The following is a 122,067-nucleotide window of genomic DNA, read 5'->3' on the forward strand; positions in this document are numbered from 1 at the left end:
GTAAACTAGCATTTTTATTTTTGTGTGCTAATTATTTCCTTGCTTTTTCAGGTAATTTTACTCCATATGCTATACACAGGGTGGGGCAAAAGTAGGCTTACAGTTGTTTGTATGGAAAATAATACAATAATTAATAAATAATAATACAAGAGTAAACTGTTTCATGTACTCACAACTGTAAATCTACTTTTGCCCCCATATGTGTGCATCCCTAACTAATATACTGTTTAACTGTGCTTGACTTTTAGCACTATACAAATCAAATTATATTTTGTGTATTCTTCTCTAATATGCCTTTTTTGTTCAGCAACTATTTTTTACAATTTACTTACATCTGTGCTTTTAGAGTAGGCTATTCATTTTTTACTGATATATAATTTTCTTTGTATAAATATTCCACAATTCTATTTATTCTTTCTGCTGTTGAGAAGCAATTGAGTTGATCCAGTTCTTACTGCGATGGACATTCTCGGCATGTCTTTCAGAGCATATGTGCAAGAATTTTTCCAAGGAATCAGGCATAGAAGTAGAATTACTGGGTTGTGTGGATATGCATCCTCAACTTTACAAAGCAACTGCAAATTGTTTTTTCAAAGTGGTTGTTCCAATGTTCAACACATGTTCTATATATGTCACTTAGCAGTGTTCCCCATCCTCTCCATTTTTTGGTATTGTTCCATCTGCTTTGCAATTTCTTAAATTTGGTTGACATTTCTCATATGTGGCATGTAGTTTTCACCCTTAGTGAGTCTCTACTTAACTCCTGTTGCTCTACTGTCATTTTAATTAGCTTTTAGAAGGGAGCAGAGGGAAATAAGTATGGACAGCCCATTGAGTTTAATTGGAAGATTCACATGTGAGGCTTCACACTTTGTTTCAGGAAAGTGAGATGATTTGTAAGGAAAGGAAACTGCTTTTTATTTATCTTGTTTTTCTTAGGCAATGATTATTTCTGACATTGAGTCATCATGTGAGCTATTCAAACCATTAGTTTTTAAGATACAAACTTAACAAACCCTCTTAGTAGTGATTGTTAAAGTAATAAGGAAAACATACTGGCTCAGGTTATCAAGTTCTCCAGTAGTTCTGTCTTTAGGTGAGTCCTGACTCAGTGGTTCAGATCAGTCTTCCCACTCTTTTTCTGCCATCCTAGGTTTTTTGCCCAGCTTTTCCCTATGTCCACACCTGGACCAGCTCTTCCGGCAGCACAATGGCCTCCCATTCCAGAACTCACATTCTGAAATCAGATCATCCAAGAGAATATTGATCTTTTCAACAAACAACTTCTTGCATCTCTTTAGCTTTGATTAGGTTACAGACCCATTCCTATACCAATAAAACACTGTGATCAAGGACTAGAGAAATGCTGATTGACTGAAGCTGGTAAGAACCCATTTGAGCTGGGAATGGTGGGTTAGTGTCACACAAACCACATAGCTGAGAATGGGGATGGTGGGTCTCCCAAAAGATATTCAGAATACTATTAGGAAGAGGAATGTTGAATAGCCAAAATGCAACAGATGTCTATTGAAATCTGAGTTTAAATGTATCTTTTCACTTGCATACTTTTTTCCTTTTTTTAATTAAATTTTTGTGGTGATACATCTAAATGATAGGCCTTCCCAGTGTGTTTTCTTAATATTATTTTCCATAAATCTGAATGGCAAAAGCAAGGACAATGGGAAATCTGAATTCACATAGCTAATTTAGACGCAATCTGATCACTTGCTCTTTGAGTATCAGAGGCCAATTTTATAGAACCATTTAAAAATTAGTATGTACTTATTAAGTATGCCTTTTTTTAAATTCAAAAGGAAAATATAAATTAGAATACACTTTTCTTGGTACGTAGTCCTCCTCTTGAATCTCTCTTGCCCATCCTTCCAAACAGTATTCATCAACTTCTTTCACGCATGTCCAAAATGTATGTCAGTGGTAAAGTTTTTATTAAGTAATTGCCTCAATTCTGGGTGTCTTTCCATATCATGTAAGTCAGTGCTCCCTTCCAGTTAAGGAGTTTATACAAAAAGAGCTTCATTTAAAAAGGGGGCTATTTAGCATTTAACTTTAGGAAAAAAGGAAATGCTTCAACATGGATGAAACTTGAGGACATTATGCTAAGTGAGATAAGCCAAAAGACAAATACTATATGATTCCACTTATATGAGAGACCTAGAGTGGTCAAGCTCATAAAAATGGAAAGTAAAATTATGGTTGCCAGAGGCTAGGGGAAGAAAAAAATGGAGAGTTGCTTAATGGGTGGAGTCTCAATTTTGCAAGATAAAAAGTTTGTGGAGATTGGTTGCACAATAATGTGAATATATTCAACCCTACTGAACTGTAGACTTAAAAATGATTCAGATGGTAAATTTTGCCTCATGTATATTTTGCCACAATTTCACAAAGAGAGATTGTTTCATGCAAAAAGAGTTAGAAACACTGAGAGATTAAGTGTGCAAGAGTGGAAAAAAATTAAAATACATTCTTGGGAAAGTAAGACAATCATCATTCCTTTCTCTGAGCTCCTAGAGCAATGGATAGACAGGGGGGAAAATGAATAAGACAGCAGAGGAATCTTGATTTAAAAGATCTGTCAAAATTGCAAATAATGATTTTAAAGCTCCAAAGCTATTGTTAGGTTAGATTCAGGCTAGATTCATATATATTTCTGCAAACTTCTGGGATGGCCACAACTCTGTAATCACAGATGACCATTCATGAGAATGCCACTAGTCAATCCCCATAAGTGAGACAATAACCCTGGGTGATTGATCTAGAACTTTGCAAGTATAATTCTAACTACTTACGTATTTTTGTTCAAGGGAAAGAAGGGTTTCTCTCACCTACTTCCTAGTGACAGTTAGCACATTCTTTTCCATAGAAAACAGGGTTGGGATGGAAAGCTAATGGTATTCAGGACTGTCAACCCCTCTCACACATGTGTAAAGAGAAAATTATGATGGACTAAGAAGGCAAAGATTTTTACATCTGAAGGACAGAATGGGAGTGTGTGTTAAAAAAGACATTATAGTCATGAGGAGCATACATTTGTTGACCATAAACACAAACCACCAAATCCCCAAATACTAAAAATGAACCATAAAGGAGGTAGTTCTGGAACAACTTTACTAAACATATGGAATTCATTTCCCCAATAAATTGTGTGAGACAACATTGAAACATTCCAAGAAGGGATTGGTTAGAGTTCTTTTGTTCATGAATTTAATATATTATAAAAAAAGAATAGTAATGTCAATCCATGAACACCATCAGAGCAGGAAACAGCCAAGTTCCTCCAAATATGTGTTCTTGTGTCACTGTTAGTCACCAAACAGACTCTGTGCACTGCCATCTCTTGTGTTTTTACCTGCATTGGCACAGTGCCCCATACATGGTGGATATGAATGCATATTCATTCAATGACAGTCAAGTACAATCTATATATACCAGCTCCCTCTGAACTATCATGCCATATCTTCTCCTTCTTCATCCAACAATTGTTTAAGGAAACTTTGTTACTTACCAATTAGTATTTCAAAAGATCTATGACAACTACAAAGTTGTGACTTGAGTTCTATCTTATCTTTGGAGAAATAAAATTTAAGAGAAAATAACACCCCTCCCCCTTTCTTTCCTCTCTGCCATTATTTCTTGTGTGGAAGGCACCCAAGAACATCCCTTGCAAGTAGTTCAAAATTCACAACTACCTTGTCAAGGCTGCCAAATCTGTCACAGAAAGGAGGCTGACAAAATGCTAGAAAATGCACTGATGTGATGGATTTAAAAGACGTACGTGTAAAAAGTCTCAAGGTATTTCCCTCCTACCCATTCCAGGTATCATTCAAGCCTTCCCCTGGACCATAAGGAACATGCCACATACTTTGCCAAATTTCTTCACTGGCCTTCCGGAACCCACTCTTGCAGCTGCAGAGAATAACAAGAACCGAGGTCTTCTCAAAGTCGCTTGCTGTCACTTTGCGTATTAATCAAAGAAGAGTCCTAAAAAAAGTGTATCCTAAAAATATAACCTTGCTGTTTCTGCAGCATCCTCATCACTGCTGGGAAATAAGGTGAGTTTAAGTCCTCAGAGCTAAACTCCACACACAAGAAAAAACTAAAGTCAAAGAACTTCTACTTCCTGAAATGATAACGAAGGGTAGGAGGGCAAGAGGCGTAAAACCTGGGTGGAAAAAGTATTTTCTTCCAATGATTCCATAGATAGTATCTTTTTTATTTTGAAAATTCAAGTCCACACAAAAATTAAAGAATGATACAGTGAACATTGGTCTACCCTTTACCTATACATACCAACTATTATAATCTTATCGCACCCGCTTCATTTCTCTATGGAGCTACCTACAAACACTTCCTTCTGCCAAGCCATCCAGAAGTCAGTTGTCAACAAGACACTTCACCCCTAAATACTTTAGCATATATCTCCCACAAACAAGGGCATTCTCCCCCACAACCCAACACCGTTACCCAATCTTTAAAATATTTTAATTTAATAACAACATTTAACAGCTAAGCCATACTCAAATTGCCCCACTTGTCCATAAAATGTCTTTTATAGCTTTTTAAAAACTTAGTATCTAACCAAACTCCCATTACCCTTGGATGTCACACCCTTGCAGTCTCCTCTCGTCTCGCTCTGATCTTCCTGACACTGAATCCTTTGATGAATCCAGGCCTAATGTTCTTTAAAATGTTCCACCTTCTGAATTTGTTTAATGGGTTCCTCGAGAGCAGATTTAGACAAAGCATTTCTGGCAAGGACCCCACCTACATGATGCCGGGTGCTTTCCACTACATCACACCAGAAGGCACCTAATGTCAGGCTGGGCATTGTTGCAATGCCAAGCTTGACTATCAGTCCAGTGGTCACTGCCAGATCTCTCCACCATAGAGGCATATTTTGTCCCATTGTGATTAGTAAGTAACATGTGGTGTGCCACTTTGAAACTATGTCAATACTCTGTCTCTCAATAACCTACTACCCAATGGTTTGTCATTCAGAGATGTTCCTCACTTAAATCAATTACTACACAGTAAAGCCTACAAAACAGAAATTTTGTACTTCTGAAATCGTTTCTGTATTTATTAGCTAGTATTCTGCTTTAAAGTTAGCTTTTATTTTCTCTCTTTACCTCTTTGTTTTTCTCTTTCTTTCTAATGTTATTATGTAATCAAATTTTTACATTTGCTGTACTTTATTATTATTGTTTTAGAAGCTCAAATTGTCCCAATTTTGATTAATAGGATCCTTTTCCAGTCAGCTCATGACATGTCTCCATCATTCTTTGAGCATTTTCTTGTTCTTAGGCCAATAAAAGATTCCAGGTTAAAGCTGCTTTTCCTGCCCCAGACCTGGAATCGGCCATTTCTTCAAGGAACCCAAATTCATTTCAGTGGGTAATGGGCACTACATATGTTCACACTGAAGAGATACCTCGTTTGAACTAAAAGCACAAAAGACAGAATCCCACTAGGATGCCTACCAATGACAAAAAGTGGTATTCTGGCCCAAATTTCTGAAGAAATGGAATTAACAAATTGCCTTTATTTCTACTCCTAATGTGTATAACATGACCACAACAATACTTAGGACATTGAATGTGCTCTATAATCTAAAACTATAGGTTATTCTTGTTAATAAAAAGAAGCATCGATAATATGAAACAGCTGAGAGGATAGATCTTAAAAGTTCTCATCACAAGAAAATTTGTAGCTATGTTTGGTGACGATGTTGCTGGATTTATTGTGGTGATCATTTCACAATATATACAGGTGTCAAATCATTGTGTTGTACTCCTGAAACTAATGTAATGTTGTATGTTAATTATACCTCATATAATAATAATAATTAGTAATAATGTGAATCAGCGAAGCTATATCAGATATTGACACAGATTACATGGATTATATTTTGGCACTAAATTTATCATCCAAGTTATATTTTGCTGAAGTCCATTATAAAATTAACTTACCTTCTTGGAGTTCACACTGACCAATATAGAGCAAACTGTACAAGGACATTATCAAGATATAAGAAAAACTACCTTAAGTGAAATAGTTTCTGAAGGTTATTTTTCAAATGAGTCATCCACACGGCTCTTACTGCCTCCCTTCTTTGTATCGCTACTGCCATAGCTTAGGCGCTCACTGCCTGTCACTTGTACTTTTACATAACCTCCTAGAACGTCTTTATTTTTAGGATTCACATGTTGAAGTATTTGGCAGTGAAGAGTCCTAACACCTGAAACTTACCTTCAAATGGTTCAAAAGAAAAAAATTCATAAAACAAATATAGCAAAAACAAATATGGGGGGGGGGGCATGCAGGAAGGGGCCAATCACTATTTCTCTTTCAAAAAAAAAATAACAATAGAAAATCTTTTAAAAATATGTCAAAATGTTATCAGTTGAATCTAGAGGCTAGGTTTTCATTGTACTGCTCTTTTTTACTTTTCTGTATTTAAATTTTTTCACAGTAAAATAAGGAAAAATAACTTCCTAATGGATTTACCCTAGTCCTCAAAGGCTTTGTAAGGCAACCAGCCTTGTCTTCTTTAAGTCTAATGATGAGCATGTCACTTCCTCCTCAAAAGCCTTTAAGAGTTTCTCACTCACCTCAGGGCATTGGAGGTGTCGTATATGAGGCTGATTAAAAACATGGACCCTGTGGTCAGACCACTGGGGTTCAAGTCCCAAAGCTACTACTTGCTAGCTTGCAACCTTGGATATGCTTCCTAACCTTCCTGAGCCTCACCTTCCACACATGTGAACTGAGGATAATAACAGCAGTACCTACCTCACAAAGTGTCATAGGGTTAACGGGGCAAACAAATGTAACACAGAAAACAGTGCCTAGCACATGGTTATGCTCTCTGTTAACTCTGTGTAGATTTAAGTTACTTCCTTCCATATGATTATTATTTAAAGGATACTGTGGTTAGATGTCTTTAGAAAATGCAGAGTTAAATTCAGTAAGACAGGAATCTTTACTGCAAGAATTTTCATTAGGTTATTAAGTATTCTAATGTACATAATGAATCTTTACATATGCAGATCTCACACTCAACACATCTCATGGGACCAGTACTTTGCAGATCTGGCTTAGGAAACTGCCGACTTAGAGAATAAATCTTTGCTTGATTTCTTTTTAAATTACAGTTGACATTCAGAATTATATTAGTTTCAGGTATATAGCATAGTGGTTAGATATCTACATAACTTACGAACTGATCCCCCCCGCCCCACCCTGAAAAATCCAGCACCCACCCAGCACCATACATATCCATTGCAGTATTGTTGCCTTTGAAGAGCTTCCCTGATCAGGTTCTACCCAACTATTAACCTCCTAGTTTCCTGCTTTCACTCACTCTTCAGCCAAACTTCAAACCCCACTACCATCCAATACACCCTTAATTTCCCATAAGCGCTTTGCTCTCTGCTACTAAGATTTCCCTCCCTTCTCCACCCACCAAAACCAGCTCAGGTGGTGCTGCCACTATGAAGAGCACCAGGTGTTCCCAAGTAGATTAATGTTTCCATCCTTGCCTCCCATGACTATTTTGTTTAAAATACTATAACATTCTATGAAAACACATGACATTCTGTCTTATGTTATGGGTTTTTATATTTAATTTTATAAAATAATTTCTTTATTTTATTTATAACTACGTAAGAAGAAAAGCACACTCAAGTTAAAGAAGGAATCTTTTGTCTACCACTGATCTTAATCTCTTCCCGAAAACATTGTTTAATCCTTGTGACACAAACCTGCAGCATTATATCATGTTTTGAACATATTTGCTTCTGTAAAAAACTATAAATTCCTAGAGGGTAGAACTGAATCATGTTCATATTTATATCCCTCATAATAGCTAACAGAGTTCAATAAACATAGTCCATGATGAATAAATGTGTGGGAAGTTATTAACTGTGTACAATCTGTGCTCACCTTTGATTTAAAATAGGAAAAAAAGGGGAGAAAGAGTTACTTCAGAAATAATAGATATCTTAGACACCTAGTTGTTCTCTCTCTAGTTAAAGATTCTTTCATTTCAAACAATTTAAATTTGGAGAACCCTCTGCTTCTCCCATTGAATGCTACAAAGTAAACAAAGACAAGAATTCTGTAAACAGAACATTTTTATTCCATTTCCGTCATTGGCAATAGGCAAGATGCAGGAGTCAGAACGTACTAGGGAAAGAGTAGATGTCATTTGGGCAGAAGCTCAGCCCCTAGTTGGCATGAATTCCAGTGGGAAATGGTAATTAGATATGTTCAGAATCTGACCATCTGGAACTATAGGAAGCTTCTAAATTTGATTTGTGTTGGAGGAATTGTGGTCAAGAAAGAAACATGCACACGATCATTTGGATATACTCCAAAATGTGGCCTTTTGAGACCCAGAAACATGTAACTCTAGAAGAAAAATGTGAGCAGAGTAATGTTCTTCTTGGCCCCAGAGCGGTTTCTTGGAAACCAGTCTGAAGAACACAGAGTTAACCAATAAGAATCTACCCAGAATTTCTAATTTCACAGGCAATAAGCAATTTGATATTTTGCCTTTACATTAGAATCAAGATGCTCTACCAAAAATATTAAAATTTAAATTTAAAAAAGTGCCTCTGTCAGTTCTGTGAGCTTTAAGCATTGGGAGTGCTTATAAAACAAAGAAAAACAGCAAAATAGTGTACAGACAACCTTTCACTCCCATGTGAGAGTGACATCAGCACAGCCTACTTTAAGTGAGTTTCCAGCAATGCCTGGGAGGAGTCAGCGATGTGGCTTTGGACTAGTTTCAGAAGGGAGCTAATGGCATTTATAGAAAATAATAACATAAATGTCCAAAGGAGGTAAAGAGAATGGATCCCAAGCCAGTCTTTCTGGGACATAAAGGCCTTTAAAAGGGCCCCACTGTCATTAGTCAGTGCCACCATGGTATTGGAATGACTGGACTGACTGTAGAAACTGAAACAGAGAAGGATCTGGCTCGTCTTCTCCAGTCATCATTGAGCTAATCAATGACTTCAGCCAAATGGTGTGAGGTCAGCCAAGTCCACATGTCCTAGAGGTTTGGTTGTGTTTCAAAATCTAGGTGGGTATGAGAGAACTGCCCAGATTTCAAAATCTTTATGGAAGCAAAAATGAAAATATAATTACCTTATTTTCTGCAAAAAAGAAAAAAGTATATCTGTCTGTATTAACATTTGTAATAACAGGTATGTTCTCATATGGTTTTCTTCCTACTCCCCAAAGGTGAATTCCTATGTCAAAGCCTTCAGTTATGAGCAGTATACTTCAGATGTGATCCACAGAAGTAAAAGTTTCTGTAGCAAGAGAAATCTAGGAGGGCGGTTTGAAGAATTTGAAAGATTGACAACCTCTTTCAAATCCTGTATCTGCCGCTCATTAGCTTCGTTCCATTAGTTAGGACTCCAAACCCCAGCTTCCTGATTTATAAAATAAGGTGAATTCTACCTTCCATTTAGGATGATAAAGATAAAATAAGATAATACACATACAGTGCCCCACTTGCAGTAAGTGCTCGATATATGTCTGCTATTATTTTCAGCCTTAGTATTTGAGAGTCTAAGAAAACCACGATAAATGGCAAATAGATATTTTATTATACAATATGGTCTATTTTTCTAAACCAGAAACATAGCTGATGCTTTTCTATTCTTCATCTTAAAAACTAATTCCATGGTGATTCACAGCAATAAAAAGTGTAATTACCTACTATTATTGAAGCCTTACTATGCTCCAAGCATTTGGAGTAACTTATATTCTCATTTGATCCTTATGGAAAAAATTATTCTATGTTTGTTATATTTAGGCAGAAACTAAAGCACAAAAAAGCCTAAACAACCTGCTTCAAGTTATACAACTTCTAAGTGGCAGGGGTGGAACTCAACCCCAAGCAGTCTGCCTCAAGGGCCCATGCTCTCAGCAACCATCGCCTCCCCAACTACCTCCTGACAAGCACACACCACATTCCCAGAATGCTTTGGTTCCAAATGAGGAAGGAATGTCACCAGTTGATGACAACTACCTTCATACTTCTGCTACAACACATAAATATCAAAGTCCTTTTCAATGATAAAGATCACACCTCATTTTTATATGACATACTTTTAAGAACTACTAGGAAATATACTAGGCTTTCACCTGCTTTAATATTGCATTTGAAAGTTCATAGACCTATTAAAGGAAGGCAACCTTCTCACACTAAGAAACTATAATTAGACTGTGCTTCCATTTTCCACTGTATCACTGGACCGGTATATTAATGGTGCCATTGAGGGGAGAGAATTCTCCCTCCCACTCCTGACCAGCTAACCTGCTCATCCTTCGGATCTCTGCTGGAATGTCACTTCTTCAAAAAAGACTTCCTGTTCCCCTTCACACATCCCTGACTAAGTCATTCAATTATCCAGTTTTGCAACTTTTAATACCATCGAAATGACGTCAATTCCCAAATTTATACCTCCAACCCATACCAAGTGAAACAAAATACTTATCTTTGGATAACTAACAGACACTTTGGGCTTGATATGTCTTAAACTGAACTCCTGATCTTTGCCCCCAAACCCTGCTCCAACCTCAGCCTTCCCCATAACAATGAACGGCTCCTCTGCCCTTCAGATGGTCAGGCCAAATGCCTGGCAGTCATCCATAACTCCTCTCTTTAAGGAGAAGTACCACCCAATCCATCAGGAAATCCTGTTGTCTCTACAAAATCCAGCCTAAATTCTATCACTTCTCAATACCTCTACTACTTACTACCACCCCGATCCAAGCTCCTATTATTTCCTCCTGGATTGTTGGTCTCCTGGCTTCTCTCCTTGACCCCTTAAAAGATTTTTTTAACACAACCGCTAGAGTGATTCTTTCATAAACAAGATGATGTCTCATCTCTGTGCAGAACCCTCTGTGGTTCCCTGACTCAGTTCAAGTTGACATTACAATGACCTACAAGGCTTTACATAATCTGCTGCTCATTACCTCTCTGAACATGCCCCCTAAACCTCTGTTCATTCCTGTCCAGCCACTTTAGCCTCCATGCAGTTCCTTGGATTCACCAGACACATTTCGGCTCTCGGGCCTTTGCACTCATTACTTTCTGCCTACACCTTTTCCTATATTTCTTTCAGGCGTATGTCACCCTCTCAGGCCCTCTGTGATTGAACTATTTAAAATCATAGATTCCTTTTCAGTTCTGCTTCCCTCCTTTCCCTGCTTTATATTTCTCCATAGCACCTTCCAATGTACTATAAAATTAACTTATTTTGTTTGTTGTCTGTGTCCCTCAACAATATATATACATATATATATATATATATATATACACATATATATATATTCCTCCAAAATGCATACACACACTTTGAATAATTATAAAGGCAGTGTTTGTTAAAATATATTTCACTTCCAAAATTGAGCTATCAGCTATTAAAGTGTGTACACATTTTTGGGGTATATATATACATATGAACAGGAATTTTTTCTGTTTAGTCCACTAATAAATTCTCAGCACTTAGAACAGTACTCAGCACCAAGTAGGCAGTCAATATATGAATATGTGGAATGAATCATGTCAGCCCTCCCATTATATAATCACATGGTATTGTATCTTTCTGTAGGCTTTCTTATAATAATAATTGATTGCTTTTGTTGATTGTGAGATTGTTTACTTAATTGTTCTCTCCTCTGCTGGATTATAAGTAATATGAAGACTGAGACTATATCTTCACCTCCTACAACTAGCAGAATGCCCATTACTTGTAGATGCTCACTTACATTTGTTGATGAATGAACTAGCTAAAGAAGCAGCTAGAACTCAGTTCTAGTTCACGCTCCCTTTTCCTCATAGTATTGCAAACCGATCACCTGCTCCAAGAAGTGTCCTGAGGAGACAGAGAGGAACTCTGTCTACATTAAGAAGAAACTGAAAACCTAGATGAGAACCAAGTAGATGACAAAGACCTACGGTAAGTATAAATGTGGTTATACCTCAGTGCAGCTGGGAAGGGTTGTTTGTGTATAGGGGGTTGTTTGGGGTGGGGTGGGGTTTTTTATCTCTTTCCTATGACAAAAAACAATGTCATTTTTCTTCAAAGGTTTGTTTGCATCTGAGATGTAACAAAACTTCTTTTGAGAAAAAGAAAGAAGGTTACAAGGTTATTTCAGCTTATTTAAAATAGGAAAATCAAGTTACAAACCTGAATTTTCTGAGAACTAAGATAACTTTTCACTCTTGAGAACAATCTGGTTTTGCACTTTTATTTTTTTTAAATATTAGGTGTATATTTTTTTACTCTTAGTGTACAGTTACACTCTGTAGAGAGTTTTCTTTAAACTGTCATAGCATAAAAATACAATAAACTTGCTTCGAGGTGAGGAATAGATTTTCCTAGTTTTTTTCATTGGTATTATGCTGTCACCTAGTGTCCGTAATGTGTACGACTCACCTGCACAACTGAAAGGAACAGCTGCCCGAGGCAAAAAAGGCAAAGGAGTTGACCCAGCTTGTTGAGGTCTCTGTTCATTAGATATCCTTCCCCAGACAACCTGCTGTGCCTCAGTGCCCCTCTAGACTAACGCTTGCTACTGGCATGTTGCAGCATGAAAAAGGAATTTTTATATTTATATACCCTGTACCACAAAGGCAACATTTATGTGCTTTATAAATCACTTTAATTGGACTCATAAAGTAAATGCCCTCTTGGGGGGGGGGGGGAGTAGCCCGTTAATATCTCTTCTACTCTGCCTTAGTAGCAGTCAGGGGATGTTTCAGATCAGGTGGACCTCAAACACTTTCTTATCCATATAAATACAGACAAAGTGTTAAGACATTGTGGTAAAAGACAGGCATAAGGCAATCTCCATTTAAATGTATGTGAATACAAACAATTCTGCATATTTTCTAGCATCAACTGTAATTACAAAATGCCCATGCTATATAAAATTACTTATGTTGTAATAAATTTATATTATCACACTCAGCTGAAACTTAAGCCTCTGGAAATGCCTAGCTTTAGTGGATAATTTTTTTAAAGTATTCAAGATTATAATATATTTAATATACTGTAGCACACTTCACAAGATTATGAAATCCATACAGAATTATTTCCCTGGCAAATAAGCCCAAACTGCTAGTTTATTTGCCTTTTATTTCTCACCACGCTTACTTTGTATAATAAAGGTGGCTTGACTGTTTGCTCTGCTTTGTCTTGTTCTCAACAATTTCCACATTCATTTCTAAAGATAACCGAGAAAGAAAAAATATATATGACACAGAAGTTGGAGCACATTCACTTATCTGCTTTTCACATAAACAAAAAGGGGTTAGTGTGCCCCTGCAAGATCATCTTGTCTGGCCCCACCAGCATGGCTCAGCAGTTGAGCATCAACTTAGGATCCAGGAGATCAAGGTTCGATTCCCAGTCAGGGCACATGCCCGGGTTGCAGGCTCCATCCTCAGTCCAGGGAGTGCAGGAGGCAGCCAATCAATGACGATTCTCTTATCATCATTGTTTCTACCTTTCTCTCTCCTTCTCCCTTCTTCTCTCTGAGATCAATAAAGACATGTTTTAAAAAAAAAAAAAAAAGTAAAAAAAAAAGATCATCTTGTCTGGCCAACATCGGGCATGGGTGCATCTAGGTCTCCAACTTTAAGCCTCCAAGGGAAACCTCTCTCAAAGAACGGAAGCAAGTTTACAAGATGAAACAGGGAATGACGGTGTAGGCCTTTAATCAAGTAATCCATTGTCATCGAAGGAGCAAGGACTTCTTTATTTTTATTCAAGGGAATGAAATGTGTGTTTCACATGAGAAGGAGCATTAGAATTGAGGATACTGCATGCTGTCTCAGTCTGTTCAGGCTGTTATAACAAAATATCATAAACAGAGTGGCCTATAAACAACAGACAGTTTCTCACAGTTCTGGAGACTGGGAAATCTAAGATCAAGACATCAGCATATTCAGTGTCTAGTGAGAGCCTACTTTCTGGTTCATAGAGGGCCGTCTTCTCACTGTGTCCTCACATGGCAGAGGGACAAGGGAGCTCTCTTGGATCCCTTTTATAAAGGGCATTAATCCCATTTGTGGAGGCTCCACCCTCATGACCTAATCACCTCCCAAAGGACTCACCTCCTAATACCATTTCATTTGGCATTAGGGTTTAACATACACATTCTGGGTACAAACATTCAGTCTATAGCACATGTGCACAAGATATTTTTATAAGAAGGGACAGTGAGCAAGGTGTTTATAGAAACTCCAAACGCAGAGACTGAATCTTCTATACGTAAATAAATAATTCATTGTAAATAATAAGGAATTAACTGATAATTTTTGCCTTGTGTTGACAACAAATTTTAAAATAAAGTTTATCCTAAATTATTCACTAAGGATATTATCACTATATCATTGGCATCCATGCACTCTTTTATAGTGTTTGAGGAGAATATAGGTTTTTAAATTTTTTCTGCATACCTGCAATGTATGTCTGTACTTCAGAGCATCTTCTATGCATCCATGATGTGCCCTCGAGTCGTATTTTCCCTCTGAAAGATCATCCTAATCAAATGGGACTAACTATAGAAGTTCTTTTTCCCAATATAAATGTAATGTTTTGTAATAAAGGAATATAGATTTAAAAGTATAAAACATATTCTCAAAATAATGTAAAAGCAGTGGACTAGAATGGAAAGCTTGTATTAAAAAGGAAGGAATGATTGAGACTGTGAAGGACTTTGCACGCCAGGTTAAATAGCATGACCTTGACCCTTTATGCGGGTGACTTTCAACTCCATGGCTGATCAGAACAATGTGTAATCCTTTGTATTTCTTTTCATCACAATATTTATTTTGAAATTATAATTAATGTTAAAGAAAAATATGAGACTTTCATGTTTTTCAAAGAGGACAATGTTTTTCAAGTTGAGAAACAGTACAGACTCGGGAATAGGCAGCCACTTCAGGTTTTAAAGAGGCAAGTTTCAGGGAAAGTATTTCAGCTGCACTAAGAGAGATGTGACTGAAGCCAGGGAGACTAATTGGGGGCCATTGAAAAAGTTCAGGTTTCCCAGGCAAAATGGCAAGGCCAGACTGATGGTAGTTAAATAGGAAGAAATAAATGAGAGATGTTCAGAAAGAACTGATTTTAAATGTGTATGTTCCTGATAAACACCATATCATGCGTGCACTCGGAATCTGTAGTAGGCAGATTCCGAAGTGGACTTAGTAACTTGCATATCATGAAGAGAATACAGCGAAAAATGATGAGACATCACCAATAGTCAGCGAGGAACTGAGACCCTCAGTCCAACACCTGAGAAGCTAAATCCTGCCAACAACTAGATGACTGAGCACAAAGCAGATCCTTCCTGACTGAGCATCCAGATAAGGCCACCACTACCCTGCTGACACCTTGATTGCAGCCTTGAGAGACCCAGAAGCCCAAGACCCAGTTAGTTAAGCTGTGGCCAAATTCCTGACCCACAAAACTATGAGATAATAAATGTGCTGTTTTAAGCCACTAAATTTGGGGGTAATTTATCATGCAGCAAGAGATAATTAATAAAATATCCAATAATATCTGTTGCTGAATGAATACATAATTAATAAATACTAACCATAATCATTTATATGGAAGACATTTAAATGCCTCTGAAAAGTCATCAATGATAACGAATTTCTTTAGAAACTGGAAACTCATCAGAAATGAGGATTTTTTTTTTAACATTGAATTTACCAATAAGCTGTTAGGTATTTCTGAGAATCCTGAATTTACCCATTTCTCAGAGAAAAATTTGCCATTTCATAGGAAAAAGGTGTTTTCAAGCCTCATCTTTAGTTTAAAATCTATCAGTGTGCATCTTTAACTGGTATCTGATATTGGTTCCTAGATTCTTTGGTAAATAAGCTGTGATAGTTGCAAAAATGGCCACATACATGCACATAGCCACACAATCACCAGTGTGTACAGACACACATACATAGATATGTTTGTACACCTCACTATATGGCCTCTGATAATAAAAGGTGTTTGTACCTACATGCACGTATTCACTAAAGCAAAGGTGCACACACGAAATCATTAGTACCAAGCATGTAGACTCCGGTACACACAGAAAGAGACACATGAAAAGGAAAAGGCCTGATCTCAGAGGAAAAGTCCAGTCATTATTCCAGATTAGCATTCCTCAAATAGGTCTGTGGATGTTAATAGTTGTTACGTGAAATATAGGTCCAAGATCAAATGATTTTGGAAAACACTGTAGTAAAATATGAAATGCCTGTCTTTATTATGCATATTTAGAAACACTACACACACACAGAAAATTGAATAAATAAATAAATAATAAAAATATATAATACTGTATGTCAGCTAGAACTAATTTTTTAAAAATTAAAAACCCGCTGCTCTACAACTATTTCCACAGGAAGAAGAGCAATGTAAAGGATTAGGCATTTTGCTTTGATTCTCCAGGTCCAATTATAAGCCAGGATTAATTCTGTTACTGTTCTAGGTATAAAATGATGTAGAATTCTTTTCTAGCTGTATTTTTACAGCAATGTTAAATTCCCTGTGGGTATAAAAAGTTAGGATAAATGAGAAAAGAAGCAAGCAGTGATCAGCTCATAGATATGTAATAACCATTGAACAAAGCAAACTGCCTCTGGCATAATATTGAGAGTGGAGAACACAATAACTCTACCTCCACTCTCAACAGAGCAATGGTTGTCCTGCAGCCTGAATGTATTTGCTTCCACTAGGGCTTCCACCCTTCCCAGGCCCAGTTCATGACCACTCCTCAATGCTTCTGCAGCACTTGTCACAAACCTCAGTTGTGGAAACTGCCACCCTCTACGGTTCTTGGTTTGTGACCTATTTGAGCCATGATCTCCTAGAGGCCATGGACAACGTCTTTTTTTTTTTTTTTTTTAATTGATTTCAGAGAAAAAGGGAGAGGGAGAGGTAGAAACATCAATGATGAGAGAGAATCATCCTTTGGCTGCCTCCTGCGAGCCCCCCACTGGGGATGGAGCCTGCAACACAGCCATGTGCCCTGACCGGGAATCGAACGTCCTGGTTCAGGGGTCATCGCTCAATTGCTGAGCCACACCTGCTGGGCCATGGACAACCTCTTGCCTAGTACCATACCCAGCACATGGTGACTATTAAATGTTTCTTGAATGAAAGAAAGAGAAAAGTTAAAATCAGCTGGCATGACTTTGTTTTCACATCAAGAAGGCCTTCCCAAGAAAGAAGACAACTAAAACAGAAATCGATGTTGTCCTAGTAAGATGGTGAGATCATGAAACATAAATCTTAAGTTATCTTAAAAATCTTAACATTGGATTCCCCTAGAAATCTGCGGGTGTGAATTTGTCTGCATCATATGCAGCTGAGCATATCCTCAACCAAATGTCCTCAGATGGGAAGGAGCCTGACGTGTTCTAGAAACTGAACTGATGACAGGATTGAGTGGCTTCAGTGCAGCAAGCCGGGAGACTAAGAACTAAAGATGAGGCCTGACCACGCGGAGTGTCCCCAGTGCCTGTGGAACAAGGCAAGATATTAAGCAGAACAGGAACTTAAGTACAACGCTTCCTGACTCCTTAGCTTCTTTCCGCTTCTCCAGGATAACTACTAACTTCTGCAGAGCTTTATATTCTCCAGAACACTCCCATATCCCCCATGTGCTTGAGAGATCCTAAGCTGGGTGGCTGATCTGCAGATGTCCAGCCTCTTTCCGCCACTGTCTAATATCACTGCTTTGCTGCTGAAATCTTAGTACTGGCAAGAGGCGAAAGCTAAGAAGCCTTCCAACGTTGACTGAATCAAAGCTTGGTTTTGAAGGTCGTGAGTGATGGCTACCTTTGCAGGATGTTTTCTCTTTCCTACACACCTTGGGACCATAATTTACATAACTAAAGGACTCTGCATCAAATGTTTACCATGAAGAATGAAATTAGAGGTCATCTTTATCTCCCCTTTTCCTGTATTTATCAATAGCACAATAATCAAGCCTATTGGGCAGTGATTTCAACCTTTTTCATCTCATAGCACACATAAACTAATTACTAAAATCCTGTGGCACACCCAAAAATATATTTTTTTCTGATCTGACCAAAAAAAAAAAAAAGGTATAATTTTAATACGTTCACACCAGACGGCTATTGCTATGTTGGCTGTTGTCTTTTTTTCTTTTTTCTTTTTTTTGACAAGCTAAGGGGAAAGAGATCAGTGGCCCTGACTAAATAGGCAGGTATTTCACATTTAAAAAACCCTTGCAGTACACTGGTTGAAGGTCACTGCTATGAGGCAAAGACATGGAGGCAGCTGATGGTTGGATGTAGGCACACATCTACAAAGGGGATTTATTACCATAAATTCATCTTCTGGACAGAAGAATACAAGCTGTCATATAAAACATACACTGAAGGGCTTCCCTTAACCTATCACCCTCTTGGGCACAAAAAGGGAAGGAAAACTATCCAGTGGTGCAAGCATTTATGAATGCTCCCAAGTACATGACACCAAATTAATGAGATGCCTTTATTGCCCTGTGTTATGACCTCTGAGCCTGTATCTGGGACTTTTCTCGCCCTTCCTGGCCCCTCAGGTCTTGACTTCACTTTCCAAGCCAAGTGAACTCTGCTGAGTTTCTAACTGTGCTTTCAATATGCTGCCTCTGCTACAGCCTATTATGAAATATCATAAATTAATTTCTGATGCCAGCCTAGAAATTTGACTCTCAAGTTCTGACTTCACTGAGTGGTTTACTTTGCACTCTGTCCAGGAAATGTCAATGTGCAAACACAGACGTGGTACGTGTTTGCCTGGACTAGAGGACAACTCCCATTTATCTTCATGTAGCAGCTTGGCAGGTAGGACCCTGGGCCCTTTGCTAAAGCCACTTCCCTTGATTTGGTGTCTTCATTTTTTTATTCCCACCGCTGCCACTCCAGGACAAATGGTAATGGCATTGTACATGACTTGTAACAAACTCCTGACAAGTCTGCTGCTTTGTGATCTCTCCCTTCCCAATTGCTTTTCCTTGCCTTTCTTCACAGCAGCCTCTGTGTAAGGACCCTCAGTAGCTCCCCAGGTCCCACCTTCTCATATTTAAGGCACAAGTGAAAGCAGGCTAATCAGTGAACAGTGCTGCAAGATCTAGCAAGATATGTAGAAAGATGGGACGTCACTGCTCAAGGTCATCTCAAATTTTAAGAAACAGGAAGGAATTGGAAGATTGAAGGCCATGGAGTCATGCTTAGAAAGTATTGAACTATGAGAACTCTATCAGTCAGGGTCCAGTCAGATGCAGAAACTATACCAGACATTTGAACAGAGATAATTTAATATAAAGAAGAGTTGACTGGACATAAAGTTATTAACTAGGTAACTAAAAGGGTAAAAAGAGACCTCATAGAGGTAGTAACTACAGGAAGCAATTACCATCCCCAGGAATGAGGGAACTAAGGGAAGAGGTTGAAATTACTAAAACTTAGAAACCTGGAGGAGGGGCTCTGTGGTTGATGTTCACAACTTCCTTCTTCCATTTTTAAACTCTATTATATATATTTTTTAAATTTATCTTTATTGTTGAAAGTATTACAGATACCCCCGTTTTTCCCCCCATTAATCCCCTCCACCCTGCATCCGTTCCAGGCCTTCACCACACTATTGTCTGCGTCCATGGGTTATGCATATATGCATGTAAGTACTTTGGTTAATCTCTCCCCACCCGCTCCCCCACCCCCACCTTCCCTCTGAGATTTGTCAGTCTGCTTCTATGTCTCTGGATCTACTTTGTTCCTCAGTCTATTTTGTTTATTAAATTCCACATATGAGTGAGATCATGTAAAACTGAATCAGGAAGAATCAGAAAACCTGAATAGGCTAATAACAACTGATGAAATTGAAGCAATAATAAAAAAATTCCCAGTAAACAAAAGCCCTGGTCCAGACGGCTTCACAGGGCAGCTTTCTAATTCTTTAAGTTGTAGGGTTAGATAGTTTATTAAAAATGTTTCTTGCTTTTTGAGGTAGACCAGGAGTGCTATGAACTTCCCTCTCAGGACTACTTTCTCTATGTCCCATAGATTTGGGGTTGTTGTGTGTTCATTTTCATTTGTTTCCAGGAAATTTTTTATTTTGTTCTTGATCTTATTGGTAACCCATTCATTGTTTAAGAACATGCTATTTAGCCTCCATGTGTTTGAATGTTTTTGAGTGTTTTTACTATAGTCGATTTCTAATTTCATGCCATTGTGATCCAAGATTCTTGATATGATTTCAATCTTTTTGAACTTGTAGAGACTTGTTTTGTGTCCTAACGTGGTCTATCTTTGAGAATGACCCATGCGCCTTGAAAGGAATGTATATTCTGCAGCTTTGGGGTGAAATGTTCTGTAAATATCAATTAAATCCATCTGATCTAGCATGCCATTTAGAGTCACTGTTTCTATGTTGACTTTTTGTCTGGAAGATCTATCCAGTGAAGTCAGTGGGGTGTTAAAGTCCCTGACTATGACAGTATTGCTGTTGATCTCTCCCTTAAAGTCCTTAAGGTTATTATTATTATTATTTTTAAATATATCTTTATTGATTTCAGAGAGAGGAAAGGAGAGGGAGAGAGAGAAATAGAAACATCAGTGATGAGAGAGCTATTGATTGGCTGCAGCCCGCAACCTGGGCATGTGCCCTAACCGGGAATCAAACCCTGATCTCCTGGATCCTAGGTCGACGCTCAACCACTGAGCCATGCCCGGCCGGGCCCTTAAGGTTATTATTGATAGGCCCTTATTTATTTATTGCCATTTTAATTCTTTATGCCTATGTTTCTCTCTCTGTTTCTTCTTATTATTACAGCAGTCTCTTTAACATTTTTTGCATGGTGGTGATAAACTCCTTTAGCATTTTTTTGTCTGGGAAGCTCTTTATTTCACCATCTATTTTGAACGATAGCCTTGCTGGATAGAGTAATCTTGGTTTCAGATCCTTGTTTTACATTACCTTGAATACTTCATGCCATTCCCTTCCGGCCTATAGAGTTTCTGATTAGAAATCAGCTGACAGCCTTATGGGAGCTCCTTTGTAGGTAACAGATTGCTTTTCTCTTGCTGCCTTTAAGATTCTCTCTTTGTCTTGAAGTTTTGGCATTTTAATTATGATATGTTTGGGTATGGTCCTCTTTGGGTTCTTTTTGCTTGGGACTCTGTGCCTCCTGAACTTGTGTGGCTTTTTCCTTCACCAGGTTAGGAAAGTTTTCTGCCATTATTTCTTCAAACAAATTCTCTATACCTTGTTTATTTTCTGCTCCTTCTGGCACTTCTATAATGTGAATATTGTTACATTTATGTTGTCCTTAAAGTGTCCTCCTGTTTTTTAATTGTTTTTTCTTTTTTAAGCTCTGATTGAGTGATTTTTTTCCTACCCTGTCTTCTAATTATCTGATTCAGTCTTCAGCTTCTTCTAATCTGCTGTTTATTCCTTCCAATGTATTCTTTATTTCTGCTATGACATTCTTCATTTCTGACTGGTCATTTTTCATAGTTTCTATATTTTTTTCTCATGCTGTTGAGCATCCTTACAATCAGTATTCTGAACTCCATATCTGCTAGGTTGCTTATCTCTATTTCATTTAGCTCTTTTTCTAGAGATTTCTCTTGTTCTTTCATTTGGGGCTTGTTTTTTGTCTCTCCATTTTGGCTGCCGATTTGGGTTTAAACTCCATTATTTTTTGCCCACAACCAGGACCTCAGTTGGGGGTCCTTAACTGATAGGGTGACCAAACCCCTATTCCTGAAGGGTCCAAATACTCAATATCTTCACCCCAGAGAATCCTCTGAGTTCCAGAGCACATGCTCACTGTCCCCATTGTACAACATCAACTGTTTTCCCTTGCCTCCCCAGGTATAAAATTCAGAATATGTCTTTTTATGTGTCAGGTATATATTTTGATGATGATGAACATTATGATTAAGATAATGATGTAAACTATTACATATATTAGACCAAATAGGAAGTATGAGACTAATTATTAATACATTAAATCTAAAATAAAATAAAAAGTAGAAAAGTAGAAATGGAGTTTGTCTCAGTAAATTAACACAAATTATATCATTTATAGAAACTGGTTACTAGTTGTGCTTAATTATTACAGCTTAGTCACATATCATGACCATGATATTTTTTATCATAAATTTTATTTGACCAGAATATTAAACTATACATGTATGTTCACACTTCATAGTCTGGGTTTATGCAATAAAACCATTAGCTTGCAATGCTAGCAAAAAGTAGAGGAACATGTTGTCAATCAATAGAAAAGCAATAACGTGGGTTGCAAATCCCAGGCTACAGCTGAAATTCTTTGTTTCACCCATGACTGTTTGATGGCCATGCCAAATTTCCTTTATCTGAACACCTGTATGGGTGATTCCCACCTGAGAAAAGTGGGATGTGTTGCCCAATTCCTTTTTCAATTGTAATTCTGTAGGCAAGTCAAGACAGTGTTCTTTCAATTAAGCCATTTAGAAACAGATCTTATGATAAAGTTGATAATGATCTGCTAACAACATCCAAACTCAGTAAAAGGACAGTGAGAGATTCTAATACCACTTTAGTAAGGGAAGAAATACCTGTGCTCACTTAATCTGTTCCATTGATTACTTTTAAATTTGCCAACTGCATTTTTAAAGAGATTGTTTCATTTCTTAAGAAGATTAGAAGAGCACAGATATATACAAAAACAAATTGATAGTAATTTATTAAGTTGTCCCAAAGGCTTTAGCTTGCTTTCTTTGAAATCTTACAGCTATGCAAAGATTTGCATTTGGCATCATAAATCTGCCTGTCAGACTACCTCTGCATATCTAATTCAGTAAAAATTTACAGCAGCAGAAGTTGTTTTGTTTGGGGGGGTTTTGTGGGTGTTTGTTTGTTTTTACCAAAGGCTAATATAACCAGAGAAATTATCTGATTATCTGGAACTCTCTATTCTAAGCAGAATCAGCAGTCCTATCTGACTTGCTCTTTGACTTGTATACTACAGATATCTAGCTAGCAACAAGCATAAAAAGTCTTAATGTGGACCACAGAGATATATTTTAAATGGTTACAGACCCATATCGGGTGTCTCCATTTTAGACTGACAGCCACACTGAAATCTCTTTTGCATTCTTCTTTCTTGCCATTGCAAGTTTCAAAGCTAGCTGGCACAAAGTTTCAGGTTTTTATATCAATAGTCATCACTGTGTGAAAACTGCATAGGTGTGTAGAAAGGCAGCCAACGCTTAGAGAATTAGGTTGGGTTTGAGATTCCATTCGCTCATGTGCTGGCTGTGTGAATTTGAACAACTATCTTTATCCCAGCGGCATCCCCAAGAAACATACAGTGTACATGTAAAAAAAGAAAATGGAAAACATTCTTGAAAATAGCCTTTAATTTTAGAATTTGCAATGTGACAGTTTAATCTTAAATATCCCTGTAAAGCTTACTTTTTCCCCTAATTATAGGTTTAAAAATAACCCTCTTGCAGGAGGTGAAAAGGGAAAAGTGTAGATACATATCTCTTACATGTTACTCATCAATCAAAGGGATATTTAAATTAATCGTTGTCTTTGTAAAGCAAAGACTGCCTGTAAATCATTCCCATCCTACCTTGGCTTTCTATAACCTGGTCATCGAATTGCCTTACACCCAGCTAAGATACTCAACAATGGAAGTTTGGATGGGAAAGGGTCCCACTAGAATAGAAGTTCCCCAAAGACAGGATTTGGGTCTGTTGGTTCAGTGTTGTCTTCTCAGCATCCAGAGCAGTTCCTGGGACAGACAATAAGTAGTTGTGTGACTGAAGTTTCAATCTTTTGAGGGAAGGACATCCTTTTGTAGTACAAAGATAATATGAGGTACATTAGATGGCTATTAGGTGAGTTCAGAAATGAAGCCTGAGGGGTCAACTCTAACTTAAGGTCTAGGCGGTGTCATGATATCCTGCCAGGCCAAGCATACGCTCTAGGTTGCCAGTCATTAACACAGAACACAAATATCATAGAGCAGGCACCATTTCAAAGTGAAACACTGAGCATATTGTAATATGTACATATTCAAGAGGTAATTATGGCTGTAAACTGTATAACGTACAAAGGAAATACAAGTGAACTAATCCTTCATTGCAGTTTATAAATTAGAATTGATATTTTCTGCGAAAATGAGGAGAAATTACTGGACAAGTTATGTTTAGTGAATATATGTTAAACTTATTTAAATTCTATGCATTTGGACAAGGTTAAGGGGAAATACATATACACACACATATTTTGTTTTATGTATTTATATTTCATATATATATGTATATATCCCATAAATCTGAGATAAAGTTTAGATCATACCTCAGAATTTCTTACTTAGTTTCCTAAATTAATAGTCCCCTGCGATGATGACCCAGTGGTGTGCTATATTTCTGAATTATATTTCTGAATTATGGGAAGATAAAGACTCAGTAGTGGAAAGGTCTGGGTTTCAGTCCTATTTCTGACATTTTTTATAATCTTTAGCAAGTTGCTTAATCTCCCTGAGCCTCAGTTTGTTATCTCTACAATGGGGATATTAATAATACTTAATTATTATTATAATTATAAGTGAACTAATCCTTCACTTAATACTTGAGCAGGCTGTGGTGTGGATAAATAAAGAAGGAAAAGTGGCTGGTACATGGTGGGCAGGCAAAGATCCATTTTCCTCCATCATTTTCCTAACCCCCATGACTACCTACAGCTACCTTTCTTGTTTGAAGATGCTCTTTACCTGATAATGTAGTCAAATAACTCATTCAAATGTTTGCTTTTAATCAATCCATGCTGCTGGACTAAATGGACTGTTCAAGATAGTCAAAGGGTTCAACCGGTGGCTTCTGGAAAAAGCCTTAGAGTTAAGCAGAACATTACAGCAGATTTTATGGAGGATTGTGTGTCTGTTGATCTCTTTGAAGAGAAAGGGTGGCGTGACTAACACAGATCCTCCCAGTGCTCCTGGGCACTTTGCAATCTGCAACTTGTCCAGGGTGTTTGCTTCACTGTGCTGTAAAACATCTAGCATTAGCTGCAAGGTGAGAACTCTGTTGTTATTGCAGCTGTACTCCTTTTCCTGGAATTTTGAAATCTCAGGAGGAAAACAGCAACAATTTAGAATCTATGGAGAAAAGGTAGGTGTGATACTTGAATTTCATAACTCATCCTACTGCTTTAGCATTGGACAGAAGCCTGTGGACATGTGACTTAAAATCTAAAGCTGGAGCCTCTGACTACCAGAGGTGGGCTCAAGAGCTTGGGAGGAAATGCTAGACAGGGCTTAGCCACCTCTGCTCTTGACAGTTGAAAGCACTATCTCAGTAGAGCTAAGGGTCTGCCTGAAGATGAATGAAGGTTAAGACCTGTGAGTCACCACCCCAGCTCCTGCCCCACGCCAACTGATTCAATTCCAAGATCTCTCAATCCTGCTGCTTCACCCCCGGTGGACTGACTCTTCCCAGTTTCCTCCCACTTTCTAGATGCTCTGATTGCTGTTGTTTTTACTGCAAGATCCTTTGACCATTTCTGCACCAGTGGGTTTATCCCTGGTAGGATATATTATAGTAAGTGATTGACAGAATTTTGTGTTAAATATGTGGTTATATGCATTTGTGTTTTAGCACTTAGGTTCCATTTGTGTCTGTCTCTGGTTACTCTGGGCAGGTTACTTACATGGAGTTAGGCAAACTGCAAAGTTTGAGGGCCAAGTCTTCTCAAGATTTCTGACCTTAACTGCAAAGAGTTAGAGTCCAACTACAAAGTTATAGGGGAAAGTTCACACAGGACCCCCTCATTTCTGACACTAACTCATTTGGGAGTTCCCCAAACCACTCACAAGTATGACAATTTGTGAGAAGGGCTCACAGAATTCACTGAAAGCCTTTATATTCATGGTTGTAGTTTATTACAGGACAAACATACAAATTAAAATCAGCAAGGAAACTGGTGCATAGGGCAGAGTCTGGAAAGATTTCAAATGCGAAATTTCTGTGGTCCTCAGGACATGTTACCTTCTTAACATCGATGTGTGACAATACATACAGAGTATTGTCAACCAGGGAAGCTCACCCAACCTTATATGTTCAGAGATTTTATTGAGACTCCTTTACATAGACAGGATTGATTGATTGATTGATTGATTGATTGCCCTCAAGGTTGAACTCAGCCTCAAGGCTGACTGATACAGATGGTCCCCAACTTATCAGGGTTTGACTTACAATTTTTCAACTTTACAATAGTGTGAAAGCAATACGCATTCAGTAGAAACTGTACTTCAAATTTTGAATTTTGATCTTTTCCTGGGCTAGTGACATGTGGTAAGATACTCTCTTGTGATGCTGGGCAGCGGCAGCAAACCCCAGCGCCCAGTGAGCCACAAGATCACGAAGGTAAACAACTGATACTCTCCAATCTACTGGGTTTCTAGCACTTTTTGGATATTGTGTATTGTGTTTTCATATCCCATTATACCTACAAAACATTCTGGAGAGAAGAAGAAGGCAATTACTCTTGAAATGAAACAATACTTTGACAGATAAGAGTGAGATTCGAGCCCAGACGGGCGTGGCTCAGCGGTTTAGCATTGGCCTAGGATCCAAGTGATCAGGGTTCGATTCCCGGTCAGAGCACATGCCCCAGTTGCGGCTGCAGCAGATCAATGACTCTCTCATCATTGATGTTTCTATCTCTCTCTCTCCCTCTCCCTTCCTCTCTCTAAAATCAACAAAGATATATTTAAAAAAAAAAAAAAAAAAAAGAGTGAGATTCGATTTTCCCCAAAGCCTTTTATACATTCAGGTACCCTGAGACCCTTATTTATGAAACCTGGCATTGGTCTCAGTCACTCTTACTCCCTGGAGTCCTGACAGAAACAGCCCAGCTCCAGCCAGTGGGCAGTGACCCCAAGCTCTGCTTCCTCTCCTGCACCTGCAAGCTGGCTGAGCAACCAAGAAGGAAGGATTTCCCTTGAGTCTTAACAGCCAGCGCCTGCATCTTTTCCACCAGGCCTTTTGCAGCCCCACAGATGTCCACAGAGGCAAACAGACAGGAAAAGGGAGGGGGGGTATGCTCAAAGGCCCCTAGGAACCCAGACACTGCCTTCAAGCCATATGTCTGCAATCAAACATCCCACAAGCCAACAATGCTGCAAAAACCCCAAACCCCACCACTCTATGTTCCAGTCTCCAAAACCTAGTGTTTACTCTTCTCCTTCCAAAATTCCCCTCTCCCAGCCCTGCCCCCACACCCCTCCTTCACTTGCCTTTAAAATTAGAAAAAAAGAGGAGAGAACGAAGAAAGAAGAAAGTGAATATTTATTCTGTGCTGCCTTCACCATTGACGCGATTGGCATTCTCCCATGTTCACCAGTACTGGTCCTGAAAGGCCCCAGTGCGTAGGGTCAGATGCAACCCAGACCTGGTACCCAAGGAACAATGTCCATTCACAGAAGAAAGGGCAGAGGGAGGGAGAGAGCCACAGAGCCCAGGCTCTGGCATCACATTTTCTCCACAGAGAGCTGCTTAATGGCACCAAACATGGCTCAGACTGCTATGGGCCAACCCAGAAATGCAGTTCCTTGCCATTTTGATGAATGATTTATAAGTTCTCAATGGCTTGGTTCCAAATTACAAAGAGACCAATCTTCCTCACCTTTGCTCTGCTGCAGCCAAGGGCAGAGGAGGTTTCATAAGCAAAACCGAGGGACAGACGCAAACGTGAACTGCTCCTGAAGGAGAAGGCTGTTCCCTGCGAAGGCCCGCGCTGCTTCACTGCGGCCAGCCCTGTGCCAAGCAGGAGAAGACTGGAAGTCTCCATCTGATATGGCCCAGGGCCAACCTGTCAGAAACTTCACCCTCTCGAGCAAAAGGTGGGAAAAATGAATTTGGAACAGAGCTTTTGTCTATATTTCAAGAAGCAGGCGCAGACTTTATTTCTAAACAAACCATTGCTGTGTTTAGTATTGTAGTCAGTCACTCCAGCAGAGATCAGAGGGCACATCCCCCTGGCTCAGGAGGTGAGTGTAACAAAGGTGGGCAGACTTGAGAAAGCCAACAAGGATGGTGTATCACTAGGGCCCGAAAGAGCAGAGCCACTTGTAACTACCCTGGGCTGAGGGCGAGGGGATGGCCCTGAGAGAGAGCAGCTGTACAGTGACAACCACCTGGCAGGAGCTAAGGGATTTGATAGAACCCAGCCAACCCTCAGTGCCAGGGCAGGGAGATAGCCCAGGGCATAAACACATTCCTCCTCACCCCAATTTTGATGCCTTCCATTGGCGTCACCTAATCGCAGATCTGAAAACAAAGGAGGCCACAATGCAGTCCAGAACAGACCATGAAAAATGGAGAGTGGATCTGGAATAAACCGAAAATAGCTAGTGCAAGGATTCTTTATATGTTCTATTTTATGTGGGAATATGCCATGTGTTGGGGGTAAAATTGTGTCCTCTAAAAAGACATATTCAGGAAAGAGAACAAGGTGGCGGCGTAGGTAACAGCTGCGCCCGCCACCTCCTGCAACCACGTCAAAATTACAACTAAAATACAGAACCACCATCACTCAGACCTCCTGAAATCTGGCTGCACAGAAGCCCCACAACCAGGGAACTGAAGAAGCATCGAGACGGTAGGAGGGGCGGAGACGCGGGGGAATCGGGGCTGAATCCTGGAGACGCGGCCGCGGGCCCACAGCCGGTGCCGCAGGTTAAACCTGGGAGGGAATCTCAGCGGTGGGGATTTCCTGGAGGAGCAAGGGGTCCCAGCCCCACAGCAGGCCCCCAGCCCAGGGCTCCAGGGCCAGGAAGAGACGTCCCCACAACTCCGGGCTGTGACAACAGCGGGGACTGTCCCTCAGGGTTGCGGAGGCTGCGGGAGCCCCAGCAGCTCTTCCTAAAGGGCCCGCGCACGGACTCACTCGGACGCTCCCTCTGAGCCCAGCGCCGGGCAGCGGCCTGAAAGGACCCGGGACACTCGGGGGGAACTAACCTGCCTGAGATCCCGGCGAGAGGTGGAGGGCGGCTTCCTCCCAGGCAGAAGGGCTGGCGGAGGCCATGGCTCCTTTGGCGAGCCCTCCCCGCACACAGCCGGCAGGCAGGCGCCATGTTTGAATCGCCAGCACCTGACTCACACCTTTGGCCCCGCCCCGTGATTCCCGGAGGCCCCGCCCCTCCCCACCTGCAGCCTCATCCAGGCCATTTCCAGGGGCTTTTCTATGCAAGTGGCCTCTCAAGCCTCATGCTTAGGACTTTCCTAAAATCTCTCAATCAAGCAGCAGCGGCCTCCATATGGCTTGATAAGTGGCCCCAAGCCTGGCACTAGCAGCAGCCTGCACTGGCTCATAGCTTGGACTCTTCTGGACACCTCCAAGCCCAGCACAAGTAGCAGCCAACTACGGTTTGCTGCGTAGCTCACGCTGGGTGGCCTCGGACACAGGCTGACTTTGCACCTCCTGGGAGGCCTCAGAGACAGTGCACCTGGTGGTCAGACTCGACCACACTGGATTACAACCCTACCACACCCAGGAGCGACACACTCAAGGGGTGCACTTGGTGAACACCAAAGCCCCACTGAAGTAAATCCTGCTCCATAAGGGTGTCTCCAGCACAGCAGCTCTTTGGCTGTAGTTGCAGCTGGTCCTCACAGCTGATTGGCCTGGGGATCAGTTCCTCCCAGTGACACCAACAGCAACCAAGGCTCAACTACAACAGGACAGTGCACACAACCCACACAGGGGAGCACCTAGAAGGCCCAACTGAGGTGATAGGGGGGGCTGAGCCACTGGACCCTACAGGACACCTACTACACAAGGCCACTTACAAATTCCCGGAGACACAGCAGCTCTACCTAATACATAGAAACAAATACCAAGAAGCAGCCAAAATGTGGAGGCAAAGAAACATGTCACAAAGGAAAGAACAGAAGAAATCTCTAGAAAAGGAACTAAATGAAATAGATCCAAACAAGCTACTAGATACAGAGTTCAGAATTATGGTTATAAGGATGCTCAAGGATATTAGTAAGAATATGACGAAAATAATAGAGAAAATCGATGACATAATAAAGTACCAATTTGAAATGAAGGATACATGAACTGAAATGAAGAACAATTTACAGGGAATCAACAGTAGAGTAAAGGACTCTGAGAATCAAATCAGCAATTTGGAACATGAAGAAACAAAAAACAACCAACCAGAAGAGCAAAAAGAAAAAATCCAGAAATATGAAGATAGCATAAGGAGCCTCTGGGACAATTTCAAGAGGCCCAGCATTCATATTATTGGGGTGCCAGAAGGAAAAGAAAGAGAGCAAGAAATTGAAAACCTATTTGAAAAAATAATTATAGAAAACTTCTCCTACCTGGGGAAAGAAACAGACATATAAGTCCAGGAAGCACAGAGGGTCCCAAAGAAGAGGAACCCAAAGAGGCCCACAGCAAGACACATCATAATTAAAGTGCCAAAGGTTAGAGACAAAGAGAGAATCTTAAAAGCAGCAAGAGAAAAGCAATTAATTACATACAAGGGAGCACCCATACGACTGTCAGCTGATTTCTCAACAGAAACTTTGCAGGCCAGAAGGGAGTGGCAAGAAATATTCAAAGTGATGAAAAACATGGAACTACAACCAAGATTACTCTACCCAGCAAAGCTATCATTTAGAATTGAAGGCCAGATAGAGAGCTTCTCAGACAAGGAAAAGCTGAAGGTGTTCATCACCACAAAACCAGCACTACAGGAAATGTTGAAGGGCCTTCTTTAAGAAGAAGCTGATGAACAAAAGAATCTGATGAACTAAATAGATCCAGAGACATTGATGCATGCAACAGACGATCATATTTCAGAGGAAAGAGGGAAGGGGGGGGGGGGTGGAGGATGGGAAGAGATTAACCAAAGAAGTTATAGGCATATATGCATAACCCATGGACACAGACAATGATGGGGTGAAGTCCTGGGGAGGGGGTGGGAGCGAGGTGGAGGGAGTTAATTGGGGGGGAAAATGGGACACCTATAATACTTTCAACAATAAAGATAAATTTAATTAATTAATTAATTAATTAATAGTAAAAAGATATATTCAAGTCCTAAGCCCTGGACCTGTGTATGTGACTTTATTTGGAAATAGGGTCTTTACAGATGACATCAAGTTATGATGAGGACCTACTGCATGAGGGTGGACCCTAATCCAATGATTGGTGTCCTTATAAGAGGAGGAAAACGGGGCACAGACCCAGGGGAATGCTGTATCACTACAGAGGCAGAGACTGAAGTGATGTGTCTACAAGCCGAGGATTGCCTACAGCCTAGGAAGAGGCAAGGGGGCATCCTCCCTTAGAAACTTAGGAGAGACCATGGCCCTGCCTATCCCTTCCTTTTGGACTTCTCGTCTTCAGAACTATGACATGGTAAATATCTATTGTTTTAAGCCTTCTAAATGTGTGGTGATTTATTATAGCAGCCCTAGAAAGCTGATAGACCATGTATCCAATAGATGATAGATTCTGTATCAGAATCAATGTGCAAGTGTTACTGTGCTCCAGAGAAAATATGACACGTAAAAAGCTTCTAGAGGCAATGATTTCAGGAGGGATGAGTTATCTTTTTAAAATGGAAAGGGCCATGTCATTAGTATTCACAGGTGTGTTAGTAAATTTTATGGGGCTGACCATTCTAGATAACAAGTACCTAGGCAGTGCAAGATGTTCCTATAACTACACTGTATGTGATATTTTTGTGATTATCTTAGAAGCTTTTCTAAAGACTTTTCTAAAGCAATAGTTTTCAGCCAGGGGCTATTGTGCCCCCCTGGAACCATTTGGCAATGGCTGGGGCATTTTTGGTTGTCAGACTTGGAGGGGGCTGCTACTTGCATCTATTGCATAGAGGCCAGCCCCCCCCCCCCCAAAAAAAAAAAGAATTATCCTTTGCAAAATGTCAATAGTGTTGAGGTTGGGAAACCTTGATCTAAAGGAATATTCCAGGAATGTAAGGTGGAAAAATAATTTGTAACTGCAGAAACAATGAACAAATCCACATTGACCCTAATGCAGATTATTGGAGAAAGCTTATAAAGGCACATCCCAGAGAAGCTAGATGACTACTTCTTACTCCAGACTGCAAATGTGGGCCCCATGGTCCACCTCTCACTCATTAATTAACAACATTTTTAGCTGTGTTTTGGTTTCCCCATCTGTGAAACAGGGATAAAAACTAGTCCATAGGTTTGCTCGAGAAATTAAAGGAAAAGAAACTATAAGGAATGTGCTTCACATGTTTCCTGTCCCACAGTAACTCCTCCAGTAATGCCAACTATGATGATTATTCTCAGCATGATTATTATTACGATCACCACCACCTGCGTCTTGGGGGCCAGGCATCCCATCTCTACCCTGCCCCAGAACAACCCTCTCAGCTCCCTTCTGAGTTTTCTCCCTTTTGACATCACCTAACTCCACGAGATCATGGAAAAATGGGATGCTGATCTTACACAAAAATTCCAAAACCATCCCAAAATCTACTTCCACCAAAACATGTCAACTGAACGTATGCAACTAAATGCTAAATGGAAGTATTTTTCTTGAACTACCAAATACCATTACCAAGACAGACTCAGGCTTCTGTTCTCCATTTCCTTTTTTGTAAATAAAAAGAAGGGAAAAAAACCTCTATATTTATTTTTTTCTTGGTTTGGCCAGAACAGTTCTAGACTTTTTACTACTCACTTATGTGTCTAAGAAATGTTTCTATTATTTTATTTTAAGCTGGTTACATAGTTCTCTAAACATACTTGTTTGTTTTAAAAAAGGCAGAAGACTGCTCTCTGTAAATCATGAATTTGTCCAAAAAAAAGACACCGATCAGTGTTTATAAACAGAGGTTTGTATACTTTACCTCAAGTCATTCTCACTTTTAAAAAAGTCAACAGAGGTGTTTTTTGCTTTTGGATAATGAAATTAAGTTTCTGAGAGATTCAGGACTTGCCCAACATCACATTTTCAAAGTGACTGAGCCTGGACTTGAACCTAGAGATGTCCTACCCCAGAGCCTGCATTCTTTCAGGACTTATCACGGTCCCAAACAGCCGTCTGTGCTCTGGGCCCTCCCTTGTGATGTAGAGCAGAGCAACCAGAGATGAGTAGAGGCCACTAGGAATGTGTCGCAGTGAACAGTCCCATTGGGCTGCGGTGGCCCTGGGGGAGGGTTCTACCTAACACTTCTGGAGAAAATACCTGTTGAAAAGCAGTCACTCCTCTTACCAAGTCTATCCTCCAGTAACTTTAGAATCAATTTTGAAACATCCCGGTCCTTGCCCTTATATAAAATCTATAGCTTTTTTCCCCTTTATTTCACATGCGATTTGCTTCTGGCACCCGCCCTTCCATCCACTTACTATTAGTCTTAGAGCTCAGAGGGCATGAATGCTGGAGCAAAGGACTCTGGTCTCTAACAGAAGATTCCAAAGAGGCCCAGGCTAAACCAAATATAAACAGGCTGGGGAAAGAGGACCGGAACGTTGGTCTTCTTCTCCTCATGACCCCTGATGGCTGTAACCTGAGTTCATTCTGTGCCATCGGGACTTCTCCTAGGCCCTGGGAGCATGGCCAGGGCTTATTTGCCTGACAGATTCTGTGATGCGCTTTTTTTTCCCACGCATACTGTAATCACTGTTCAAAGGATGCCAAAATAAGCCAGAGGCAACAATAGGGAGCATTTGTCAAGCATTTACAATGACCTTGACCTTCTCACTGTGCTAAGCACTTCCTGGGGATGATCAATGATGTGTACCTGTGGAAGGAAGAGAAAATAAGAGAGAAAGGAACTCCCTCTGAAGTGTGACTCCCAGCAAACAGAAGACCAGATACTACCTGCCAGCAGCAGAGCCTGCTTTTGGCTTAGGTTTATATTGTCATCCTGCAGCATTTAGTCTCCTGCTGACCCACATCCCCTGGCCTACTTCTTGTCCTAAATGATGGTCTTTAAAGGAAGGAGGGGGGAGTTGAAAGAACAGGACAAAGTCTGACATTCAAAAATTATCAGATGTTTACATAAATGGCAATATTTTAAAACTAAAAGGTTGTATGATCTGAACTCCACAAAGAGCGTGTACACAGTGAAGAGTGTGGCAACGTGTTACTGCAAAGCCGCTTGAGGTAGAGCGACTTTTTCTCACTTGAATACTGTCTCACTTGGATAACGTTTGCTTTTGTCTTTTAGCAAAACAAACTACTACCCCCAAAATTGAGTAGCCCCTTTAAAATTCAGAAATACTTTTTTTCTAAGCAGCGACACACAATTTTCTACTGATAGCATCTTAACTGTTTTGCTATTCCTTGGCACACATCTAAATGGAAATATATATCATCATCATCTCATACAGATCAATAGCACAATAGCTCTTTCACATAATCTCGTTTTTCTTCAACCCTATTCTGATAAGCAAGCAGGGAAACTATTTCAAAATGTCCTGTAAGCGATAGTGAGAAGTTTGAAGACAGCTTATTTAGCTCTCTCTAAGAACTGGGCATTCTCAATGGAAGGTTCTTAAAAATGGAAAAGAAGCAGACCTACTTCATACAGGGCGCAGCCAAGCGCAGAAGTGGAATCACCTGCCTCCCCGCCCTCTTCTCTCACACCTCTGGTTCCAGGACAGGATTCCTCCAGGGCTCTGGTCCCTCCAACCCCCGTGGGTGTGCTTGATCCTGAACCAGGTGCTAACAGCTTCTGGGCATCGCTGGCTATAGAGATAGAGATGGGAATGGGGATGGAGAGGGAGATAAAGAAGCGGAAGGAGAGGGAGACAGACAGGCAGACAGTCCTATAGCAGAAGGATAGAACTGGACTCAGAGCATCGCCCCACACTTCAGATTTGACACCCACCGCGGCCTGCCCCCTGCCCACCCTGCTCCCTCTTGCCCTGCTGTGCCCTCCACTGTCAGCACCGGTTTTCACTGCCTCCTGTGCCCCTGCAGCTGCTCCATCAGACCCAGCAGCTCCATCACATTCCTCAGATTCACTCTGCGAGGGGAGTGGCATTGCAGGGAGTATGCCTAAGAATCCGATTGCTTGTCTTGCTCAGGGAGTCAACATCTCTGACATTTCCGAGTCATAGCATTTTATGTCCAGAATTTGCTGGCAGCACAAAGCTATTTCTCAGCCATGGTGCATTTGAATCAAAACATACTCAACACCCCAACCTAAAGATTTTAGTGCGCTTCCATTTTGACCTTCCCTTACATGATATAGGAAAGTGCCTATTGTTAGACTTATGAGATTGTTAGGAAAACAACTTTAATAAATATCTTAAAGCAACTCTACTGTCTTCTAGTCAAGCGTGAGGATACTGAGGTTCTGAAAGATGCAGACGCACCTGGACAAGTCGCAGCTGCGCAGCCAGGTAGGTGTTCCGAGCGGAGTCCAGGGCTTCTCTCTGCCACACGGCCTGGGCTCAGTTCATCCTTCCAGATGTCTTATCGATTTGGTTGCAGTTTCTCATATTTGTCCATAGTGAGAGAAGCGACATAATTCTTTATGAAAAGTCTGTTTTTTCAGGAAACCTGATTTCAGATAAGGATCTGGGCTTTGGGGTCTGGGTCTGGACTGGGGGAGTTTAAGGGCTGTGGAGAGGGTCCAGGGGCTTCTCCAGAGAAGCTGACCGGAGAATGGCTGGGGCTAAGGAAGGCCCTTTCCGAGGAAGGCTCTTCCAAGGGAGGTCTGTGGAGGGGGAAGAAAGAAGAGCGTCTACACTGCTTGATTTCAGCTGCTTTCCTGCCTAAATGCCATGGCGACCCCGAGAGGTCCACAGGGACAGAGGGAGCGAATGCAAAGGAAGACAGACAGACGCAGAAGAGAAGGAAAGACGACAGGCAAAGAGAAGTTATGGAAGCTTGTGACAGACAAAATGAAATGAGAGCTAGCTGACCAGGAAAGCAGTAGAAATGCAAGAGAAATGGGCCCCATATTTTATGTTGCAAAAACTCAACAAGAATGACACTGGGTTTGAAAATGAGTCCTAAGTGGGGCAAATGGCTTTCTGCTTTTCCTTTTCTGTTTTTTAATGGACAATCCCAAAGAGCCTGGCAGTCCTGGGCACGCCAGCCAGTCACCTAAGCGGCGGCGTGAGGCCTGTGCGGATGGGAGGGCGGCTCCCAGCGGCCCGGTTAAGAAGTTAGAGCTTGGAGAGTCCTGTGCTGTGACTGCCCGAGGTGTGTTCTCGCTTCTGCGTGGGTGGAAAAACGGAAGAAGAGATAACACGACCAAGTTTGTGTGGGCAGGAGCCTGAAGGACCCACTTGGCAAAGGACTCGGCCACACACCCAGCGTCGAATCCTTCCTTCCACATCTGCGGGTCTGCTCAGCATGTGCGGGCGCCTCATGTGCACTGACAAAGAGCACATGTGGTGCTCTGGATGGGCCTTGAGGTATGCACAGAAAACTGGCACTTTCTTATTTAATTACACGCATACTTGGCTTTGAAAGACCGCTGTACATTTAATGCACAAGGAAATATCTTTTAGGTTTAAAGCAGAAAATGCTGCACCACCCACCGCTTTAATCTTCTCTAAAAAGGCCCGGCAATCAAGCCATAGCAACAAATTTACAAAGCCCTGGTTAGACTCAAGGCGATTTTCTCACCATCTTGCTGTTCAAATTTAAGGTTTAAAATAGACACAGAGGAAAGGCCACAGTGATGTTTCTGGAGCAAAGGATAGCTGTGGGCACAGGACTGCGGGCAGCTGCTTTGAGATGGCATCATTGCAAGAGCCGGGGATGGAAGTGGGCCTGGGAGTGTCAGGGCTGATTTTTCGGGAATTTGCAGAATAAATATTAGTGTAAATGTGGGTAAGAAGATACTGCACTTTTAGCCAGGGGGTTCGCTGGAAAACTGTAAAAGTCATCCAATCAGCACAATAAGAACGATGCATTATTAAGCTGTTCAAGCTCATGAAACCTGACTAACTCAACCTGATTCACTTACTCAGAAGAGTCGCTGTATCATTTTCTGATTTGCGTATTTTGTACATGTTAAGTTATGGTAACCAACTGTGATCTCTTAGGGATTCATGAAATATCTTGTTTATTAGCCAGCTTTCTTAAGTCTGTGGATAGACTTTCAGCCAGATCCATTTTAAGACACAGTAACAGTTTAATTCTGAAGAATTACATAGAAAATAAATGTGAGAAAAAGACAATGTTTCTCTCAGTTTTGTACCAATTGCAGTTGGTCATTTTTTTAAGTGTTTATAAAGGAAAAAGGGAGCAATACGTATGTCTATTTCATCAGTAAGTGTTTTCCTTCTCCGGTCAATGAAATGTGAGCAGAGCTGACGTGTCATGTGCAGGCTAAGGCAATAAAAAGTCCATTCTTGATTCTTCAGTCTCACTTTCCCTCTTCTGCAATGACTGCAAAGGTCTTACATTGCAGATGCGGCAGCTGTGCCAGGTGGGGCCTCTGTTAACCTAGGTCCTGAGTGAATGAGACAGGAGTTCAAGAGGGCAAGGCCATGGCCCTGGAGAACATTGAGAGAAGGAAGCGCTTTCCAGAGTATAGAATCAATTCTGAAACCAGCAACATTTTTCATCCCCCAAAGAGGGGACCTATAAAATACCTGCTTGGCAAGATAGAATTTCTGCCCACCAGTGAGTGCTGTGCACCTCCTGTTCCAAGTGGAGTGTTGATTGTCATTATCTTCCCCTTATTCTACCTTTACATGCTGGGTGTGAGGGATGCACACCTGTCTTTTTAGTTCATAGGTTTCTGGAGCAAGAGTGGCCATATGCAGACCCGACATAGCAGCTATTGTGGGATCACTCAAGATCCCAAACTTGAAGCTCAAAGCTTTGACTTGATGTGACTTTTAGTTGCCTCCCCTGTGAAAGAGTTACATGAAACCTATATTTGAAAAAAAAATGAACAAAGTTATGTTGGAGACCAGAATACTGATTCTCAGGGGATTTTGCAATGATTTCAATTACTCACATAAAACTAAAGTATGTACTACCCTAGAAACCCATGTTATAATTGAGTTCATTCATAGGCTGACTATCTAGCAGAAAAAATTAAAAGGTAGAAAAACAGAACATTTTTAAGTATCTAAAATGATGTTTACTAGGAACAGAAAAACTAGGATGTAGTGTACTCACAAGGTAAGACCTAAAAGTCCAGGCACATTCTATCTTGACATTTCTGAGGCAGAAACGCCAAATGCTGTCCTGTCCCAACCACAGAAGACAATCCTTATGAGAATTGTGAAGAGAAGTTGAGTCATATGTTGAAACAAGCAATGGTTTTTAAGCCTCCCACAACATCAAGTGATGGAAAGATTTCAGAAGTTGTGTAAATAAAATATGAATATCCAAATTCATACTTCCCTTTCTGCAAGTAATGTTTATCTTTATGTGAAGAATTGAAAATAAAAATGTGAGTTGAGATTAATTAGTGCTCCATAGTAATGTGTCTGATTTTCACTGACAATGGGGTTGGGTGCAAAGTTCAAAATATGTTCATTATTTCATTAAAATCAACTGCCCAGTTCCCTCCCTTTCTGATTTTTTTTTTTTACCTAAAACAATTTGGCCCTGTTGTTCATAATCCAGATCTCTTTAACCTTCAGCTTTCATATCCTCTGTGTTCTTGTCTGCTCTAACCTTTAGTTTCAAACCAAAGCAAAAGCTTTAATTCAGAGTTTTCATTTTATGCTAAGTTTAAAAGAGGCAACAATGCGACATAACCTCCAAAATGCAAGTATCACCTGGGACCTTATTAAGAGAAGTACAGTATTCAGAATGTGAGAGGTGTTGGCACGTTACTTTGCAAAACAAAACAAAAAAATAATGCCACACCTAAAGTATTAAAGTATTATACCTCTTAAAGATTTTAGGGATTCCACATATAATGCCAATTTCTCCCATTCTGAGTTCAAGACCAGTTGAAAAATAAGGAGACCAATAGACAGAGGTTAAACTGTCAGATTTTTGTTGCTAAACTGATTGGAGACAATGACATTTAATCTTTGGACCAAAAATTAATACTCTATGCCCAGAAACCCTTCTGCCATCCCCGCACACACACCCAAAGCCCGCCTCAGCACCCAGGGGAGAGTTTGGGGCTATGCCTGCCTGGGGCGGGGAACATTGGGGAAGGGGAAACATAGTCTTTTGATAGAGTTGTTCCATCCAATTAACTCACCTGTCATCACCTGATTTCTCTGTAAGAAGGAATGAGTCAGGGGTGGGACTAGAGGCCAGGAGTCAAATTCCAGTGGAGGTCCTTCAACACAGAAACATTGACCAAATGAAGGGTCAGTTCTAGACCCTTCGTTAAATTGAGAGCAGGTTGAAAACATGACCAAGATGGTAAGGACCTTTGAAACCAAGACTTGTGATTGCAAGTCTTGTCCTTGCAATCACAAATGGTTGCAAGGACAAGACTCCATGGAAATAACACCTTCCTTCCAACCACTGAACTTGGTCTTAGTTGACTTGATCACATTTCTTCTCTGGTGGTGACAGTTTTGCTCACCAAACGTGGCTAAGCAACGCTGTGTGCCTAGCTGTGGCCAATGAGCTGCGGATGGAAGTTACTGCAGGTATCTCTTCCTGCAACCAATACGAGACTGAGGAAACCTTATGTTGAGATGGTAGAGCCACAAGGCTGACATATTCTACGTTGCTGAGTCACCACATGTAGGACAATTTCATGGAAAGTTACATAGACCTACAGACTCTTCATGAAAAATCAATTACTGTTAAGTTAAACCACTGTGATTTGGGGTTGCTTCCTACTACAACATAGTCAAGCTTATCCTGTCTTATATAAACCACAAGGAGAACATTCTGAAGTTCCTCAGAGCTCAGTCCTGATCTTATCTTTCTTCTAAATCTATAGGCTCCTCCTAGGGTACTTTATCTATTCCCACAACTTTAAATACCATCTATATGTAGGTGACCTTACTCAAAGCTTGTCCCAGATAGTTGTGGATTATACCTGGTGTGCTGGCAAAATTAGTTGTGTCCCTTTCGTTCTCAAAGCTGCCTCTGTTTGGGTAATTAAATAATATAGTCACCTTGTTCATATGGCAGTTACACCCAAATCTCTATTTCCCACCCCAGGCCTCTTTTTGAGATTCACACACAGCACCTCCAACCATACCCTCAACACGTCCATTTGTATATCTCACAAGCAGAGGCGTCTCAAGCTCAACGTTTCCCATATTGGATTTCTTTTTCTTCCCACCTTTTCCAATCTGCTGCTTCTTCAATATGCTACATGTCATGTACCCATTTGCTCGAGTTAGAAACGTGATGCCTTCTTTGACACCCGCGTCTCCCTCATCACCCACATGCTCTCTCTCATCGAGGCCTGTCAGTTCTACCTCTGAAATAAGTCACAAACCCGCCCATGTTTTCTCATCTCCATGGCCACTGCTCCAAGTCACTGCTCCTCTGGACCCCCCTAACTAGATTCTACTCCTGCTTCTGCTCTCTACACAGCAGCCAGAATGGCCTTTAAAACATAAATTAGATCATGTCTGTTCCTAGCTGAAGAATATTCAGTGGTTCTGAAAACAGAATCCTCAGTTCTCAGTTCTGGTCCACAAGGTCCTTCATGATTTTGTCCCTGCGCTTTCCTGGCCTTCCTCCCCACCTCCCGCATCTCCCTGCTTCAGTCACTCTGTGCTCCTTTCAGTGCTCCAGCGAGCCATGTGTCTTCCTATCCCGACTCCTTTGCGCCTGCAGTTCCTTCTATCTGGCAGAGACTGTCGGATGCTCACCAAAGACCACATTCTCCTCACCCGTCTTGGTGCGCTGCTGGACTGCATGTCTCAGAGTCCACTGCAGTTACCGTGGCCAGGGGATGCAATTCTAGGCCACGTGCCGTGAGCAGCAAATATACCACTTCCCGGCCTGGCCCCTGGGGACACCCCCCGCGTGCTCCTCCGTGTTCTTTCCTGTTTTCTATTGTCTACAGTGGACATGACCAGCATGCAACTTTGATGGCTACATGTAGTTTGCTGATCTTCTGTCAGAATGGGTCCCAGTATGACTGTGTGGAGAAAAGTCATCTCATCTTTCTGTGTTCTGCCCAGTACATGTACCTGAGTGAGACATACACTCCCATTGTGCTTAAGCCACTATATATTTGGGAGTCTATTGTTACAACAGTTATCACTATTTTTCAAAAACATCCTGTACCTGAAACATTCATCAACCATACCAACACACACACACATACATGCACACACACACAACACCCCTCCACTCAATCATTCTGCATTGCTCACACCTACTCACATTTTAGGTCTGGGCTTATGCATTAAAAAATGTATAATTAATACATTAAAAAATGTAGAAGATAAACAAATGAGAGGCTACTATCAAGGGAATATTTTTTTTTTATCATAAGGCCACAACACTAGACCAAAATCATAAGAGAATTAAAATACAGACAATGGGTTTTTGGTTTTTAAACCTTTATTCATTTAGAATGCAATTCTGGGCCAATCTACAACCAAGAGAAAACCCTAAACTTTAAAGAGTGTTAACAGACTGAATAATATAGCAGTATAGCCCCTCTATGTAAAAGCAAGAAGTCAACTTCCATTCCCTTCAGAAAACCTCTTGCTAAACACTTACATTTTCTTCCCATCAAAAAAATGCATTAATATCATGCTTATATAGCTAGTCAGCACAAGAGACAAATGACAATTTATACTGAACTATTTTTAGGTCTTGCGATATAGTAATCACAACTCCAAGCTGTAGCTGTTGACCTTTGCAGTGGCATTCATTATGTGACATTGTCACCAATCACATTAAAAAGACTTCATTAATTTTTAAAAGCTAGAATGCCTCAAAAAGTTCTGCATTGTAAATAACACATGGAATGTTGCATTTAAGTCTAAGATGGCCAGATCATTTCATCTTTTCTACAATCCTTTGTGTAACATGTGTAGGAAAATGAATGTTTTATAAGAATAAATAGACCAAGTTATCGTATTTTCACCTAAGAGTCTAATTATTTATTTTAAGTAATGCCTATCAATATTTAAATGATTAAACAATAAGTCAATGTTAAATATTAACTGCACAAAATCTAAAAGAAAATGGCCACGTTACATCAGACTACATTATATAGACAGAACAAAAGCAGCTAATTAGACCCTTTTTAAAAATTTAAAGTTTCTGACATCATCTTCCACCATTCCATCAATTCTTCCTTTTCCTCTTCTTTCCTTTCAGAAAATGACTCCAGCTCAAAATCAACCTAAAAAAGAAAATCAGGAATATATTGCTATCAAAGTACATATGTATTTTTAAAAGCTGAAATTTAAAAAATAAGAGTACTCTCAGAGCTTTCAAGATAAATTCAATCTAGCCACTTGAATTAAAGTATACCCTAAAAAAAAAAAAAAAAAAAAAATCTCTCATGAGAAAAGATACTTTCAGGGGGGGAAATAAAACAATCCAACCATTATGTTTGAACTGTGCTTTGATCTGATAGCTTTGTAGGATTATTTAAAAGCAGATTATTTAAAAGCAGATTACATAAAGGCAGTCTTTAGTAAAGACTTTAGTAAAGCCAGTAAAAAGATGTCGTTTATAATTAATTTTCTGCCTTTGAATATTCAGTGAGCTTCTCCTGTCAACCTTGAATTTTCTCCTAATAGCCAGGGGACTGTGCAGTTCAGTGTCCTGGCATCTCAAACCACAAGGCTCTGCTTTTTAGAATCTCAGATCAGCTTTTTAGAATCTCAGATCAGCTAAAGAAACCGATAGAACCACATACATCCCCAAAGCACCTCAGAGGCCCACGGCCCAGGACCTCAACTCTCCTTGGGAACTAGGCATCCTCGTCAGGTCCATGGAGAATCCATACACTTCTGCATAAAGGATATTCAAAGTATGCTGCCCCCAAGCCCAGTCTTCCTCAGGCCCTCTAGATATCTGTGCCCCACTGCAAACGGAACTAGGAGTTCCTTGATGTGGCCACGAAAGCCCCTGGTTACTGAGGAATGTAATAGCACTCACTACTTGAAGTGACACATGCCAGAAAGGCTAGGGTCGAAATAGTTGAAACTTTCACAATCACTTTCTGGTGTGATGTTTTTCCAGATTTCATTTGTTCAAATTTCTTTCCTTATTTTAATACATATATAGCTAAGTATACATATAATCAAAACCAAAGCACCAGTTGAAAACTCAAGATATTTCTGTTTGCAAAACCTAAGTATTGATACTCCAAACTTTTGACACATATACAAAAGTAAAATAGATTCTTTTCAAGTAAGTCTTTTGATTGGAAATCTTGTAAGACACTCCATGGTTTTGGTAATGTAATACAAAGATGGCCTAATCACCATTACCTTCCTAGCAAAATAAATGGTATCTACTTAAATTTAATATAGTTTTTGATAGTAGAGGGTCTTACTCATAGTATGTGCTTAATAAATGTTTAGTTAATGCCTGAAATTATCTTGAAGACATAATTTATTTTTCCAAATACTCTTTGAGTAAAGTACTGTAATAGGTACTAGAGATAAAAAGATATATGGAACAGAATCTCATTTAGATTGAAATCAATATGGCAAAAAAAAAAAAGGTTTAATTTTGTTAGGTTTTATTTGATTTTCTTATGGAACTCGTCAACTACTAAGAAACAATAACAGAGCTTCACAGTGAGTGATATTAAATTAACCAATGAGCATTTGGTCAAGTTAACTTTGCTAGGACTCAGTTTTTCCATCTGTTAAATGGGGATGATAATAGTATCTACCTCATAATGTTATTACGAAGATTGAATAAAAGTCACTTAACTATGCCCGACACATACCAGTGCTTAATAATCTTAGCTGTTAATATGATCACTTACTCCAACAGCAGGGCTGTAAGGAACTGCCACTTTCTTTGTTATCGCCAGATAGCCCGGAGCAGAGGCTGTAAGTTTATAGTTTCCAGGTGCGAGCAGTCTCCAGTAATCGCCATCCTTAGCTGTAAGGGAACAAAGTGTCAAATCACAAGGCACGTGTGTGAAATGCATACTTATCCCAGCTAAGGAATACCCACGATACCTCAGTTCAACTTCTTTTATTCCCATTTTTAAAGTAGATGTTGATGGAATGTGATGAAATGTAACTGAAGAAAGAGTGTGAAACTCTCTAGAAGGCATCAGTTCCTATAGCAATTTTACAGATATGAACGTTAAACTGTCTAATAAATCTAAGATAGTGGCCCTTCATAATCACATTAGGAATAACACAGGTAAAAAGATATACAGTCTTCAAGTGGTGGGGTCAGAGCATCTGTTCGATTCTTGCCCCGTATCTTGCTGGGTGAAGACCTAATGGTCTGAGAGTCTAGATCAGTGTTTCACAGTGTGGCCCAAAGACAGTCTCAGCAAAACCCCTGAGGCCCTTGTTAGACATTTCGATTTCCACATATTCAGAATATGTTGGTCTGGATTGCCTTCTAGAAATGTATTTTCAGCAAGTTCTCCAGAAAATTCTGAAGCTGAGTTACGTTTCTCACTCTCTCACTCTCCATGTACCCAGGGCTCCCTCCTAACCGGATGGGCTTCCCCCGCCCCCCACTAGAATCACCCTCACGCTTGTGCCCTCAACTCCCGGCTTTTCGCGCTCGGGACACGTGCCCTGGGTCACTGCCACCTCCTGCTCTGCGCCTGCGCCCTGTGGCTGCCAGGAGCCGGAGGAAGCACAGGCCAGCTCGTCCCACAGCCTCGCGCGCTTCCCGGGGCTGCCCTGCCTTCCTGCGGGCCCCTCCTGCCAGTCCTTCAGCCCCGCATTTCCTGGATCAGTCAGATCACTGGGAGGCTTTGTGGAGCTGCGAATTCTGATTCACTAGATCAGGGGCGACGCCTGAGATTCTGCATTTCTAACCAGCTCCAGGGTGACGCCGGATTCGGCTGCTGGTAGAGGCCATACTTTGAGCAGCACGTTCCCAGGGAACAATTCACACTTCCTCCTGTTTCCTAACATGGCTCAGACGGCTTGTCATCCCCACTCTCAGTCCATGCTTTACATCTTATTTCACTGTGGAAGCTGAAACAACAGGAAAAGACAAGTCCCCACCACCATCCCTTCCAATCCACCGCTAGACTCCACATCTCCTTTCGGCCAGCGCCTCATTTATCTCCTTCGCTTTACAGCAAAATCCCTCTCCACCTGCCCTTCCTTGGACGCCCCCAAGGCTGCCACCACGCCACTGAAGCAGATTTCTTTCAAGATTCTCCACACTGGTTCATGCGCAAGGCTCATCTTAGTTGGCATTTTCTAGCTCTCCTTCTTTCCTGAAACGCTTCCATGCTTCCCGGACGACACCCTGAGTTTCCTCTCTAGGACCCCATTGCTAGTTCCTCCTCATTGCCCTGCCCTCCAAGAGCTGGAGTGTCCCAAACCCATCCTCAGTTTTTATTCCTTTCTACCTATATTTATTCCCTCAGGTAGATTTTGCTAAAATTTTCGCATCAGAGAATGCAAAGAAAATACTATTTGTATGATGCACTAGGGTAAGGGATGGGAGAGGTTTCCCGTGGCCGAAGGGGATGGGCGCCTGGGTGCCATCTTCAGAAGCTGACCTCCCGGAGGGCCGAGGGGGCAAGAGCTTAGTGCAGATTCTGGTATAAGTTCGGAAAGGTGTGCTGGCCCTTAGTGGCCTGTCGATAGATATTTGTTGAACAAATGAATAAAGGAAGTTTTAGAGGATAACTGATAAGGATTGAAAAACACGAGTTATAAATGTGGAGGTTCAGAAAGAGGTAATGGTATAAAGTGATTTGGGAAATAAGTTAAGATTTAATTATAAGGCCTAGAAATATGTAAAGAGTTTATAGCTAAAAAGATATTAATTGGGTTGTTGAAAAGATCACAACGAATGAGTAGATAGATGTTCATTAACAGGAATAGGCAAGTTTGCCAGGAAAATACATCATTTTGTCCTAACTGGGAAAATTGAAATGTGGTTTAAATCTTGAAACAGCTAACATCAACCTCAATCCTGTACCATCCTGTTTCACCTTGAATAAGTCTGGATTTATTATATGGGTTAAATGTATGGGAAATCCTAGACACATAAGATGCTGGCAGTTTTCTTTCTCCTACTCTTTTCATTCCCTCCTGAGGTCCACCAATGAACAATTTGTTAGCACCTCTTCTTTTATATATATGTATATATTTTTTTTATTTTTTATTGAATTTAGAGAGCGAGGAAGGGATACAGGGAGAGAAACGTTGACTTGTTGTCCCACTTATTTACGTATTCACTGTTGACTCTTGTATGTGCCCTGACTGGGGATCAAACCCGCAACCTTGGCATATAGGGATGATTCTCCAACCAACTGGGCTACCCAGTCAGGGCCAGCACCTCTCCTTAAGAGAGATCAGGAAGACCCTGGTGTTTTAACACTAGTGAGTTCATTTTGCTTTGCCTCAAGAATAAAGACTCTCCAGTGGGTGGCACCAGCTCGCAGCTCTGGAGTGAGATACCTGAGGAAAGGGCGCCATCTGCTGCCTGAATTGCTCCCATAAGGAAATTTAACTAGATCAAAGCTGGGAGGGAGAAGGTAAGGAGATAGGAGGTATTTAATTGTTTTGCTTAGAACAGCATAAGAATTAGAACTATGATAAGAAGTGCTCCTGTGTATGATGCTAGAGCTTCAGCTCATGGCAGAGAGCACCCACCGGAGGTAACATCGTGGTCTATTCCTTCCACTGAGATGGTTGCATTGGCAATTGGGTTACCTTGTAGGTCTCGGACAAATCCTTTAACTCCTCGGTGTATCTGCAAAGGTCAAGAACAAGCAAAAATTCATATTAGAAATGACCTGAAAGTCCACCTCATATCAAGCATCTCCTTGTTTTCTAGGAAAATACTGTAGATCCGCAAAGCATGCTCAAGGGGCCACTGAATGTTTTGTGCACTCTTTATTCTGCTTTTTCTCAAGCGGACAAATGAGAAGTAATCCCCCCAAAACTGATATCTAATTTTGAGTCAAACAAAGGCTTTGAAGTACCTTCTGTACCACCAAAACAAAAAACAAAACAAAAAGTAGAAAGTCTGTCATATCTGTGAAATAGTTCTGGTCTTAGCATATTTCATTACTTTCTATTTTAAATGTGGTCACCTGTGATTATTTTATATGGTCACTATCAGTTAGTAAGAATGTTCCATTGCAGCCCTTTAATACTTGTTCATTCTAAATAAAAAGATATATACTGCAACTATTTTGGCATTAAACCCATTAACAATATTATTTTGGTTGAAAGTAAGAGGCGTGAAAGATCAATGAATTTCATAACTGAACATTGTACTTAGAAATAAAATGGAAGAGTTGTTACTGAGAACAATGCCCTTGAATTAAGTTGCAGTCATCAACTAACTATTGCAATGCAAACTACAAAAACATCTTTTTTCTTTATTTTTAAATGATCTTTCAACTGAGTCAGTATGTGTTTGAAGAGACAGTCACTTCAGGTCTTTAAGAAAGTACTGCTTCTGGAACATCAAATGGTAATTAAGTTTCATTACTTAACAAAATATGTCCTGACCTCCCAAATGCTCAGGTTACTTCTCAATCTGGCCCCAGAAAATGATTTTTCTTTTGCTACTGATAACATTTGAATATTTCCCTACAGGAGGTAGAATAAGTCTATGTGTCCCTTTGTCACTGGAGAATAAATTTCTTTGTGGTACGATGTTTTATGGAAGAGATGACCCTGATTATCAGCAAATATTTTGCCTGTTCTGTTTTAAAAAAAAAAAACAAAACCTCTGGAGTCACCATGGTATGAGGAAACCCAGATTAAAGCCTAAGAAGGGCCCGGCCAGGCGTGGCTCAGCGGTTGAGCATCGACCTGGGATCCAGGAGATTGCGATTCGATTCCCGGTCGGGGCACATGCCCGGGTGGCTGGTTTGATCCCGTCGGGGGCGTGCAGGAGGCAGCCGATCAATGACTCTCTCATCATTGATGTTTCTGTCGCTCTCTCTCCCTCTCCTTTCCTCTCTCTGAAATCAATAAAGGTATATTTGAGAAAAAAGAAAAAAAAAACCCTAAGAAGGGAGACCACGTGGAGAGGCCCCGAGTCCAGATGAAGATGGAGACGCACAGGAAGCCCCCGGCTGCCGCAGCGCCCCCACTACTCCAGCTCCGGAACCGGCTGACTCCAACCACATGAGAGGCCTCAGTCGGAGCCGCCCAGCCAAGCAACTCCCAAACTACTGGCTCCTCAAAAACCCTGAGTGATAATAAAATAATTGTTACTGTTTGAAGCCACACCCTCTGGGGGTGATTTGTTATATAGCAATAGATCATTGGAACACCCAAGAAAAGTGCACTCAGTTAAAAATACACTATATACAATTATTATATGTAATAATTAAAAATGTGTTGAAATTATACGTTTATATTTTGGTATATGTGGTTTCCCAAATAGAAATATTCTTCCTATGATCTCAGAACAAACAGACAAATAAACAAACAAAAAACCCTCTGAAATTCTATAAAAGCAACATATAATTCTTTTCTCTGAAGGCAATTTACAAATGATCAAAAGTTATGCATGCTGTTGGTAATAATAAATGATCATTTTATTGGCAACCAGTATAGTGAGAAGAAAGTAAATACATTTTAAAAGCAAAAAAAAAAATTTAGGAACTAGTGAATCAATGATTTCCCCCCCCAAACTGAGCTATGAATTAGCCAACAAAAACAAATTGCAATTTAGTCACCCGAAACACAGAAAGTTAGTTTTCTGAGTGACATTCCCATGGCGAAAGAGTCATCCGGGGCCATAAAAACTGTGGAGATGAATTTATTCATCTTGAGGCACTATAGTCCTGATATCAATATTATAAACTTTAGAGAAATGAAAGGCTTAAATTTCCTCATCATTGGAAAATAAATCAATCACTCCTGAAACATATAATTCACCTGCATTAGGCTCACATACACCCAGTTAATAATTATGACTTGACTTTTTTCAGCTTCTGCAACCCAAAACATATTACAGTATATGGTTTAACAAATAAATGAGTAAATGTCTCTCCCTGACATGCCAATTGGGGGGCACAACTTTAGTGTTTAAAAAATCCACTGTAGCAATAAATCTCAATCAAAGTGTTATGGGCTGTCACAACTCTACGTGAATGAAAACTGGAAAACCTGTCATTTCATGGCTTCTGCATAAGAAATCACGGACATGAAAATCTCACTCATGACTGGAGAAGCTATTTAGTACACTTGTTCCTTCTGTAATGCTCTGTCCTCAGATTCCAGGACATTTCAGTCAACCAAGGCTAAAAAATAAACATCCATTCTCCACTGTTGCTGTTAACATCAGTAGTCCTCAGATCCTTGTGTACTTAAATGTCACCCAGAGAGCTTGCTGAAATAGAAATTTTGGAGTCCTATCCTGCAGGGAGTATGCTTCAGTGGTGGGACAGGAAACTCATTTTCAACAAGAACCTAGATGATTCTCAAGCAGGTGTGCATGAGAAATTCCTTGGGAATTTGGAGAACTAAACTGTTCCAAAGCCACTGAGTGGGGGGCTCACCTTAGCAAACTATCTACCCTAATTAACTTTACAATTGCAGTTCCTACAAACATCCCTTTAAAACGCTGCAAGAAATTTCCTCTCAACCAATTACAGAATTAGATCTCCTGATCACCTACTTTTCAGGAGCTGTAAACTAGTCCATGCTGAGATTTTAGGCCAAGGTGTTCAATTACTAATCACCACCATGTTCTGTTCCACTGTCAAGAAAACAATTTCAACACAGGACTTCCAGCAGCCTTCACTGATCCTTCGCCAGAACTTGAGTCCCTAACTGGAGTGCTCTGTGGGCATTCTGCAGGAGCTCACTGTAAATACCACTCCTCCTGCTTCTCCACAGCTTGCACCCTAACACTGATGCCACATCAGGCGACCACGTGGATCTGTGGACAGGTCAAATTCTCATTCCAAGTGGCATGAAACAGGACTGCAGGCTTGGTCCCTCTTCTTTCCAGATTATTTCTACATAAATTCAGAGAGCTTTTAGATGAACTGATGCTCGTCCACCTGAAAGAGTAAGTCTGACAAATATTCTCCTCTTTCCTCATGGCACGCGTTTGTGTTTGATTTTGTGTTGTATTGCATTTTTAGCAAGAACTAAGAGAGGACTTAAGCAGCAGTTGAATCTGTTTTTTAATTCTTGATCAGATTAATAATCTTATTAGCATCAAATATAATAAATCTTACAGTCTAGCTCCAAAAAGCCTTTTCTGAGTCCCAGGACTGGGTTAGGGACCCTCCTATGTACTGCCATTGTTCTTTGTAGTGAACCTTTATATTTGCATTTATCATCCTTTCATAATTAGATATTCATGTTTCTGAACCCCATTAATATGAAGCCTTCTTGAGGGTGGTCACTAGCTCCAGTGCCTCACAGGATGCCAAGGACAGGAAGGTAGCTCAATAAATTTTTATTGAAAAAATGAAAAGCATTGTGCTAAGGAAACATTCCTTGATATCTAAATGGGAAGCACACAAAATAGCCTCATCTTATTTCCAAAATACATTTCTCAGTTAACTTTGCTCTTAGAAGATCCAATGAAATACAACTCTCCTCAAAGAAGAAAATCTACAGGGGTCCCCACCAAGGTTTCTCTGGGGTAAATGTGACTAATTATCCTTGGTTTTGTTGCTGAAAATACCATTTTATGTTAACATGCAGCAGGATTCCATTGATTGAAAAAGTCCTGTTTAATGGGTGTTTTTGAACATCACTGTCTGTCAGCAGTTGCTCTATCCCATGACAGTCCTTCTTGGTAAAACCCCTTATATGGATATTTGACATACGTAAAAGAATTTTTAAGCTGACTTTACATTTTGTAAATGCATTGGGTTTATATGTATATGTTTTACATACATATATATATGCAAATAGCTACATAATTATTTAAATAGCATTTGTTTATGTCAAATTACTTTAAAATTAGTCCGGACTATCTGCTGGCATGTGAAGCTAACATCACTCTACTTGACTTTGGGTATAAATGGCCACATACAGAATGGAATTGAAAACTCTCAATGCACTGCAAGCAAACAACAGTCTTTAGGTCTTTTGCACCATCACTGTCCCTGGTGCCAATGTCTACATAGCATGGAGATGTAGGGGACTGGCAGGGGACTGGCCTGGGTTCAGTCTGAGTGGGTAAGGTATTTTATTGTGACAGATGGAGAGATGCCCCCAAATTCTGTACAGATCCCATTGGAATGGCGACATAGGTGACTCTCTGGTGAAGACCATGTCACGAGAGACAATATGGCACAGTGATTCTGGAACTAGGCAGCCTGGATTCTGGCTGAGTGACTTCCGGCAAGCTGTGTAATTTCTCTGTGCCCCTGATTCCTCATTTTTAATTCAGGGGTGTTGGTGCTGATTAGGATGATGATGACGACAACGGAGAAGAAGATAATGATGATATAACTTCCCTCATGGAGTTGTTGTGAGGGTTAAATAAAGTAATTGCTACTTGTAAGGCATTTAGAAGAATGCCTGGGAAATAGTAAATGCTCAATAAATGTAAGCTATCATTATTATTATTATTATTATTATTATTACCTCAACTTTAGCTGAGTTTAGTGTGAGACAAGTGAGGCACATGGGGCACAAAATTTAAGGATGCACAGTGCTGGTCCCAAACCTGCATGACCTTGAGAGTGAATCCTCCTTAAATCCTAGATGCCTCACTTACCTCCTTCTAGTCAGTCCTGCCTGGGATGTCTGACGGGCCCAAGGTGATCAGGGTGGAGGAGGTCCTAGGATTGCCCTTGCTTAGGGCCGTATGAATGAAAGCAGGCTTTTACCTCACTTCTCCACAACCCTGCAGTTTAATCAGTTCTCAGTGAATATTCATGTACCACAGAACCTATGACAAATGGAAGCCTATTTGCAGCACTACATGCTTTCCAAATGCAGTGTCCTCATTCTGGGTCAGGGAGATTCTCCTAGACTGGACTCCTCTTAGGAGACTATTGTACACCAGGTTTAAATGCTCTTACATTTTCCATTTTACACTGGAGACCATGTTTACCTGCTCAAGGTAACTAATAAGGGAGTTTTTGTTATCCTCCCAGTAGCTCTTCAAAGTCTCTTCAGGTGGAAACTTTTCACAGCTAAGCTCCATGGTGATCTCAAAGCAGTTGCTGCTCAGGTAATTGAAGTCTTGCATTCCTGCCAAAACACCAAATGGAAAGTCTCAATATGCATGTGGTGACTAAAACTCTACACAGGTTGTTCTGTTGAATTAAGAGCCAAGTAAAAGATACACCACACAGTGCACAGTGCATGTTGGGGAGCCTTTGGGAAACCACAAGAAAAATCACCTACCATAAAGGACAGAACAACATACTTGGGAAATTGTGACTACTGATGTCTCTTTTTTTAACCAGCAATACCCCACTTTCAATAATGGATAGATAGATCATCCAGAGAGAAAATCAGTAAGGAAATACTGGCCTGAAACTATACTTGAGATCACATGAACCTATAGTACACACAGAACATACCCTCCAACAGCAGGTGGCACAATACACATTCTTCTCAAACACACATGGAACATTCTCCAGAACAGATCATAGGATAAGTCACAAAAAAGTCTTAGCAAACTTAAGGAGACTGAAATCATAGCAAATATCATTTATAACCACAATGGTATAAAACTAGAAATCATGAAAGGAGGAAAACTGAAAAATTCACAAATATATGGAAAAGTAAACAACACATTCCTGAACCAGTAATGAATCAAAGAAGAAACGAAAAGAAAAACCAAATATCTTGAACAAAGGAAAATAGAAACACAACATACCAAAAGTTATGGGATGCAGCAAAAGCAGTCCTAAGAGAGAAATTTATCGTGATAAATGCCTACATTAAGAAAAAAATCTCACAGTGACTGACTGATATAGAGCCACCAAAGCCTGGTCCCCTGGCCTCAAGGCAGGACAACCTTGCTTGCGATTTACGCTTGAGGCACTCCTCCCAATGGCTCAGGCCAAGGTTAGACTGTACCTGAAACCACATCCTTGCTCAGCTCTAACCCCTTCCTTCTTTGCCCTGCTTCCCTCATTTCCAAACAAGGTTTTTCCTAAAGAGCAGTCCCTCAACAAATTATGAGTATCCAAATCCCTGTCTCAGGTTCTGCTTCTAGAAAACCTGACCCCAGACACTGATTTCATTCACTGCAGAGATTGCTAAAGAAAGTCACAGCTTTCTTTGACTGTTTGATTACTGTGGGACATAATCATTGACGATGATTACAACTCTTATTATTAATATTATTGTTATTTTGCTGATCTAGATTACTTGGTATTCTGTAGACAATGCACTATTTGTCCAAAAAGGTAATTCCAAAGGAATTACTAAAGTTTTTATGAAAACGGAAGTATAAAATTACTTCCCATTTGATGCGTATGACATAGTCTAAATCCTAAAATCTGGCATAGACCTTATTTCCCAAGCCATAGGGGGAAAGGGGGATGTGCTAAATCTGACCTGACCTGGTGCAAAACATTAATTACAACAGGATAAACATATATCAGAAAGAAAAAAATCAGTGAGAATATTTTTCTCAGGACACAATTCAACAAAAGAAACATATAAAACAAACCAAAATCCTATAATTAGGCAGTGTGCTACTGTCCTAATGAATTCTCTTACTCATTCCCAGGTGGGCTGTAGAATATTGTTCTTAGGCAAAGAGAAAACCAAAAATCAGTATCTTTACATTTCACTCTTTATCCTTGGTAGAGGCAAGTATTACATAACTGTGATTGGTCTGAGTCACCAGAAAAATGAGATCTTTGCAAAGTCCATGTTGGGGCAAAGGGAGCCACAAGAGCGGCACTGGTTTTCTAGAAGATGCGTCCGCCAGCAACGATGCTGTACGTGGGTTTTTTCCTTCTCAGACCCCATAAAAGGTGAAGAGTTTCCTAATCTAATAGTGCTTATAACAGTAATGAATATAAAATAAATATTCTACATCAAATAGTCTCCATTATCCCATCATTAAAATAAAAACAAAAAAGCATGTGGAGCCACATATGCTAAGGGGCAAAGCCTGCCCTCTAAAATATACATTTACCTACGGTCAAAGCCTGACTAACATATAATCAGGATGCTGTCTTATTCCTCAAGGCCAGAATTCCAAAAGTAGGGTAATTAACAATATTCCATTTATATTTTCCCAATGGACACCTTCAGTTCATTTCCTATATTTCTTCAATTAGTATCCTGGTCTTTAAAAACAAAACTATACATAGCAATCATTCATGCAGACAACTAATTTTAATGGATGAACTATTTCTTAGTGATTGAGGAGGACTGAAGATTCTCTAAATCCAAACAGGAATTATAAATAAGCCACTACCACATAATCAAAGAGCGAAATGGACACTCACCGCCAGGTACGCTGTACCAAGCAGCCCCGTTGGTGGTTCCATCCACAAAGCTGCTGTCATCATCGTTCTTGCGACAGGGTGGTCGATTGGGGTCCGACATGGATGGGTTAAAAGAGGAGTATGCCCTAGCCAAGCTTTGAAAAATGGCATCATCCGGGCAAGAGCTATATTCATGAGCACTACCTAGAAAATAAATGCACAAGATTAAAGAAATGGACACAGCCCAAGGAGCACTGCATGCTTTCTGAAGGGTGAGTCGGTGTTGACCTCTTGCTGATGTATTTTTTCAGCTACATCACTATGGGAAAGAAACGAAGGTTTAAGTACTCAGCACTTACACTTAGCTTTTAGGTTATATAACTTCCACGCTTAGTACCACAAAGTAAAAATCTGATGAAATGTAGATTCTGCTTATGAATTCAAAGCTTTACAAGAAAAGGTGCTAAACTTATAGAAAACTGGGCCTGGCAGAACAGTAAGGAGATTTCCATTGTTAAAGTTTTTAATTTTAAAAATGTAAAGTTGGCAGTTATAAAATAGTCACAGGGATGTAAAGTACAGCATAGGGAATATAGTCAACAATATTGTAATAACCATGTATGGTGCCAGGTGGGTACTGGAAATATTAGGGGGAATACTTTGTAAAGTATATGATTGTCTAACCACTATGCTGTACACCTGAAATTAATATAATATTGTATGTCAACTGTAATTGAAATTTTTTTAATTTTTAAAAAATGTACTAACCTCATAGCCACTCTAAACCACCCTCACACATACTTTTCAGTATCTGAGTTTAGAGTTTTTTAAAAATCTCTTATGTGTATTATAAAAATAGTATTTTAATACACTATATTCTGCTCCATGTATTATAAAATATGCCAGGCTTTTACATTTCCTTGCTAAATACATAGTACAAATCTCTACATTTTACCAATGTTTTACCAAAGACTTTCTTCAAAACTCAAAGCTTCCAATATCTAAAATTATCATCCTGTGTTTGCAAAGAACTGACTCTTCAAAGGCCCCTGAGAATCGACCCAAAGCAGGAAATTTCATGGAGCAACAAAAATTTAGGTGAAAATATCTATCTGGCTAAAGCTTGCTGTGCCTGAAACTTAACGAAAACATGTCAGAGAGAAATGAAAGCAATGCTTTCCCTCCCTGACACCACCACAAACAGTTCCAAACAGCGAGAGCTCGAGACCTACGGAGTTCCACGTGGGCCCTGGTCAAGCAGCTGGTCTGCCTCGGTTGCTACGCCATCAATACACAGCGCCGCACAACATCCACGCTCTCTCCAGGGTCCCATGTCCCAGAGCGACCCAAGTTCGTGACTTCTGTTTTCTCCCTTTCTCTCCGAGTATTCTGTCAAGATTACATTTCTATCTAAACTTTTTTTAAAAAGTTAGTCCTTTTCTGCCAAATATATATGGTCAATGCCACGTGAAATAGTTAGGGGATGTTCCTGTTAAACATATGTATTTCTACAGGCAAAATCACTTACTGACCAGCTCCTTAAGACAATATTATAAAAGTTATCCTAAAAAGCCTTGCAAAGTAATTGTAAACCTTGAACCAAGTGGAGAAGCGGAAAGAACACCTACCACTGCGCGTCTCGTCATATGGGTAATTAGCCACGAGGTCGCCTCCGTGCAGATTGGCAGAGAGCACAAAGGGGATATCCATAATCCAGTGAATGACAGCCTTCGTCTCAGGAGCAAGCTGTATTAAACAGTAGGGGTTACAAGGATTACAAATTGCAATCACTGGTGAGATCACTTGACAGAAAAGACATAGGAAAGGTTTAAAAAACATCTGAAATCTGGTCAACCACTTTGTGGCTGTTTTCATAGGGGGAAAAGTTCCTGTGTGAACAGCATTCCCCATCTCTTATCTTCTTCAGACTTACATTAAAGAATATTTTAAGAGCTTAAATTTCCTCACAAATTCTACTTTTGTGGGCTGCTGGGCTTTTCTTTCTTTGAAAACGAACATGCAAATCACTTATACATTGTGGAATATGTTCATCTGTTGTTTCAGTGTTAATAACAGCTGAAGATAAGACAAAGAGAAAAGAAAAGAGTTGAACACTGTTAAAGAGAAACCCACAGGCCCAAAATGGTGTCACTTGTGCTAAAGCCCATGATACTAAACCTAGATTTAATACCTGACCTATTGCTATTTCAACCTCTCCCAGAAAACAGTCTTAATCAACCAACCAGTCTGGAATTTTCTGGTCAAGCATCAGTAAGGTCATCTGCACAGCGGCCCTCTCCACCAAGCAAAGAAAGAAGAGGCAATTTGCATGACAAAAACCCTTGCTGTTCCTTTTCCCCCAAAAGAGGTCCAGGTATAAAAGGAATCCTTTCTTTTCTCCCTTGCCCCACTCTTCTTCTTATAAAAACCTTCCATTTTGTACAACCCCTGGGAGCGCCCTACCACTTGCTAGAAGGGATGCTGCCTGATTCAAGAATTGCTTAATAATAAGGCCATTAGATCTTCAAATTCAGTTGTTTGAATTTTGTTTTTTAACACCACAGAGCAGGGTTCTTTCTCTATGGTGGTTCAACTCCAGAAACGTGGTAGATTTTATTTCCTATTTTTGTTTACTATTTTTCTAATTCCCTTCACTTACTTTAAACATTGTCCCTATAAAAAATATTAAACGGGGTCTCTTGCAGAGCTCACTGTAAAATATCAGTTTACCTTGAAAATGTTACAGCATAGTAAAAGCTAGGAAAATTCCAGGACAAGCAGAATAGGAAAACTAAGACAGTTAAACAGTAGTTTGCAGCCACCTAGTAAATCCCATCTTCCCTAAACCAGGGACACTTAAGAATAAATGTTTTGCACTTCTCCTCCCCAGCCCAAGGGTAAATAGCTTAAATCACCTACCCAGGGAGATAAATAACAGAAACCCAATTAGTGCCATTTGCCAATCACATCCAAGGAGAGATAAATTAAGAGAATAAACCTCATTTTGGTACATCGGCATAAAGCTGATAAATATTCTATCGATCCACTCCTAAGACCTCCTCTAAGTGTGCAGCCTTTAAAACCCCTGTAAATGAAGGTACCAGCGTCCTCTCCTTCCAGGGAGCATGCCCCATTCCATTCCTTTTCCCCTCACCTTCCCCCACAGTCATGTGTCCCCTAACCTCTAAGGAACCCCATGAGACTTGCAACCAGGGAAGCAAGGGGCAGAGGCAGCTCGTCCTGGGCTTACCGCCTGAACTTGTATTCAAGGCCCTCTTTTCTCTGACTCTCAGTGAGCCAAAGCAGCCCAGCCTGGGCTCTCCTGTTGCTGCTTCTATGCCCTTCCTTGTTTCATTGTCCTAAGCATATTTTTGCTGCAGTCAATAAATTCTTGCTTTCTTTTCTACACTTTGTCTCTTGATTGAACTCTTTCCCTCAAGAAGATAAGAACTGAGTTCTTGTCATCTCCCCAGTAACAAAACGATCCTCTTAAATTTTAAAACAAAGTCAAAAGTTTGAGGAATTCATGTGGTCTTTTTAATGATTCAAAATCTTTCATATCTTGGAAACAAGACAAAGGAGGAAAGAAATTTATACCAAAGAATTAATCTGGAGCCAAAAGCTTGATATTTTTATGTGATGAGTTTTTATAGCAACTAAGAAGACTCTCAAATTCCCAAGTACTTCTTTGATTTAAAAATAATAAAAGCTTTTATTGGCATATTTATATATATTTATAGGTTGATACATGAGTAAAAATAATTTTGAAGGATACATACACAAAGGTAAATGGTGATCATTTAAGACTGTAGGCTAATAGGTTTTTTTCTCTCCTTATTTATATTCACTTTAGCTTTTCGTTTGTAATAAAATATTAATTTTGAAATTAAAAAAAAAAACATTTTAAGGAAACTGTGTCTTAAAACAAATTTAAAGATACAATCCTAAATACACAAAATCGTATCCAGCTATTAGACTTGGCCTATTGTTAGTTCTGATATGTACACTGCCGATAATATATGTTATCAGTATGCTGAAAAGCTAGCAAGCAAATTCCACGATTTGATAAATTAAACTAAGTTTTTCTTTGAGTATGAATAGAGTCTTTTAGGCTAAGTGCTAAGACCCCCTAGGTGCTGTAATTATATATTTAAGTGATCCATAGGGAAGCTACAGGAACATTCTATGTTAGAGCCCTTAATACAATCTAGGGTCAATTGGGACCTATTTTAAAACTTCCATTTAAAGGCTGTAAATATAGCTCAAATGTTATGCTCTACAATTAGATAACTTTGGCTCTTAAAATAAGTTAAAGCTACATTTGTTCTGTTTTCTTCACAACTTTAGCCACTAAGGAGAAGTATAAATTTAATGAAAATCATTTGATTTATTTTAAGTCACTTTGTTTTCAAGCAACCCGGGCCAAGGCTCATGTACTGAGCCCAGACGACAGTGGAGGTGACCCAGCCAAAGGGCTCGAGAGCAGATGAGAAATGATTTAGTGGGAAGAACTCCAGGGGAACAAGAGAGTCTTCATTCAGAGAGGTTCAGGAGAGCAACGAGAGCATCTGAACAACCTGGTAAAATTATAGGTTCCTTTCCATCACCCACCCCTGAAGCATACACACCCCAGACCTCTCAGTGGGAATTTGCAGGAATCTGCATTTTTGACCCTGACATAAATAAACCTGGATATTTAAAAAACACAATAAGGGCTACATTATATATATATAATAGGGGAAGTGGGAAAGGAGGCTGTATGGTAACATTAATGAAATGCCTGCCATGCCTAGTACCAGGCTGGGTCTAACTACTCTCTGTCTTAATAACAAAGATGGAAAAAGAAGATGAACCAGACATGGGTAATACCATCTAAAGATTCTGTGTAATGAAAACAAATCATGCTTCCATTCCAGACAAGAGACTAAACTCTAATTTTTACATATTTCTCTTTAATTTACCCTTACCTAGAAGAAGTATGGGCATTGAGATTTATAAAACAAAAGCTTTACTATTTTAAAAGCACCATGAACATGCATCATTTAAGTGAGTGCTGCTTCAGCTAGAAACATGAAATCATCTGATGCAGAGACTGTGTCAGTTTGACGAGGGTTCGCTGGAGACGAGGGAGGCAGTGCTGAGTGAATGACGGCGCTTACACAGATGTCCTGCCAGCGAGAGTTTCTGTCACGATTCCCTTATGACAAGGGACAGGAATCATTTCTCTCATCTCTCAGATTTAACAAAGACAGCACAGGCAGGCTACAGCGAGCCATGCGGGAAGTCTGTGGCTGATGCCAGCACGGGGCTTCCACAAAGGGTTTCATTTCTGTCTCACCCGCAGAGCCCATCGCACGGGAATGCCCTCTTCACCTCTGCTTACCCCAGTCGGCCCCAAGCCCTGTGCCTTCCCAGCTCCTCCTTCTCCCCCACAAAGTGGTTTGGAGGCTGAGAAACTGCAAATGTATCTGTGACTCAGAAGCAGGAATGTTTCGGTCACTCAGAATGTATCAGGTCCTGCAAGAATCCTCGGCCCCCGGCAGCCCATTTCTCAGACCAGTCCCCTGACTTGTAAGCTCAGCTCGGGTCTCTGGAATAAATCCTGAATATAGGCAAGAGAGTTTCAAGAACTTCAGACCAACAACCTGGAACTGCCTCTCTCTGGATCCTCTACCCGGTGCTCCACCCACACATAAATGCGTGTCTGGAACTCCAGCTGTGATTTTCAGGGGCTACACTTGTCAGGTATTGTGATTTGCTTGCCAGACTGGATTGCCTTGGTTCTTAACAGGCCCTCAGCCTACTCTGTGTCAGATTCAAAGATGAATCATAATTTCTGCAATCAAGGGATCAAAATCTAGAATCAAAAGAGAAAGTAGCTATATGAACGAATAATTATAACATGACATATATAATAAAGCTCCATGTAACAATTAGCACCATACGGGAAGCAAGTGTGTACAAAGAACACAGAGGGAGGCTTAACAAGATCTGTGTGGGAAAGCAGAGGCAGGCTTCACAGAAGAGGTGACATGGGAGGAAAAGAAGAGCATTCTAGACCACTGGAACACATACAAAGACATAAAATTATTAGACAATTGTATGCTTAGGGAGCAAAAGGGATTTGGTGGACTGAAGTTATGGCGTATCAGAGCCAGATTAACAAGCGGATCTGCCAGCAGCTGCCAGAAGCCAAAGGAAACTTGAACGGCCCTGGTACTTTCCAAGTTCTCATTTAGGATAAGTACCAGGAATAGTTGCTAAGCCAGCGCAGAACTGCCTGGAATAACCAAAGAAGAACTGAGGGCTGCTGACAGCACTGCCTGCCTTTCCTACAAGATGGGCTCTCCCTCGCCCTGACCTAAGTAAAACTATAATGCTCAAACAGTTTGGTTTGTGTAAGCACCAAATGTTTCGTGGATGTTAATGTTTCCATCTAAGCCTGAGGTACGTAGCAGAGAGTACTGAGAAATTATGCCAGAACGGTAATAATAGCTCTAGATCCTGGCTTCAAGTACTGTATATGTATAACTCATTCTTTATACCCACCCCATGAGGTAGATACCACTATCATCTCCGTGTCTCAGATAAAGAAGTGGAAGCACATAGTGCTTACATAACTCCAAACTCACACAGCAAGTCCGGAGCCAGGCCTGAACCAAGGTGGCTGCCTGCAGAGTCTCCATGCTAAAGCATCACACAATTCTTCCATATTAAGCTTTTACTTGATCTCTGGGCAGTGGAGAGCTAGCAAGGTTTTTTAAGTCATGGAGCAATAATTTGTGTGTGAAGATGACCACTCTGGGAGAATTCAAGAAAACTGAATGGAGTTGGGAGAGGCTGGACCCAAAACAAGAATATGTGGCTACTGTACCATCAGGGCAAATGATGGGGGCCTGAACTGGAGGGGTGGAGAGAGGCTGCAGAGGAGGGGAAGACTGACAGGTGGTAGGGAGGTTAAATCGCTGAGATTCGGTAACTAATTGCCGGTGAGTAGTGACGGCCAGGAAAAAAAATCAAAGTCTCTGATGTTAGTGGTTAAGTGAGGAAATTGTGTTTTCTTAGGGAAAGTATTTTGTTTGGGTAAGGCTGAGTTTGAGGCTCTGGGTGCCACCAGACAAAAAGACTCCACAGCAAGTAAAATAGAGAAATAGAGCTCATGTGAGAGCTAGAGTTACAAATATGGATCTGGGGTAAAGAAAGGATGGAAACCTAGGGAGAGACATATGGGTGGCAGATGGGACCCTGAAAGCCAGCATTTAAGCCAAGGTAGAAGCAGGGAAAGACACCAAATAGAGATTTGAAAGGCAGAAGAAGAGGTAGGAGAAAGTGGAGTTGTGCAAAGCAAAGGAATAGAAAATTCTAAAAAAGATCAACGGTGTGAAATGTTGTAGGAGGAGCCAATCAGATGTTCTGATAAGCACCTCTGAAGGGGCCATGATGACTTTCTAAGGCACCCACAACTGGGCTCCACTCTCCTAACCCCATCCCCAGCTCCCACTCCCCAACTACTCTGCTGGGTTCTCGGGGCAGGACTAGTATCAAGGCTCCAGCCTTTCCCACCGTGGTCTTCCCAGCCGCAGCTAACCATCCCATGCAAGTTTGACATTACTCCCACATCCTTCCTTATGATGAAGGCGCTAGAACATACTTCCTTAGGCTAGACAGTGAAACCCAAGAAAGCTATACATGCTCTCTACCTTTGTGTTTTGATCCACAATTTTCTTCAGATTTTTCAACAGATGATTATTGGGACCACCTTCCTTCTCATTAACATAAACTATCCTATCCAGGTCAGGAAAGTTCCTGTTCAGATCGATTCCCTGGGCATTGCTTCGACCCACAAACCAGTCCTTGAGCTCACCAGGCTATAAAAAAAAAACAACAAAAAAACAAAGAGGAAAATCATCAGTTACTTACTATTATTGTTGCTATGTATTTAAGGTCTCCATTAATGATTTTTAAAATAATTTATTAGGATTAATTATTTATTTCAATAGTATCCTTGGCATTTTCAACAATAGTATTTTCTCTATTTTACTGATGTAAACATGAAGTAATCCAGTTTAAAATAATTGTTATGGCAATAATAGCATTTAAAAGATATTTATCATCAAATTGCAAAAAAAAAGTCAATATATATTAGCTGGTAGTAGGTGGCATGTGTTTCAAATCATGCCACTCTTTGCTAAGGTTTAAATAAAGTATTAATTGCCTTTGTAAATCACAGCACTCTCTTTTTAAATATTCAAAAGAATAAATTACTAAATAAGATCAGAAGTTTAAAATGAATTTAATATTCATTACTTATATATTAATAATATATCTCCCTCTTATAGCCTTCATGAAAAAAAAATTAGCTCTAGAACTTTTGTTCTATAGTCTTCATAAAAAAATTTTTTTAAAAAGACTATAGAACAAAAGTTCTAGAGCTTTATTAGTTGAGAAATTTCTGTTCAATTTTAAGCCCTTCATTTCACTAATGGTATAACCTGGAAATTTAATGAATCTCTAAGATACCCAGTTATATTCCATAATGTAGATTTTTTTTTGTTTTACTATTAAATCATATCAAGTCTATAATACAGAGATAATTTCCACATTTCTGAGGTCATGTAAGCTCAGATATGTTAGACTGTGAGGAATAAAAATATATAAGATAGAAAATAGCCATGATAATATTTTGCCTGGTCTGTCCCACAGTTCTGAATATCACCTTAAAATATTAAATGATTTAATTCTCTATGTTACTAGAATTCTTCTCTCCTAATATAATTAGAAATTATTTATCAATGTTATACTTATTTACAGAAATTCACTGTCTGTGTTTCTTGCAATGTCAAAATATCAAATCACTGGATTTTTTATTTTTAAGGTTATAAATTGACTTCTTAAACTTTAGATAAACATAGTAAGTATATATTTTAATATGTTCTCACGTATAAGAGAATTATTTCAAACTGTAGAAAACAGCAAATATAATGTCCAAACAAAAAGGGAAACATACTGTATATCTTCTCTTAAAACACCATACTTTCCAGCTTCTCTAACAGTTAAAATGTATTAAATTAACTTTAGCTTTAGGAGGGGTTTTTGTTTTGTTTTGCTTTGTTTTGTTTTACTTTACATAGGCAAGGATTAAATATCAGTGAACCATTGATCTGGCCCCCCTAAAAAATATTTCTTCCTTTGTTTCAGTAGAGGGCGCTATGACATCAACTCATTCAGGTACTGCAGTGATTTTCAACCCAAGTGCCACAAGAATTTTTAAAACATGCAATACCTGACTGTTTAGTTAGGGACACTGGCCTCTTTTCCCTTAGATTGTCAAATTAAAAAAAAAAAGCAACATCCAACACAACAGTAGCCATTCAACAGTATGAATGAATCAAAATTATACCTATTTTTTTGTTAGATCGGCAAAAAATATATTTTTTGGAGTGCTGCAGAATTTTAGTAATTAGTTATGTGTGCCATGAGATGAAAAAGGTTGAAAATTGCTGAGATACAGCAGTGGCATTATTCTCCAATACAGGCCAGTAGATATTTTTCATACTTGTAGAGCTTTAGAAGGAAATTGACCTAGTCACAAACATGGATGAGAAGATACGATTTATTTAACAACGCAAACAAAACACTGATTAAATACTGACTTATTAACAACATTTCTCATTTGCAGTCTCTGCTGAAGAAACTCTCACCCATCATCCCTTACCTTCTGAATGTTTTTCTTACCAGTAAGACATATGACTTAAACCCTCCTACTGCACCATCTGTTAGCTTCATGAGTGCATTACTTGTACAAACACACAAAGTAAAGACCATGCCCTGCTCTGAGCTGGCCTGCGCTCACCTGAGATGCTGCCTTCTCAAAGCCGTCGGGATTCAGCGAAGGCATGATGTGAATCCGAGTGTTATGGATCAGCTTCACTATCGTCTCATTCCCTTTCTGGTATTCGTTGCACAAGTACTGGGCCAGGAAAATGAGCAGTTCCCGTCCAACAGCCTCATTACCATGCATGTTCCCAATGTATTTAAACTCAGGTTCACCTACAAGATAAAAATAGTATAGAGATGTTTTCTACAGCACCCATTAGAAGGCAAATGACAAACAGTGCCAAAAAATACTGTATATCTACTAATTTATTACATATAGCTGACAACTTTTCCCTCCAGAATTGATGCTGAAGAAATCTACCTTAAAAATCAAAATACTCCAAACTCCCCTTCTGTTCTATTTCTCTCTCCTTAGTCACCCACTTCTTATGAACTGAATTGTGTCTCCCAAATTCATATGTTGAAGCCCTAACCTCCAATATGACTGTACTTGGATATAAAACCTTTAAGGAGATGAAATTAAATGAGGTCATAAGGGTGGGGCCCTAATCCAACAGGACTTATAAGAAGAGGAAGACACACCATAGATCTCTCTCCTCTCTCCCAACATGCGCAGAGAAAAGGCCCTGTGAGGACACAGGGAGAAGGCAGCTGCCCGCAAGCCAGGAAGACAGTCTCATCAGAAACAACCCTGCTGGCATCTTGATCTTAGACTTTTAGCTTCCAGAACTGTGAGAAAATAAATTTCTGTTGTTTAAGCCACCAAGTCTGGGATATATTTTTATGGCAGCCCAAGCAGACAAATACACCACAGCTTTCCCAACAACAAATAATAATAATACAGTGCGTGCCTCCTATTGGTTAAGCACTGACTTGCATGTTTTCTTATTTAGCCCTCCCCAAACATCTAAAAGTAATAATTCTCCATCTCTATTCTAAGACGAGCACACTGAAGTTCTGGCCATAGTTACGCAGCCATAAAGCCAGGATTCAAATGCTTATCTTTTCATTTAGTTAAAAGTCTATGCTATTTTATTTTTTTAACCATAGTGATTAAACTTTTGGAGCCAGACTATGTGGGTTAAAATCCTAGCACCGATTCTTACTGGCTGGCCTTGAGAGAGTTATTTCAGCTCTGCGGCCCTGTTTACCCATCCGTATAGATCAGATGATAGATTCTGCCTCATGAAGTGACTATAAGAACTAAGTGAAATAATAAGTGTAAATGCTTAGACAGTGCCTGGCAAGTAACAAGTGCAATGCATTGGCTATAATTGTTTTAATATTATTATTACGTGACATTATCTTGTCATTGTGAGCTGCTTTAGTACGCATAACCTAGTTTTCTTTTTACAGTAGCCCACTAAAATATGAAGACAGGTATTTGTATTATCTTTACTGTACAAATGCAGCCCAAAGAGGATGTTTTGCTGAAGGCTCAGAATTCAAACCTAAATCATGGTTGCCCATTCCTGCTACTCTCCATTGCCTTCTAGGGGGAGAAATAAAATTGCAGAGTATAACAGCAAAGTGACCTTAGTTAATCCTGCTGTTCTGCTCTGTTCTGCTTCATCCATCCCCCAGACCCAATTTCGGCAGTGGAAAAGATGCCCCATCTACAAAATCACTAGGGCTGCTCCCCCTGGTTTAAAAAGAAAAATTGTTATCTAAATATTCTCCGCACTAGATTCCTGAGTGTGTGATTTAAGTGACTGCTCACCAGTAAACCATGTCTTGTGTGACCTCTCAGCCTGAGCTTAAGCTAATCTTCTTCTAAGGATCAGATGGAAGCAGGAGCAGTGCTATTTATATGCCCTCATTTTTCACTTTCAGGGAAAGTCGCTGATAAAACTACTGAGAGACTTGCCCAGGAGATGTGTGAGAAGAGATGTTTGCTTCTGATTTCAAAAGTCGTAAGAACTTTCTTCCTTTCTGTCAAACTCACATGCGTTATACCTTCCCCTGACTGGATGTAATCATTAGACGGGGCAAGGAAAAGCTGGAGCGGTCCATTGGGAAAGGAGAGACCTAGCAGCCAGAGGACATTGAGCCCGCTTTGCAGTTCTCTGAGAAGACTGCACCGTTGGAGGCATGCTGGTCCTACCCCCTGCTCAGCCCAACACAGCTTTGAAGCTTTAGTCACTCCAAAGAGCTTAGCCCACAACCCGTAAGAGTAGATGGGCACATTGAAATTTTCTATTACTTCTCTGGATTTAAAAAAAAAAAAATCTTTAATCACTTAAAGGCAAATGCATAGTCACTTAGCTCCCCCCACCCATCCCTCCAACCCACCCCTACCCTCCCACCCCTACCCCTGGCCACAATGTTTTGTGCGGATGTCACGGTGTATTACGTATTTAAATTTGAACGCTGTGGAAGAACTCATGCTCTCCCAGTTCTGCCACAGATGGTACCACTCCCTAACCTGCTTTACTCCTTTATGTTTGCAACTCCTGATTTTCAAACTCAGAAAACTTCCAGTATGGTTTTGCTTCTGTGACTCTTCAGGAAATTGCTTTCAGCTACAAATCTCTCCCAATGTGGCTATTGTATTTGTGAGGAGATAGAAATAATAATTACAATAGCAATGCTTTAGGTTGACATGAAGATAGGACTGTAAACGTCATTTTATAGAAGATATTAATGTGTAGGAATAAAATGCAAGGCACATATGAAGTAGCAAAAGAAAAGGCAAGTATAATTTTATCTCCATCTGTCTTCAGGAATTAGGTCGCTAGATAATGCTCTCAGCGGAATACAGAAGGGCTGTATTCTTTTAAGCCTACTGACATGTCTTGTGAGATGGAGAAGAGCTACAGATTAACTATAGCATTTGTTGGATGTGTATATGCAAATTCTGGTGTCAGACACTACAAGGAACCCAAAAACAAGCAGAGCAGGATTCCTAAACTCAAGGAATGGGGGACACAGACCTGCACAGAACAGCGTTCAGGAGCAAGGCAATGACGAAGGAATGCTGGATCATTAACGACCGGCTTCCAGATTCTAAGCTGGAATATTCCTTCTGCCTCTTTGGCCCCCCTCTGACCTTTGCCCTCCCAGAGCCAGGCTGTGTATCTTTTCAAACACAATCCCCATCAGGTCCCCTCTAAATCCTAAAAATCTGTTAACTTCCCATTTGCATTTACCATAAAGCCCAAGAATTCTCTACGAGATTTTTAGCTCCCATATCGCCTTGTCTGACCCACCTCCCTGGCTCCTGAGGCACCATTCTCCGCTCCCTGTCTTTCAGCCACACTTCCTCCGGCCACAGGGCTCTTGCCTATGATGAGCTTTTCTCACACACAGGTGGAGAAATACGGTTTTCTCAGAGCATGTTTAGTCTAAATCCAGTTCCTTCGTTATTTTTAATATCTCAGTTTGAAAATATACATTAATCAGTGTGGTTTCTTAATTCCCCATCCCAAGACTGTATGGTCTATTAGTACAGAGATGGTATCTATTTTAGCTCACTAGAATATCATCTGTGCCCAATGTAGAGTTGAAAACATGGTAAGAGCACAAAATCAGCAATCAAATAAATTCATGAGTAAATGAGTAAATGAATGGCCTTGCTTTTAATGCCATCCTCCCGGCAGCATGACTGGCAGCACAGCATGCCCTTGAGATGCGGAACAGGGAAGGGCACACATGAATAACTGAAGGGGACTTGAGTCAGTGTCAGGGAGCCCGCACCCCGTGTGGAATACTTAGAGGACTCGGTGCTTGTTGCTGTGTCCGACATTCTCAGGCAGGACTAGAAATTGCTCTTGGGGAACGAAGGCAGCAGTGTTGTGAACAGCTGATTGGCCAGGGAGAAGATTAATCTCCATGGTCACCAGAGAACCACAAAACCTCTCTGCGCAAGCAGCTCCCTGGGCTATTTTTGTTGTAAAGTCTAAACAAAGGGTTCCGAAGAGACTGCCCTCAGAAATAGAGATAAAATGGAAGGCTTTGAACTTTGAATAAGCCTCCCTGTGTCAATTTAACTTCAATTTATTTAACAAAGGAGTGACAGCTTTTCATCATAACTTACTTTTCTTTTCTGGGGCCCTACAGATAGAGTTTACAGCAGGTTATTAAAAAGATGACTCATGCACCCCTGTTTACAATGTCTACAGAGAGCAAATCCTAGGTTAGCAGGTACGTCATTCCTTGTGGGCACAGAAAGCAATGCACAGGTCCCCCGGCTCGTCCCTCTCCTAGCAACGGGAAGGAAAGGTATTGAACATTTTTGTCAGTACACTTGAGGGTGGTTGGTTTCACGTTCATCTTACTCTCCTCGATCACTAATTCATTCCCCTTTTTACACAGTAGTTTACGCTGAGTTCCTGATCCCGCAACTGAGGAATCATCGCATTTGCACAGGATGCGTTGTGTTGGCTCAGGAAGTACAGTTTCCCTGTTGCATCAATTTTTCCACAGTTTCCTGTAACTATCTGGTTTCCAGTCACGTCACAGGGCATACTGTCATCAATTAAGCCATTGCTAAATGATAATCACCTCAGAAACCAAGTCCAGCCTGGGTGGGCTGACTTTTTCTCTTTTCCATCTGTATCACAGAATAGTTAATGTACCTGATTGGATTTGTATTCTCATCAGAACAGGATAAGAATAACTTACAAGTTTTTTTAAATAAGCTCCAAAGTTTTACTGAAGTGAGAAATAATTCAATAAATTTTAAACCAGAGCAAGCAAATGATTTTAAGTTCCATACGTATAACTCTTAATTTGCCATATGTGTTTTGAAATAACTAAATCAGTAAAAATAAATAAATAAATAAATAAATAAATAAATAAATAAATAAATAAATAAAGTAAAAACACAAAACAAACAAAACCCTTAGAAATTACACCACCAGAAACCCACACCCCTTAGGCTTAGCATGTAGACGAAGTTTGAAGCTGACTGGTGGATTAGTAAAGCCCCAGATGGTAGAAATTAATGACCTTAAAGTGACGGGAGAGCCCCTAAAGCAGAAGCCGACAAGGCCCAATAGACTGAGCCCAAAAAAACAGTCAAATAAAGGGGCAAATGTAAAAAAAAATACGATTTGCCTTTTCCAAAAAAGGAAAATTTTCTTTCACCCCTTTGGTTAAGCCAGTGGTCAGCCTATCTGTCTCTCTAATATTTTCTCCTCTTGCCAACAACTGACTGGCTGACCATTGGATAGAGTAATTGATCATAAAATGTTTAGGTTCCCTTTCAAATCTTAGAGTCAATTATTCAATGACCTCCATATGGGAAGAAAGCAGTAGAGGGAAAATATTTAATGAGAAATGAGATAAATGTGAAAGTAAGTTGTGAATTGTGAAATTCTACATAAGTATAGCATCACTATTTAGAATAAATAAGTAGATTAAGGGTACTGTAAGAAAGAAAATTGTTTTTTAAATCACAGTTGACATATAATATTACATTTTAGTTTCACATGTACAACATAGTGATTCGACATTTATATACCTTACAAAGAGATCAGCACAATAAGTCACCATACAAAGTTATTATGATATTATTAAATATATTCCCTATGCTCTACATCCTCATGATTTGGACAAAAAGAAAGAACTTGATTATAGTAACAGAACACTTTCATCTTTCATTCTGTAAGTAGAGATGAACTCACATCCAGATGAATCTATTCTTTCTCTAACATCAAATTATTGCCAAAATATAAGTCCACTCACTCATTTGGAAATTATATACTTAACTCACTGATTACACAATTCTTAGGATTGGTGACAATTGCAAAATACAAGTTCCTAGTACATGTAATGTACTAAACACATTGTTGAATTAACTATAGTATCCAAAAATAACACCCCATTTCTCAAAGATATTATGGTAAATGTGCATACAACCAATGACTCTAAGAAACAGACAAATAGCTAGACAAGCAGCACAATCACTGAGCTGAGCTGATTCACAAACAACTAGGCGCGCGGAAACATCTTCGGAACAGATGGGAGTTTTAATCAATGATCTCCCTCCCTCGGTGGTAAACCGAGGGTTCAGACATTACTGGTACTAATTGTTTCCACTTGTTTGATGTTCTAACATATGACCTGTAAGTAATTCTTGTAGAATGAACCCTGCGAGTTTCTAGAACTCGTCAATAAGCCCATCATTAATTGGCTCATGTTTTAGCACATCTTCGCAGCCTAAAATACTGAGCATATTTCTAAAAGAAATTCAAATCTCCAGAGGCCAAATAAACAATGGAAGAGGGTGGGTATGATTATACAAATAGATGCCTGTTGTACCTAAGACATGAGGGGAAAATAAAGAAGGGAGGGAGGAAAAGAAATGAAGGAAAGACAAAACAATAGAAACAAGCCATATTTCTCAACAAGTGTTGGCTGACAATTCTGAGAGTTCTCTGAAACTAAGAGAAAATGGTAGATCATCCTAATGAACCAAGACATGACTACAAAAAATAATGGAAAACCACAAGTCCCTTTTTACAGTCATCTCTCTTTATGCCCATAAATGAACAACTCATTTTATTTCAAAGGTGAAGAGATGAAAAAGATGATTAACGGTGATGTCACAGAACCAGTGTGGGTGGAAAACGTCAAGCATTTCTAGCAGACACGAATGAATGAGAAATAAAAACTTCAATTTGCTATTAAGCAGATAAAGTGGTAGCAACACTGACCACCCAGAACAAAATCAGCAAGGTAAAAGCTTAGTTGAACAATCTCTTTCCAGAAACTCCTTGGAACTGTCTTTTTAATTCTCTCAGGAAGAAGGTAACTCATATGTCAAACTGATTTGTCAGAACATCTTCAGAAGTGAAATAAGCCAGTCAGAGAAAGACAAGGATCACATGATCTCACTCATATGTGGAATCTAATGAACAAAATAAACTGATGAACAAAATAGATCCAGAGACATGGAAGCATGCAACAGACTGAGGGGTCTCAGAGGGAAGGTGGGGGTGGGTGGCTGGGTGGGGAGAGATTAATCAAACAATTTATATGCATATATGCAAAATCCACGGACACAGACAATAGTGTGGGGAAGGTCTGGGGTGGGAGCGGATGTGGGGTGGAGGGGATCAATGGGGGTATAAGAGTGGGCAGAGAAAGAGAGAGCAAGAGACACTGACTTGTAAATACTAAAAGAACTCTTTAGAAAGCTGAGTGCTTTTTCTTATTGTTGGTTCCCTCCAACCAGCTTGAGTACCCACCCACCAAAAGGCACACGCAGCATAATTCTGGAGGCCACTATGTGATCTCAAGTCTGAGATTCACTATAAATGTTAAACTGCATGACCCCCCAAATATCTGCTAATGTGTACTGAATCCAATGTTAGATGCAGAAAGATGGTAGACTACTATAGGGCTTACCCCTATAATGCTTCAGAGCTACTCAGATCACAGGAAAATATATTGCCCTCCTCAATTTTTAAATTCCATTTTTAAAATTTAAATAGACATTAAATAATTAAGCATAGTTCTACATTTTAATATAGTTATGAATAAATTATGAGTAATCATGAATTCTTAGAGGATATGTACTACCATATTTTGTTTACAGTTCTCTCACTAAAGATTTTTATTGATTGCAACTGTTCTAATTTTATCTCCCACTCCATCTTACCCTTCTTCTGCTACTTTTTTATTTATTTCTTCAGGACTAAGCCCTTTAGAGAATTTTTTTCAATGAAGAGGAGAGGGTAGTAAAATGATGGACAAAAATCTCATACAAGGTCAAGTAGCTAATTAAATAGATACACACTTCCCACCCCCCAAAAAAGATTAGAGATTTTTGAGCTTACAATACATTTATTAGCTTGTATTCTTCCCTTAGGGATTCTTTAATATTAATTTAAATAAATATTCTACAAGTATTCAAAAGTAAAATGAATATTGAAATGTTTTGCTAAATAAAATACAAAGCACCGGCTTCAATGAAAAAATAAAGTTACTAAATATAAACTAATCATCTTTAATTTCATGTGTACCCCAAGTAAATAACGTCTACAATCCCAAAATGTCAACATAATATTTTACACTGAGCCTTATCATTGTTTTTTGCTAACAAGTTCATGATTTTTTAAAGCTATTTAAGATTCTGCATTTGGATGATTTGAAATATCTTGTCAAAAAATTCTTAATGGAATATATGGATTCGGTTTCCATTGACTCAACTCCTATCAATAAAGTTCGACACTTTTCTTCACATAGGAGTTGCACCTTTCTTGTTAAATCTGTCCTTGGGTATACAATCATGAAAGAATTCTTTTTCCACTACTATATCTAACTTGTTATTGCTACTATTTTTAAAAGCTGTTAACTTTCTTGCCATTTCTTTTATATTTTCAAATCCAAAGAATAAATAGGAGTAGGGAATTTTTAAAACTATAAGCAAAAATTAATATTTGAAAACACAAACAATGAAACAGTAGAGGGGCTAAATAACATCAATGAAATTGAAAATATTCATGCTGATTTCTGATTTCCAGCCTCCAGAACTTAAGAAATAAATGTCTGCTGTTTATAAGATATCTAGTCTGTGGTACTTTGCTATAGCATAGACAGATGGTTATCAAAAAACAAAAGACAGCAAGTGTTGGCGAAGATGTGGAGAAATTGGAACCCTTGTACACTATTGGTGGGGATGCAAAACGGTACAGACCCTATGGAAAACAGCATGGAGTTTCCTCAAAAAATTAAAGCTAAAATTGCCATATGATCCAGCAATCCCACTTCTTGAGTATTTATCCAAAAGAACTGAATTCTGAATCTTGAGATATTTGCACTCCCATGTTCACTGCAGCGCTGTTGACAATAGCCAAGATGAATGGATAAAGAAAATGTTGTGGTATATATGCACAATGGAATATTACTCAGCCTTATATTAAAAAAGAAGAAAACTCAGCATTATGTGATAACATGGATGAACCTTGAGGACATTGTGCTAAATAAGCCAGTCTCAGAAGGACAAATACTGCATGATTCCAACTATGTTTCTACAAGGTCTGCCAATCCTCCATAAACTCACTGTCCAGCAGTAGAACTTTCTGCCGTGGTTGGCAGTTTTCTATATCTGTGCTGTCCAGTATAGCAACACTAGAACACTTCAAATGTGGCCAGTGTAAATGAGTACTGGATTTTTAATTACACTTAATTTTAATTAAATTTGAATAGCTGTGTGGGACTACAATCTTGAACATGACATTCTAGCTCATTGTACTTTTTTTTATTGTTGTTACAATCTGGAAACTGAATTTGGCACTTTTGTATGAATTCCCTGTACGTTAAGTTTATTTACATCTCAAGAAGACAAGTCTGAGGAATACCAGAAAAAGGAAATCTGGGAATAGTACTGTGGACACACTAGCACAAGCCGCAGCTATATTTCTGAATAAAAACATTGTTTTGCTGTAGGAAGAAACTTCCCTTAGCGTGGAAACATTTTAAAGGTTCTGCCAAACCAGAAATGCTATTTAAGTAATAAGAATTTATAAAAAGAATACTATATTTTATACAAAATATGGAATGCATTCCTTACTGCCCTTTTTAGCAGGAGAAATGATCGATCATGACTAGAAGCATTTACAAAACTCACCTTGAATGCATCTGTACACACAACCTAGTCAGCTGCAACAGACCTGCAGCAAGAGCAGTCATGGTCATTTCGACTGGGTCAAAATGCCTACAGGGCCTCAGCCATAACCCATGCCCTTCAGCTACAGACGAAAGTCAAACCCAAAATTTTGAGTGCTCTCAGAACCAAAGGGAAATTTTAAAAATCTGTAAAGAAAACTCAAATATGATGGGATAAGTAATTGAGAGTAACTGAAACCAAGATCTCGTGGAAAATGCCCACCCTGAAAGTTATAATTACTGGTTCTAGACTGCTACTTGGAAAACAGGCTAGTGCGTATGGAGCTGGCTTGAGGGTGCCTGAAAACTGAAGCTCCACCGTGGTCTGCTCCGGACACAGGTGCTGACAGGCCATTCAAATGATGGCATCATTCTCTGGCAAAATGGGGCTGAGTCATTGTGATGTCTTATGTCACAGGACAGCTAAGGTCCACCAAGTGCTGCTGATCAGGCCTCTTTAGGAGTTCAGGATATACATGAGACACTTCCTCTCCAAGTTCCTTCAATTCTCCACGTACACAATACTCTAAATTTCTTTATGCTATTTGAGCTATTAAAAACACTTTCAACCCGAGCCAGTCTGACTCAGTGGTTGGAGAGTCGGCCCACGGACTGAAGGGTCCCAGGTTCGATTCTGGCCAAGGACACATACCTCGGTCGCAGGCTGGATCCCCGGCTGGGTTGGGGTGGGTGCAGAAGACAACCAATCGATGTGTCTCTCTCACATCTGTGGTTTTCTCTCTCTCTCTCTCCCCCCCTCCACTCTCTCTGAAAAGCAACGGAAAAAGTATCCATGGGTGAGGATTTTTTTAAAAATCACTTGTCACTAAAGAAAACCCGTCAATGCATGTATTTCCCAATTTGAGAAGTAGAGGCAGAGGTGGTACTTTCTTGCTCACTCCTTGAAATTCTCCCAGCACTGATGCTTATGTCTATTAAGGACTGTGGGTTGACACTTTAAGGGAACCCAATCAAGATGGTATGAGAAGAATGTCCTATAAAGTGGATAAGACTTGAAGTATATAAATTGTTATAGAAATTTACTCTTGTTTATACCCTTCGTGTTCACATGAAACATGATGTCAGGGGCATTTCCCCAAATCCTGTAAATCACACCACTGCCCCAGAAACCACAGCTTGGGGGGGGGGCAGTAGCTGGGGGGATTCTGAATCTGACATTTGGTTCATTTCTGCTGCCATGAATACCGTGGTAATACTTCCATTTGCCAACGTCTGTATTATTAGAGGAGTTTAGCTCAAACTGGTCTGACTTCTGGGTAAGTAAAGAGACAACATTATTTTCTTTTCTTTTTTTCTTTTTTGTGGCCCCAGGGAGGCCACCCCCATTTATTACTTTGCAGACTCAGCCCCTCCCTCACTCCTTGGTCAGCAGCATGTCTAGAAAAAATGTTTTCAGTGGTCCAGAGTCTGCACCTGTGTCCTTGGTGGTAATGGGTCCCCTGGCTTCAAACTGTGCCACCCTCGGCCTCGTGGGCCTCTTCCGGCCAGCAGCAGATGCCGCCTCCCAGGGCAGTCAGCAGGCAGGGCTCGCGGCGGTGGTAGGCCAGTGACTGCACCACAACAGGACCCACCTGCAGGGCCAGTGCCAGGCCACCCTCCACCGGGTCCCAGAAGAGCACCTTCCCAGCCTCAGACAGCTGGCTGCGGCGAATGTCACGCTGGCTCAGGCAGCAATCCAGCCTGTACTCCTGGTTCTCATGGCCCTGTACTCCCCCAGCAGCTCCCCCGCGTGGGGAGAAGCCTCAGCGTGGAGTCCAGTCCAGCTGGACACCAGGGCGCACGGCCCGACCCGGCTGAAGCAGGTGCAAGCGACGGGGTGCCCAGGAGCCTGAGAAGTCGGCCCGTCCTCTGGTCACCGCCTGGACCATCCGCGGAGCCTGCCAGCATCTCGCGGCCGACAGCGTCACCCTGGACACGCATCCCTGGCCTGGCCCAGCTCTGCACTGGCCCAGGCCCGACAGCAGCAGCCCCAGCAGTGGGCCCTGGAACCGACAGGGCCGGACAGGATGGCAGCGGCCCCTCCTGCCGCTGCGCCGCGCTCACCTTCCCTGCGGAGCGCGGGGCTTTACGCACGGCCGGCCCGATGCCGCCTGCCACGCACCCCTGCCTGGTCCCGCTGCTGGCGCAGAGGCTGAGTGGTCAAAGGAGCCGGCAGCACCCCGCACCCCGTGGCCGTGGCCGCTGCACGCCCGCAGCAGCGCCCCCGCAGCAGCGCCCCCGCAGCAGCGCCCCCGCAGCAGCGCCCCCGCAGCAGCGCCCCCGCAGCGGGTTCCGCAGCTTCAGGAACAGCGTCTGGGGCGCATCTGCGGCAGCTCCGGGCCCCGGGCTCTGGCCCAGGGAAAGCCTTTGCTCGGGATCCCTCCTCGCAGCCTTGCCTGGGTCTGTACTGAGGTTTCCAAGCCTTACTCGCTTGGGTGTCGAGACAATGTTATTTTCTACAATGATGAAGATTAACTTTAAAACCACCCTTCTTCCTGTCTCCCAGTGATCGAAGGCTGAAAAAAATACTAGGAGGCTTTCTGGTTAAAGACGTGACCTCGTGAGAGGCATGTTGGAAAGCTGGAGAGGACAGCCGAGAGCAAAGCCAGAAAGCACAGGCGCACAGAGTGAGCAGGAAAAACCAAACAAAGCAAGGAAGGCTCACCGAAGTCTCACGTGAAGCTATAGAACAGCGTAACTGTATTATGCAAATAGTAGTCTTTGATCTAAGCTATTAAAATCTGAAAAGTTCTATAAAGCAGAGATGTAAACTCGGCAAACAAGTAAATTGCATTTTGTTCATTCAAGTAAACTGCATTTTGTTCATTCATCAGTTTAAGGCACTGATCTGGGAAATGGTTTAGCTCTTTCCTAACTCCATGAGTTCCCCCAACACCTCAACATTCTTTTATCTAAAACACTGACATCTTCTCAATTTAAGAAAGCCGCTCCCTTTTCTAATCAGGTGCTGCCCCAATCTCTTCATACAGAGAAAGTTCTAGCAATTATAAATGTTTCCTCCCCACTAGCAACAGTACCCTTTTATTGTTAGTCTCTCTGAATTTTTTATTACAGTAAGAAATGCAGCACAAACCTCGCATTACACTAAAGTATCAGATGGAGGGAGTTTGAAACTGAAGCAGATCCTCAAACTGATTGGAGTCACATAAAAAATATGCTTCAACAGACTTCTGCCACAGCATGCCATTCCTTCTTTGTGGATAAATTGTCAACAGAGAACACAGATGGCTCTTCCACGAATAATTTATTTCTAACAATTTAGGAAATGAATTCCTCCTAACTTATAAATCAGAATGACAACAACAAAAACATGGTCTATTATCCTTCCCCCAGTTAATTCTGTTTTTCCCCCCTCTTTTTCTACCGTATGAATTTCCCTTTTTACGTGATCTTTTGGTCACCTTGCCAAATTTTGAAGTTGGCTCAGCCCAAGGCTACCTTTTGGCAATTACCAGACCACTAGTTTTTGTTATCATTTGGGGTATGGTTTTTTGGTGTGTTTTGCTTTTGTCTGTGTTTTTGTTTTTCCGGTTGGTTGGTGTTACTCTTGGGTGGGTGGGTTGGCTGGCTGGGTTTTTTCGGTCATGAAGCTAGACTTCACCCACGAGCATCTCTGACGAACCAGGAACTGACATGTTCCTCATTATTCCCTTTTCCTAAGTCAGAATTATAAGAGCCAGATCCTCTGAAGGTTTAAGCCTCCTCCTGACTGCAAATCAGACACTTCCGAAAAACTACTTACTCTCTTAATCACCAGGACACGTATTAGCCAGGAGTGCCATGCACCCAATCTGCCCCATGTCAAAGGGACCAGTCCTTGCACAAAAGCTCGGTCTAAGGACCTTCACCTCTGCTTCTCGCTGTTGGGGTCCGTCCTCTGAGCAAACACTGCTCGAAACTCCGTAAACAAGCTCTGCCATCCATGAGTTCCAAGAAGTCCAAGAGCAGCTCCATCTGTCGCCCTGTCACAGGAACTGGCACAAACCTGGACAGTCCTTAACACACATGAGCCTTGAGGACAGAAGGGGAATGTAGATGGAAAATACTGGCAAAGCCTGGTAACTGGGTCTGGGCGTGGGGAAGTGTTCTGTGGCTTGGGGTTCCTCCAAATATGAGCCTACAGGTTAGGAAGGGCATTTTGTTCTAGACAAAGCAACAGGTATATTTGGAAGTACAAAAAAGCCTCTGAGGAAGGAGCAGACAACTTTCTTCCACTGCATGACAACTATTTTATCTTTTTAAAACCCTTTTTATTTTAGTGACTTGGTAACACTAATCATGTTTCAAATCACCCACTTAAATTATCCGTTTGCCTTCCCCACTCAACAGTGGAGTGCATGGGAGCAGGGAGCAGGGCTTGGTTCATTATTGGGATCTCAACACAGTGACCATCACAGAAGTGCTCAGTAGATACATCTTGGTGAATGGTCAACAGAGGGGACACATGACGCTATGTGACTGTGCCTCAGATAAAGCATAGATGCCCAAATATTTCCCCTGCTCCTTCCTTAGAACCTCCTTCGCTCGCACAGGACAAAGTCTAAATTCTTTGGTAAGCTGAACCTTTGCTCCAGGCAGCTTGCATGGGTCCCCGCACCTGCCCCCTTCCACGAACACCGCCAGCCTCTCCCCGCGTGCCCTGCAGCGACCTTAAACTGCGTGCAGCTCACCCTGCTCCCCGGGCTCTAGGGCGTCTCCGCGTGCGTTTACTTTGTGTCTCTCCTGCCTGGGCGTCCCGTGCCCCCTTCTTCACCCCGAAACCCTTCCTCATTGTTCAGGACCCAGCTCAGATGTTAGCTCCCCCAGCAGACCTGGCTGACTCCTCTCCAAGCCCCATCCCCTGCTCCCAAATCAGCCACATGCCCTCCCCCTAATACCCAATGCATGATGACATCATCATAAACATTACACCGTCTCGAATATAAAAATCTGTATGTCTTCCACTAGATGTAATGACCTTAAGAGCCACAACAGTGCCTTCTCTAGTTAAATCTCCAGGGTCTAGTAGGCTGGCTGAATTCTTATTTAAACAAGAAATGACCAGAAAAGTTCCAGTTTATTTCTACTCTCATCCCCAGTCCCTTAAAAAAAAAATAAACTCAGGTTCAGGGAGGCTGGTGGAATAGAGCTGATCCAGACCCTAAATAAAATGCTACTTCAGTGGTGTCTGAAGTGGACATTTCATGCTTTTGCCTGTCCAGAATGAATACCTTCTTTGTGGAATAATAGCACCATTATTTCCTCCACTCTCAGTCCACGGGACCCAGGCCTAGTGGATCAGTCAACTGCATCTACTGAACACAATAACTGTATCACAAAGGAGCATGTGGCCCAAACCAGACCAATAAGACTCCACTAAGGATTTCTGTAGGAAACTGTCCTTCTAAGGGAAGTGCATGTCTGAGAAAGGAGACAACACAGAGAACAGCAATCCTCAGGACCACGTCCTGGGGATCTCACTTTCACTCTGAGCCATGCCTGAAGCTGGGACTATCTTGGGACTTGTCATTTCTGTGAACCAAATACATTCCTTTTTCCCCCTAGCGTTGAGCTGTCCCTTGCTACAAGAATATCAATATAATATCCAACATAAATAACCACTTGAACTATTAAAGCTTCAAAACCAGACCAATTTGAATACAAAAAGTAGTAAAGAATAGTAACTAGTGAAGGTTACAATTTATCTGTGTTAAAAATGAAGGGGTTTTTTTAATTCCCAAATTTCTCTATAATAGTACTTCAGTTGAGGTGCAAAAAAAGACCATTACATAAATTATTAAACTCTGTTTTACATTGCACTCCATTTTAAAATAGACTAAATAGGAAATTGGCTGGGTTTTGGAAAACTCTGGCCCAATAATACGTAATGTTATTCTCTAAATGTGTTTTGATAGGAAACAGACTAAACATCTCGGGTGTTTTAAGCAGAGTAAAAGCATCATACACTAACGTGGAGAAAAACTGATCGATGCAGAGCTTTAAAGGTGAAGTCACATAATGATACCAAACTCCCAAATACAACATGGAGTCTCGTGACACCTGGAATTAGGCACATTTGGTCATAGGGTCTGTGGAGGCCACTGATTTAAGATCCTTCATCTCTGACCTCCGTCCATACATGGGCAAGGGACTGGCCTGGGATCAGAAGGGAACTCTCACCCTCAGCTTAGGAAACTAAACTATTCTAAGGTTCCCATTTGCAGCCAGGTCAGCAAACCCTGATTGGAAAAGAGATAAGAGAGGGAGCAAGTCAGGTACTAAGGGAGCAGGTATAAGAGGAGCCCCAGTGAAGGGTGAGCCCTTGGGGCATGTGATAGTTCAGGTACAGAAGTCGGCTTTATATGGTGACCGTGGCATCTAACTTGGCACATAGGACTGACCACAGACAGCAACACAGGGCACACCCCTCCCAAAATGTGGTTCCCATTGAACAAAGTAGTTGAATTGGTTTTACTTAGAATGGTAACTATTGTTGGGATAATGGCAAACTGTAGAGAAATGGAGTGAGTCCTTTTTGTACATCAAGGCCTACAGCATACATAGAGTAAGGGAAGCAAGTAGAAAAAAATAACTTATGATATTCATATAGTACTCTCCCATTTATGGAGTGTTTTTACATATCATTATCACACATGATCATCAGTTTACCTTCCATACAAGCCTCTGAGTTTGTGCACACCTGGTATTCGTAATCTCGATAAGTGAAAAAACTGAAACCAAGTAAAGCGACTTGCTCAAGATCACTGTGCCTGCGAGCTGCAATACTAGAATCCAGATTTGGATCTTCCCAAAAGTAGATGCCCTCACTGTGCCAGGTTGTTCTCTGAAAAAATGCCAGTGTCCACACAACTAAAAAGCATTTATTCTGGCTCCATACAAAAGCATCCCTTTCATCCACAATATGCAGATACGAATTATCATTTAGATTTGTAACCAGGGTTACAAAACCAAAGAACACTGTCAGAACTTAGAAGGGACTCAGAAAAAGTCACAAAGCTTATTTTTGTTTGGAAAAAAGAATGCTATAATAAAAAGAACACAAGTGTTTTCCTTTAGGGCAAAAGCCAGGAGTTTGACTTAATACTACTTGTTACGACATGAGGAAATAGTAAACAAAAGTTAAGGACTAGATCTTTCCTAGGTCCAAGAAAAGGGGGTGAAAAAAAATGGGCTTCTGTTATCTATAGGATATGTGTTAAAAATGGAGATACTCACAGAGCTGTTAAAATTAGAGTATATATGATGAAAAGGATTATGAAAGCTCTTTCCTCAGTTCAAAGATTTATTAAAAAACAGGTTTTTTATGTCTAAGATAATTAAAAAATGATTCTGTCACAAAATCTCTGGAATAGGCTAGATCGGCATTTAGCAAACTACAGGCCATGGTCTGGCCCCCTGTTTTGGGTAAAGTTTAACTGGAACACAGCGCGCGCGCGTGTGTGTGCGTGCATGTGCGCGTATGTGCGTACACTCGGGATTGTGGTAAAATGTATTTTTTTGCTGCACAGGGGTTAAAATAAGTTTGAACACCGATGACCTAAGAAATGGCGCAGAGAACAACCCCAGGGTATTCTACATATTTGAGCCTGGGAACTGAGGGGAAACTGTGAAGCCAGCTGAGAATAATCAGCCAATGAGGTAAGAGGAGGAAAAAGAAACCAAGGCCTGGATGCCAAGCGGAAAGTGTTTGTTTTAAGAAGGGAGGAATGATCAAGGCGGCCAACTGCAAATGCAACTGCTAGTACATTGAGCAACTTGCGCCCTGATGATCTGGGCCCCAGGGGAGAGGATAGTGGCCTGTAGGGGCAACAGTTAACTGAAATCGCTTCGGAACAGGGAGGAAAGGAGACTCACAGACAAAGATTTTGCAGTAAAATGGCACAGATTGATATTTTAAATATGTAAGGAACATGACATCAATGTGAATGTCAGCACACATGGTATCATATATGTATGTAAACTATGTTCACATTTATATGTGATATTATGCTTTGCTCCCCTTCCGCACCTTTTATGAATCAGAAAGCTAAAAGGGCACACAAGAGGGCATAGTCTTCATATCCTAAGGCTTATGCTACATTATTACAGAAAAAAATTCCTATTTTATTTTCCAAAATGTTCAAGGATTGTTAATAAATGAAACCATATGTACAATTATGTCCTGTGATTAAACAATCCATAATGTGTTCTGCTAATGAATTCATTACATGTCTGCTTTTAATAAACATAAACTCAAGCTTTCATCTTTTCTTCTTTTGCCCTTCTGAATTGTTTTCCAAGGATATTTTCTCTTGTAGCCTGAAAGGCTTTAGCATTTCAATTCTACCAGAAAGCTGTTATGTGCAAAATCAAGATCCTTTTTCATTTCATTGAGCTTTTCCATCTTTTTCCTCTGGTGTTGGACAACTAACTCCAAAGATCTTTTATTATCGTGTCCTCAGTTACTAGGTGTTGCTGCAGGCTCTTCTTCCAGCGTCCACCCTATCGGCAAGTTCCCCTTCTTCCTCCCCCCAAGGCCTCATATCCATCAAGAGTGTATTAAATGCAACGTTCAATGCAACATAAACCAAGTGGGCACTGTGACCCCACGTGTTCGTGGGTTCCACTGAATTCCTCAGGTGCTGGAAGTAAGGAGCGATAAGAGAGGGTACATAACATTGAGTATTAGATTGAGGCACATGAAACTGCTTTTTTTTGAAGGTCAAGAATAGTCAAATGTAGGCAGTTTGATATGGCTCAGCCTGAAAGTTTTTCTTGCAAAATCTGTGCGCTTCCCATGACTGCTAGTGAAACCCTACAACAATCTCTATTTTACCTTCATTCTTCGACTTGCAACAGTTTCTCTAATATCAATTTTCATGTTACAAGTAGAAATTAAAGACTTAAATTTATTTATTTAACAAATGTTTGCTAAGTGCCCACTATACAAGGAACAGGATTAGATGCTGAGAATTCATAGCAGAACTTCAGACATATTCCCTGACCCTCAGACTTTACAGCTTAGCAAGGAGCTAAATGTTAGATAAACAATCATACAAGTATTTATTCAATTCAAATTGAGATAAAAGTTATGGTGGGGGGAATATGGATATAGCACAAGAACCTAAATTGGTCTTTTAGGAAGGATAGGGAAGGTTTCCCTGAGAAAGTGACATTTAAGCTGAGAACAGAAGGGTTGAGTGGGAGTTAGGAAAGTGAAATTTTCCAGGGAGAGAAAAACAGCTTGTGTAAAGGCCCAAATCTGGAAGCAACCTGGAGCTTTCAAGGATCTGAAAGAAATAAGGCCAACAGGACTGCTGGAAATGATCACACATTTAAGAAGGATCGCTGGTCCCTCTGTAGAGCAAGGATCCTCGGCAAACTATGGCTACCACGTCAGACCCTGCTGCTGTCTCTTTCGTAAATAAAGTCTTACTGGAATACCACTACCATTTACTGGCTCCAGCTGCTTTCCCCTTCAATGGCAGACTTGAGACAGAAACTGTAAGGCTGGCCAAGCCAGAAATACTCATTATCTGGTTCTTTACAGAAAAAAAATTTGTTGACCTCTGGTGTGGAGAATGAATTAAAGGAACCAAGAAGGTAATAAAAAAGAAATCAGAGATACTGTGGTGGTCCACGCAGGAGACGCTGTTGGCTTGGTCTAAGGCAGTGATGGGGGTCATGGAAGGCAGTAGACAGATGTGAGAAAGGTTAAATAGAACTGACAGGGCTTGGTGACCCTGGGGTGAGACAGAAGGAGGCATCTAGAGTAAATTCCAGGTTCGTGGTAGGAGCAGCCAGGAGAGGGTGGGGGCACTGAGGCAAAAAGCAAAAAATAAATGGATTTAATGGGGCAGAATAGGAATGGGTGAACTTTAGAGATAAATAAGAATAATCCATCAGGAACATGTGAATCTATCCTCTGGGCCCATCACAATGGCTGTATGTAGTTCTGCTGACAAAACACCAGATGAAGGAACACCATCAGCTTCCAATTGTTTGAGTGCTTAAAATTGCTGTTTATCTTACATTGATTATTTCATTTGTTTTGTTTTACTCTGTTCTTGGGGTGGGGGAAGCAGGAGAGAAAGGGAATGATTTTTGCTTTGTTTTCCTGTTTCCTACAGTCACCTCTCTTGCCTTTGTTACCTGTGCCCTCTATGGAATAGGTAGAAATGTTTACTTTATCCTGTAAAGCCTTCAATATACTTCCTTCCCTTCAGATCTTTTCTCATATATGTATCTGTTCTTATTACTCTCTGGGATCTTTATCACCCTTTATCATATTGTAATGTTTTCATGTTCAAACAAAAATCTGATCAGCTTTCACACATCTCTGCCCAAATCCCAACTTCTTCAGTACTTAAGTTCAGTTGCTGCCAGGGTGTTATACAGAAAGAGCAGAACCTTTCCATTTCAGATGTTTCAAACTTGTGAGGAAGCAGCTGTTGTGGAGAAGGCATGGTCGTTGTAAGAAAAATGCTTCCTTTTATTAACTGTGTGTCCTTACTTAATGGAAATATTAACACCTGCTTCATAGAGAGTTATGGGAATTAAATACAGAGGTTACATATGGAAAGTGCCTGGCCTCGTGCCCTGGATATTTTCCCCTCTCTGCCTTTCTTCTTTCCTCTTATCCAGAAAGACAGTTCTGCTAGTAGTTTCCTTTTTTCAAAAAAATTTTTTGCAAGGGTGATTTTGTAGCATTAACATGCCAAAACCGTAGCCAGACTGATAGGAAGCAGATGCAAAAACAAATGTTGAAGCCAACCCAGGTAAGTGTGAACAGTAGAAAACAAAGGTATCACATTAGTACAGGGAAGTCCTACCAGAGCAGGAATTGACAGGTAGGGAGAAAACACACAGCTCCTGAAGCTTGGTGCAAATATGGCTCCCAAGTCAAGGTAAGGCGACCGAAGGCAGGGAAGCCGGGAGGCTGGGGAAAGGCAGGGCGCACGCTGGAAACTCACGAGGAAGGGCTCAGGCTCCATTCCAGAGTGAGCAGGCTCAGCAGGGAGCTGGGCCAGACGCTGGAGAACTGTCTTTGGAATAAACGACCATAAAGTCTGTATTCAGGTGAAGCAAGTGTATGGGAAAAGGCCAGAGCATAGGGCTGGTCATGAGCAACCATCGATGCCAGACTTTCTTCTGGTAGGGCAAGGTGCTGCATCAGTAATAATGAAATGGTGACAAAGGCTTTGTCCATAGTACCACTCAGCTCTCAGGTTCCCCTGAGTTGTGCCAGCATCCTCCAACCTTGGGGACTTCAGACTAAATCCAAATATTTAACTTGAATCCTTTTCTAATTGTTCTTTTTGCTTTTTCTGAAATATCATTCCTTCACCCTAAATTTCACGCTCTCTGAGTAGGCCTACAAAGTATATATCCTTAAATAACTCTTTTTTACATTTTTTTTTATAAGGCATATATTAAACATAAATAAAAATCACTTCAGCCCTGGCCAGTGCAGTTCAGTTGGTTGCAGTGTTGTCCCAGACACCAAAAGGTTGCGGGTTCGATTCCTGGTCAGGGCACATACTCAGGTTGTGGATCTGATCCCTAGTTGGGTGCATATAGGAGGCAACCAATCGAGAGGGGTGTGTGTTTGTGTGTGTGTGTCTCCCCCCCTTCCTTTCTCTCTAAAAACAAAAAGAATATCCCCAAGTAAGAATTTTTAAAAATCACTTTCATATAGATCTACCTTCTTTCAAACACCAACATGGAGTGACAGTTTCGACCATCAATCACATTGTGAATTTCAGAAAGTCCTTATCTTTTTCATTTTGGTATCTGTGGTAAAAATGATGACACTTAAATATTAATTGGCAACACTTTTACTCTGTTACCTTCAAAGTGTGAAAGAAATGGGATTCTGCAGAATATATCTATAAACATCATTCTGAAATCCCACACAAGCACTTAGCTTTGGAATCAGGACCAAAAAAAAATTTTTATGTTTTTTGGTCACGTGTTGTTTTGCATTGCTTTTAAAATTTTTGTGCAAACTTCCCAAAGTGACATTTTCCTCAAAGAACAAGAAGGTCTTGTAGAAAATATGACTAAGATTACTTCTTCCAAAAATTGCATCAACACATGCAATCAATTTGGCCACATATGGTTACTTGCAAGCAGTAAATTTTTTAAAAAATAAAAACTACATCCAGGCTATGTGATTTCTGTAGCTATTAAAACTGGTAGAAAAATAAAAATACTAGAAGCAATCCCATTTAAAGAGCACAGTGGCAAAAATAGTAACTTTATTTCTATTTTTCTTTGATATTTTCACTCAGCTTTGAAACAACCATAAATTCTCCAGGTGCATAATTACCTGCGGAATGACTCCCAACACAATAATGGCTGGCCTCATGCCAGTTGTTATGACCTCCCTAAGGATTTAATGTTAAGCATAAATTTTTCCTACCCAACTGTTAATCATATATACAGCATGAAAAAATAACCAAAAACAAGCACAACAGAAACAAGGGCTTGTAATTCCTTGTAATTGTCTTGGTTGTTTATTATTGTTTTTATATTTTATATATAATATAAAAGTATATTTAATCTTTCTTATAAACTTGAAGTGTTGGTAACTTGAGGGGAGTTTAATACTTTTTAAAGTGTGAATAAAAGAACAAAGAATCTTTCCAATATACTTATTCTGGGAATACTTTTGATTAAACATAAATTTCCAAAAGTATTAAAAATGGGAGATGCAGAAAATTGATTAATGGCCTTCAGAGAATCACGAGCCTCTGAGTTCACATGTTTGTGTAATCCCTTCTGCCTGCTGGGAAACCACAGCCTGCACAGTCAGATATAAGTGGAGCCATTTGAACCAGCCAACATCTAAGTGAACTCAGGCAGGACTAGCAGAAGAACCGCCCTGCTGATTCCAGTCCAAATTGCTGAACTACAGATTTGGGGAGTGGTTCGTTATGTAGCAACAGATAACTAATACAGGAGATAAGAGTAGCAGGATTGGCTAAGAAACAGAGTAAAGATTGGTGTTGTTAAAAGATAAACTAAAGTCTGTTTAAAATGTTGAGTTTATTTGAACAAAAATTGACTGGAATCAGGCAGCATCCAATCTACAGATAAAAAGGAGCTCCAAGGAACTGTACAAAATGAAAGACTTATTGCAGAAGGGAGCAAGAACAACGAAGTTATACTAGGTTAAAAAAAAAAAAAGTGAGCTGTTTATTGCAAAATTACTATCCTTTGGGGGATAGCAGGGGTCTGTCAAGCAGATGACCTCACTAATGCTGATCAGGGGATTCCTGATTGACCAGTTTAAGATTCCATTTCTGGGAAAGTCAAAACTGTAATTTGATTAAGTTTAATGACATGGGGTTTAGCATAAATGAGTCCATTTTAAGCCTGTTTTCAGTGGTGGGCTGAAAAATGGGTGCAACCTGGAGAGGGAAGGAGGGGATTCTGTCCTAGAGCCTCAGGAGGGAGCAGCGGTTCTGCCAACACTTTGATTTCAGCCCAGTGAGACTAATTTTGAAATTCTGACCTCCAAAACTATACAGACTAAATTTCTGTTGTTTTAAAGTTCCAAGTTTTTGGTAATTTGTTACAGAGCCCACAAGAAACAAATACAGTGGGTAAGGCATGGCTATGGGAAACCAGGCTGTCTTTATGTTAGAATGTCAAGAGAAAAAATGACATGAAAATGCAAAAAAAACCCACCCCACAGAATACATACATGTTATCAAGCAAACCCAAAAAGAAAAGAAAAAGGGGGGGAGTAAATTACATCCTGCAGGCGTGGCTCAGTGGTTGAGCATTGACCTATGAACCAGGAGGTCTCAGCTTGATTCCTGGGCAGGGCACATGCTGGGCTGCAGGCTCGACCCCCAGTGGGGGGCGTGCAGGAGGCAGCTGATCAATGACTCGTTATTGATGTTTCTATCTCTCTCTCCCTCTCCCTTCCTCTCTCTGAAATCAATTAAAAAAAAAAGTAAACTTATGCACAGTTGACTTTAACTTTTTTTAAAAGGCAGGAAGTAGTACTTTAAGAAGTTATATTATCTACTGAGTATATAACTCTGAGTGGTGTATCAAGAAAAGTATATACAGCAAACACTGATGGAAGAGTAAGCAGGAAATAGTCAAAGCACAATTACATAATAGACCGACCTGTCTTCACAGCAGGTCAAGAAGACACAAAGAAGGTTAGTGATTTTTTAAAATATATATATATATATATTTGATCAAAATATATTAAACTTGATAATCTAGAGACAGGGAATTCATCTTCAAATGTACATATGAAACATAATGTCTAATTACAAAATTGGTTACAAACAATTTTTTGATACATTTTAAAAAGCAAAACTTTACAAATATGAAAGAATGCAGATCACAATCTCAGTAATCATACAATGAAACTGGAAATTCATAAATTTTTTGAAAAGAGGCATACAACTGGGGACTTTTTAACTTGTTCTTAAACAAATATGAGATTAAAGAAAAAAATTAAAAATAAAACATTTTATATATAAAATAGCAATAATGAGGTTGCTAAATGTTAAAATCTTTAGGATTAGTCAAAGGTGCACTCAGACATTGTCATAGCTTTAACTTTTTTCATTTTTAAGTATTAAAATAAATAAACTAAACTATTTTTAAATTATAAAAGGGTAAAAAGTTTCCTATTAAAAAGTTAAGAATAATTAAAATATAAGAAAAAAGTAAGAAGAAAGAAAAGAATCAATTGAATACATAAGCTCCAAAGCGCCTTCGTTCAAGTGACAATGATGATGGAACAAACCAGCACTTCTCAAATCAGTGTTCAGAAAAAAATCAGTAACTGTGCCATGAAAAAGTCTTCGTCTACACAAGTAAGTTCTTTATTTTTAAGTTCTTTAAAACATTAAATAGACTTTACATGTTTTCCCTTTCAGTTTAAAACTTCTCAGATCTTTTCTTATGTTAATATGTACTTCAACTTTGAGTCCTCAATAAGGGTATTTAGTACAATTTCCCAAGCTCACTTGCCTTTTTTTTTCCGTTTAGTATTCTGAGAACAGCTTTTGAAATGCTAAACTAGACAAACTGCTAGCAAAACTATTCATGAAAAAAAAATAGATTAGAAAAATTGAAATGAAAAAATGTGCTAAAATGGAATGTTATACACAATTGCAGATTAATTAAAATGGGAGAGCATAATTTTAGAAAGCAGTTGCAGTCCAGATATGCTTTCTTGGGTTTTAAAGCAAAGGGATATTAATTTATAAGTTGGATGAAAATGTGAGCACAAAATATTTAGCCTAAATCAAGCCTTAAATGAACATTCTATAACTACAATTCACATTGTCCTTTTCTGGATCAAAAACTATACTGTATTTCTTAATACCTTTTAAAAGACATTCTAAATCTGTGGTTTAAAAATATTACTCAGTGAAGGAAGTTGAATTAATTGACTGGCAACCTGCAAAAAATAATGTTTAGATCTTTACCTACCACCAAACAATAAATAGACTTGGCGGGTGAGCTGGTTGGTTGTTTTTGAAATTTTGGATAAAACAGTCTCCAAATAAAGGTTAGACTTGGAACCTCCTCTGGCACTTTTTCAATATAAATATGCCTGGGCACCACCCCTGGACAGGTGCAAAAGGCAAGTAGTCTAATGGACAATGGGATTAAGTAATCATATATTCAAAACCCCTTCTCCTCTTAAGAAGCACTGGCATAATGTGATGGAAAGAGTTGGGAGACATACAGAACTGAGTTCAAATTCTGACTCCATTACTTATTAGGTGTGTGACTTCAGGACATTGACTTGGTTTATATAATCCTGTTTGCCCAATTATAAAATGAGGGTGATAATAATAACTATGTTAAAATGTTATTTTGAGTATTAAATAAAATAACTTATGTAAAGTATCTAGATTTCATGGTTCTAGTTCATTGAAAAATATACTGATAATAAGCTTGCCTCTCTTTCTGGAAAATTGTTTTTAAACATAAAACAAATATTCATAATATGTTTAATTTTTTGCCTTCAGTTTTCAAGGAAAAGGGCAGAAGCATAACCATACAATCCACCTCCCAGCCTTTTACTTTATTCATTTAAACTTAAAATACAATACTTACTCTTAAGTATGGTTAATAATCCAAGGGTAAAATAACTAAAATAGATAATAATTTACTATATTAAATTATTATTAACTACTTCCAAAGAAAGAAAGTGAAGCATCTAATATTTCCGATGCATGAAATCAAAGGCGTATTCAAGCAGAAATGCATCAGTGGTCTAGAAGAGGATTGTGAAGACCCAGGCATATTTGATTACTTAAGTTGAACATGGGCAATAAGAAAATGGAATAAGTAGTTCTGAATTAAAATTTAAGCACAGAAAATTAGGTCCTTTATTTAAAAACAATTTCCAATTCTAAATGTTCTTAAAACATTTACAATGAATTTTTTCAAATTCCCTTAATACCATTTCATACAATCCGTTTTCTCTGCTATAATTTTTTTCTCAGTTTTCAAATTAAATCTCGACATTGTTATTTCTCATTTTCTACATCCCGAAGCCCTTTCTTTAGAAATAAAAAGAGAAAGGAAGAATGTTTTTGTACATTCTTTCCATTAGAAAATTGTTATTGCTACCATAGCAACCTATTAACATTCTTAGGAGAATTCTTTCTTACATCAAAACTGAAAGGGAAAAAAAAGTGAAAGACACAGATTTAATACAAATGCAACTTCTTTTATGCAAAACAAAAAAAAAACTTCTTGTAATTTTGGTCACAATCTCTAAGCAAACCAAACTTCTGGTGAAGTACTGCATCCAGCATTCTGGCACAAATGCACACTTACTTAATATTCTGTTTCTGTACCATCACCCTCTCTTGTAATACAAGCAAAGAGTTTTAATTTTTTCCCAAAACCTCAAACTATTGATGAGTAATTTTATAGTCATTGGGGATTTTAGCACAGTCACCACTCACTGAACATTTCCTGTCACCATCTGCCTCATGTAAGGCCAAGTAGGACTTTTCTTGGCTTGCTGATTTTTCTCCGCTGTCTGTCTGGCATGTTTCGCACCACCTTCTGGCCTCCTGCATTTTTGGATAGCTGCTCCAATCCGATGGCTCTTCCCACTTTGTTTCTCCTGATTTTCCCAATGGGTCTTGAATGTCAATCAGTGGGCTAAGTTCTCATTCATACAAAATGTGTTTGCACCACTGCTGGCTGATGATATGTGGGTTTTATACCAACGCATTTATTAAATTCCTGCATCTATTATTTGAAATGACTATCTGCATTGAATGACGGGTTAGAGGACAAGAAAGTCTTAGCTCCCCTAGGAATTCAGTTCTAACAGTGAGTATGACACCAGTGCATGGACTTGATTCTCCAAGTCCTTCATAATTTACACTCAGTGAAATGCTCCTGATGCAGAACCAAGGAAAAAAGTAAGATTTTGTTCATATAGACTAGAACATGACTTATGGCTTTAATTTCTCTCATCCACTATAAATTAATTACTAAGTGCCCACCATGTTCCAGGCACTATTTATTCTAGGAGCTGGGAATTTAATGGTTAAAAAAAAAAAAAAGACAAGATATTTAAGTTATAATAAAAGGAACTGAACTTAAAGCCTTAGACACTTTGGATGAGTAAAATGGTAACATTTCACATTTATACACCGGTGATCTACTTAATTTAGTGCTCTTTTCTACATAGCTTTCTTTGTATTAAAATCAGGGCTTTAAAGTACAGCATAGGAAATATAGTCAGTAATATTGCAATAACTATGTATGGTGCCAGGTGGGTACTGGAAATATCAGGGGGAACACTTCGTGGAGTATATGATTGTCTAACCACTGTGCATACACCTGAAACCAATACAAAATAATATTGAATGTAAACTACAATTTAAAAAAAATAAAAATTGTTTTGAAAAATAAAATAAGTAAATAAATAAATAAAATCATGGCTCTAAGTGAAATGAAATTACCATCAAAAACACAAGACCAATGATGAAAAACGCTTACTGCCAATAAATATTTGTTTATAAATAAATGAACGAATAGCTCCCAGCTCTGCTGCTAGTTTCACAACCCTAAAGTTAATTAACCCCTCTGAGTTTGTTTCCTTGTTGGTAAAATGGAAATACAATTCCTACTTCATTAAATTGTTGCATTAAAGAAGGTAATCTATATGAAGGTTTTGCCCATAGATATTGCTCAGTAATGAGTAGCTGTCTTTAAATTAAATGTCATCCAAAAATATCAAGGAAATCATATTTAACTTAGTTCAAATATTTTTATACCACTACATTTGACTTTTAGGAAAAATCACTCATTTTTTTAAAGTCCAAATTAAACAGAATTGGACAGTTTCCCAATTTCCATAACCATCAACCCCACACCTCCCCATGCACCTACTCCCTCCATCACTGATCATGGAAGACAGGGCTTAGTTTTACTAAAGAGGCCAGAGAGTCTCCATACATCTTCAAGGCACTGACTTGTTCTCATTTAAAGTAATGGCTGAGCTAGCATAGGAGTGTGGATAGTGGCTGAGCTGGGGGGAGTACATGGGAACATCCCTCACCTAGACCAGCACCTAAGTTTCAAAGAAAACATCAGTGCCATGCCCAGAACTGGAGAACCAAAGCCAAGTTTGAATTCTTTATTTCGGGTGGGTCTGGATCTTAAACAAATCTTAACAGCCAACCAAAGAGATCTGTCTCCTTTGAGGACTATATTTAACAGCATGATGATGCTTGGTTCAGTTCTCCCATATTCCTTACAAAGCAGAGGAAGGACTATGTGACAAAGGCAATATGTCACACTATCTGAATATATTTGTATTAATTTTGACCTAAACATTTCTACATAATTGAAATTACACACTTTCAAGTTATGAAATAATTGGTTGATGATAGGGAACAAGAGAGAGACACGGAATATAAACATTTACCAGTAAGCTTATACTCGTGGTGTGAATTTAAGTACTAGTCAGTGGTAAATGCCCCAAAACATACTACCAGGGAAAATAATACTGAGGAAGTATTGAAGACTGCGGTGACAGTTGCCCTGAATAATGCTGCTTTCATGTTGCTGTATTTAATCCAAATGATAAAAGAATGTATTAAAATTACTCTCCAGGTAGCAGTAGCTTTAAAAGACAATTCATGTCAGTCCTTACAGAAAAGTTCCTTAGAGAAAAACAATGGATCCTACAAACTGACAGGCAGAAGCACACCCCCGTCTGCTGTGCCCCGTATCGGGAGAAAAAGAAGATGAGCTCCCTGCCATGGAAGCCTGTGAAGCCTTTCTGCAGAGGTCACCTGCCCATCAGAAGGCCCATGACCCAGAGATGGTTTCAGGTTTGCACTATTAACATTGCCACTAATAGCACTTGTTTGCGATTTGTGAGCAGCAAGGTAAAGGATGAAATAAAGATTCTAGACCAGCGTCCCATTTAAACGTATTCATTTGGAATTAATTTAGAATAATGAGACTCAAAAAATCGAAGGTAGCCCTGCAGGAAGAGTGTGCATTGCAGGTGAGATCATCCTGGATTTGGATTCTTAAGCATCTGGGTTCAAGTCTAGCCACAGCCACTTACCAACTATAAAGCCTTGTTCCTTATAATAATGAGATAATTACAGAAAACTTCTTCTTCTACTATTAATTAGGTTTTGTTTTTTTTTAAAAAAAACAACACAAGTTGGCTTCCTGCTCTCCCAGCCTGGCACCTTGCAAAGTCACTGTAGTTCAAACTTCAAAATGCAAATATTATCCTGAGCAAATAACCAGCTGTCCCTGCAGTCATGTGAGCTGATACTTTTTAAGCTCATTTTTATTTCCAGATACATCTTATGAATTACTACACTTTATATATACACTTCATCTAGGTTATTCTTGTCCAACATTTCTTTGGATAAATTGTGTACCCTAGTTGATTTTCATCAAACTACCATAATGATGGAGCCTACAAGGGAAGATCTCCAGGCTGTTACATACACACTATTTATGCAAGAAAATGTCTGTAGCTTCCTGATTGCATCAGTGTTTTTCTTTTTCTTACATAAAAATTATTTTTAGAAGCATAAAAAATTTTGATTTTCAGATAAAAACATCTGACTTTAAGTTGTGTATAAATATACTCAGATTATTTAAATTCATTATAAGATTCATTATATTCATTATAAGATTCTTAAAAATTTATAGCTTTGACCCTGGCTGGTTTTGCTCAGTGGTTAGAGCACTGGCCTATGGCCTGAAGGGTCCTGGGTTCGATTCCAGCCAAGGACATGTACTTCGGTTGCAGGTTCAATCCCCAGCCCCAGTAGGGGTGCGAGCAGGAAGCAACCAACTGATGTGTCTCTGTCACATCGATTGGTTGTGTAAAATAATAAAATAAAATAAATTTTATCCAAAGACAGAACTATTTTCAAGATACGCCCATCTGATCTATTTGATAGATGAAGAATCTCTTCAAGTAGTAATCCTTCAAGTTATTTTAGGAAAACTAATGAGACAGTAAAAGCTTAAATATTAATGACATGGCTTCAAAAATTCTAAATCCTTCATGAATTATATTTTGCTATTATATTAAATATATCTATATAAATATTTTGAGAAAATAACAAAGCTAAGACATATTTCCCAGTATGCTATAAGCAAGCATCCTTATGAAATAAAATGTGAACATTCTTGTCCATGTAAAAATAGAATATTTCTTCAAATGCTATTATTAATAGTTTAACTTAGAATAGAATCATAAATATTTATGAATGGAAGATCACTTGCTCTATCTTCATTCTCAGAAAGGTCTTGGGACTATACTTTTCAGAAAGATGAACAGCTGGCCGATTTTCAGATCCAGGCACGTCTATGCGCAAAGCCCTGCAGAAGGAGAAAAGGCTTCAAAGGTGTCTTCCCTGATCCCCGGGGCTAGGCCGGATCTCTCCTGTCAGTGCCTGCACCACACACACAGCATGTGCCACAATTATCTCCTTACAAGTCAGTTGCCCACACAAAAGTTCCAAGCCATTTTAGTGATCCCCACTTTTTATTTGAGGAAACAAGTTCACAAAGGTTAAGAGACTGGCTTACACTTTGGGTACAAGTGAATCATTGGAGGGTTTTACATTTTTTTAATTGATTTTTTATTAGAGAGGAAGGGAGAGAGAGAGAGAGACTGATTTGTTGCTCCCCTTTATGTATGCTGATTCTTGTACGTGCCCTGACCTGGGACTGGGCCTGAAACCTTGGCATATGGGGACGACACTCTAACCAACTGAACTACCCAGCCAGGCTGGAGGGTTTTAAGTGAGGAAAAATGTAGATTTTTGTGTTTGAGGAAAATCACTCTGTGATAATACAGAGCGGAAGGATGTGGCTGTTAGTGGCCGGCAATGAGGAGACTAAGGATTAATCAAGGCAAGAGATGACGAAGATTCTAGAACTTCTTCCTGACACAGACCCTTAAATAAGTCACTTGTAATTTGTTTTCATATTTTCTAAATGTGATGGAAAATACCAACAGCACCTTGTTTTAAAGATCAAGATAAAGTGCATAGTGACAGCGCAGCCTGTGTGAGACAGGACAGTGTGTCTGGAATAAGAAAGTCTAGGATTCAACCTGACTCCTCTGCTTCCTACTGTGAAATGTGCGGCAAGTCATATCACCTCTCTGTGCCTGTTTCCTAATAAGTGAAATAGAAATAATACTGATGTCTGATTCATAAGGTGTGTTCAGGGGACTTAATAGAATAATGTGTTTTATTTATTGCCTTATCTCCAGCATCTAGGTGTTCTAGTATGCAGTAATTGCCTATCCATGTTAATATTTGAAAATTATAAAGGATTATGTAATTGTAAGGTGTCACTATAACTATAAAATATATTTAATGTCTAAAATTTTCCTCACTACCAAACAAATTATATATTTTTAAAAATCCACAGTGTATATGTTAACCACATGTCTGTTTTTGGTTTTTTTAACATACAAGTTGACAGCCTTCTCTTCTGTTTCTTCCTTAACTTTTCCATACTGTGCTTTACCCTTTCAAACAAAATCTCTTCTGTTGAATGCATTTGTAAAGCCTAACTTGCAGGCTGGCTGGGGCCCAAATGCCCTCTAAAATCACCTCAACCTGTTCTGCATGTAGACAGATGCTTTTCCACTAGAAAAGTTGTCCCTTAGGTGTAGGTTCAACACCATTAAAGACATATTAGCTCAGCCAATGGTAGCTGCTAAGCAGCCATTCGCTGCACCAAAAGATATAAATGATTAAAAAAAAAAAAAAAAAGATGGTGCCCTTGTGGACAGAAAGTACTTCCACGTTAAAGAGATGGTTTTATTCTCATGGAGGAATGTAAAGACACTCTAGCCCACTGACTTCCCCACACTGCTCTTGTACTCACTCCTGGTAAAGGAAGGTTTTCTCCTCGAATCATCGGCAACAGGTATAGTGTTTCATCCAGCAGAACCAGAATCCACTAAGCGAGTTAACACATACCGTAAAAAGAGCACACTCTTCACTTTGAATAAAAGTATCACATTAACCATTTGATCAAACAAACAAAATGTGTTTGCCATGGACCCCATGCCCTTACAGGTATCTAGATACTCAATGAGAAGAGCACATCGTGAGGTTTCCATTGCATACTCTAAAGAATTAGAATTCAAGTGGCCACACCCCCAAAAAGGGAAGAAAGCTGGTTTTCATCTTCGTTTGCTGCAGAGTAAGGAGGGGACAATACGTTCACTGATCAAGTCTATTCTTGGCCAACAACGGGGCAATTTGTATGGCACTGATTTACCAACTGTGTAGAATGTCAAGAGTACTCTACCACATGGTTGACTGTGACCTCCACAGAATGAGATAAACTAAATAAAACAAGGGATCAAGGGGAGATGGAAAGGAAAGGAGGTAAGAGCAGGGAAGAAGGGAAGGAGGGAACAGAGAGGGGAAGAAGGAAAGAATGAAAGAAAAAGTTGACAAAGAATGTTCACATTTTAAATAAACAAGTACTGATAACACCCTTCTATGCTACTAAGATAAACTTTTTTTTCTTTTTTAAATTTATTTTTTATTGTTGACAATTTTACAGATGTCCCCTATCATTTTCCTCCCGTCTTTGCCCCCTCCACCCAGTCCCCACCTCACCCCCAGGCCTTCACCGCACCACTGTCTGTGTCCATGGGATATGTATACATACAGACAAGTACTTTGGTTAATCTCTTCCTATGTCCCCAACCTGAGATCTGTCCGTCTGTTCCATGTATCCATGCCTCTGAACCCAAACTCTCTTTTCAATAATGCCTTTTTGTTTTAATAATATCTTTCCACAGAGGATCAAAAAGGGGAAATATTCCCTCCAGAGAGAAGAAAGAGGCCAACTCTCAGAAACAATGAACTCGATTTTTATATTAAGTAATACTATGGTAAAGGTCCCCTAAGATAATATTGAAATAATCGGTTCCTTATTTCCATCAAGGTTGAGAAGACTGTGTAGTGTCCTCCATTCACCGCTCTCTGATCCTGGACTCATCTACCTGTGCAGCCAGGAAAGACATCCCCCGAAACCACATTTCCTGCTATATTGTTGTCCTTCAGCTTCAGATCCTACAGCATCCACAGAAAGGGCCCCCAACGCATACACATGACACAGTGCGTGCATGTGCGTATGCACGCAGGCAAGAGGCATAGTGGCACCATAGAAGAAAAGAAAATTAATTTTTCCCAAGATTTTTCCCATTCTCTAAACTAATCCCAGGTTCTCAGCAAGGCCTTTAAAATATCTTCTAATAAATTATTCCACTTTCCATTTTGGGAAAGGAATGAATGCAAAGACAAATACGGTCCCCTTTCCTTTATCTCATTTTCATTTTTTTTTTAATTGCTACAAACTTATAAAACCTCTGCCTCCTAAATAAAGTATTACTGAGATTCTATTTCAGCACCTTCTGGAATGACAAAGATTCCAAATGTGTAGTAAAAATAAATCTCCATTAATAGCTGGGGCTTCGGCAGCTGAGAGAGTTACTGGTCTCTTTCGTTTACTCACCCAGCATGGTGTGATTCTACTTTGGGCACAGCTGTGAATAGGACCATTAATAATCAGGTTGCATTAAAGAGATCAGTTGGTAGCTCTGGGTCCCAATGATTTTTTTTTACCCTTTATAAACTGAAGTTATTCTTCTGAATGAATTGTTTATACAGTTCAAGACTGACCCATTAATATCTCTGGTTTGTAAAATTAATTCATTAGAAAGCCTTGGATGGTTGACAGACAAAAGTACTTCAGAAAGAGGGGCAACTGGTAGACAATCCTGAGAGTATGAATATCCCATTAATACTGAGTTTGCAATGAAATTTTACAGAACTCAGCAATATGAAGGTTACTGGATAAGCATAAAGTTGAGATAAACTATAGTATAAAAAATCTCAGTAAAGACTGGCCCATCCATGCTTGCTGCAGGATGACATCACCACAGTATTTCACTGCTTCTTAGAAAAGCAGTGATAAATTGCTATTGTAAGTATTGTCTTCATCAAGATTTCATTTGGACATTGAAAGACTCGGAGCCAAAAGGAATCATCAAATTAAATACACTATTTACTTTTAGTCTCTCATACAAATGGTACCAATTCCCTGAAACTGACCGTGGATAGAAGAGTGCCTAGAAGACTAACCAGCCTGGCTCGCATTGCTTTCCTGTAGTCAGTTTCATAATCTGGACGCTCTCTCTGCACTTCTCACATTAACTGCTCCAGAACCACCACCCTCCACAACGAGCTTGCTCAAGCACTCAAGAGCTTTGCTCCTCTAGGCATATTTGTGACAAAACAAATGTAAGAAGAGACAGTTGCTGCTTTCTGATTTCACCAGCTGGAGGAAAAGGCTTGAGATTATCCGTAAAAGAATCCATCCCCAATGTCCTCAGAGTTTTCTAAAACTATAAAACTCTTAGAAGAAAACATAGGTATAAATCTTTGTGACCTTGAATTAAGCAATGGTTTCTTAGATATGATACCAAGAGTACAAGGAACAAAAGAAAAATGAATAAATTTAATTACATCAAAATTAAAAATGCTTGTGCTTCAAAAAATACCATCAAGAAAGTAAAAAGATAATCACAGAACAGAAGAAAAAATTTTCAAATCATATGTAGGATAAGGAACTTGATTTCAGAATATGTAAAGAATTCTTACAATTCAACAATAAATAGACAAATAGCCCAATCAAAACTGAGCAAAAACCCTGGCTGGTGTGGCTCAGTTGGCTGGGTGTCGTCCCATGCACCAAATGGCTGCTGGTTTGATTCTGAGTCAGGACACATGCCCAGGTTGCCGGCTCGATCCCCAGTAGGGGTGCCCAGGAGGCAGCCAATAGATGACTCACTCTCACATCAATGTTTGTTTCTCTTTCTCTCTCTTTCCCTCTCCCTTCCTCTCTCTCTAAAAATCGATTAAAAAAAATTTTTTTAAACGGGGCAAAAGATTTGAAAATACATTTCTTCAAAGAAAATACACATATAGCCATGAAAAGAAGCTCAAAATCATTAGCTACTAGAGAAGTGCAAATCAAAACAACGAGGTAATGCTTCACAGTCAGTAGAACGGCCATAATCCAAATGACAGAAAATAACAAGTTTCGGAGGATGTGGGAAAATTGGAACCGTCATACACTGATGGTGTGCAGTAAGCTCTAAATACAAAGTACGGCCCGGCCGGGTGTGGCTCAGTGGTTGACCATCAACCTAGGATCCGGGAGATCGAGGGCTGATTCCCCGTCAGGGCACATGCCCGGGTTGTGGGCTCGACCCCCAGTGGGGGGCGTGCAGGAGGCAGTCGATCGATGATGACTTTCTCATTGATGTTTCTATCTCTCTCTCTCTCTCCCTTCCTCTCTCTGAAATCAATAAAGATTTTTTTTTTTAAAGTTAAATACAAAGTATGCTGTTGTTATTCTCTGAACATTACCTCAGAACCCACTCTTAGATCAGGTGGTGGTATAACTTTACTGAATGCTGCTGCTTCATCTAAAATCCTCTCTTCGTCCCCACTGGCTGAGATCCAGGCCAATCAGGCACCGCTCCTTCCACAGGGGCCTCTAGGTATCCTTACTGAATGGCTCCTCCTCCATCCCTTAATCTCAAACTTCACTCTGTATTTCCCTTAAGGTACTTGCCATGCACTCTCTCCATTATCATATACATGCATCTGATCCCTCCCTACTATACTGGAAGCTCCTTCAAAATAGGTTATGCCTCTTAACAGATACACAACAGATGTTTATTATTTAGAATGGATAGTTATCATTTGCATAATACATGCACTTGGCATCTTTTCATTTTTTACTTGAAAATCCACTGTTTATCTCGTTCAAATGCAAAAGAAAAAAATGACAACTATTCATATTCTGTTATATGAAACATCCTCAGGAATCATTATTTTAAAAATATATCTCTATATGGTTTATGGACATATAAGGTGGGAGAACAGTTTATCAAGTAGGTTCATTTTTAGGCACATCAAGATCGACATGATCATGTAAAGTTGTATATCTAGGCAATTAAATTTGTATAACATAAGCAAGCCCTTTAATTCCTAGTGTCAAAGCCTAGAAGTATGAATTAATTGGCTATACTAGGCAGTGATTTAAAGTAGAACCTCTTAGTCACTGATTAGTTAAAACAACTAATGCCTGTAAAACTTATTTTTAACACCTCAGTGTACGTCACCCAGTATTCTTTCTCTAACCAAACTGTACCTTTAAATATGGCTAATGCCAGATGGTCTCCTCAATAAAAAAGAGCAGGAAGCAACATATTAATGCTACTCAACAAGCCAATCTGCAGACACTCAACCAACGAAATTAGTCTTCAGTTGCTAAGCTACTCTGTCACCATAGCAACACCTACTTCAGAAAAAAAATATTGGATTTTCAAGTGACATGAGCCACCCATCTTAAAACTCCAGTGTCCTCCAAGGTACGATGATCAGATACTTGAACTAAGGTAACTGCCTAGATCTTTTCACTCACTGCAAATCAGGTCTCCCGAGAAAAAGCCATTTGCCCTTCCATTTACTTATGTACACCCAGTTTCTAACTTTCTTGATTTCCTAGATAAACATGCTCCATTTAAATGGAGTATATATGTGTATGTGCATGTACTTGTAGGCTAATGGTCCTATATATAATGACAAATAATGTCTTAGAAAAATTTTACTAGTGCATACTCTTATCAGTCTGTTATTAATATTATGTCTGATTAATGAGATTAATCAAGGAAACAAATGTGGAAAAGACCAGAATTATATTCTTATTGTTACCAGCCTCTAAGCTATCTAATATGAATGTTCAAAATAACAATTTCCTTTTATTGTTAATATAGCTCCATTTCTAAGTTGAAATGATCATTTGCCCCAATGGAGATGCTCTTGTTTTACTTGATGAAAATTCAGAGAATCTGAGATAATACTTGGAAATATATTATAGAATCAAGAGAAGATGGTGGGGTGGAAAGAACACTTGCTTTGGAAGCAAGGAGAGAGGATGTCTAAGAACATGGCAGCAGCTCCCACGCCAATCCCATGCTAAGGAGGAGAAGTTCTTCCAAAACAGAAGAGGGGAAGGTGAGAAGAGAGGAGGTAGTCTCAGAAGAAGGAAGAGGTGATGCAAATAGGTGTCTAATGTACTGGTTTTGTGTATTTACTTAATAGTGTAACTACATATAAATATACATATATTCTAATCTTGATTTTGCCACTTACACGCTGTGACATTAAACAAATCACTTCTGTGTGCCTCACTTCCCTCGCTTGTAGAATGAGAATAAAAGAACCAACCATATAAAGGCTGAGGATTAAATGAGTTAAGCCTTTCAACAGTGTTGGTAAATATTAAACATTATATAAAAATGAGCACAAAAAAAAATCCTATTTTTTTCACATTTTTTTTTTTTAAGTACATCTTTCTTTTTTAATGTTATCTTTATTGATCTCAGAGAAAGGAAGGGAGGGGGAGAGAGAAACATCTATGATGAGAGAGTCATTGATCGGCTGCCTCCTGCACGCCCCCAACTGGGGATGGAGCCCGCAACCCGGGCATGTGTCCTGAGCGGGAATTGAACCCCCATTGCCTGGATCCTAGGTCGACGCTCAACCGCTGAGCCACGCCCAGCCGGGCATCATTTCAATATTTTTGCTTAGCTTTTTTATTTCATCTTTACACTTTATTTTCTACTTTATACTGTTTTCTTAGTGCTTTTTGTTTTCAAGTTTGCTTCTTTTATTTTAAATGTTAGGTTTCAGTGTCTGTCTTAATTTGTTTAACCATCTTTATTGTCTTAACTCCTTGTCTGGATATCTCCAACATTTGATGGCTCCTTTGAGGGGAAGAGGGAAAAAGAGGGAAAAGTAAATGGAACATCTGGGGGCACCTCCTTTTTGTGAGAAGGGGAAAAATGCTGTTCTTCTCTTTGTGAGGAGAAAAAAGTAGCAATGGTCTTAGAATAACTGGCTGGATAGAAGTCAACCTAGCTTTTTATTCACTTAAGACAAGGAAGGACTCTTCATATTGGAATTAGCCAGTCCTCTGGCCCATACTGTGAGACTGGGTTGTCGCAAACCTTTCACCACAAGGTTTTTTCAGTCATTCTATTTCTGAAGTACTTTGGGCATCCACAGGCCCTGCATGTGCCCAGTGGAATCCTCTGAGGTTTAAAACAATTTCCTGAAAGTCTTGTACTCTTTTCTATATGTGAAATAACATGTGATACCTTTGAACTACATCGAATACACAGCATTTACGATTCCAAGTTTTATCCTGAGCTGTCTATGTAGCTTCTAAGCTGAGTATGTAACTTAACAAAAAGCAAGAAACAAGATGAAACTTGGTCCGCACTCTTTTCTTTTTATTCTAATCCAAATAAGAGAACTTGGAAAACAACCCTAAAAAGTCACTTTTTATTAGTCTGGCAAAGAAATGGCGGTTAATAAAACTGTCCAATCAAATCAATACCAGTATTATTCACTCACCCTTGGCACACTTAGAGCTCTCTCCCCCTTCCTTCCTCCTAATCTTGCCCTAGTTTAGGCTCTGGACCCCCACCCTCATTAACACCCAAAGGTTATGACTATGCATAGATCAAATGTAGAATTAAAGCAATTGTCTTAATAATTCACACCAAATACTTTCACCTGAAATAATATGATAATCAAAGGAAAGTTATTTTACCCTAAATTAACTGTAAAATTATCTCAAGTGTTTTCATTGTATAATTAGTCTGTTTCCTGCTCATGAGAACACACCCTCTCACTCCAACAGCAGCCTGAAGGTTTTGGCTTTTCTTTTCTTTTGTTTGCCCATATCCTGACTAAAAATTACCAACAGAAATTTTCATCTAATCATCTTGGTAGAGTTTCTCAAATGGCAAAAAACAAAACAAAAAAATTTCACCCACATATATTTCATTTACATTCTTAAATTCTTATAATAATGCATACCACTATTTTCTGTATAATAATTTAAGGGGGTGCTTTGTTCTAGGTACAGCTCCTATACATTTATTCTTTTTAATATGGCTATTTATTAGATATGCAATATAACATAATACCACTATAACATGTTTTATAAAACATTCACAAATATGGAGATAAAGTTCTTTTAAGGAACTATGTGCTAATTTTTGGTTTAGAAAAATTCTCAACAAATACATAACCCTCTTTAGCACAAATAACTTTTTCACATTAAAACTTAATGTACCCCGGCCGGGTGTGGCTCAGCAGTTGAGCGTTGACCTGAGATCCAGGCGATAGGGGTTCGATTCCCGGTAGGGGCACATGCCCAGGTTGCAGGCTCAGTCCCCAGCCGGGGGCGTGCAGGAGGCAGCCGATTAATGACTCTCTGATCATTGATGTTTCTATCTCTCTCTCTCCCTCTCCTTTCCTCTCTCTGAAATCAATAAAGATATATTTTTTTTAAAAATAAAATAAAATAAAATTTAATGTAGACACATGAAAAAGTCAACATGAGTACTGTTTTATAAAAGGAAAACTTACCCAGTTTCAGTTATTTATATTCTAACCTCCAACAACACATGATTCATTCTGCATGGTTCACACAGCCCTTGAGTTGCCTCACAACACGCTCCCAAAGGCCCTCTCCCAGTGTTTATGTTCTCCTGGGACCAGGATTTGAATTCAGAAAATACAGCTTAGGGATCCAAGACTTTTTTTATAAGAGTTTATTTGATCCAAACTGACAACATATGCTGAGGAGCAAGATTTCAAATGCTCTGGGATCTAAAACTTTACTGTAAATGGTCACTGGGGTGGGAGATGTCTGGGTTTCATTCCCAAAACACTGCCTTCACGTATTCTAGGAAGCACTGCAGTATAGTGCATGGGTGATCTTTGTTATTAACAAGTTCTCGTAACTGTATTGTCACTTACATGTAACTGTCCTTCCTTGGACAATCTCTGGCTTTGCCAGTGCTTATCTTGAAACAAGATTAAGTACTTCATTACATTTCCCAAAGTAACCTACTCTACAAAGATCCTACTGCTGTCCCCATCCGACACTTCTCTTATCTCCAAAGTTTCTCTTAAGCCACCAGCCATTAAGTCTCTCTCCTCTGACTCTCCACACAGCCTCTGAAAATGTTCCTCTCCTTTTCATTCAGCCCAAGCCTCAAAAGAGTTCATCAGAGCAGTCTTTCAACAAAAGTTTGTTTCTTCCTAGAGAGTGGATTCTACTGCCAAGAAAAATATTTTCGGTATATACTTATAGTATGCTAAAGTAACTTATTTCAATCCTTTCCTGATTTTTTTGCCACCCAACACACTCTGTCGCCACCCCAGGCCCTGTCCATCCACCCCAGACACACCCATGCCCATTTATTACTTATGGTCTGGAAAGTCTGCTCTAAGGAATTGGAAACACACTGACAAATTACGTTCCTGTGAACTCCCTCGCAGACTTCAGTCCATGTAAATAGTTCATGACCGTCGATGGCCACATAAGAAATAGTTACATTTACTCTCCCATCTGCATACATTGCTATCAGAATCATTCTAAAAAGAAAGTACAACTGTATATCAGGAATTGGGCCTCCTAAATTATACAACCTTGGGCAGGATGTTTAATCTCTCTCTGAAGCTCAATTTAATCGTCTCATTTGTAAATGAGAGTGTTCCTTCCAGCTAAGGGAAAAAAAAAAAAATCTATAATTCTAATGTTTCACAATTCTGTATAACACTAATGAAGATTATATCCCCCAATCAAAAACCTATAATTGGAAAAATTAGTTAAATACTAAATATTTCTGCATAGTGAATTTCTCCCCCGAAAGCATCTGACAATCTACATGATCATTGCTCAAGTGCTAGACAGATGCAGCTGGAGGAATATTCTGAACTGGCTGCCGGCACCAGGAGAAAAGCTATGGGCTGGATTCCCATAGTTTTTCTCAAATTACATCGCTTTTTTGTTGTTATTGTGTTGTTAAAAGTAGTTTTTTAAATGCATCATCAAAAGAGAACATTAATTGAGCTATATTTAACTCCAGGAAATGGGCCTAACAAAATCAAAACTATTTAACTTCTTTTTACTCCATGACTTATTAGAGAGTGTTCAAAGACATACCTAGGAGAGGGGGAAAGTACTGGTAACCAATTGTTGCTTAGTACAATATGATATATATTATATGCTCAATATAATTATAATTATATTATATATAATATAACCATATTATATTATATGTTTAATGCTTAATACAATTATATCTATAATTACTTGACAAATACTGTAATCACGTTATATTCTACTTAATTTACATATAAGGAGAATGTTAGCATAATTTCCATCCCCAATAATTTTATTCTCCTGATGATGAGGGAAATCAACCCCAAATGACAACACCCTAAAAACTACATTCTCTCTGCCTGGCCAGGCGTGGCTCAGCGGTTGAGTGTCAGCCTAGGATCCAGGAGACTGCGGTTCCATTCCAGGTCAGGGCACATGCCCGGGTTGCGGGCATGATCCCCAGGTTGCGGGCATGATCCCCAGCAGGCGGTGTGCAGGAGGCAGCCGATCAATGGCTCTCTTATTGTTGATGTTTCTCTCTCTCTCTCCCCTTCTCCCTTCCTCTCTCTGAAGTCGGTAAAGATATATTTAAGAAAGAAACAAACAAAAAACTACATTCTAACAACGTGGAAATTTCACAATTTAATGGAATGTAATTATGTCACAACACTTATTGAATACTTATATATCATCACTGCTGGGTATAGTGAAGAAAAAGACACAACAAGTGTGAATAATATTCTATGACATACAAGGAAGTCCTCTCTCCTACTTTCCCAATGTGATTCATCCTTGAAGTCCTGCTCCAATCCCCACCTCCTTCTGACTCTCTTGAATCCCTGGAGAATTTGAGTCAATACCTTTGTATAGAGTACTTAGTAAAATATTGTTGTTTGTTGCTCCTTTTTATTTTTATTTTTTAAATATATCTTTACTGATTTCAGAGAGAGGAAAGGAGAGGGAGAGAGACAGAAACATCAATGATGAGAGAGTCATTGATCAGCTCACAACCCGGGCATGTGCCCTGACCGGGAATCGAACCCCGATCGCCTGGATCCCAGGTCGACGCTCAACCGCTGAGCCACGCCCGGCCGGGCTGTTGCTCCTTTTTATAAGTATCTCTTCAATTTGCAGGATGTCACACAAATAGCATACACTGGTTAGTATTTTAAATACATACATTAGAGCTACAAATATAACAATATATACAGTAATAAAAGATAAACTTCATTCACTGCTCTCTACTACTCAATTTGATTTCTAAACATGAACTGGTCTAAATGCATTTCTTTGTAGTATTTCCAAATGCCTAGTGAATGAAATGTCTATAGACTTCTTAGACATTTGTTCAGTTAGAGAGATTTATACCTGCAAGTTGTTAGTGGGGCCTTTTTGATTATAAAGTGTTCTTATTACCTTGGTCTGAGAACTGAGAACATCATGGAATATGTGGTATGGTCTACAAATGAGGGCCTTTTTGGCCTCTTGGAAATGTTGGCAAAGATATAAATGTTTTGCTTCTGCTACTGTCTTTACAAAGGCAATGAACACATGACCTTTATACTATGAAATGTGGAGGAAATACCAGCCAGTCTCAGCCATATGCACATACATGTAAGAAACACACTTTCATTCAGCTATACATACAGCTCATAGAATTATAACAACCAACAGTTCAGCTTCAACGTTAAAGTAACAACAGCAAAAACAATAAGAGTTTTAAAACTATTCAGGAAAACTATTTGGTGTTCCTGACAGTTACATGTAACTTTTTAAGATACAGCTTGTGCTAATTGAAATGGAGTCAAAAGAGAAGGGAAAATGTTTATTAGAATAGTATAAGGTGCCCCCAACTCCCATCTATCCAGCAATCTAAATCAACTATAAAAGGCATATGCAGAAGTCTAGAAGTAATAAAAGGTTTCAAAACTATTTAAAATATTATCATATAATTCATGGTTTTTACTGCTACGGCAAAGCTTAACAGTTGTCCTCAACATACAGCCTACCAATTCTGGCACATGAGTAAAATGAATGTACTCTTATAATGAAGTTTCTCCAGTTCAGTCCACAGGGACCACTGGAAAGTAAATTAGGAGCTGAATGGGTTTGAGAGGTACAGTAAAATTGTGTGTAACTCACACATGAAAACATGATACTCTATTAATCCCAGATGCTACACTGGACAGTGGAACACTGGAATCAACCAAAACCAGGTAAGCATTTTGGGGTGACTCTTACAGGCAACACTCAGCCCAGAGGTTGTTCTAATTTGAAAAAGTTAATTTGAGGAAAGCTTATAGAATCTTGCATTAACACATAGAGGGAGGCATTTTTATCAGGTATTTTGCACATGCTCAACACCTCCAAAAACTGCTGCAGCTCTGCATTTGGAAGTAAAATATTTTTTCAGAGGAAGCAGGATTCCTACTTCCAGGACTGAGCTCTGAGCCAGTGTTTGCAGAAACTAATGTTAAATGCAAGCTCTTTGATGTCCTGGAGGGTGATTTATATGAATAGAAAAGATTTGGACATTAATTTGGATTTTAAAAATTAATATTCAATTTATTAGATTACAAATTATAAATTCAAAATCCTAGTTCTTCCATAAACATTTAAATTTGGTTTACAAATCATATTGATCTATTTAGAAATCTAGCAAATTCTATAATCTTAAAGGGAGATTTGGTCACTTAATTAAGTTATCTTAATTTTTTTAACTGTAAATATAATTTTAATATATTCAATTCCCCCTTTTTATTTTAATCCTCACCTGAGGATATGTGGTTTTTTTATTCTAGAGAGAGGAAGGAGGAGAAAGAAAGAACAAGGGATCAAGAACCTGTTTGAAGAAATAATGACCGAAAACTTCCCTAACCTGGTGAAGGAAAAAGACACACAATCCAGGAAGCACAGAGAGTCCCAAACAAGATGAACTGAAAAAGGCCCACACCAAGACATATCATAATTAAAATGGCAAAGGTTAAAGACAAAGAGAGAATCTTAAAGCAGCAAGAGAAAGACATATAAAGACACTACAAAGAAAGAAAATTATAAACCAATAACCCTGATGAACATAGATACTAAAATTGTCAACAAAATATTAGCAAACCAGATCCAGCAATACATTAAAAAGATCATACACTATGATCAAGTGGGATTTATTTTGGGGATGCAAGGTTGGTACAATATCCACAAATCAATTAATGTGATACATCACATACACAAAGTGAAGGGAAAATCACATGATCATATCAATAGATGTAAAAAAAAAGCATCTGACAAAATCCAGCATCTACTTATGATATAAACTCTCAGCAAAGTAGGAACAGAGGGAACATACCTCAACATAATGAAGGCCACATATGACAAACCCACAGCCAACATCGCACTCAATGGGCAAAAACTACATACATTTCCCTTAAGATCAGAAACAAGACAAGGATGTCTGTTTTCACCACTCTTATTTTTAATAGGTTTTTTTTTAATATTGATTTTAAAGAGAGAGGGAGGAAAAGGGATAGAAAGATAGAAACATCAATTGGCTGCCTCTTGCATGCCCCCTGCTGAGGATCAAGCAACAGCCCTGGCCCAGAATCAAACCAGTGACCTCTTGGTTCATGGGTCAATGCTCAACCAGTGAGCCACAATGGTCAGACTTGCTTTCACCGCTCTTACTCAACATTGTACTGGAAGTCCTAGCCACAGCAATCAGGAAAGAAGAAGAAATAAAAGGCATCCAAACTGGAAAGGAAGAAGTAAAACTATCATTATCTGCAGATGACATGACACTGTATATAGGGAACCCTAAAGATTCCACCAAAAAACTACTAGAACTGATAAATGAATTCAGTAAAGTAGCAGGATACAAATTCAATATTCAGAAATCAGTTGTATTTTTATACACCAATAATGAACTATTATAAAGGGAAACTAAGAAAACAATCTTTTACAATTGCATCAAAAAATAAAATAAAATAATAAAATAAAATAAATAAAATAAAATACCTAGAAATAAACTGAACCAAGGATGTAAAAGACCTGTACTTGGAAAATTATAAGACACTAAAGAAAGAAATTGAAGAAGATACAAATAAGTGGAAGCATATACCGTTTTAATGGATAGAAAAAATTAACATCATTAAAATGTCCAAACTACCCAAAGCAATCAATAGTTTTATAATTCCTATCAAAATACCAATGGGTATTTCACATAACTAGAACAAATATTCAAAAGTTTATATCGAACCACAAAAGATCCCAAATAGCTATGACAATCTTGAGAAAGAACAAAATGTTGGAGGAATCATGTTACCTGATATCAAACTATATTTCAAGGCCATAGTAATCAAAACAGCATGGTACTAGCATAAAAACAGACATATAGATTAACTGAACAGAATAGGGAGCCCAGAAATAAACCCATGACTTTATGGTCAATTAATATTTGACAAAGGAGGCAAGAATATACAATGGGGTAAGTATATTCAATAAATGGTGTTGGGAAAATTGAACAGATATGTACAGAAGAATGAAACTAAACCATCTTCTTATACCATACACAAGAATAAACCCAAAATGAATTAAAGACTTAAATGTTAGACTCAAAATCATAAAACTCCTAGAAGAAAACATAGGCAGTAATATCTCAGACATTTCTCACAGCAATATTTTTTTCTGATATATCTCCTAGGGCAAGGGAAACAAAAGAAAAAATAAGCAAATGGGACTACATCAAACTAAAAAAATTTTGCACAACAAAGGAAACCATCACAAAATGAAAAGACAACCCACTGAATGGGAGAACATACTCACCAATGATAGTTCTGATAAGGGGTTAATATCCAAAATTTATAAAGAACTTTAAAACTCAACACCAAAAAACAAACAATCCAATTTAAAAAATGGGCAAAGGACCTGAATAGACAGTGCTTCAAAGAGGACACACAGATGGCCAATAGACATATGAAAAGATGCTCAATGTTACAAATCATCAGAGAGATGCACATTAAAATCACAATGAGGTATCACCTCACACCTGCCAGAATGGCTCCATCAACAAATCAACAAACAACAAGTGTTGGTGAGGATGTTAAGAAAAGGGAACCCTCATGTATTGCTGGTGGGAATGCAGACTGGTGCAGCCACTATGGAAAGCAGTATGGAGCCCGGCCGGGCGTGGCTCAGCGGTTGAGCGCCGACCTAGGATCCAGGCCATCGGGGTTCGATTCCCGGTCAGGGCACATGCCCGGTTGCGGGCTCGATCAATGACTCTCTCATCATTGATGTTTCTATCTCTCTCTCTCTCTCCCTCTGCTTTCCTCTCTCTGAAATCAATAAAGATATATTAAAAAAAAAAAAAGAAGAAAGCAGTATGGAGTTTCCTCAAAAAATTAAAGCTGGAACTGCTTTATGACCCAGCAACTCAATTTCTGTGGATATATCGGAAGAACCCGAAACACTAATTAAAAAGAATATATGCACCCCTATGTTCATTGCAGCGTTATTTACAATAGCCAAGATTTAGAAGCAGACCAAGTGCCCATCAGTAGATGAGTGGATAAAAAAGCTATGAGACATTTACACCATGGAGTCATACTCGACAGTAAAATAAGAGGAAAATCTTACCTTTTGCAATAGCATGGATACATCTCAAGAGGATTACGCTAAGTGAAATAAACCAGTCCAAGAAAGACAAATACCATATGATTTCACTTATAAGTGGAATCTAATGAACAAAATAAACTAATAAACAAAATAGAAACAGACTCATAAATACAGAGAACAGACTGACAGCTGTCAGAGAGTAGAAGGATTGGGAGGATGGGTGAAAAAAGTGAAGGTATTAAGCAAAAAAAAAAAAATGTTTAAATCTCAGAGACACAGACAATAGTCTGGTTATTACCAGACGGAAAAGGGTGTGGGGGGAGGTAGAAGAAGGTAAAGGAAAGATAAATGGTGATGGAAGGAGACTTGACCTTCGATGATGAACACACAATACAATATCCAGATGATGTACTATAGAATTGTATACCTGAAACCTATATAATTTTATTAACCAGTGTCACCGCAATAAATTTAATAAATTTAATAAATAAATAAATAATTAGCAGGATGGGTGGTCCTCTAGAGAAAGAAAACGTCAGCACAAGCAATGCTCTAAACTATTTACTTGTAACTGAATTTGCAACTATATTTTCAAAGCCTCATCTTACAACTCTGACTTTTGTCAGAAATGAAATGGAGAGTGCTAAGGATATGAAAACCAGGAAATTAGGCTCTTTTATGTAGCTGATAATAGGCTGCCTCTGTTTGATAAACAAAGGCAGTACAGACTCAACCAAAATGTACCTGTTTTAAGATTCAGACTGTTCCTTCTACACCTCCGTAAAACCTTTTAAAAATGCTAACAATACTTTAATGAGAGAAAAAAAATTTTAAACTTCTTAAAAATAATCCTTTGAAAAAGTAAACTCCTCAAGTTACCTGTCTTTTTTATAGTGTAACTATTCTTAATATATTCACTAAAATTTTCCCAACACATAATTAAGAACTCTTCATGTGCATTTTATAGGGAATTAAGATTATTGCAATAAAACCTTTAAAAACAAGAAAATTTATATTCCTAATTCTTTTAAACACTTCTTTTCAACAATAGGCAGACTTTTCCTGCATCTTTCAGTCCCCATGAAGATAAATACTATCGAATTCCTCACCTGTGATAGGTATGAAAAGGCTGTTTAGACCAACCTGAAGGCTGTTTATAAAGAGATGGAGAGCTACGGATTAAATGGTTGACAGTAAATGAACCCTTACACATCCCTATGTGTTTATGACCCAAAGGTATCAGACAAAGGCTTCCAATGGATATTCAGATGACTACTGTCTTATTTTAATATCCACACAAGAGAAGAAAAGCCAAAGAAGGAAAAGGAGAAGAAACAGTGGGGCCACATTCATCCATTAGGTTCTCCTAACCAGCTCAGATGGTCTACCTTAGTTAGGTAAGCTTTACACGGAAGTAAAGGCAAGTTTGGCTAAATGTATAAAACCCTGGCAGAATACCTGAACATGGTAAGAGAGGGCAATAATAGCCCAAAAAACTTTCTGAAAGAAAAAAAATTTTTGAAACAGTTTTTTAAAAAAGAGTAAGCCACTTAGATAAAAGAGAAAACTCTTCAATTCCTGACAATAGCTATGGATAGAAGTACAAAAAAGAGAAATGAAGGCTATTTTAATATATCTTTATTGATTTCAGAGAAAGGGAAGGAGAGGGGGAGAGAGAGAGAGACAGAAACATCAATGATGAGAGAGTCATTGATCGAGCCCGCAACCCGGGCATGTGCCCTGACCGGAAATCGAACCCCGATCGCCTGGATCCCAGGTTGACGCTCAACTGCTGAGCCAGCCACGCCTGGCCAGGCAAGGCTATTTTATAGATGTGAGTGAAATCTATAAATACTTACACCAATTTGAAATTTAAAATAATTTTAAATGACTGTTCTACTAATGGTTATCTTGCCATCATCAAGGCCCAGACAAAACCTGCACGTCTACATAGTATGTTAGTCTATTTGTCTATATACTATATTCACTATACTTCTATACAATATTCACATGAGACTCATCTGTCCATATTTTGTAGTGCTTTAACATATTCCAAAAACTGAATCTGACTCTTGAGAAAATACATTTAACAAGTGGGTTTCTCATTGTGTGAGTGCTATAAAGGTCCTTTTGATTTCATAAAGTTAATACAGTTTCCAAAAGTGTGTAAACTTAAATCCCATGATGCTGATTATGTGGGGAATTTGGCTTAACATATATTGAGTTCCCACAATGAATAATAACGGTTTCCTCCAATAAACTTAAAAAAGATCCATGCTGAACAATGTCACGACTTAAGACAAATAAAACTATGTCAATAGGACTGTTATACTTTAAAATCAGTTGTCCAACACCATATCTAAACCACAAAAAGGGCATCAATCACATTTTAGTTTGCAAAATGAGTAGATGCCTGCATATGAAATACATGAGGTAATTGTTGTTTTTCCCAATTACCTTGATACGCATAACCACAGGGTAACCAGAGATTTTTTAGCAACCCAGTAAAGGTTATACTTAGTCTCATTTCAAAAATAAGTGCTCTGCATCCATTTTTAAAATAATCATCCTTCATTTGAAATCAAATGTCTTAAAAATAAGGGGTATTATTATTATTGTAACCACAGAGCCAACTCAAAATGATCCTACCCTATTTAACAAGATACTGAGTTGTTTTTCACAGACCAGATCAAAACCACAAGTCATGCAGACGAAGCATGCACTGAGGAGAGAACTTTGACCTCCAGCTGCACCAGGAACCAGAGTCTCTGTCTCACACACACACACAGCCCCCACCCCCTCCCACCTCCCCACCCCCAGCCACCCCACACACAAGGGTAAACTGAGGACCAGGACATAACTGGAACTTGAATACCAGAACCCTTTCGGAAGTGAACAGTCCATTGTCCAAGAAGATCCAGCTCTGATGCCCCTACGATAAATGGCCAAGTTGCAAGATTCTCCAAGTTGCCCATACCTGTTTGAGACACTGCTAAGTCTCCCACCTTCTCCGTTGGCGCCTTATTAATCAATGAACCTGTCCGTACTCCAAACTTTGAGTCTCGGCCCTTCGAAGCCTGGGTACAGGAACCAGAGGTCGGTAACTTTATTACTATAGAACTATCATGCTCAGCAGTGATTTTATAGTAAACAGACTTCTGAAAAAACAAAATGTTTACTGGCAGTAGAAAGTTGTTCCAGGGTTTATTATCATAATTAAATCATTTATTTTTAAGAATCAACCCTGCAATACTTACATAAGCCACCTTATCCTTAAAAGATTACCAATTGGAGACAAAGATGTAGGTAAATCATTTGAACATAATAAAAGGTACTGTTAACACAGATGGGCTCTTTTCTGAGGCCACATTTTATTAGAAAGAGCTGGCTGCTGGATTGCTTACAAAACACCATATCCTGAAATTTTAAAAGAGAAACATTCACAGAGCAACAGACTGGCCGCAATTCAGTAATTAACTAGAAGGGAAGGAAAGAGCAAATTTAAACACGTTTCAGATGGGAGCTCGTTTATCCCATCGGCTACCTTTCAGATAAACCTCCTCCTACAATGGCGCTTGCAAGTGTTTGATTTGAATGCCATTTCTTGAGCGAAGGAAAAATTAAAACCCAGAGATGCATGGCTTCTATGTTCAAAACAGCACACGGTTCTTAGTTCGCAACACTAAGGGTTCACGTAGATTTTTGAAAGGTTGAAAATTTTACTAAGTCAATTTTTACTGGTTATCTTTCGAACTTTTATTTAACACTTAAAAAAGCAATTTAACTTTTTAAAATGTCTCAAGAGGAAAGAGGCCAAGAGAAAAAGAGCCTCATACTAGTGCAGTTACAACAGACAACAAACATAGCAAGCCCATCACTGAATCTTGAAAAGACGAGCAGTTGATGGATCTCTCCATTATGGAAACTGGATACACTACATTAATATCAGTATATACTTAAGAAAAATATTACTTCTATCCTTTCTTGTTTCATATTTCTGGCATGCTAACATACATAAAGGCAACATTGACCCTCAATATGGCTTTGTTTTGCGATGTACATTTTTGCCAGTTTGAGAAATTTCACTTATTCCACAAACATTCACTGAGTGGCCATTATGTCCTAAGCATAGTACTAGCCATTGTGGATAAAAAAATGAACAAAATACAATCCCTAACCACAAGAAGCTCACAGTCTACTGGGGGAACACTTAAACTAACAATGGAAAATGCCCTAACAGAGGTAATAATAATTGTTGACACATACTGAATTAAGAAATTTATATTTACTACTTCATTTAATGACCACATTATTGTCATTTTATAGATGATGAATTTGGGTCTTAGAGGTTAAGTGACTTGCCCAAAAGCATTTAGTTAAAAATAGGAAGAGAAAGGATTCAAGCTCAGATCCCCTGACATCAAAGCATTTACTGTAAACCTTTACATGATAGCTCTTCAAAGAACTGTGGAAGCACAGAGAAAGGACCCCAGTGGGGATAAGAAAATTAGGGAGGGATGGCAAAGACGGTTTCGAAGATATTTCACTTACACTGAGTCTGTAAAAGAATAAATGAGTAGCATCCCGAGCAGTTTCGTCATAAATTCTTTAGGAAAATAAGTTAGTTTGCCAAAGCAGATGTTGGAATTGCCCTAGATTTATTTAATAACCTGTAGAAACAACCACAAAACATTCTCAAATAATGATGGACACTTTCACTGTTCCTACTGAATACAGCAAAATAAGATGTCGAGCTGCATAATAGCAGAAATGGCTGGCATTTTAAAAATCAATAGAGGGCAGGCATTTGAGAACAAGGCAACGGTGATGAGAGGGTAAAAGCCCTTCAGGGCTGTCAGCTGGGCTGGCGCCATAAGACCATTGTAACAGGTGAGCACTCAGCAGGCCTCATGCGCTGACACAGCCAAGCAGGCCCGCTCCACACAAACGCAAGGCCAATGGAGCACATTTTCCAGATCGACTAAAGTGAAGAAAAATTTTAACAAATTAGCTCATCTTCATAACTAGGTGCAAGCAACTTCATTAAATTCTTTTCTATATATTATACTACTTAGGCCTCACAGCAACCCTATGAGGTATGAGTTTTTAAAGTATCCCTATAGGCAAGAAAAAGAGGTAAAGAGAAGTTAAAGCATGAAGCTACTTAACAAGAAAAGAACTGGATGGCATCTGTTACTTTATTCTTTCCAGTGACAATCATGTGTCCTGTGCCCCGTTGCCTCAGAATCATGTTTTCAATTCAATAAGCATATCTTAAGAGCTTACTCTATATAAATCACTATGCTGGCAATTATGGGCAAAGAAATAGAAAATATATGTGTTCTACCCCCTGAAGAACTCCCTATATGAGTCTCTCTGCTAGAGAATTACCAAATTAATCCTTCATGATATGATAAAGAATGATAATGGGCTAATGCTGGGTTTCTCAAACTAGTGTAACACTAATTCCAAGATGAGCTCCTTGGAGGAAAAAAAAAAAGGTTCCATGGTGAAAGAAGGCAGGAAACTACCATCTAGTGTACATCTGACTTGGAGATCTGAAACATATATTGGCATATTCAGGGCTCTCTAAATCCTGCAATCCACAAACCTGTTTATCTTTGTTCATCGAACTTATCAAACCAAGCTGAACCAATGTTCCGTTGAATAGACTTCAGGAAAAGCTGGGTTATGTGTCACTCCTTATATGGGCTATTTTTGCATTTGTCAAAAATATCTTTCCCAGAGGAAGTGACTGTGAAGGCAAGGATTTCACCCCTATGCTAGGCCAATAAGGGAGATGCTGGCAGATGATCCCTTCTCCACCTCTCGAATCAGTTTCCATAGAGAGCTGCCTATTTTGTCTCAGCATAAGATATAATGTTAGGGGCCAGCCTAATTTCCTCTCTTCCATTAGCCAATCACAAGTCAAACAAGTACATTATTTCTGGCAAGAGCTGCACTGACTCAGTCGGGTCTAAAAATAACTCTTAACCACATGTAATACATCTAGATCCTTCTCCAGAATCTAACATCTATATTCACCAGCTATAAGGTGGTACTCAGGTGTAATCATTTTCCACTAATACACACTGATCTGGTATGAAAAGAAGCCATATAAAATAACCAAAATCCCCACTTCTTTCTTGTTTGTTTTTTATATAGAAATTTTGCCAGTATTAAATGTTCCATCACAATATTTGGCAAATGCATACTGGCATTCATACACTTTAAATTTTAACAGATTTGGGGAGGAATCGGTCCAAAATAATCATTCCAGCCTTTGAGAGAGAAAAATCTATGCTCTAAAGAATGTTTGTAAGATAGCATTTTAGTTATAAATCAGATTTACTCCCTAAGAGCAATCTTAAACTACATGTAAAAGAATTAGTATTTTAAACAAACTAATCTTAATTCAAGTTTAACTCTGGGAGGACTGGTCTGGGAATATGGATTCCATTGCTTTGACATAAATGAAAAAAGGTTCCTGTTAAGAGTATTGCAATGACAAATATGCAGGCCTAGAGGAGCAAATGTTTGGGTTTGAGCACATGAGTCCCTATGTGGAGAAATATTTTTGAAGTATAAAATATAAAACAAACATTAAAAAAAAATTGGGAACATGATGAGGCCTGGCAGGTATCATATCTAATGGGAACACATCTGAGTACTTAGAATCAGCCAAGAGGCCAATCTGAGTGCAAAGACTCAATCTTAGCCCAGCCTTCATCCCAGTCCCCCATCTGGGGTCCAGCGTCACGATATGTGATATGAGTCTGGTGTCAAGACTATTTGCAGTTCTTCTGAGGATGGCTGATATCCACTCCAATAGATTTTTGCAGGCCTCCAAAGTGATACAAAATGAAAACTAAGGCCCAACATTCAGCTAGTCAAGAATCAAGCTGATTCCCATGGTATCATAACAGAATAAGTACAGATAGACCTCGCTGATCAATTCCAAATGGAATTTTCTCTCCTTTTTGATGAATTCTAATGTAGAATATCTGAGAGAATGAATCTTTTTCAGGAGATGAGTTCAAGTTCAGACCACAGCCTGGTACCAAACGAGAATGATGATCACTTCTTTCTGCTCAGCAAGAGAGCTGGTGGTATCAACAAACACATTCTGTCCATAACCCACTAATCTAAACAAGTAAACCTCTCACTTGCCAGTTCTACCACAGGGAAAGGCTTTCTGTGTTCATGTTATTTTGTTTTGGGAGAGTTTTCTATTATGATAACTAAATCCTTACACATTTGCTACATTTTTTTAATCCAAAAAAAAATTTAGATTAAGAAAATTAACAAACTCGATACCACTCTCTTGCTGGAAAGAAAAAATGAATATGGGCAACTTCATCCAAATTTTAGTCAAGTAAATGAATTTGTCAAGCTAAATATCATTTCCTACTAGCTTAATCACAAATGTTATTTCAAACAAAAAACAGTACTTATAAGGTGAAAATAGTTACGACAGTTGCCCTCTTTCAAAAGCAAGGGGGCTCTTGAAACGTACAAAATGTCTATTCATTGTATTTTTATTTACTTACTTATTTATTTTAAATATATCTTTGATTTCAGAGAGAGGAGGGGAGAGGGAGAGGGAGATGGAAACATCAATGATGAGAGAGTCATTGATCGGCTGCCTCCTGCACGCCCCCTGCTGGGGATGGAGCCCGCAACCCAGGCATGTGCCCTGACAGGGAATCCAATCCTGACCTCCTGGTTGGTAGGTTGACCACTGCGCCACGCAGGCCCAGCTGTATTCTATTATTAATATCATGAACTTAAAGTTCACTACATTTAACAAGAAATTATAAAGCACATATATAAAAAACATTTCTGAGTTCACCTCTGTAAAAAGAATTAAATCTGTGTATTTTGTGTTTACCAGGAATAGAACATTTTTAAATATTGTGTTATTCAACAAATGACTAATTTTTTTTCATAATGTGTACTGAGTGCCTGCTGTGTACAGATCTGGGCTAGGCGCTGGAAATACAGTCCCTGCCTCACAGAGCTTGCAATCTAAAAGAGAAATTTACAAATCATGACAAACCATACATTCCAGATATTCAAGTAAAAGAATTAGTTTTCATTTTCAAAAGCATATGACATTCCAACAGTAATAGTTAATATTCCATTAGATAATTCTAATATTACATTTAATAATTCTAATATTACATTAGAATTTCACTTCTAAACTTAAAACAAGACAACAAAAGTGAACATTATGTTTCATATAATCTCCTTGAAAAACTAGCCAAGATTAACTTAGTAGTTTCTTTACTATCAGAAGACTAGGTTTTTTTGTGTTTTTTTTAATGTCTCTCTTGATTTCAGAGGGAGGAAGGGAGAGAGAGAAACATCAATGATGAGAGACAGTCATTGATCCGCTGCCTCCTGCACGCCCCCTGCTGGGGACCGAGCGGGAAACCGGGGCGTGCGCCTTGACCGGAATCCAACCCTGACCCCCGGTTCATGGGTCAATGCTCAACCACTGAGCCACACAGGCTGGGCAGAAGACTAGGTCTTAAGAGCAGAAACATAATTTTTAAAAAAGCCCCAAGAACACTGTTCTAAATACCTTTCATTAATAGTAAATGAACCACATTTAACATAAATTAAAATGTGCCTTAATATACTCAGGAGGAAGATGCATAAGAGAGCTATAAGGGAACATCATCTGAAATAAAAACCTAGTCACCAACCACTCATCCCAAGTATCAAAATCAGAAAGAAAGAAAAAAAAAGATGGACTATTCCTTTTTCCTTAGAAAGGTCGAGTCCAGTTTCAAACTCTGAACACCTGTCAGAGGCCACTTTCCCACCCTGGCAGGAGGGTCCGTGGGTCTTCACCTGAGCACCCCCTGGCACCCACATGCTCGTGTGCCTCACACACGTGCCGGGAGAGATGGGCCGGCAGAGCCTGCAGGATCCAGGGAAGCTGGTCCTCTGGAAATTAGGGAACAGGATAAACGACTCTTCCTCTCTCCTCTAAGTCGCTGCCTCCTGCACCTTAGCTTTCTACTCCCCTCCGCACAGGTTCGGTTACTCCCTCGGGTCCGGGTGGGCGGGCGCCGCAGTGGCCGTGCCCGCCGCACGCTCCCGCCGCCATCCCTCCAGCCCCGGCCTAAGCTCCCCTAAGGTCCTGACGGCGGGCCGAGGGTTTGGGGCTGGGGAGGGAGGACAGCAGAGGCTGGGACCCGGCAAACCGCAGGGCTCTAGGTCAAGTTCATCTCCGTCTCCATCCCTCCGCCTAATTCCCACCTTCCAACCCAGGCGCCCTTTTCCACAAGGCGCCCCTGGGCCCGCCTTGCCCTGTTACCCCCGCGCCACTAGTCCAACCGTCCGCGGGTCTCCCCAGGGACGGCAGCGCCCTTACCAGGCTCGTGGACGCCGGGGTTGTCGGACAGCTCGATGACCAGGAGCTCCCGGCCCTCGAAGCTGCGCCCCACCGTGTAGATCCTGCTGATGGCGGTGCACTGCAGCCACACGGACACCAGCGCCTCGCGCAGCTCGGGGTAGCGGTGGTACTCGAAGGAGATGCCGTCCTCCTGCTGCAGCCGCCGGCGGCGCCTCATGCCCGCCGCGGGCGCCCCGGGCTCCTGGGCTCCGGCGCCCAGCAGCCAGCCGCAGGCGGCCAGCGCCGCGCACAGAGCCAGCACCGCCCGGCCTCCGCGCCCGGCCATCGCGTCCCGCCGCCGCCCGTGCCTTCCTGCGCCCGCGGCCTCTTTTGTCTGCCCGGCTCGGGGTCTGAGCGGGCCCGCGCTGCGGGAGGGCGGCGAGCTCCGCAGCAGCCTCCGCACGCCTCACCTTCCCGGCGGAGCGAGCGTCGGGCGCGCGGGGGCCACCCAGCGGCGAGCGGCGCAGCGCGGGGCGGGCCGCACTACCCGCGCCAGCCCAGGGGCGCCGCAGGAGAAACCACTGCGGAGGGGCCGCGCCGCCCGCCGCCGCGCTCCCCTGCGGCTCGGAACCGCGTCAAAGGCCCGACCGCCCGGGACGGCGCCGGCGAAATGACAGCTGCCGCCTGGGGCTGGGAACGTGGTTGTCACTGAGACCCAAGATGCTGCGTGTGGAAAAAATACTCTTGGGTTGTGAGTGGAGCCTTCTAAAGTGACGTCTCGTCTGAGCGGACCTGGGTTTCCATCCTGATGCACCGAGTTAGAGAATATTCCAGAAAGAAGAACCAAAGGGAAATATTGGCAACCATTTGCCTTCTCCCCGTGATGTATCTTTAATAGCTGCATGTATAGTTCAAACACAAACCCAAGGGATGGATTAGCATTTATTGCAGGGTCTGGCTGGCAAACTGAACGCTTTGATTTTGAGGGTTAACAGAATTTTTTGGAAAAAAACATTCTATCAGTTTGCAGATACCGTTGTGAATTGTATTTAAGCACGTTCTGGATTCTTCTACAAAAAGAATAATAATAAATACAACTCTGGAGGTGTGCTAGACAAAGGACTTGGTTTGGTATTAAGATTAAGTCTTTCAGGAACAATTTATCTGGGTGGTTCTGACTCAGGGGATCTTATCAGGTTGTAACCAAGATGTTGGCCAGGACTACAGTCACTGGGAGGTTTGATTAAGGCTGGAGAACCTTCTTCCAAGAAAAAATTAAAAAGTAAAAGATTAAGATCCAGAGACATAGAAGCATGGAACAGACTGAGGGATCTCAGAGGGAAGGGGGGGAGATTAATCAAAGAATTTATATGCATATATGCTTAACCTATGGACACAGACAATGGGATGAGGAAGGCCTGGGGGTGGGGTGGATGCGGGGTGGAGGGGATCAGTGGGGGGAATAGGGAACATCTGCAATACTTCCAACAATAAAGATAAATTTTTTTTAAAGTAAAAGATTAAATCCTATTATAGAAAGAAAACGCTGATCA

General features: G+C 39.7%; 1 protein-coding gene across 1 annotated transcript; it reads right to left on the reverse strand.

Annotated features, from left to right (window-relative positions):
- Nucleotides 1-41,549: 41,549 nt before the first annotated feature.
- CPE (carboxypeptidase E) lies at nucleotides 41,550-121,298 on the reverse strand. Its single transcript, XM_081136247.1, has 9 exons — nucleotides 120,554-121,298; nucleotides 64,385-64,581; nucleotides 62,232-62,399; nucleotides 56,156-56,277; nucleotides 54,553-54,731; nucleotides 52,188-52,327; nucleotides 46,790-46,889; nucleotides 43,966-44,084; nucleotides 41,550-42,360 (listed from the first exon to the last, which is right to left on the reverse strand). Exons 1-9 carry the CDS (start codon nucleotides 120,858-120,860, stop codon nucleotides 42,262-42,264), a joined length of 1,431 nt encoding a protein of 476 aa, XP_080992373.1. The 5' UTR covers nucleotides 120,861-121,298; the 3' UTR covers nucleotides 41,550-42,261.
- Nucleotides 121,299-122,067: the final 769 nt, after the last annotated feature.

Source organism: Miniopterus schreibersii (genome assembly GCF_964146895.1).
Source record: "Miniopterus schreibersii genome assembly, chromosome: 4".
In the NCBI taxonomy this organism is placed as follows: Eukaryota; Metazoa; Chordata; class Mammalia; order Chiroptera; family Miniopteridae; genus Miniopterus; species Miniopterus schreibersii.

Coding starts and splice junctions, on each gene's coding strand:
- CPE (XM_081136247.1), bottom strand. CDS start 120,860: ATGGCCGGGCGCGGAGGCCGGGCGGTGCTGGCTCTGTGCGCGGCGCTG. Junction 56,278..62,231: donor TTGTGGATCAAAACACAAAG/GTAGAGAGCATG, acceptor TGTTTAATACAG/CTTGCTCCTGAGACGAAGGC. Junction 42,361..43,965: donor CTTACAGCCCTGCTGTTGGA/GTAAGTGATCAT, acceptor TTTCTTTTTTAG/GTTGATTTTGAGCTGGAGTC.